The 144,179-nt window shown below is 37.9% G+C and overlaps 1 protein-coding gene across 8 annotated transcripts; it reads left to right on the top strand.

Moving 5' to 3' along the window:
- Positions 1-56,861: 56,861 nt before the first annotated feature.
- On the top strand, positions 56,862-143,712 carry ATOSA (atos homolog A). Of its 8 annotated transcripts, none has more exons than XM_077881142.1 (13): positions 56,862-56,981; positions 58,360-58,476; positions 118,641-118,825; positions 120,088-120,290; positions 120,558-120,683; positions 121,826-123,656; positions 125,417-125,536; positions 128,000-128,079; positions 128,772-128,880; positions 133,285-133,443; positions 138,417-138,485; positions 140,489-140,688; positions 143,133-143,712. In XM_077881142.1, exons 2-13 carry the CDS (start codon positions 58,461-58,463, stop codon positions 143,284-143,286), a joined length of 3,252 nt encoding a protein of 1,083 aa, XP_077737268.1. In that variant the 5' UTR covers positions 56,862-56,981; positions 58,360-58,460; the 3' UTR covers positions 143,287-143,712. The 8 variants fall into 8 exon arrangements, 7 of the variants coding, with proteins under 7 accessions (XP_077737268.1, XP_077737269.1, XP_077737266.1 ...); XM_077881143.1 differs by lacking the exon at positions 56,862-56,981 and adding an exon at positions 57,016-57,129; XM_077881140.1 differs by lacking the exon at positions 56,862-56,981 and adding an exon at positions 57,033-57,185.
- The last annotated feature ends 467 nt before the right edge of the window (positions 143,713-144,179 follow it).

The raw sequence follows: 144,179 nt of genomic DNA, 5'->3' as shown, positions 1-144,179 counted from the left end.
TCCAATTTAAAAATGTAGGAAAGATGCACTAGGCAAATATCACAGTAATAGTTGCTGCAAGTGACAACCATTGGTGAAGGCTAATAGTGAGTAAAAGTATGATAAACAGGACATGTGCAAAATCTCAAAGTATATTGCACAAGATACCTATTAATTTTTTTAAGATACCTATTAATTTTAAAAAGGAAAATAATACCTCTACATCAGGGAAACCTGACAGACACTTCCTTAAGTAAGAAGTCAAAGTTAGTATCATGACAGATTGCTGGGCTGACTCAATCTGTGGAACATATGACTCTAGATCTTGGGGTTGAGAGTTTGAGCTCCAAGCCGGTTGTAGAGATTACTTGAAGAAAAAAAAAAAAGTTTGTGCTTCTTTAAAAAGAAGAAGAAGAAGGAGGAGAAGAAGAAGAAGAAGAAGAAGAAGAAGAAGAAGAAGAAGAAGAAGAAGAAGAAGAAAGTTAGCATCACTGTTCCTAAGTCATATTAACATCATGTATGCCTTTATATGATGATGAACTGACAAAAATAGATTTCTTCGATCTAATCATTAGAAAGTGTCAGAGAAACTAAGGGACATTATACAACATAACTGACCAGTACTCTTCAAAAGTGTGGAGGTCAAGAAAGACTGAGGACCTATCACTGTTTGAGAAAACTAAGGAAACATGACAATGTGAGCTCCTGAATCAGATCCCAGAACAACAACAAAAAAAGAATATTTGAGCGAAAACATTCAAAAAGCAAATTAGGTCCATAATAGGGCTAAAAGTATCGCGTCAATGTTAATTCTCTAGTTTCAATAATGGCACTATGGTTATGTAGGCTGTTAAAATTAAGGGAAGCTGGGTAAAAGGTAAATGGAACTTTGTACTATTTTACAACTTTTCTGTGAATCTCAAGTTATTTCAACTAAAAAGTGTAAACACTGATTTAAACAACTATTTCTAGAATTCTTTTTATCTGCAAGTCAGTTATGAATGACTTCTTTGCTTTACAGGTTGGTAACAGAATAACGTGAAAAGCAGCAACCCAGTGACATCGCCGCGCAAGGTCTTGGAAACCTCAGGTTTTGACATTTTCCTGGTCACAGTTCCTTAGTTATCCACACTTTGGCCAGGAGGTGGCAGCACGCAACCAGGTTCTCTTCAGCAAAACTCCAGAAGAAGCCTGAGGTGGCAAGGAGGGAGGTGGAACAATGAGACATCCCCAACCCGGGAGCCGAAAGTAACACTGTCATTATTTAGATGTACAGTCACTATAGGGAGATGCCATTTTTATGGGCATTTAAGTGATGAGGCGGGGAGGAAAGAATTGGTAAACAGTGAGGTAAGGCTTGGAGCCAAATTATCCACCCCGCCCTACCCCCCCCTGCCCCGCCCCAGCCTGGGGCACTGCTGCCACTGGGCGCTAATGCCGGCCACACTGTCAAAGAGCAACAAAGGATGGCTTGCAAATTTTTTTAAACTTTCAAAGAATGAATTACAAGGAAACGATAAATTATTAATATTATAAGAGGTTTAATAATTTTCAAATATGGGACACCTGGGTGGCTCAGCGGTTGGGCGTCTGCCTTCCGTCCAGGGCATGATCCTGGGGTCCCCGCATGGAGCCTGCTTCTCCCACTGCCTGTGTCTCTGCCTCTGTGTCTCTCTGTGTGTCTCATGAATAAATAAATTAAATCCTTAAAAAAAATAATACTAATGTTTAAATACAATTATCAGCAATTGGGGGGAGGGCTGTGGACCTGGAAGAAACTCCACATGGTTCTCTCTCCCCTCTGTCTTCTCTCCCAAACCCCACAACTGCTCCCCATCAAAGCCTGGTTGCTACCCAGCCTTTGATGCCAACCATCTTTGCTAAATTGCTAAGCCCCAGGTAGAATTGTTTAAAACACCACAGCCAGCAAGTGCCAGAGCGAGGACTTGAAGCCCAGACTCTGGAGAAGTCCAGTCCTTCCACGGAGCAGACACCGGGTCCAAGCTCCGGCCTTTTACCTACGTGTAAGTGGGATGGAAGGTAGCAGGGATCCGGGAGGTCGGGCATGGTAGGCACCAAGGATTCCCTGTCTACGGGGAGTTGTGCGTCCGCGAACCCTCCCCCAGTGGTTCAGACGCATGAAATATGCACTGCAGTGTTTTATCCTGAGTTTCCTAGACTGAGGACTTTGGTTCCTCATTCCACTCCTCCACCCACCTCACTTTTCTTCCCTCCATTGAAGTGGGAGGAACAATCATGGTTATGAAATGTAAAACCCAAAGCTTCTGACCAGAGCTTCCTGCTGCTTCTGAAGCTTCTCCCAGAGTGACCTCAATCACTAGGCCTGAAACCAAACAAACAAAAAAAGAAATCTATTTAAAGATCTCCTTGCTACCACTTCTGATCCATAGCCTACTGCTAATGGACAGATGGGCATTGTGGTGTCTGCTCAGAGAGCCCTCCCACAGCATTAAAAGACCAGGTGCACACTCCTGGCCTGGCATCCTCAGACATCCCTCCCCCCTTTCCACCCTCCTGGCCCCTTCAGCAAAACAGCAGATTGGATGCCCAGAAGGACGTGGCCTTCAGAATCAGCCAGACCCAGCAGGCCTCCGTGGTGCCAGGCCTGAGATCCTAGGACTGACAGGGATGAGCTTAAAGCATCCCAAAAGGAGCTGTTCCTGAGGGTCTGGTTCAGGCCCAGGTCAGGGCCACGGCTGGCAGCTGTGACTGTGGGAGGCACAAGGTCTAGTCCAAACCAGCCAGCCCAGGGGCCCCCTTGATTTACATCTGTCTTCCTTCCGAACCCAGGGTCCTTGTAGTTGGTCTGGACCCACTACAAGGGTAGACCTTACATGCTGCTTTGGAGATGCTTCCCACATCTGCAGCTGAATGCGACAGGATGTGGGTAAGAGGGCTGAAATACTGTGATGCAAGAATCCGTGGCTTTACATAACATAGGCACCGCTCTGCTGATGATGCAAAACTTAATACAAGAACCCAATGCCCACAAAGAAGCAACTCAAGATAGACGTGCATGGGTGTAAACATTTTGATTTGCTGTAATTTCCTCTCTACACACTTCACCGCCATCCCCCCTCCAGTTGTCAATGAGGACGCTTGGTTTTAACCAGAAGGAAAATAAAAATGTAGCCTAGCCCTGTACCCTCCCCTAATCTGGTAACCTTCATTTTAAGAACTGAGTTTGGTAGAGTTGGGTGACGACACAGTTTGTTTTTTACCTTCAGTATACATGTTTTTACAATAAGAATATTTTTTATAGTGAAAATAACCTTTCTCATTGGACCAAATTAAATTACATGATTTTATGCCTTACTATACAATTCCCAGCTGGAATTCAGATTTCTCAAATTGTCAAAAATGTTCTTTATAGTTGTTCTTCTAAAGTAGGCCCTAGAGGCAGGGCGCCTGGCTGGCTTAATTGGTAGAGCATGTGATTTCTTGGTCTCAGGGTTTGAGTTTAAGCCCCAGGTTGCGTGTAGAGATTACTTTAAAATCTTTTTGAAAATAAACAAATAAATAAACTAGGCTCCAAGAGCAGGACCACACATCGCACCTGTTTTTCATGTCCCTCTTGTCTCTTAATCTACAACATTTCCTTTTTTCATGCTACTGACCCCTGGGGGACTAGGGATGGGTTGACTTGTAGAACACCTGCCCCCTGGATGTGTCTGATGGCTTCTTCCAGATGTGGTTTAGCTTGTTTCTCTATTCCTTAAATTTCCCATAGCCTGGAAGCTAGATCTAAAACAGAGATTCAGGTTAAACATTTTTAAGGTGCCAGAATTCTCAGTCTGTTTTATAAAATGGGAAAGTGGTTCACAGAAATGCTGAGTGACATAAATGACAATTGTATAAAGTATCACACATATATCATTTGGGACTGTTCAATTAGACCACATTTATCTTAGTCTCACGAAACACAAAACCTACTTATTTATTCATTATATGGACCAAAGTCTTCTTATAATTCTGCCTTTGGAATCCCATAAGTCACAAGTGTGTGCTGTGATATGGCTTGGAAGAAATCCACATAAAAGAAATTAGGATATTTAATTCTTTTATGGGAAACACCTCCGTTTTTTTCTTGGGAGATAGATCTGTTTCCACTTTCTGATTCACAGCCCTGATCCCACTGCTTCTGATCCTAGTCTGTCTACTTGGTACCTGCTGTGCCTGGTACTTCCCTCAGGTCTAACCCCATAAGTGACAAATTGAGAGTAGCTGCAGCAAATCCAAATAGAAGAAGATTGGACTTTTTTTTTTTTTTTAAGATTTTATTTATTTATTCATGAGAATACACAGAGAGGAGAGAGAGAGGCAGAGACACAGGCAGAGAGAGAAGCAGGCTCCATGCAGGGAGCTGGGCTGCCCGAAGATTGGACTTTTAAAGTTTTACCTTATGGTCAAAGTTTACAAGAGCTTCTAATTTCAAAATTTAATTTACCCCAAATTCTAAATATTTTACCACATTTTGTGGAATAAAAAATTTATTCTAGGGACACCTGAGTGGCTTACCAATTGGGCATCTGCCTTCGGCTCAGGCAGTGATCCCAGATCCGGAATGGGGTCCCACATCGGGTTCCTTGTGGGAGACCTGCTTCTCCCTCTGCCTGTGTCTCTGCCTCTATGTGTGTCTCTCATGAATAAATAAAATCTTAAAAAAAAAAGAATTTATTCTACAAACATGTGTCCTACTCCAACAATCCACCTTAAAGTGATCTCAGCTGTTTCTTCTGTTCAAGGAAATGTGGAACCTCTGGATTATCTTTCTTTTCTTTTTATTTTTTAAGTTTTGTTTATTTAAGTACTCTCTATGCTGAATGTGGGGCTTGACCTCACGACCCTGAGATCAAGATTCACATGCTCTTCTAGCTGAGCCAGCCAGGTGCTCCAGCCTCTGGATCATCTTAACACAGGTTAGCTCTGGCCTGTTATTATGATCATGGAACACGGAGCAACAGCTGGAAGGATATGCTCCATCTCCAAGTACTAAGTTACCCTCAGAATAAATCAGTCCATTAAAGAAAGCAAGGAGACCAAAAAAAAAAAAAAAAAGATGGAGGCTGGAAGGACATAACAAGCCACAACTGTAGATAAGAAACAAAGGGAGAGTGGCTGCACCATTTCACATTCCCACCAACAGTGTAAGAGGGTTCCCTTTTCTCCGCATTCTCTCCAACATTTGTGGTTTCCTGCCTTGTTAATTTTCCCCATTCTCACTGGTGTGAGGTGGTATCTCATTGTGGTTTTGATTTGAGGGGGGCACTTGACAGGATGAGCACCGGGTGTTATTCTGTGTGTTGGCAAATCGAACACCAATAAAAAATAAATTTATTATTAAAAAAGAAAAAGAAAGAAACAAAGGGAGAGGATAGGGCAGCCCAGGTGGCTCAGCGGTTTAGTGCCACCTTCAGCCCAGGGCCTGATCCTGGAGACCCAGGATCGAGTCCCACATCGGGCTCCCTGCATGGAGCCTGCTTCTCCCTCTGCCTGTGTCTCTGCTGCGCTTTCTCTCTCTCTGTGTCTCATTAATAAAATTTTAAAAAAATTTTTAAAAGGGAGAGGCTATAGGGGGACACCTGTCTCACATCTGCCTGAGTCCGATGAGCATGACTGCAGAGGGACTGAGGGTCTGGGGTGGGAGGAAGACTAATTTTAACGTATAGACTTTCATACTATCTGAATATTTTTTTTAGCATATATGACTTTTTCATCAACTACAGGTGTTTTTCTTTGTTGTTGTTTGTTTGCTTCATGCATTGATATATGTTACCATTCTTGGGAGGATTTGCATTTCACATGTCATCAGCTAAAGGCATCCATCAGAGATAGACTTTTAGGTGGCTGGTTATTAGAATAGGGAAGGTATTTTTGCCCAGGAGAAAGCCTCCCTCAATTCTTCTGAAATTTCCGTGACAGCTCAAGACTGTCTCCACTACACTTCTAGGCAAAGTATGTGGTGAGCTACCCTTGTATTTGGGCAGCTCTCCAGAAACAGGATGCCCTGGTCAGGCAGGGGTGGCTGTGACCCCAACCGCTCCTCTCCAAGGTGAAGCCCCGCTCTCCCCCAGCCAGAGCAGAGAGAGGTATTTTTAACCTTGGTGTTGGCTTACACAGAGATTCAGGTATTCTCTGGGGTGTACTATGAGACAAGAAAGCTGAGATCCAACACTTAGACTCATTTGCCCTACCTCAATGTGCTGGTTTTATGCACCTTGGAGAATTGGACTATAAAAGCTGTAATAAGTGAAAACTATTTGTTACAGTTCCCCAGAAACCCTTTGGATATCATATTTCTTTGGTTTCTGACACAGAATGCAGTGCAGGGAGGGGCAGCTCACCCCACCCCCACCCCGGAGTGGGGGTTGGGGGTAGGGAAGGGGATAGAAAAATTACCTCCACATCACCTGCCTTAACTAGACTAGACCAGGAAGAGAAACCAGATGTGGGTCTATTGTAAAAGAACTAGAATTACAGGTAAGCTATTTAGGTCCTCTTCAGAAGGTGGCGTGCATTAGTCATCAGATGTAATAGCACGTGCATGAGACACATCAAGTCAACAGGAAATTGATCATGTTTTTGTGAGACGGAGACAGATGTTGAAAGGTGTGTGCTACACAAAAAGATTTGTAGGAAATTCAGGGATTGTGTGGCCTTTTTTTCCATGAAATGAGGATGAAGGGGTATTGATTTATCGATTTATTAACAAAAGAGGGATACAAACATTATCACTTAAGTAAATATACACCCCTCCAAGCCACCAGCTATGCAAGTACTGGGCTAGAAAGCAACTAGTCTGGGCCCATATGTGGGTAATTGTTCCTTCCCTTAAGATTAAGAAAGATACATTTAAGCAGGCTGTGAGTTTGTTTCAAACACACACACAATAGGAAAATAAATCTATAGAAACCATCAAAACTCGGATTATAAGGTTAGGTGATCTTTTAATTTCATGGCCTTTCAGAAAATGGAGCCCATTGAAATATCTAAACCAAATTTAGTCCGGGTCTTTTTGGGTTCCCACTGATGCGAGAATAAGCTTGCGCCTAGCATTCTCTCAGATCACAGCTAAGAAGTGGACGCTCCCGTACCCCTGACCCAGAATGCCCCAGGTACCAGGCAGGATGAGTAGTGCAGTAGAGCTGACTGTCTCGTTCCAGATTCTAAATGCCTGCTTGGAACCTCTCCAGAAGCCCCTCGGGGCTGTAAGGGAGGAGAGTCACTTCCAGATTCCTGAGTCACCCCCAAAGTGGCCTCGATTCCTTACTCCTCTCAGGAGTGGGTGGCAACATCCCTGCATTTGACACCCCATTCTCCTTCCCAGCTCCTCCTCCTTCCTAGCTTTCATCTTTCTTAGCTTTTAGGGTTTAAAAAAAAAGATTTTATTTATTTATTTGAAAGAGAGAGAGAGCATGGAAGAGGGGCACAAAGAGAGAATCAGACTCCCTGCTGAGCAGGGAGCCCCATGTGTGACTTAATTCCAGGACTTCGGGATCATGACCTGAGCTGAAGGCAGATGCTGAACTGACTGAGCCACCCAGGCACCACTTTCTTAGCTTTTTAAAAATCAAGACTTAGGGGGGATCCCTGGGTGGCTCAGCAGTTTAGCGCCTGCCTTTGGCATGGGGTGATCCTGGAGTCCCAGAATGGAGTCCTACATGGGGCTCCTGGCATGGAGCCTGCTTCTCCCTCTGCCTCTCTCTCTGTCTTCAATCTATCATCTATCTATCTATCTATCTATCTATCTATCTATCTATCATCTATCTATCATCTATCTATCTTAAAAAAAAATCAAGACTTAGGGGCATCTGGCTGGCTCAGTTGGTAGAGTGTGTGACTCTTGATCTCCAGGTTGTGAGTTTGAGCCCCATGTAAGCTGTAGAGATTATTTTAAAACAAATAAAAAACAGAGGCACTTGGATGGCTCGGTTGGTTGGGTATCTGCCTTCCGCTGGGGTCATGATCCCGGGGTCTGGGGATCGAGCCCCGCATCAGCCTTTCCCCATAGTGGAGAGGCTGCTTCTCCCTCTTCTCCCCGCTCATGCTCTCTCCCATATCTCTGTCTCTGTCTAATTTCTCGAATAAATAAACAAAATCTTTAAATAAATAAATAACAAACAAAAATCAAGCTTTAAAATAAAAAATATTCCTTTTCTTTTTTTTTTAATTTTTATTTATTTATGATAGTCACAGAGAGAGAGAGAGAGGCAGAGACACAGGCAGAGGGAGAAGCAGGCTCCATGCACTGGGAGCCCGACGTGGGATTCGATCCCGGGTCTCCAGGATCGCGCCCTGGGCCAAAGGCAGGCGCCAAACCGCTGCGCCACCCAGGGATCCCTTCTTTTCTTTTTTTTTTAAGATTTTATTTATTTATTCATGAGGGAGAGAGGCAGAGACAGGCAGAGGAGAAGCAGGCTCAATGCCAGGAACCCGATGCAGGACTCGATTCCAGGACTGCAGGGTCACACCCTGAGCCAAAGACAGACACTCAAATGCTGAGCCACCCAGGCATCCAGTAACAAAGTATTTCTGACCATATGGTTATATAGCTATTAAATCTTTATTTTCCACTTAATTCCTTTTTATTCCTTCAACAATATGACATGGCACAATTTTTAAAAATTTGTTTTTGTAGTAATCTCTGCACCCAATATGGGGCTTGATCTCATGTTTCCAAGATCAGGAGTCATATGCTCTTCTGACTGAGCCAGCCAGGCACCCCAATATGGCACAGCTGACAGAAGATTTTTAGGTAAACTTAAAAATCAGAATTCATTTACAGACTAAATCTTTATATTGTACGTACCTCCATGTGGTTATGGTCTAATATCTATAGCCACATAGACTTAACTAAACAATCTTACTTCTGCCTTGCTTCTTAACTGGAAGAGGAATCTAGAAATCATTGCCAAACAGACTTCATGAGTCACAACAGGTGACTGTATTTTCCTTTCTGGTGTGAGGCAGTGCAAGATAAATTTAGTTTCTATTACTTTTGTTGTTTCTCAGGAAGAGCAGGACTTGCAAAGTAAATTAGGATTGCTGATCTGATTCACTTCAGTTTTCATTTCCCTTGGGGATGTTTCTGACCAATAATGGAAGGTCTTTTTGCTAACTCCTCAAGGGCTCTCTGTGAATCTGGCCTCAGATGTGATGTTTTTGTAGTTAAAACATGTTGGGATCATTAATAGCCACGCTGAACTCTAGGGTTCATGCAGTCTCTTCCGTGTAGTACTAACAGACAAGAGTTTTCGGTCCTTTGTTTTTTGTTTATATTCACTCATTTCATAAACCTGAAATACATGCCTATGGTGCTTTGGATTGCCTGTGAGCTGTGTGAGAAGTATAAGATTTGGCCTCTGTTTTCAAGGAAAGTCAGTGACTAATTCTAGGGTAGACTGAATGGCAGTAAATGATATATGTATAATAGTAAGATTTTGAGGAGGGAAAGGAATATCATAGGAGAAGGTCACTCAGGACAATATCACGAAGAAAGAAGAGTTAAACTGGTACTTAAGAAAGCAATAGAATTTGAAGCATGTCTGGCAGCATGGCAGACTAGATACTCTGAATAGATACCCCAGCAAAACAGCTAGATCTGCAATGAAACATATTTTCTTTGCATCAGTGAGCTTGTAGGAAGTAAGGGAAATTTCCCAGGGGCAGAGATTAAAATGTGAGCTATTCAGGATGGTGAATAATAAGCACACTGGAGGAAAGTTGCACTTACCCTGAGGCCAAATCCTAATGAACTGCACTAGGGAGCCTGTATTAGTTGGCTAGGCTGCCATCACAAAATATCACACACTGGCTGGCTGAAATGACAGAAATTCATTTTCTCACAACTCTGAAGGCTAGAAGTCCAAGATCAAGATGCCAACAGGGTTGGATTCCCCTGGGGCCTCTGTCCTTGGCTTAAAGATTGTCACAATCTCACTGCCTTTTCACATGTTCCCCTCTGTGCTCTTGCCTCTTGAGAAGGAAACCACTCCTATTGCATGAGGGACTGACCCTAATTGGATTAGGGACCCACCTCATTTTCACTCTATCACTTCTATCACCTCTGTAATGAGCTTATCTCTGAATACATTCTGAGGTACTAGGGATTTGGATTTCAACACATGAATTTGGAGGAAACAATTTTAGCTTATAAAAGAGACTATGCCTTGGATCACAAAGATGAACCTCACACTCTAGATTAAGCTAAGGACTCTGGAAAGGGCCCAACAGTCCCTGAAGGTAGTGGCCCCTGCATGCAGCTATAAATGAAAGTTTCTCCTGAAAAAACAGCAACTTCGGTTTGGATTCTGAGGGTTCCTATAGATTAAGATCAAACACTTATTACCAAAGATCAATAAGGAAAAAAAGCACCATGAGTGAGAACATCAGCAAAAACATTCATCATAAGTCATGCCTTAAAGAGAGTTAAGGACTTTCCAAACTTTAAACCCTAGAATTACCAAATAAAAACTATAAAATAATAATAATAATAAAATGTCTAAGTGTTTCAGGATTTCTTTTTCCTTCTTGACCCCACTGCTTCAAAGAATGAAGCAGTAGGCCAGACGAAGGAAGAGTGGTGGGCAGCAAAGCAAAGTTTATTGAGTGATAGCACAAAGCTTATTGAGTGATAGATACGAAGGTCCTGAAGAGGGAGGGAACCCAAGAGGGCTGCCACTGGAGTTTCTACGTCTAGGGATTTTTATGGGCCTGTTGGAGGCCCATATTTATCTAATTAACCCCTCTGTGCCTGTCATCCAATCAGGTTTTTGTCATCTATCCATCATGTGGGAAAGAGTGGAGGGCTCCTTCCAGGGTGGTGTAAAGTCCTCTTACGGGTGGTTTCCCTTGTCCCTGCCTGCCTTTCTTTCAACTGTCTTTCATCATAAATAAATAAAAGTTGGGGGACGCCTTCAGCTCGGGTCATGATCTCAGGGTCCAGGATTCAGTACTGAAGCAGGCTCCTCACAGGCCCCCTCCCTCTCTGCCTCTCTCTGTATCTCTCATGAATAAAGAAATAAAATCAGAGACATAGGCGGAGGGAAAAGCAGGCTCCCATTCAACCACTGAGCCACCCAGGCAGGTGTTCCAGCCCCAGCATTTTTCAACTTTTTTTTTTTCATTTTTGTGATTTCAACTTTTATTTTTATTTTTTTAAAGATTTTATTTATTGGGATGCCTTTAAAAATCTTTTTTTAAAAAAAGAGAGATATTAGGGGTGCCTGGGTGGCTTAGTGCTTGAGTGTCTGCCTTTGGCTCAGGACATGATCCTGGAGTCCTGGGATCAAGTCCTACGGCAGGCTTCCTGCATGGAGCTTGTTCCCCTCCCTGTGCCTCTCTACCTCTCTCTGTGTCTCTCATGAATAAATAAATAAATAAATCTTTTAAAAATGATGGGGCTAACTGGAAAAAAAAAAGATACATGTAGAATTTTTAAAACAAAACATATAAATACAGAAAAAATTAAAACTCAGTAAAGATTAAATAGCAGATTAGAAACAATTGAAGCAAAAATTGGCTAACTGAAAAAGAGAGCTTCAGAAATTAACCAGAATGTAGCACAAAGAAGGTAAGATAGAAAAAAAGGAAAATGTTTAACGTAAGTCTAATTACAGTCTCAGAAGGAGAGATTAGAGAGAATGCAAGAGAGGCAATATTCAAAGAGATCGTTGCTGAGGATTTTCCCCAAGGGTGAAAGACAAAAATTTAAAGATATAGCAAAAAACGACCTATGCCGAGGAAGATAATTTCTTAAATATCTAAACCTAGTTACATTGTAGTGAAACCCGCAGAACACCAGAGACAAAGAAAACATCTTTTCTCAGGCAGAAAAAGGCAGATCATATACAAAGGAAGAGTAATCAGAATGGCAGTAGACGGTGGATTAACATTCAAAGCTTGGAGACAAAACAGCGAACAGCCTAGAACTGTGTATGCATCAAAACCATTTTGCAGGGACGCTTGGATGGCTCAGCGGTTGAGCATCTGCCTTTGGCTCAGGGCGTGATCCTGGAGTTCCAGGATGGAGTCCCACATTGGGCTCTCTGCATGGAGCCTGCTTTTCCCTCTGCCTGTGTGTCTCCGCCTCTCTCTCTTTCTAAAAAGAAAAAAAAAAAAAACATTTTGCAAGTATAAGAATGAAATGAAGATGTTTTCAGATAAATGAAAACTGAATTTGCCACCAGTAAGCCTGCAATAAGGGAATTTCAAAATGATCTTATCTTCTCTGGGGTTCCCCCCAAAGTAAATTGACTAAATGAAAGTTTATTTGAGAAGTGACCCCAGGAAACACTTGCAGGCAAGTAAGTAGGGACGTGAGACAGAAAAGTAAAGGAAGCCAGAAGAGATGCATTGTCAAGCAAGTTACTACCAGGAGCAACTGAAGTTTCATCCAACTGAGGAACTCTGGAGCCTGGGGCTGGTGTAGGGTGGAGTCAGAGTTCTCTTACCCAAAGGGCAGGAGCTCTGGGATATACACCACCCCCTTCAGAACTCAGATGTGTGCTGCTCCCAGGAGGTCTTACTCCTTCACAGTCCTACCTACACCTGGTAGGAGCAAAGGGGATGCTTGCAGAGAGGCAGATGCTAAGAGTTGGAAGCAGAACTGGCTGAGCTTGGAGATGGTTAAGTGCTGAGGTGATGTGGAAGGGCCACTGGCAAAGCCTACTACCCACAGACTGCAGAAAAACTGCGAAACAATTGTGCAAAGGAAGGTATAAAGAATAATTAGTGACTACAACCATGTAGATACATCTAAACAAACTGTCGGTATAGAATGAGAATGTTAGCATCTACTTTATAGTCCAACACAAAACAGAACTAAAATATGGGCAACCAGTATATTTTAGGGTCTACAACACTATTATGGGCGAGAAATTAAAAGTTAGGAACTGGGGTGCCTGGGTGGCTCAGTTGGTTAATCATCTGCCTTTGGCTCATGACCCTGGGATCCTTGGCTCAGCAGGGAGCCTGCTTTTCCCTCTCCCTCTGTCCCTTCCCTCACTCATGTGTGCTCCCTGTCAAATAAATAAATAAAATATTTTAAAAATGTCTTTTGTAAGTCAAGATTTCCAAAATAATGAATCATAGCCAACCTTATTGCTCATATATAAATTATTGTTTTTTTTAATTATTGCTTTTAAGAACAGATATTAAGAACTATTTTTATTTTTTAAAGATTTTTTTTTTATTTATTCATGAGAGACACAGAGAGAGGTGCAGAGACACAGACAGAGGGAGATGCAGGCTCCTCTCAGGGAGCCCGATATGGGACTCGATCCCCAAACTGGGATCACACCCTGAGCTGAAGGCATATGCTCACCGCTGAGCTACTCAGGTATCCCAAGAACTATTTTTAAAGCTTATTTAACTTATCTAACTGGTAGATCCCAGGACCCTGAGATCATGACCCGAGCCAAAGTCAAATGCTCAACCCACTGAAGCACCCAGGTGCTCCAGGACGGGTATATTTTGACTTTGGGTTTTAGTGGCTATCATGGCTGATAAAGGATACTTTACAGAAGTAAAGCAGACCCAGAGGAAGAAGTATGCTTATAAATTGTGATAAGCATTATTTCTTCAATCCCACATACTCATTATGCAAGGATTTTTATTGAAATTCACCTAGGAAAGTTCCATGTTCTCTGATTTCAATCAGTGGTGATAGCATACTAATCAGAAGGGGCTGATTTACAGGGCTTTTTTTTTTTTTTTTTTTTTTTTAACAAATGAGTGCAAACCCCACTGAAATTGTTCATCAGAATAATATTTAAACAAATTAGAAAATTATGTTTCTGAAGTTTTAAGCAGGCTATGTCAGGAGCCATATGGGTAGGAGGGTTAAGGTCCTCCAGTCAAGAGGTAGGTATAGAAAGAGGGATCTGAGAACAAATTTGACAGGATTTGGTGATAGCATATGGAAGAAAAGGGATTATAAATCCTTGAATTAGTGAGATTCTTTCAGGTTGCAAAATGCAAGAAATTAATCCAAATATCTCCATGAACGGGATTAGATTATAAGGATACATGGAAACCTAAAGGGGACTGGGAACCAGCTCTGAACTGCATTGCAGGCCTCATGAAAATGTCACTCAACATTTCAAACGTGGCTCTGGTCATCCAGTATCCTCTCAGGGTTTGGCCGCAGTTCTCCTCAGGGGCCAGGTTTGTGATTAATTTCCTCAGAGCCTGCTGTCTCTTGGTTTTTCCCTCCCACCCTCCGTGGACTGACTTCACTCCTTTCCCTCCTGTCCACCTCACGAATCCTGCTTCTTCATGGTTTCTATTGCCTCATGACTCTTCTTCGCTACTTTCTCCATTTCTCTCTCTAATTCAACACCAATCCACTCATTCAGCATCCCCTCTCTGTCTCACAGTTAAAGTCTCAAGGGGAGATAATCTGACTGGCCCAATCACCACAGCGTTGGCCAAAGGTCTCAGCCAGCCTTTAGACGGCTGCCTCCCAGCAGGTGTTCGCCTGGGTTGGTGGGTCATGTCTCCCTGGCACAAATTAAAGCCACCTATGCAACCTAGGTTTCTTTTATTTTTTAAAGATTTTATTTATTTATTCATGAAAGAGAGAGAGGCAGAGACACAGGCAGAGGGAGAAGCAGGCTCCATGCAGGGAGCCCGACGTGGGACTCGATCCAGGGTCTCCAGGATTACGCCCTGGGCCGAAGGTGGCGCTAAACCGCTGCACCACCCAGGGCCACCTGCAACCTACATTTCTGATGAAGCAGCAGAGGACCTACAAATAGGCTGTGGACCTACAAAGAAGCTGAGGTTTGGCATATACATGAGATGGGTACTGAGTCGGGTGCTGATATAGTCAGTCCGTTATAGCCTGGGAGACAGGAAGATGGGATATTCTGGATGTGGCTTATTATGAAACTAAAACCAGTGACATGCATGTGTATATTTCACTTAACACTTGAAGCTCTACTTTAAGTATAACATAGGAAATAAGAATTTAAAAGTTACTATTATTACTACTAGGAGCAGAAGTATGAGTTATCATGAGGTTAAGACCTTAGACCTTAGAACTAGACTGCCTGAGGTCATATCCTCAGCACTGTTACTTATTGTCTGTGTGACCTTGCTCAAATTACCTAACTGATCTGTGTGACACTTTTGTCATCTGTAAAATGTGTATAATGAAGCCTTATTGGCAGATTATAAGAATCAAATCAATTAATATATTTAAATCACTTAAGCAGTGCCTGGCATGTAATTATCACTATATGAATATTTGCTATTTTATTTTCAATTATGAATTAGATTGCAACTACATTACCCCCATCTTGGGATCCCTGGGTGGCGCAGCGGTTTGGCGCCTGCCTTTGGCCCAGGGCGCGATCCTGGAGACCCGGGATCGAATCCCACATCGGGCTCCCGGTGCATGGAGGAGCCTGCTTCTCCCTCTGCCTGTGTCTCTGCCTCTCTCTCTCTCTCTCTCTCTCTCTCTCTGTGACTATTATAAATAAATAAAAAATAAAAATAAAAATAAATTTAAAAAAATACATTACCCCCATCCATGCATTATATCTGCCACTTTAGTCTCTTGATTTTTGAGTTTGGCCTCTGATTAAATATTATCTTGCACTGTTTTCTAATTATTTTCTGTTGCTAGTCTTGGCTCTCTAATAAGATTTTATATTTTATTTTATTATTTTTTTATTTTTTTATTTTTTTAATTTTTATTTATTTATGATAGTCACACAGAGAGAGAGAGAGGCAGAGACACAGGCAGAGGGAGAAGCAGGCTCCATGCACCGGGAGCCTGACGTGGGATTCGATCCCGGGTCTCCAGGATCGCGCCCTGGGCCAAAGCAGGCGCCAAACCGCTGCGCCACCCAGGGATCCCAGATTTTATATTTTAATATGTGTAAAATATATTCCTTGCTCAGAATTTTAAAACTACTCTGTTTTTATTGCACAGCCAATTCTAGGACTTATCTCTCTGATAATGAGAGGGTCAAAATTCTGGGAAAGGAAATAATTCTTTTATAATAAATACTTTGAAATATTTCTCTTCTTATTTTTGTTTCAAGATATTTATTATATTGTCATAGTTTGATTCATTTCCCTCTGGAGAAGGTCAAGTTCCCTGGAACATTTGATGTCATCATTTAGAGATGAAGTAGATATTACATGTTTATTAAAAGTGCTACACAAGATTGATTCAGAAACCAGGAGGCATGCATTGATATTTTTGCATCAGTAATCTTACTGGCATGTCTGTATACTTGAACTTGAATGCTGGCTCAGATGAATCTTTTACACAATGATCAATAGTTGGTAGGATTTGTTTCAAGTTTTGAAACTGCAATGTTCCACTCTATTTACAGATGTACATTTAAGCAAATTTTCATGATGTCATTGTATTTTGAGACTGTACACCCTAATTGTGAGACATAATCTACATGGCAACAACCCAGTGGATACATTAACCAATGGATCCGTCACTCTTGGGACATGGGATCAGCCTATCCTTGAATTGAACCCCAAATTTTCCTGATCCTATCAATGCAATGATCTTCCATAGCTTCACCTTCAAGGAATCTGGTTTGGAGCTTGTGCGGCCCTCTTCTCTTTCCTCTCTCTCCAGGGTCAGTCACTGAGCCAGAACAATAACCCATAGACCATCCTTCTCTGCAAAGCCCCAGGAGAAAGAGACAGCATTCGTGCCTTCCCCGATTTCCTTCTCAGATGGCCAAAGTCACCAGCACAATTGCTCACCCTCTTCACCAGCATTATCGCTGTGTCAGTCAGCAGGTCAAGTGCTTTCCATCTTCCCTACTGAAGCTGGCACAGGTCAGAGGTCACTATTGATGGGAGAAAGGGAAGCAAGGAATTTCAAAGCAGATAGAGGCAGGGCACATATTTCCCAATTAATAATATAGGGAAGTGACACATTAAACACAGATACTTCATTCCTTCCCATCTTGATACCAACACTGAAATCTTTTAGGTCAGTAATGGTAGCTACCAGTACTAATAGTAGTAGAGTGTTCTCCTCAGTGTGTGTGTGTGTGTGTGTGTGTGTGTGTGTGTGTGCCCCAGGATCTCCAATACCTGAAATCAGGTCCAGTGGAATCACAGAGCCATGATACCTTCCAGCAAACTCAAATGTCCACACTCACAATGTGCAGAAATACAAATATGTAACCCTCCACATCATCAATACATCATTTTTTAAGCCAAAATTGTGTACTTCATATAATTCTGGGTGCTGAAGATTTCAAAATGCACAAGATATTTTTCCTGCCTTGAAGAAAGTGTAATCTCATTACAGAGCTAAGACTAGCAACAGGAAACATTTTGAAAACGGTGCAAGATAGCATTTAATCAGAAATTGTAACTTAAATGAGAGAGACCAAAATGGCAGATACAATGCACCCTGGGGTATGTGGCCTTAAAAGATGCAGTTACTCTCTCTGGACCTCGATTTCCTTATTGATTTTTTTTTTAAGATTTTATTTCTTTATTTGAGAGAGAGAGCTCACATAGCAAAGGGGAGGGGCAGAGGGAGAAGGAGAAGCAGACTCCATGCCAAGCAGGGAGCCCCAACACTTGATCCCAGGATCCTGAGATCATGACCTGAGCTGAAGGCAGATGCTTAACTGACTAAGCCACCTGGGCTCCCCTGATTTTTGTTTTATTTTTGTTTTTAGGTAGGAATAATATTAATCCCTTACTATCTGTTGAATGATTCTGTGATGCACACATGTAACAAAAAGAATGTGGCAGCACTTTAAAAAATTCTTAAACGTAGGACATCATTATTATTACTGTAATTATTGCCATTATGATTATTAATATACTACTTGAAGCTCAGAAAGGGGAAGGGATACTGATACTCAGGAAAACCTGCCCAGAGAAGAAAGTCTGGAAACCTGAGCCAGCTCTGAAGGATGAGCAGGATTTGGAAGGGGCACAAACAGGCTTGAAGGGGTGGTGGGAAGGACAGTGTGTCCAGAGGCAAGGAAGGAAGTGTCAAGGATAGGAGGCATCAGTCAGGTGCCTGTTAGGCTGAGCATAAGGACTGCTTAGGGTATAAATAGAACACATATTTGGGTGAATGAGGAGGCTGACCCAGGGCAGATCTCACCATCAAGGTAGAGCATGGGTCCCGCAGCTAGAAAGGGATACATTGGCATTTCCTTTGTTCAAGACTAGTGGTTTGGGAAAAAAAAAAAAAAAAAAAAAAAAAAGACTAGTGATTTGCTTAGAAAAGGCAAAGTATACTTACCAGAGCAGATGTCCAGAGAATTAAAACATTTCATTCTGGACATTACTGGCTGAACTGAATCCATACTACCTGATCATTGTCTGTCATCACTGCTACCACTGTTCCCCAAATCCTTTCTGCTCCCAATGACCTCATTCTATGCCAACCAATGGTCATTTGTCTTCATCCTTCTTGACTTCTGCTGAGTCTGTGCCTGGTCCTTACTCATGCCACGTTTTCACAGAAGGCTGTATTGTCCACTCAGTGCTGGGAACAATTCCACCCCTGATTCCCAAGGAAATAGCTTCATAATTCTGCCTGAAATTTAAACCACTGAGATATTGATACCTGTACACCAGTCTTTTCTTTCAAAATACAAATACATCCAAGGTGGCTAAGGAAGGCCAAGACTCACACTTCACTGCTCATGATTTTAATTCATTTTTCTCCTACCATCTACCCTCGAGCTGCCCTGGAAGGGATGAAGAAATGCTTGCTTGACAAGTTTAAGTGGAAGTTAAAGTTAAGTGGTCATTGGGAAGATGAGCGACTCATGCAGGAGGGCTTTGGTCAAACGAAAAGCAGAATGAGGATACCAGAGACGAACCTAATTTTCAGACTTTGGCCAGAACTCAACCTTACCCATGTCGTACACATATCGAGGTTTCCCCCTCCTACCCCTACATCCACCCCAGGCTGTTCTTCCCCTGACTGACAGCACCAGAAGGGAGATACCTTTCATTCCTCAGAGCAGCTTCAAATAAGAATAAATACACATTCTTTTTTTCCCTCCAAACAAGTCCGCAGGGCTCTCAGAAGGCAATCCTTGGCTCCTTTTCAGGACTGATCTCAGAGTTTCAGTTGCAAATGCTTAACTGCAAATTACATCTGCCTCCCCCGACTCACCCACCCGTGAGCCACAGGGAGTGAGTGTTACCTAGCTCTGGCCTGATTAAAACTTGGGTTTATGTAAAAATATAACTTCCAGGACCCACCTGTTCTAGAATGTTCTTCTGCTAGGATAAGACTGAATCACATGGCAGCTGAGGAAACCCTTCTCTCCTTCTTCTCATGTTCCATCATTGACCTCTAAAATAGTGACTTCTGCCTACACTTTGTCCTCTCCAGGAAAGTGAGAAAGTAGCTTCTAGCTCTGCCTTTTGGGGAGGAGTGACTGAAATGGCCAGGGAGAAGGGTAAAGGTCACACTGCTTGCTCATTCTCTCCAGCTGAGACCTGCCTGCACCTCCTCTCTGATTTTGTTCCTGTGAAGCAAGTGGACCTGGGATGGGGGTGCAGGCCTACCTTCCGGAGGCTGTCTCTCTGGGCCTCTCTCTGAGTCTGATAGGGAGTGAGGGTAGAAATCCTTTCCTGCAGAGGCAGGTCAAGTATGCTCTACAGAACAGCTTTCCCTACCTACAGGTAGAACTGAAGGCCTACCTGGTCCCAGGTACAAGCAGGGTTCTCTAGTCCAGCTTTATCATTAATGAAAAAAATGTAATTTTATTCCTACCAGTTTTGCATGCCTATTTCTCAACTGATTCAGAACAAGAGTGGGGGAAGCACATGACGGACTGGGTCCCTAAGATTTCAGTGGTGTTTTAGGGAGAATTGCTTAGCCTTCTACCCCCTTGCTTCTCAGTGCCCTTTGAAGAGCAAGAACCTATTCAGATATATGTTCTTAGAGATTAAGCCACCATTTTTACCTCTACCCTAGTCTTCACCACCCCCCATCCCCATTTGAGATCTGGGGTTTGTCAAAAGTGTTCTGTGGCCTAGAGAACACCTAAAGTTGGTGATGAGGACCCAATCACCCTCAAATTACAGCCTGTTCTGCTCCCTGTTCCTCAGGCTCTGATTTGGGGCACACTGTGGATTACCAGGGTATTTGCAATGCTCTAAGGGCCCTCATCCCAAGATACACTTAAAACCACTTAAGTGGTTTCCTTTCATAGTTATCAATATTAAGAAAGACTGGACCATTTATTTATTTATTTATTTATTTTTAAGATTTTATTTATTTATGAGCAACACAGCAGAGAGGAGAGAGAGAAAGAGGCAGAGACACAGGCAGAGGGAGAAGCAGGCTCCATGCAGGGAGCCTGATGTGGGACTCGATCCCAGGACCCCAGGATCAGGCCCTGGGCTGAACGCGGCATCAAACCCCTGAGCCACCCGGGCTGCCCAAGACTGGACCATTTAAAAAATATACCATTTGTTATTCCCTCTTCTTTAGGAAAAAAACCAATGTGACTTCTGTAACTTATTATTTATCAATAGGATGTTTCATAAGAGTAAATACTTTTATCTTTCAAGCAAATGTTTGATGGAATCCCTTTAAAGAAAGACATTCTTACATTACAGGTGTTTCTTATATTACAAGTTTAGAACAGTAACTCTAGAATTCTATTACATTGTCAGAGTCATTTGGCACAAACTATTATTGCAATGTCTCATAAAAAGCAATGAGACAAAAAAATAACCATTGTTTTTATGATCAGAATATTGGCTAGCTGGTATCATGGCCATATTCCAATTAGAATAATTATATTCCATCTATATATTTCTACCTATGATTCAGCTGGACTGATCTGTAATAGGAAAGGTCATATCTCAAAGTTTTGAGGTCTCAGACTTAGTAAAATCTCACTCCATTCCACTATAGAAGTGTATTCTAAAAATTGATGATAAAACAATTTTAATAGCCCCATTTTGCAGCTGACCAAATTCTTCACCATAAAGGCATTTATGCCAACATTTATTTGCATGACTTGAGGTAACATAATATTTAAATAGAAATTACATATTTTTCTGAGCTATGTTGCTCTAAGATATTACTATTAAAATTTCTGAAAAAGAAAAAAAATTTCTGAGCAAACATGTTCTTATATCTGGTGCTTAGAGCAAATACTTAAGTACCTGCACTATTCTGAACACATATGAATGGGTGACAATTCTGTCTGAAAATATTTGAGAAAGAATTTTGCTCAGTCATGAAAAATGTACATGCTAACAGAAATCTGAGATTAACTGTGTCAGAAGGTTCTTCCTGGCCCCACCGATAACCCAGGACTGAAACATTTGGCATCTTCTGTTGCCTCCTTTCTTTTTGTTCTCCCATATATTGGTAGTTTCTAAGTATCACAAAATCTTTTTTATGTGACCTTCCCCATTGCTGTCTCCTTTTCATTCCTTTGGTCACAGCTTTGTCATCCTTCATTGGCATTTTTGTAAGAGACTTCTAATCATAGTACTGTCAGGTCAGACCCAGGCAAGACGGTCCCTGCCTTGGCCCTCTTCTTGCTGTACCCTTCCCCACGAAGCAAGAATACTGTAGAATTCAGGGACATACGGTATATGGGCCTCTGTTTTTACTCTTGCCTGAGCCCTATTAGCATTAGCAAAAGGCCTGTCTTACTGGCCTCCCTATGCCCCAAATTTTTCAAGATGAGCCTTAGAGTCTCCTGCTCCTAAAGCACAGTGGGGAGACATCAGTGGTATCTTGGGTTTCATCTCTAATAATCTTTGGAAATGTGCTTCTGTGCTCTGCCCTCAATTATTTATTTTGTGTCATTCACAAAGAGCTAAAAAAGAGAGCAGTGAATTTAAATGACTAACTGCATTGGGGAGTCTATCAACATCTCAAACCAATCAAATTACTGAGGAGTCCAGAGTCACATTTCTAGGAACACAGAGAACTACATATGAGCAGAGACCAAGCAAACCAATCTGCCACCGATATTTGCATAAGCCTCACGCAGTACATTACCTCACTTGACCCTTACAACTACGCTGGTAAGGCAACTAGGTGCAATATCGTTCACAGTTATAGATGAGATAACATGCTTGGAGCAGGGGAGTTAGTTGCGTAAAATTAGCTCATAAATGACGGAGAATCCTAAGCTCTGACTCCAAATTTTTGCTTCTAGGAGGTACATGATCCAGGCTTACTCTAAGACTCATACATGTGCTTTTTTATACTTGCAAAACCTACTCTAGGAAACTACATTTGGCTTCCAGCTCCGGTTTGGCACTGACGAATGTTGCTTGGGGAAGTCGTCCAATAAAGGTAAGCCTCAGTTTTCATCTTTAAGATAAAGGAGTTAAAGTAGATGATCTCTAGGGCTTCTTCCAGCCCTTTGGTTCTTTTACAGTCTATACCCCAGATTGCATTCCACACTTGTGAAAGTGGCTCTCAAACCTGGGCAGTACCACTGTGTTATATTAATGAGTCTTTATCAAATGGCCCTGGGTGTCCTCCATCCTCGTAGGTTAATCAGATCAAGTGGCACCGGTTTAATCAGAAGTTAAATGTGAATGCTGGGGAGAAAATGGCAAATCAACAGTACTTTTTTTTTGCTATTTCCAAACATTTTTAGGGGCAAGGCCACAGGCAGTATTTTCCATAGTATTCCTGTTCCAAGGGATATTAATAGGATCTTCTTGAAAAGGGAAGGGGTTTTTTTGTTTGTTTTTGTCACTTGGCTAAACAATATCAAATTAGTTTCCTTTGTAGAGAACCCTTTAATACTTATAGAGATTATTAATTATTAATCTCCAGAAGAATATTTCTCACCTCTTAAGAATTAATGCTTGCAACATAGCTTTGGAAGACATTTGGGGAAACATTTGGGATGCACTGATTGTTGCTAGCACCTCAGAATTTATACCCAAATCAAAATGTAGCTTTTGGTGATGGCTAAATGAGATATAAGATGATGAGGTTATTTGTTTGTTCCCTCATAAACCCAAGTGCAAGAATTTACCTGCCTGCATGTCAGGTCTTCAAATACTCCCCCTAGGAGATAATATACTTAATGCAATGCCTAATCAGATCTGTCATGGTAATTGGGGAGAATGATACTGGTTGTTTTAAAAGTTCCCCAAGGGCAGCCCCAGGTGGCTTGGCAGTTTAGTGCCTGCCTTCGGCCCAGGGTGTGATCCTGGATACCTGGGATTGAGTCCCACGTCAGGCTCCCTGCATGGAGCCTACTTCTCCCTCTGCCTGTGTCTCTGCCTGTCTCTCTCTGTGTCTCTCATGAATAGATAAATAAAATCTTTAAAAAATAAATTAATTAAAATAAAAAATAAAGGTTCCCCAAGAGGTCTGTTGAAATAAAATTCTGGACTGGATGTAATCCACAGAAGGAAGTCTTTTTATTATTTAATGTTCTAATTATTTACTCCTCATTTTTAAAATCTAACCCAGCATGGGGCTTGACCTCACAACCCTGAGATCAAGAGTCACATGTTCTATTGATCTAGGCAGCCAGGCACCTCTCATTAACATTTTTCATCAAACTTAACTCCAATGACTTTTAGCTATTTTTGAAAGTCAAATCTATCCCTGTGGCAGACTGTATTTTGTGAAGATGCCTGCAATAATTCCATCCCACAAACTCTTCCTACAATGAAATCTTGAGCCAGATTATAAAGATGTCAGGCACTCTTTTTTTTTTTAAGATTTTTTTTTTTTAAATTTGCTTCAGACAGAGATAGAGAGAGCATGAGCAGGGGAGAAAGGCAGAAGGAGAGGGAGAAGCTGACTCCTTGCTGAGCCGGGAGCCCGACGTGGGGCTTGATACCAGGATCCTGAGATCCTGACCTGAGCTGAAGGCAGACACTCAACCATCTGAGCCACCCAGGCACCCTATGTTGTGTACCCTTACTCTATTGTTGTGTCTTACTCTCTTGTGACCCTCATTCTTGGAATCCAGCTACCATGCTATGAGGAGGTCCAAAGAGCATGTGCAGAGAGACCACATCGAGAGACCATGTGTAGGTGCCTAGTCAATCACCCACATCAATTGCCAGACATATGAGTAAAGATGTCTCTTGGGACACCAGGGTGGCTCAGCAGTTGAGTGCTGCCTTTGCCCCAGGGTGTAAACCTGGAGTCCTGGGATCGAGTCCCACATTGGGCTCCCTGCATGGAGCCTGCTTCTCCCTCTGCCTGTGTCTCTGCCTCTTTCTCTGTGTCTCTCATAAACAAATAAATAAAATCTTAAAAAAAAAAAAATGAGTAAAGATGTCTCCATCATATTCCAAACTTCAACCATTGAATCACTCCACCCTTCTTCCCAGCTGCAAACCTAGAATCACAGAGCAGAGGCAACCTGTCCCCTCTCTGCTGGGTCAAAATTCCTAGTGCACAGAATCCGTGATCATAATACAATGATTATTTTATGACCTTAAGTTCAGGGTGGGGGCAGCCCCAGTGGCGCAGCGGTTTAGCGCCGCCTGCAGCCCCGGGTGTGATCCTGGAGACCCTGGATCGAGTCCCACCTCAGGCTCTCTGCATGGAGCCTGCTTCTCCCTCTGTCTGTGTCTCTGCCTCTCTCTCTCTGTGTGTCTCAATAAATAAATAGAATCTTTAAAAAAAAAACTCTTAAAAAAAAAGTTCAGGGTGGTTTATTAGGCAGTCATAGTAACTAAACAATCAGCAATGGATAAAATGTGTTCCTGCTGAGGAAATTCAAAAGAATGTGCTAAAAGTTTTATTTCGTGAATGTTTAGAATTTGAGATTTATCATCCTTGCATCTTGGACCTCTTTGTATTAGAGATGTTTAGATTTGGTACCCAAATCACCAGCATTTAGCATTTGAATTTCTCCAAATCATAAGTTATTGTTAAACAGAAAATGTCCAGGGATTTTAGAATCCTAAAACGATCAGCATGTGCAACTCAACGTTTAGAAGCAGAGCTCATGAAAACAAATGCTTTGAGGAGCCTAAGAGATAAAATGAGTGAAGAAGAGACGTGGCCTAGGGAAAACAGGAGCTTTTCAACCAAATTACTAGTGTGTGACTTCCATGGGAAAGTCACATGGTCCCAACTTCCCTTCTGAAACTTTTGAGGAAGCCCTATTGGCCCATTGCAATCCCTGCCTTGCACCAGATCTCTTTTACAAGCTCCAAAGGACACTTAGAGCCCTGGGACATCCCCAGAATCTGAATTCTTTTGATGTTGAAACATAGATTCAAAGGTCATTCTCAAATTAAACTCACTGAGCCTGACAAATATGCTGGTGCCACAGGGTAGTCTTGATTAGACTCCTCAGCAAAAAATTAGTCTGAGAACTAGAAATAGGTCATTTGCTCTATGGGATCCCATGAAGTTTCCAGGGATAAATCCTTTTATCAATTTCATAAATTTGGTTTGGATTCCTGAGAATTCTGGGTTCTGTGAGCAACAGTTTGTCTCCCCCACCAACACTTCAGAAATGTACATTCATAGTAACCTGTGAAAAAACAAGCAATTCCTTGTTTATTGTTTTTTAAGATATATTTTCAATCAATAGATTATTATTTTAATGATTGTCTTCCCTTTTAGATGGGAAGCTTCCTTGGGGGAGGCTTTGCCTGTCTTGTTTGTTCTTGTATCCTCTGCATTCAGCGCAGTGCCTGGCACACATTAAGTATACTTACAATAATACTTAGTCAATGAATGAACTGTATCCCACTCATTTAGTCCATGCACATACAGTAAACACCTACTGTGTGTCAGGTATTGATCTTGGAGGTGGAGGGGGGATGCCAGGTTGGCTCAGCAGTTTAGTACCTGCCTTCAGCCCAGGGCATGATCCTGGGGCCTCAGGATCGAGTCCCACATTGGGCTCCCTGCATGAAACCTGCTTCTCCCTCTGCCTGTGTCTCTGCCTCTCTCTGTGTCTCTCATGAATAAATAAATAAATAAAATCTCAAAAAAAAAAATCTTGGAGGTAGGATAACGTTATGAGCAATACGTTAGGCCAACTCTGGGCCAATACATAGAGGCCCAACTCTGCCTTGGGGCACTTAAAATTTAGTGAGGGGAGCGGCCTGGAGAGAAAGACCCAAGTAAACAAATACACTTAATAATTTCAGGTAGTGCTAATAGTTCTGAAGAAAACAAAGCAGTGGGGGATCCCTGGATGGCGCAGCGGTTTAGCGCCTGCCTTTGGCCCAGGGCGCGATCCTGGAGACCCGGGATCGAATCCCACATCGGGCTCCTGGTGCATGGAGCCTGCTTCTCCCTCTGCCTGTGTCTCTGCCTCTCTCTCTCTGTGACTATCATAAATAAATAAAAATTAAAAAACAAAACAAAAAAAAAAAACAAAGCAGTGTCTGGTGATTGAGGGGAAAGTCTTGGCTATTCCTTAGAAAGACTCTTATCACTAAGCTAATGAATGATGAGGAGCCAGATATCTATAAAAGGGAAGAGCAGTTAACAGTGGGATGAGTGTTCCAGCAGCAGGTATAACCAGTGCAAAAGTCCCAGGGCAGGATTTGGCTTATTTAGAGGATATGATATGTTGAGAACACAGAGTAGCTGGACCACAGTGGAAGAGGTCATGTGACTGGGGATAAAGTTGAGATGCTGGCAGGGACAGAACAGGAAAGGCCTTGGAAGCCACAACACAGTGGGATTCCAGGGCTGCAGAGCAGCAAGCTGTAACAGGAGTCAAAGGAGCCTGTCCATCGTCGTGGACCTAAAATAACGTACAAATGCGCATATATGAGGAACAGAAACCTCACTAGTTACAGCTGCAGTCTTTCAGGTGCTATTCTCAGACCAGGATTCTGAACTTAAGGACACCTGCTGCCTTTCTTTGGGATCAGCTGCCAGCAATATAGCACCCTGGGGGCTGGTCGGCCACTCACTAGCTCTAGAAACTTGGAGTTCTGAGTTCTTGTGCGGCAGATATCAACCTGATTCAACATCATGATCATTATCATTATCTCATTAAAAAACAGCCTCAACTCCTTTACTGTAGGTTGAAGGAATCAGACTGCAATATCATCAGGAACCAGGCCTTAACAACAAAACTATTTGGGGTGGGCCAGGCTGTCACAGTCCAAGGGCCCCCTCTTCCAGTAAGCCAGGGCCCCAGGCCTCCCCCTTTAGGGACTTCCTTCTGGCTGCTCCTACCACAGACCCCGCCCTCTGCCTATTTACACCAGAAGCAGCAATCTAGATGGGCCTAGCTGTTGTCTCCAGACCCCGGTTTTGTCTTCTGTGGCAGAGAATGCTTCTGGCCTTGGTAGAAGGGATAGGAGGTATGTGTCCAGAGAAGCGGAGGAGTGAAAGGGAGATGAGGGTGTATGGGGGTATGTGGTGGGGTGAAGAGGTTGAAGAGATTAAGCTGGATGGAGGGCTCAGCTTTGTAATGGGATGAGGTAAGAGAGATCTGGAATATTCCAGGGAGATAAAGCAGAGATTTGGTGCAACCTTGGGAGAGGTGAACCAGGCCTGTATACATTGTTATGTTAAAAGGTCACTGTGAAAAAATAATCTATAACTTGACATTTTGTAACCAGTAGCTTGGTCCTTTAAGAGAGACAGCAGAATTCAAGCTTTGGGGCAAAGTTCTGCAAAAACATGAAAGATGTTATGTGAACTTTTCAATTCAGTAGTAACCACTTTACTACGTAAAGTCCAATGATTTTGCAATGATAGATGATCAGCAAGAGCCGTGCAGGTTAATAAATACTGACAAAGGAGCTCCAAGCTAGCTACCATGCCAAATATAAAATTTCAAAATAATCGATCACAGGGTTTGGGAACTAAAAGGGAATTTAGACATCCTCTAATCTGGAGGAGGCAAGACTGACCCACTTGCCTAGACATGTTTTGTATCATGAAGGCCAACTGGCAGAGCATGCTACCTCCACTGACTCAGTTGTCACCAGTCCCTAATGCTCACCTCCTGTCAGCCAACGCCACGGAATTGTGTTACATGGCTGGGCCCCATAGAATTTGACATTGTGACCACTAGTCAACCAAGAAACCCCATTTTGCTAGGTAGAAAGGGAGAAGACTTGTATGATGTGTTAATAAAAACATTACCTATCTGCAAACAATTGGATAATACTGGGGTGAGTGACACAAGGTTTAAAGTGAAATGCTAAAGCCGAATTTGCTCAGGGCCCTGGAATAGAAAAAATATATCATTTTGAATTGGTGCTATATTATTTCTTTCCTTAAAGAGTTTAACAGAAACTGTCTTCAATCCCAACAATTTTGTGGGGTAGATTTTACAAAATAAAATTATTTCCTCTTCAAAGACTGAGAAACGGAGGCAACTTCAACACCCATACTTTGATTCAGAAAAATCCTCCAAATCCTGACCTCTGTTATGAAATTAGTAGGATAAGCAAACGTCACAAATCTTTTTTTTTTTTTTTTTTTGTGGACAGCAAAGCAAGGTTTTTTGAGCAATAGCAAAATGCTAGTCAAAGCTCCTGAGGAGGGAGGGAACCCGAGAGGGTTGCCCACAGACATCACAAATCATGCACTGCAAGCAGGTGTGCCCTGCTGGTTAACAACAACTATCCTCTCAAGTGCTGTGGTTCGCCAGGAATCTGAGGATAAACTTTCTAGCAAATGATAATGGTTGTGGGGATTACTCCTTTCCTCTTTCTTCCCAGTCTTTACATCTCAGGAATGTCTCCCTTTCTTTTTCTCAATTCCTCTTTTTTCCAAAACAAGAAAACCCAATTCCTTTCTGTTTTGGTTTTGGTTTTGTTTGTCCTTTACAATTATGGGTTATACTGATTAGTTAACTGATCACACTTTAGCATAAATACATTTGCATGTTTGTGTTACCCTGGCCAATTATTCACATTTGAAGATTTTGTCACAAATGAAAAGCTTTGCTGTCCAAAGGATTAAGATTCAGGTGAGAAGTTTATTTTGGGTAGGGGGTAGGAATCTGATAGCCTTGACTCTTGAGGCTGGATAGAAAATATACTTGATTTACCGTTTGGAACCTGAAAGAAAGTCTTTCTCCTTTTCCCCACCCCCTTTTCTGTTGAGGAAGCAGGAATTTGAATTCCCTCACCTGTCAGTGAAAGGAGAAGGTTCCAGAAGGAGTAGGATGTTATGGTTGTAGAATCACAGTCCCCAAGCTTCTGAAAGTGGGACTGACCCCAGCTTCGCTCAGAGGGATTAGCCTACCCTTCATTTGTTCATTTTTCTTTGTCCTATTTACTACTGTTCTAATTTGATAGTCACTGCGATTTTCCCAGGGTAACTCCACTCCTTTCTTGAAGTCCCAGAAAACATCTGTAAACCTCCTGGTGTTTCCACTGTCTGCTGATAAGGTTTCTGTGGCACAGAGATAGTGTGAGTTGCAACTAAGATTTTCCTGGCAAAGTTTATCCTAAACAAAACTGCTCTGGGACTCACATGTGAAAGGCAAATGAATTTAACAATGCGATTTTGTGTCTTTAATGAGCACTTCTTACAAACATTCTGTTATTAAACTTTTATTTACTGAAACATTGTAAGAATAGTACAGAGAACTTCTGTATATCTGGTACCCAGATACACCAGTTTTTCAACATTTGCCACATTTGCATTATCATTCTCTCTGCCTCACACCCCTCCGTGCTATTTCATTTTTTTCTGGATCATTTGAGAGTACGTAGCAAGTATCATGCACTTTCAGTGTATATTTCCTAAGAACAAAGATATTCTTTTAAATAACCACAATAAAATTAACAAATTCCAGAAATTTAATCTTGTTAAAATAATCAACAATCTGATTCCAATTTTGTCAGTTGTCCAAATAATATTCTACTCTCCCCGTAAAATTATATCCTGTCTCTTTAGTCTTCTTTAATCTTGAATAATTCCTTAGTCTTTCACGACTTTGACATTTTTTAAGAATGTAGATTATTTATTTTATACGTTCTTTAATTGGTTCATCTGGTATTTCCTCATGATTAAATTCAAATTATACATCTCTGGCTGGATTATTAGATTGATGATTTTGTGTTCTCTCCAGATTCACATCTGGAGTCATATGGTATTTGTCTGCATCTACTAGGTGATAATGATTTTAACCACCCAGTCATTGTTTATTTCTTCTCTGTATATTTATTACTTGTACACTTGGAATCAATAAACAGTCTTTGAAAAGACAGTTAATTCATCCAAATACCCTGCTCCTCATCAAGCTTTCTCTCCTACATTTAGCATCCATTCTCATTAATCTAAGATTGTTCAAACTGATCTTTTCCACGATGGTTGCAAAATGGTCATTTTCCAATTTTACACCACTGCCTCCACATTTAATTAAGCAAGATCAGCTGTGAGGAAGAGTCTTCCCTTCTGGGCCATTTTAAGTGTATTTACAGCTGTCTTGATAAAAGTCACCTATCATATAATCCACCCTTTAAAATCTACAATTCAAAAAAAAATCTACAATTCAGTGGGTTTTTTTTATTATGGTAAAATATATATAGTATGAAATTTACCATCTTAACCATTTTTCAGTATACAGTTCAGTGGGATTAAATATATTTGAACTGTGCAACCATCACAACCATCACTATCATCCATTTTAATAACTCTTTCATCTTATAAAACTGAGATTCTGTACTCATTAAACAGTAGCACGTTGTCCCCCAGGTCCCCAGCAACCAGCCCCTGGCATCTACCACTATACTGTCTGTGTCTATGGTGTTGACAACTCCAAGTACCTCAGTGGAATCATACAGTATTTGTCTTTTTATTACTGCCTTCCTTCATTCAGCATGATGTCCTCAAAGTTCATCCCTGTTGTAGTATGTTGCAGAATTTCCTTCCTTTTAAGGTGGAATAATATTCCATTGTATGGATATGCCACATTTTGTTTATTCATCTATTAATGGGCACGTGGTTTGCTTGCACATTAGCTATTGTGAATACTGCTAAGGACATAGGTGTACAAAGATCTCTCCAAGACCCTGCTTTCAATTCCTCTGACTATATACCCTGAAGTGGAATTGCTAGATCATAAGGTAATTCTATTTTTAATGTTTTCAGGAATTGCTATACTGTTTTCCATAACAGCTATGCTATTTTACTTTCTCACCAACAGTACACAAGGGTTCCTGTTTCTCCACATCCTAACCAGCACTTCACGAAGTATCTTTTTTTGATAGTAGCCAGTCTAATGGCTGTGAGGCGATATCTTATTATGGTTTTGATTTGCCTTTCCCTAATGATTAGTGATGCTGAGCGTCTTTTCACGTGCTTATTGGCCATTTGTACATCTTTGGAGAAATGTCTATTCAGGTATTTTGCCCAGTCTTTGAATTGGGTTTTTTGTTTTTTTCTTGTTGAATTTTGTTGAACTCCTAAAATTCTATATATATGTTTATGAAAGATATGTTTATATCTATATCTATATAGATAGATATAGATAGATAGCCTTCCTGAGGCTTCAGGAAGATGTGGGCCCACATCCACCCTGACTTTTTTTTTTTTTTAATAAATAAGCATCAATTTTATTGAATCATGAATAATTTAAGACTGGTACAATCATCAGCTTTATTCTCTATGACGTGGGGCATGATCTCCAGTAGATCGATGGCAGATCCAAAAACCTCATGACAAATGAAAATTAAATAGGGAGGACGTGAGGGAAGGAGGAAGGAAACATACCGTACACAAAATACTCAATTCCTAGTTTTCTCTTTAAAAATGGCTGGAAAAAATTCATCAAAATGCAGCACTTTAATCGATTATTTACAATTTCTATGTTACAGTGAAAAAATGTACATCTTATAGGACATATTTCATAAACTATATATTTATATGTATATATATCTATAAAAATCTCTATATATTTTGGATATTAATCTCTTATTAGATATATGATTTGCAAATATTTTCTTCCATTCTCTGGGTTATCTTTTCACTGTGTGAATAGTATCTTTTAATGCACACAGTGTCTTAATTTTCATGAAACCCAGTTTTTCTATTTTTTCTTTATTTCCCTATGCCTTAATGTCATATCTGAGAAATCACTGTCAAATCTAGTTTCGTGAAGTTTTGTCTATCTTTTTCCTAGGAGTTTTTTTACATGGTGTCTTACATTTAGGTCCCTGGTCCATTTTGTGTTGATTTTTGTGTGTGATGTTAAAGATGATAAGTACTGCTCCATTGGATGAAGCAAGGGTAGCAAAATCTTGCAAGTCCTGAATCTAGGGCTGATGGGTAAATGAGTATCCATTGTGCTATTCTCTCTATCTTCATGTATGTTTTTTTGTTTTTATTTTTTCTGTCCCATCCTACTATGCTCCCCCATCCCAGCCCTGCCAACTCTGGGTTGTTACTGTCTGGGGATAGGTCTGTCAGGGAGGTTCCATTGACTAAATGGTGAACCCCATGAGGGACGTGGGCTGTCACGGTCACTACCGTGTCCTCAGCATCACCCAGCACAGTGTGACAAATGGTTAAACCAGTGAATGAGCACATTCTCTGTGTAAAGAAATCATCACATCAATTTAAAAGAAAATACTAAATATTGTATACCAAGTTTCTTCTTTGGACCAAGCTTGTGCTAACTGCATTATTATTATTAATAGTGGTGATTAGTAGTAGTAGTAACAACATCAAATAAAAAATGAATCCTGACAAGCCATGAGGTTGCTTGCTTTTCTTTAAATCCTCCTCCCCAATCATGCTCCCTCCATCCATCCTCCCCCTAGTCCTATTGCTTCCATCTCTCCTCCATCTCCAACTCTTCATCCATTACAACCCCCTTCTCCTCTTCAAGTAAATAAAGGACTCAACACAATGAACCAACTAGCCCTAACAGACACATACAAAACACTCTACCCAAAAACAATGGAAGACACATTCTTCTCAAGTGCACACAGGACACTTTCCAGGACGACTATATAGACCACAATGTAAGTCTCAATAGATTGAAAAATTTAGATATCTGGGGCACCTGGGTGGCTCAGTGGTTAAGCATCTGCCTTTGGCTTAGGTTGTGATCCTGGGGCCCTGAGAGTGAGTCCCACAGCAGGCTTCCGGGAGGAGAGATTTAAAAATCTTAAAAAAAAAAAAAAAAAAAAGACCACAACAGGACACTACTATTCTCATCCCAGAAAGACTAAAATTTAGAAGACTGAAAATATTGAGTCTTTTTAAGGATGTAGATCTCCATATTGCTAATGGAGGGTGCAAAATGACATAAACTCTTTGGAAGATCATTTGTTCGTTTCTACTAGGGTTAAATGTGCATTTGCTTATGAAACAGCAATTCTATTGTTATTTCTAACAAAAATGAATGCAAATGTTCTATCATTTGTACATTATATTCAAAGCAGCTTTATTCATAATATCCAAATGATGGAACAACCCAAATGTTTATCAACAAATAAATTGTGACACATTTATATCATGGAATACTACCCATCAATTAAAAAAAGAAATAATTGGCTCTAGCAACAAGATGGAGAAATGTCAGATACTGTGTTTATGAAAGCCTGACACAAAACAGTTGTAGTATATAATTCTGTTTATATAAAGTTTAAGAACAAGCAAAAGTAAAAGGTGTTTATGAAAATCAAAATAGTGATTAATGCTTCAGGAAATAGAATGAGAAGCACATAAGAGAATCTCATGGGATACAGGAAATATTCTATAGTTTTATCTCAATGGTGGTTATCTATACATATGTAAAAATTCAAACTATATGCTTAAGATTAGGGACTTTATGCACTTTACTATATGTATTATTACTAAGTATAATAAACTTGGTCAGATCCTCAGAAGCCGTAGTACTTTGGGAAACTCAAACTATGGCATAACCATTTGGCAAATGGTTTTAATATGGTCCCAAACAGTGGACCCAGTGGGAAGAATAAAGTTATTTTGGGGGAGTAAAAGAATGAAAATTGAAGTATTTTGAAAGTAAAAACACACTGCACAAATGCACAGTGTTAGCACAAGCATGTCCAGCCTTGGACCAATGAAAACCTGAGTTAAGCCTGTGTCTCAAGAATCACTGAACACAGTTATAACATTGGCCTCAGTACATTTTTTAAAGTTTATTTTTATTCAAATATAGTTGTTATATAACATTGTATAAGGTGTACAACATGTTGATTTATTTTTTTAAAGATTTTATTTATGTATTCATGAGACATACAGACACATACACACACACACACACACATAGGCAGAGACACAGGCAGAGGGAGAAGCAGGGCTCCATGCAGACAGCCTGATGTGGGACCCGATCCCAGGACTCTAGGATCATGCCCTGAGCTGAAGGCAGATGCTTAACTGCTGAGCCACCAAGGCGTCCCCAACATGTTGATTTTAATATATTTATATATTCCAATATGATTACCACCTGAGCACTAGCAAACACCTCTGTCATGTCTATTTCCTATGTTCTCTCTTCTTTATCATGTGTGTCTTCACACCCTTAGCACTTGGGACTGAAGAACATCTTGTTCCTTTCTGCAGGGGATGGAAAAATATCTTTGGAAGAGATCATTTGGCAAGAGAGAGAGGGATTCACAGGGTGCCATCTCTAAGGCCTGACACTCCCACATTCTTGTCATCCCAGATAGGTTCCCCCAATGCAACCTTACCCTACCCTACCCTACCTCCACCTACCTCCACTGGCTTGTAAGGCCCTCAATGTTGCTCTGATACAGTCTCCTGTCTCCTAATTCGTCTTCTTGCTTTAGATCTCTCCACCCTGATTCCACTGTCCAGCAGCCAGAATGACTTACCCAAAAAGCAGCTCCACTGAAGTGCTTCCCTTTGTCTCAGAATAAAATTCCAAACTGGTGGTAAACAGCCTTATCTCCCCCACAGGCACACTACACAAGTTCTCAGAATGTGATATCAAGTGGAAATGTCCCCAGGTTATGATCACCTGGCTGAGAATTCTAAGGGTGTCTTTTTTTTTTTTTTTTTTATGGTTGATCATTTGTACATTTTTAAAATTTAAATTCAATTTGCCAACATATACTATAACACCCAGTGCTCATCCCATCAAGTGCCTTCCTTAGGACCTGTCTGTCACTCAGTCACCCCATGTCCCCACTCCAAGGGTGTCTTATTCTTGCCCCCTACTGTTGCATCTGAATTTTGGGTTCGAGATTCTGAAGGATACTAGTGATGTCAGCAGCAATTCTGTCATTTTCCTTCCTGCCTTTGTCTCCCCGAATTGTCAGCTCTACAGTTTCTAGATTTCCACACCTCAAGGACATTAAACACTAGACATCGGCCTTCCCCAAACACAGCTTCCTCTTCTGTAGTGTTCAGAATATGTATGGGTGTAGCATCAAGTACTTTATTCTCAACATAGAAATCCTTCAGAATTTAAAGTTTAGATCTTTGGTATGAAATCAGATTAACTACCAGGGGAGGAAGGTAGATACCTATTCTTTTTCCTCCTACTTTTATAGGTATAACACTACAATCTTCTTGGAAGGGCTATATATACGTGCCAAATTAAAACTTGCTCAGAACCAGATTATGTTAAACTAAAAATCTCTCAGAAGAAATAGGGAAGAATGAGAACATGTATTAAAGTCATTGTGTAGGGGCGCCTGGGTGGTTCGGTCAGTTAGGCGTCTGCCATTGGCTCAGGTCATTATCTCAGGGTCCTAGGATCGAGCCCCGCATCAGGCTCCCTGCTCATCGGAGAGCCTGCTTCTCTTTCTTCCTCTGCCATTCCCTCTGCTTGTGCTCTCTAACTTTATCTCTCTGTCAAATAAATAAATATAATTTTTAAAAAAGTAAATAAAGTCAGTGTGTAAAATGCCCAAACTTGGATATTTCCTATGCAGCACTAGGTTTGTAAGCCTGTAATACATAATTCACAGTGCAAAGGTTCAAAACGATCATTCAAGACAGCTTCAGGGAGTCTCTCACCACTCCTTTACATGAAAAATGTTGTGAGTTTATGTATTTGGGGAGAAAGGGAGTCTAGCTTTTAGATTCTCAAGGGGATCCAGGACCTCTTTAAAAACCAACAAAAATAAGTCTTACAGTGATTAGGCTTATTATTTATACCTAGAAGCAACTACTCTTCATATTTACCCAGAGCACATGCAAAGAAGTGATATCTAGCTGATTGAATGCTATAGACCAAGATGCTTACAATTCCTGAGCACAAAGATAATTGATAATATTGTTGTTTTAGAATTGCTTCTCTCCTTTATTGGGAAGAAAGCAAGACAGACTTTGTGCTTGTTTTACCTGTCCCATGGAAATTATCTCTGGTTCAGTTATTTATTTCTTTTTTATTATTTAATTTTTATTTTTTATTATTTTTAAAGATTTTATATATTTGTTCATGAGAGACACACAGAGAAAGAAGTGGGCTCCATGCAGGGAGCCCGATGTGGGACTCATTCCTCGGATTCCAGAATCACTCCCTAGGCCAAAGTGAGATGCTCAACCACTGAGCCACCCAGGCATTCCTGGTTCAGTTTTTTAATATACTTACCTCAAATAATTATTTCTTTAACAAAAGAAAACTCTAATAAAAGGAAAGATTATCCTTGCTTGTGGTTAGAACATTTAATTGTCATCAAAATATCAGTTCTTTCTATAAATTTAATGTGATCCCAGTAAAATTACTAACAAGGTTTGGGTTTTTTTCTTTTCCCTGGAGCTAAATAAGTTACTACCAGAATTCATGTAGGAAAATAAGTACACAACAAGAGCTAGAAGGCTTGAAGAGGAAGACCTGTGATGGGATAAGGGGAAGGGACTAGTCCTATTAGATAAGTAAAACATACAAAAAGCTTTTATTCTTAAAACCATGTGCCACTGGAACAGGAATTAAAGTGATCAATGGAATGGGAAATCCAGAATAGTCCTAAGTATGTAAGGAAGTCAAGTATATGATAAAGATGATTTTTCAAATCATGAGGTAAAAAAAAATTTTTTTTTAATGAGGGTGGGTTGATACCACAATACTACTGGATAGCCCTTTAGAAAAAGATAAATTAGATCCTTTCTTCGCAGAACACACAAGAATAAAGTTTAAATGCACCAGGAATCTAAATGTAAAATGGTCAAACCACAGTAATACTAAAGAAAACATGGGTAAATTTCTCTATATTGTGGGTATAGAAAAAATATTTTTTTTTCAATTTTATTTATTCATGAGAGACACAGAGAGAGGCAGAGGGAAAAGCAGGTTCCCTGCAGGAAGCTCAATGAGGGACTCCATCCCAGGACCCTGGGATGGTGACCTGAGCCAAAGGCAGATGCTCAACCACTGAGCCACCCAGGCACCCCTCCTGTTGTGGTCTTAATTTGCATTTCCCTGATGAGTCCTATAAGGTCCGGTTGGAGTTTGCCTCCTGTTTATTCCCCATGTGTTTATCCTCCTTTTCAAGTTTCTGTTCAAGCTTTTTGCCCAAAAACTTGGTTGGCTTTTTCTTATTGATTTGTAGGAGTCTTTTTTTGGTGGTTCGGAATCCTTTGTCAGATATATATATTACAAATATCTTCTAGTGGGGGACTTGCAAGCAGATTTATCTATAAGTAAATGGAATTTCATGATCTTAAGCTGAGGACTATCAGAAGACTGAGGGGAAAATCTTGGCCTATTTCATCATGTTCTCATAAATTAAAGAAGTAAGTCCTGATCTCAGATCAATTTTCTTAAAAGGTATTTTGTTCAATTCAACTAGCCATTTTTATGAAGTATCTGTTAAAGGCTTCTAGAGATTCCAGAGTAATTAAGATGGTCTCTTCCCATGAGGTATTACTGTTGAGCAAGAGAGGCAAGCAAGTCAACCAAGACTGCCATAGAATGTGAAAAGACATGTATAATGTGCATTGGAAATGTGAATGAAGGGAAAACTAATTTGGCCTTGAGAGGAGGCAATACTGGAAAAGGATGAGTTTTGAAGATGTGGCAGGAATTTTCCATGGGTGGGTAGGCCTTGCAGGAAACAGAAACAAGAGCCCCTGGCTGGCTCAGTCAGTAGAATATGTGACTCTTGATGTCAGGGTCCTGAGTTCAAGCCCCATGTTGGGTGTGGAGACTACTTAAAAAAAAAAAAAAAAAAGGAAAAGGAAAAGGGACTGTAAGGAGCAAAATGCCCAGAGGAATGAAAAGGCCAAGTGCCAGGAGCAGTGGCGGTTGGGAATACATAGGAATTAAAAGGAATCCAGTCAGGTTGAATTACAAATATTTCTTAATTATGATATTCTATTAGTACATTTTTAAAAGATCTAGCGGAAGACCTAGTAATTATCATAATTTCAAAGTAATGATTATAGATGATGAGGTACATGTTTCAACTGTAATGTGATATGAAAATATCTGTAATTTCTATTAATGACTATCATGAGTTCCTCTAATACTATTGTTTGTTTCTTACATTCATAATCAAAGGAAATGCTCAATTTCAGTCAGATGTTTTAGTGCAAATAGAAATGTACTTTTCTCAATGTCACAGATCTAGTGAAGTCTGGGTATGCATCTCAGACTAAGATCCCTGTGATTAGAAGGACACCCTGAGGATAAGCCAGAGGTAGGACAGTTAGGCCATTTCAGTGGTCCAGATGGGCCTGAATGGAGGCTGAGGTAACAGGCGGAGGGCAGTGGCTCATATTTGGAATCAAATCCAGGTGTGTGTGTTGGAAGCAGGTGGGGAGATGGTTTGGAAAGTGGGAGAAGGGAATGCCTAAGAGGAAACTCCCTCAGGTTCCCAGCTTGGCTAAGAGAGATGATGGCATCCCAAACTACACTAGCTTTTAGCTGGATTGTAGTAATTGTGTACTAACTAGCTAGTGAGGTCTGTTCTTGCCTCACTAAGGTCTAATTTCAACAGAGCAGTCAGTGAACTTTTCAAAGATAAGTAAGATTACATAATGTCTCTGTTCAAAGCCATGCAATGGTCAAAGTCTTCCCAATAGCCCTTAGGGCCCCATGTGACCTGGACCTCCATCTTCTCTCTCATCTCTTACTACTCTCACCCCCATGAACTCCCTGGCCTCCCCCATTTACTATGATGCAGCCAGTTGCTCTTCTCAAGTGTGCAAAAGAATGTTCTTGCCTTGGGCATCTGCACTTACTCTTCCTTCATCTGAGACAGTCTTTCTTTAGACAGCCACACACTAACTTCCTTAACCTTCTTCAAATTACACCAATGAGATGTATCTGACAACCCTCTTTAAAATAGCCTCTCCTTAGGCACCTGGGTGGCTCAGTTGGTTAAGCATCTGCCTTTGGCTCTGGTCATGATTGGGGGGTCCTGGGATCAAGACACACATTGGGCTCCCTGCTCAGCCAGGAGCCTGCTTCTCCTTCTCCCTCTGCCCCCTACTTGTGCTAGCTCTATAAATGAATGAATAAGCAAGCAAGCACACAAGCAAGCAAGGCTTCCTCAAGTCTCACTTATTCTGTTCTATTTGTTCCTGCCTTCTGACATACCAGATCACTTACTCTGTTTGTTACCTACCTGTTCTCAGTAGAATAGAAGCCTGTTGCAGACAGGGACCTTTGTTTTGGTTCCTGTTGTGCCAAACCTCAGGAACTGTGATTGGGGCTCAGCAGGTGCTCAGCAAATATTGTTTGAATGAATAGGGGATTATGGTGCATCTCCAGGAAAGGAAGGGCAGGAGAGGAGCAGAAGATTTTAGGGAATGAAGCAGAATGTTATTGATTTAATCAACCTGTGGGTTGTGCTGGTGGATGCAGATAGCTAGGTGGTCTGGAATTCAGGAGAAAGGGTGATTTGTACAGAATTGTAGATTTGAAAGCTGTTTGTGAGAAATACTTGAAGCTGGAGCCCACCCAGAGAGTACCTGTAGACTGATGAAAGAAGAAACTGACATATTTAGGAGGAAAACTAATGTTTAAAAAGTAGTTAAAAAAGAAGTGATTAGTTTTTTTCTTCTTTTTGTTTTTTTGAACTTAAGGGTTTTTTTGTTTTGTTTTGTTTTTAACTATTGTTAGAAGCTTTTTTAAACTTTATTTAAATTCAATTAACATATAGTGTATTCTTAGGTTTAGAGGTAGAAGTGATTCATCAGTCTTATATAACACTCAGTACTCATTATATCACATGCCCTCCTTAATGCCCATCACTCAGTTAGCCCATTCCCCACCCATTTCCCTCCAGCACCCCTCACTTTGTTTCCTATGATTAAGAGCCTCTTAAGGTTTGTCTCCCTCTCTGATTCCATCTTATTTTTTCCTCTCCTCCCCCATGAGCCTCTGTTTTTTTCTTAAATTCCACATATGAGTGAGATGATAATTTTCTCTGATTGACTTATTTTTCTTAGCATAATACCCTCTAGTTCCATCCACGTCATTGCAAATGTCAAGATTTCATTTTCTTTGATGACTGAGTAGTATTCCATTGTACATATATACCACATCTTTATCCATTCATCTGTTGATGGACATCTGAGCTGTTTCCATAGTTTTGTTATTGTGGACATTGCTGCTATAAACATTGGGGTGCAGGTGTCCCAGCATTTCATTACATCTGTATCTTTGGGGTAAACACCCAGTAGTGCAATTGCTGGGTCATAGGGCAGCTCTATTTTCAACTTTTTGAGGAACCTCCATACGGTTTTCCAGAGTGGGTGTAACAGCTTGTATTCCCAGCAACAGTGCAAGAGGGTTCCCCTTTCTCTGCATCCTTGCCAACATCTGTTGTTTCCTGACTTGTTAATTTTAGCCATTCTGACTGGTGTGAGGTGATACCTATTGTGGTTTTGAATTGTATTTCTCTGATGACAAGTGATGTGAGCATTTTTTCATGTCTGTTGGCCATTTGTATGTCTTTGGAGAAATGTCTGTTCATGTCTTCTGCCTGTTTTTTGATTGAATTATTTGTTATTTGGGGTGATGGCTTTTTCTACTCTCCTTTATTTCTTTTGTACACACAGAAATTATTAAATTTAAAAGTGGAAAAATATATGTGTTCAGGGAAACTGGTAAGACAATGGATTTTTCTAATTTTGGCAACCATGCTCCTGTAAAACAGTGGAGTTTTGTGAGTGTTATAAATGCTTTGTTTCAGCATTATTCGTGTTTTTGTATTTTCTAGCTGACACAAAGGCACCAGGTCAAATTCTATGAATTCTTGAGTGTCAAAGGAGACAGGGTAATTATCTGCTTTAATTCTAAGCAATCATATATTAAAATGTACTCGGAAGACTAAGTGTGAAGTGCAGGGACTGATGGGAAAAGCTGCAAAATTTAGGATCTACGTTTGAAGGAAATGTATCAAAATACAAAGTAGTCACATCATATAGTGAGTGCACTTCATTGAGAGAACTCATTTATAGTTGCTGAACAAAAGAAAGGAGTGTTAGGTGTCAGAGAGAAGGAATTAAAGTGTGTTGGCACTGATCTCTGCATTTATCTCAATTACTATCATTTTTCTTTCTTTTTCAGAAAACCTTTACTATTCACAGATTTTTGCCATAGATGAAATCTAGATTTTTTTTTCTTTTGGTAAATTGCATTAATTGTTTCTATTGCATTATATTTGTGGATTAGGTTTTGGGTGCTTTTATTTTTCAATTTTTTTTAAAGATTTTATTTATTCATGAGAGACTCAGAGAGAGAGACAGAGGCAGAGACAGGCTCCTCATAGGGAGCCCAATATGGGACTCAATACCTGGACTCCAGGATCACGCCCTGAGCCAAAGGCAGACATTCAACTGCTGAGCCACCCAGGTGTCCTTCTAAGGCATTTTAATAGGAATGGAATTAAATTTTGTTAAGTGTACTTTTCAACCTCACATAATCATTTGGTTTATGTTTCCTATAAATGGATAGGATGGTGATTTGTATTCATAGACATCATAATGTTGAAGCTGTTCTGTATTCCCACAATAAACTCTTAGTCATGATGTAATAATCCTTTACTATACCACCATGTTCTGTGCTAATACTGTATGTATTTGAGGTTTTTTACTTCCTATGTTCATAAATATGATTTGTTTCTTGTGGGTTTTTGTTTTGTTTTTGATGGAGGGGGAATGCTTTCCATTTGGTTTGTTATCAGGATTATTGTTGGTCTCAGAATGAAATGGGAAGCTTCTTATCTTTATCTTTTTGTTTCCTTTTGTTTTTGCTGTGGGCAGTATGTATAACAAAGAAATCCTCTGTTCTTTGATGGTTTGGTGGAATTCTCATGTCAACTCCTGAAGTCTTCCGGGCCTGATATCTCTCTCTAGGACAGATCTTTGGCTCTTCTATTTCTTAGATGATGATTAAGTCTAGTCTGGTTCTCTACCTACCTGTTCTTGACTCCACTTTATGGTTTGTATTTTCCATAAGACAATCCATTTCAGAGTAATTTTCAAATTTGCAAAAAATCATGTGAATAAAATTTTGTCGTAATTTTTTTTAATTTTTTATTTATTTATGATAGTCACACAGAGAGAGAGAGAGGCAGAGAGACATAGGCAGAGGGAGAAGCAGGCTCCATGCACCGGGAGCCCGACGTGGGATTCGATCCCGGGTCTCCAGGATTGCATCCTGGGCCAAAGGCAGGCGCTAAACCGCTGCGCCACCCAGGGATCCCAATTTTGTCATAATTAAAACTATCTTCTGTAGCTATAGTTATGTCCTCTTTCTAATTTCTACTTGTTGCTTAAAGAGCTGCAGATATTTAAACTGCAACATACTGAACTGAAGACAAGAAATAATTTCTATAGTGGTCCTCTAGAAATCAGACTTTCTCATACTGCAATTAGAAGTTCAGGTGCTTAGAGCTTTGGGAATCTTGGAAAGAAAAGCCCGATAAAAAATTTGAATGGTAGAATATAAATAAGAGTATCAATCCCTTGATGCTCTGACTAAAACAATAGCTTAGAGAGTCTGAGCAACTTTGAAAAGTTTAACAGTGTTCCTGAAACTCTCTACTCTCACTGGACCATCTTATTTTCACGGGAAACACATTCACTCTTAATTTTAGTTGATCTAAGAATTATAGCATTAAAATTTTTTGTTTGACTATTGAGTTACCAGCAGGATACATCAATGTCAATTCCTTGACATTTCAATTTCACCAAGCACCAGATTCCATCTTCTCCATTTTTCTTCAATCTGGCTTAATGAATCACCTATATCTTTATTTTCAGCCTTGTTATCTTGGGCAATCCATGCCATTAATTTTCAGTTTATCTTTTCCTGAGGATGAAGAAAAATGGCCTTTTTACATCAGAACTCCCTTTCATTTGTAGGTGGCACTATTGTAAAATGCTGGCATATAGATGTCATCACTTTATTCTTTTCTGTTGACTTCTGCAAGCCTCATCTTGTTACTATGCTTCTGGCTCTACTCAGTGGCCATGTCCTACTTAATAATTTATAGTTCTGTTAATCCTGTTTTCTATCCTTTGCTTTGTTTCCAGATACAGTAAATCTTAGAAAACTCTGAACTAAACTTTGTTCTAAATGTAGGTATTTCTAGATTAATGTGTGAACACATGCCATACCCTTATCAATGTAATATATTTGGAAAACCATGAATATTTAAAGCAAACTATAGATCACAAGTTTCTGAGACATACTAAGTTTAGGTTCATCCCTATAATACATATTAAGACCTGAATGGTCTAAGTATTTCAGACTAGACCATAGCACCATACAGGCAGGAGTCATGTCACTCTTATTCACTACTAATTTCCTAATGCTAGTACATGTCTAGCACATATCAGGTAATCAGTACATATTATTAGTTGAATAATGAATTAACATCTGTAGGGAATTGAATTCATTGATGTATCTTGACATTTTCACTCATGATTTGAAAGTAATATAAAATTGCATTAGATGCTTTCAAGTTGTAACTATCAAAGATGTTTGAGTTGTCTTTGTTATAGGGGTTTATTGGAAGGATTCATGGAACCATGAAAATAACAGTAACAAAAAATCTCAGAAAAGCCTCAAAAAAGGGTTCACAGAAAAATGGACCATCATTCCCATTATTTAAGACTGGCAACACCTCCAGCAGCCTACTTGCAGTTCTTGGTTTAAGAGCACTTAATGCTCTTTCAGAACCGGAAGTCTGTTATTCATTTTTCCATTGCTCACCATTAGGGAGGCCTCTGTGTCTGTTCCAGCTGTAAATCTCTATGTCTGAAGCACATCACTACCCTTCTACCACCACCATCATAAAGAGTATGATTAGCTAGTCACTAGCCAATATAATGTATTACTTCTGGGCTGAGTTCTCTAGTGATAAACAACTTCACAGGCCACTTGCCAGCCTAGAGATAGTTGCCTTCAGGTCATGTATTGATCCTTAATTCAATCACTTGTGGCCAGGGGAGTAGGGTTACATGGCAAAAAAAAAAAAAAAAAAAAGACTACAGAAGAGACAGGTACCCTAAGTCATCTTGTATGGCCTAGTCTTACAGTACTATTAAAAGCAATAACCAGGGATCCCTGGGTGGCGCAGCGGTTTGGCGCCTGCCTTTGGCCCAGGGCGCGATCCTGGAGATCCGGGATCGAATCCCACGTCGGGCTCCCGGTGCGTGGAGCCTGCTTCTCCCTCTGCCTGTGTCTCTGCCTCTCTCTCTCTCTCTCTCTCTCTCTGTGACTATCATAAATAAATAAAGAAAAAAATATTTAAAAAAAATAAATAAATAAAAGCAATAACCAAGGTCTGTCTTGTATCAATATCTAACCATCCAAATGGCCATACTGGTTTTATTTTATTTTAATGCTGCCACATCTTTGCTGTGTGGATTTCATTTGCTAGACAAGCCATCAATTCCTGTCATATTTCCTAGAATCATCACAGTGTATCCTGATGAAGAGACAGAAATAAGCCATAATTTACTGAGAGGAAAAATGTCATGTAGAGCACATTGAAGAGAAATTCAATACACAGGCACTTATGAATAAGAGCTGGAGAGGATTTTGTTTTGTTGGGTTTTTTGTTTTGTTTTTCATATGTGACATTCCTATAAATCATAAAACATTTCTGAAGTACATTACTCTCAGAAAAACAATTTTGGTGCGATCTCTGCATGTTGGATTTTGCTGGTACACTTCATGAAGTCATGGGTAATGGCCTTTCTGGGATATAGTACAAATGGTGTTGAATTCCCAAAATAGGTGTTCAGGGTAAATCTATCGACTATTCTCAGAATTATGCTACACTGACCTGGTGCAAAGTAGTGATCTGATTCAACGCAACCACACCGTGAAATTCCCAATTGTGAGGTACTTTCTGAATACACAGTGAGTTCAATTGGGCCCAGGCTACCTCTGTCCATTTATAAAGAGTTTTGAAGTTGTTTCCTCTCTTATGGATGACACGATTGCCAAATCAAAAGAGTATTTCTCGGTCCTTACTTTATTTATTTATTTTTTTACTTCTCTGCAACAGCCAACATTGCTGAGTACCTTTCCTTCTTATATGCCATGGTATCTTCATCTACTCCCATGGAGTGGCCACCATTTGTATGCTAATGGTTTCAGAGTAATATGTATCTAGATTAGACCTCATCCCCCAAGCTCCAGAGCAGAATCTTTCTTTAACTTCAGAATGTTTGTCTAGATACAGGTTTTTCAAACTTAGTATGTCTAAAACTCAATACTCTATTCCCTACCCTTATCCCAGCCTTCAGTAGCCAATCTGATGTTTCTTTTGTATTTCCTACTAGTACATGGTGATCTACCAACTATTCCAAGCCAGGTTGGGGTGGAATGGTGGAGGCAAGAATGTTGTCTTCTTTTTTTGCCTATAGACAATTACCCAATTTCTATCCTTTCTGCCTCCTAAATCTCTCTCCAGTGTATCTTCATTACTCCATTCCCACTGTTATTGCCTTGGTTGAGGTCTGCATATTCTTGGGGTTGGCCCATTGAGATAGCTTTCTTGCTACCACCTCTCCCACCATCCTTTTTCCATCACCATCTTCCACTTTGTTGCAGAAGCCAATTGTTTCTGAAATAATGTAATTATTTATTAAAATTTTTTAGAGTTTTCCACATGATAAAATCCAAATTCACTGCTAGGACTGTATTGGTTTGCTATTGCTGCAATAATGTGGTATAACAAACATCTCCAAAACATGCTGACATAAAATAAAATTTACAGTAATGGACATATGAGTTGGCTGTGGTGGTTCTACTAATCAAAGCTGAATTGATCTGTGGGTCAGGAAAGGTGGTTAGTTCTTTCCACTTGTCTCTCGTCCTCCGGGGATCACCATGTTAGCCCTAGCAAGTGTTTTTTATGTTAATGGCAGAGGTACAGGAGAGCAAACAGCCAAGTTCTCTTAAGGTCTAGCTCAAAACTATCACTTTAGTCTCATTCACTTCTTCACAGCAAGTCGTGTGACTGAGCCAGGAGCTGAGAAATTTATTCTGACTTATTATTGAGAGAGACTGCCCTTTTTTTGAGAGAGAGACTGCACTTTTATGGGAAAAGCAGGGAGATTGGGGTTGTGGTGGAGGATGAAGAATTGGGGCCGATGGCAAAAGACAAACAAACAAAGGCCTTTGTCTAATGCTGTACCTATCATTTACATTTAACTTCCTTAAATCTGACTTTCTCTATATTTTTAAGAGATTTTATTTATTTATTTGATGGAGAGATAGAGCCAGAGAGCACAAGCAAGGGGAAAGGGAGAGGGAGAAGCAGATTCCCCACTGAGCTGGGAGCCTGAGGCAGGGCTCAATCCCAGGCCCCTGAAATCATGGCCCAAAGATAGATGCTTAACCAATTGAGCCACCAGGAGCCCCTAAATCTGACTTTCTAATATGGCATCTTGAACAAAGTATGTTCTATCATGCTTCAGCAACAAGCTGTTTCATCTGTTAGGAACAACTTCCCCATCGCCATCCCACCCAATTTCGCCTGTCCAGTGAGCTCCTCTTCATCCTCCAAAACATAGCTAATATGTTCGCCTTTCCTTCTTTAGTAACTCCTTGTCCTAGAGAGAAGAGACTTTTCCTTTTTGGGCTATTTCCCTTCTGCATGAAATTTTTTTTTCTTGTAATAAAACTAAGTTGTAGTTATTTATTTACATGTGTAACTCCTTTTTAGATTAATAAAATTATTTGATGGTAAGTACTAGCTTTTCTGGCCTTTGTCTCTCTTGGGCTCAGCAATGTATTTGGCATACAAAGCTCAATGAGCGCTGAATTGAATTAGACTTATGTTAGACAGAAATGACATTTTGGAAATAAAGACCAATTACACTGAGTTGCAAGTACAGAATTTTGCCTGTGCAATTTAGAATAAAGAGGCAGCTAATGTTCCCTTCTCTCTGAAGCATGGCAGTATGAAATTATTGAGATATACATAACAGTCAAATAAAGGAATCACTTCTGGAACTCTCTTTATGCTTGTAAAAGAAAAAGAAAACTAGTAGAATTCTCTTAGTGCTGAACTGAGCTTTTGGGTTCCAACAGAAGCAATGGAAGTTTGATTTATTAAAAATACATAACAGATTACTCTATCATGCTCTATCCAGTATCTGTGAAGACTTTAGTTTCAGTTATGTGTTTTACCATTTGTAAAAAGGAGTTGGGATTTTCTGCATTATTTTTGTGCAGTCTTACAACCTTTTGTTTCTGAAAAACCTAAGATGATAATACAACCTAAGAAAAGATTTTTTCTTACAAACTTTTTTGAAGGATAACACTCTGCTTCCAAATTTTATTTCTTGAAATACCTGATCATTTAGTTTACCAGGCACATTTTGAAATGGAGATTATTGCTATTCTTTACATCTACTTTTCAAGTCAAATAGTATGGATCCTTTTTTTTTTTTAACCATGAAAATGAATATAGTAGAATTCTCCTTAGAATGCAATAAACCGGGTGGTGGTGGGGCAGCTGGGTGGCTTAGTCGGTTGGGCGGCTGCCTCTTGGTTTCGGCTGGGGGCATGACCCTAGGGTGGGTGGGACGGAGCCCCATGTCAGGCTCTGCATTCAGGTCTGCTTGAGGATTCTCTCCCTCTGTTTCTCCTCCCACTCTCTCTTTCTCTCTAATAAATCTAAAAAAAAAAAAAAATGCAATGAACTAATATATTCTGATGAATAGATGTAAAGAATCTGTAATTTGCTTTATAGTAGACTTAATGGCTCGACCAGCTCATGGAGAGTTTAACTGTTTAGTCAAGTTCACCCATTACTACTTCTCAAAATAGCTTACACTGTTTGGGATAAGGTAGGTAGCTCTGAGCGTGATCCTTTAACAGGCTTGATGAAAATTACTAAATCAAATGTGTGCACTCTCATTAGGATGTGTGGAACTTTTGATGGGACCAGAGCAAGCGGCAAGTTCCCTTATCTGAAAATTCGCTGCTCAAAGGCCCCACTTGGTTGAGAATAGAGGATTTTCAAATGTCTTTTGTGTTGTTGTTATTGCTAAGCCCCCAAATTCTATTTTTTTAAAAGATTTTATTTATTCATGAGAGACACACAGAGAGAGAAGAGGCGGAGACACAAGCAGAGGGAGAAGCAGACTTCTCACAGGAAGCCCAATGTGGGACTCGATCCCCAGACCCCAGGATCGTGCCCTGAGCTGCTAAAGGCAGACGCTCAACCGCTGAGCCACCCAGTAGTCCCTAAGCCACCAAATTCTAAAGCAGTCCTAATAGAAATATTATGTGAGCTATATATGTAACTTCACATTGTTAAAATATCTAAATATGATCGTATTTAAAACATGATCATTTCAATATGTAATCAGTCTTTCCTTCTTTCTTTTTTTCTTTCTGGTTAAGATTTTTATTTATTCGGAGAGAAAGCGGCAGGGGTGGGGGAAAGGCAGAAACAGAGGGAGAAGCAGGTTCCCCTGGGAGCTTGGAGCCCAATGCAGGACTTGATCCCAGGAGCTGAAGGTAGATGCTTAACCAATTGAGCCACCCAGGAGCCCCTGTAATCAGTACTTTTAAAAGTATTAATAGAGATGTGTGGGTTTTTTTTAAAAAAATATTTATTTATTCATGAGAGAGAGGCAGAGACATAGGCACAGGGAGAAGCAGGCTCTTGGAAGGGAGTCCATCCTAGGACTCTGGGATCACACTCTGAGCCAAAGGCAGATGCTCAACCACTGAGCCATGCAGGCGACCTGGTTTATATTTTTTACTACTAAGTCTTTGATATCTGGTGTTATACTTACAGCACATTTCTATTTGTGTGCTACATTTTCATTAGAAATAGTTGATCTATAAATTTCCTTAAATTTGCAGTTGGAAAAAGTAGATTCACATACTCAAGTTGTTCCAACCATGCTTCATTTTCTAATAATGAAACCAAGAACCTATCATTAAATTAATTAATTAAAATTAAAAATTCAGTTTCTCAGTTTCACCAGCCACACTTCATTTGCTCAGTAGACACATGGGACTAGTGGCTACTGACTGGCTGGAGCAGTTCTGGAGAACAGTGATGGCTTCAGGTATTCTTCAGTAATTACTTGAATCTTTGTGCTGAGTCTGGTACGGCTCAACATAAGAACTACAAAGGAACTTGAGTTCATAGTTCATCTTTGCCCTTTAAAAAGATAAAGTGAATATGTGGTTTTAAGATCATAAATATGGGGGCAGCCCCAGTGGCTCAGCGGTTTAAGCGCCGCCTTCAGTCCACAGCGTGATCCTGCAGACCCGGGATCGAGTCCCACGTCGGGCTCCCTACATGGAGCCTGCTTCTCCCTCTGCCTGTGTCTCTGCCTCTCTCTCTGTGTCTCTCATGAATAAATAAATAAAATCTTTAAAAAAAAATATCATAAATATGTATTCAGACAAAAGACCAAGTGTGGCTCTAGAACACATGGTAAGGTAAGACTTTGGGCTCTAAAAGTCCAGAAAGGTTTAGGTTTCGGGAGGGAATCAATGCTGGGGGACATGGAAAAAGCCCAGAGGCAGGAAAGTACAGGGTCTGAGTGGAAAACCAAACTAAATGGGACCAATATGAGGTAGTGATTAAGAACTTATGCACCTAGACCACTCTCTTTCACCATACACAAAGATAAACTCAAAATGGATGAAAGATCTAAATGTGAGACAAGATTCCATCAAAGTCCTAGAGCAGAACACAGGCAACACCCTTTTTGAACTCGGCCACAGTAACTTCTTGCAAGATACATCCACGAAGGCAAAAGAAACAAAAGCAAAAATGAACTATTGGGACTTCATCAAGATAAGAAGCTTTTGCACAGCAAAGGATACAGTCAACAAAACTCAAAGACAACCTACAGAATGGGAGAAGATATTTGCAAATGACATATCAGATAAAGGGCTAGTTTCCAAGATCTATAAAGAACTTATTAAACTCAACAGCAAAGAAACAAACAATCCAATCATGAAATGGGCAAAAGACATGAAGAGAAATCTCACAGAGGAAGACATAGACATGGCCAACATGCACATGAGAAAATGCTCTGCATCACTTGCCATCAGGGAAATACAAATCAAAACCTCAATGAGATACCACCTCACACCAGTGAGAATGGGGAAAATTTACAAGGCAGGAAACCACAAATGTTGGAGAGGATGCGGAGAAAGGGGAACCCTCTTACACTGTTGGTGGGAATGTGAACTGGTGCAGCCACTCTGGAAAACTGTGTGGAGGTTCCTCGAAGAGTTAAAAATAGATCTGCCCTACGACCCAGCAATTGCACTGCTGGGGATTTACCCCAAAGATACAAATGCAATGAAACGCCAGGACACCTGCACCCCGATGTTTATAGCAGCAATGTCCACAATAGCCAAACTGTGGAAGGAGCCTCGGTGTCCATCGAAAGATGAATGGATAAAGAAGCTGTGGTCTATGTATACAATGGAATATTACTCAGCCATTAGAAACGACAAATACCCACCATTTGCTTTGACGTGTATGGAACTGGAGGGTATTATGCTGAGTGAAGTAAGTCAATCAGAGAAGGACAAACATTGTATGTTCTCATTCATTTGGGGAATATAAAAAATAGTGAAAGGGAATAAAGGGGAAAGGAGAAAAAATGAGTGGGAAATATCAGAAAGGGAGACAGAACATAAAGACTGCTAACTCTGGGAAACGAACTAGGGGTGGTGGAAGGGGAGGAGGGGAGGGGTGAATGGATGACGGGCACTGAGGGGGGGACTTGACGGGATGAGCACTGGGTGTTATTCTGTATGTTGGTAAATTGAACACCAATAAAAAATAAATTTATAAAACAAAACAAAACAAAAAAAAAAAACTTATGCACCAAAGTCATGCTTTTTTTTTTTTTTTTAAGATTCTATTTATTTATTAATGAGAGACAGAGAGAGAGAGAGAGAGAGAGGCAGAGGCATAGGCAGAGGGAGAAGCAGGCTCCATGCAGGGAACCCGATGTGGGACTCGATCCTGGCATTTTGGGATCACTCTCTGAGCCAAAGGCTCAATTGCTGAGCCACCCAGGTATCCCCAAAGTCATGCTTCTTGAGTGTGAATCCTGGTCTGACACTTCCTAATTGCTTGACCTTGGGCGGGTCATTTAACTTCTTTTTTTTTATTTATTTTTTAATTATTTTACTTATTTATTTTTGAGAGAGACCATGAGCAGGGGGAGGGGCAGAAGGAGAAGCGACTTCCCGCTGAGCCAGGAGCCAAAGGTGGTACTAGATCCCAGGACCCTGGGATCATGACCACACCCGAAGGCAGACGCTTAACCGAATTGAGCCACCCAGATGCCTCCTTTCTGTTCATTTAATTATAAAATAGGGATAATAATACTTCACAGGGATGTTGTGAGGATTAAACAAATTAATCTCAATACAGTTATTCAGAATAATACTTACCACTTAAGTATTCAAGAAATATTAGCTACTGTTATTAACTGTGTGGCTATTTGCTTGCTTTTGGAGTTTATATATAATAAAACAACCAGAACCATTCTATTTGGAACTTGTATCTCAAAGCAGTGAGCCCAAGTTTATATAAACTAATTTACAATCTAAATGTACAACCATTTTCAATGTTTCTGAGCCCTCGTTTTCCCCATTTGAAAAATTTGGAATAATTTAATCTATTTCATAATGTTATAGACATTAAGTGAGCCCATCAAGGAAGCAGACTTCTTCTACTTACTAACAGTAGCCTTAGGAAAGTTACCCCTCTAAGCCTCAATTTCCTAATCCACAAGATAAGAAGGTGGTATCAGGATCAAATGTATAATATGTGTGAAGTGCTGAGCACAGTTACTGCTACAGAAATGAACAATTATTAACTTTTGTGAAGGTTTAAATCTTGATGACTCAGAGACCTCTAGCAACTCAGCATATCTGATTAAGGGTTTCCATGGCTGGAAGTTTAGAGGCTTTTGTATTTCTAAGTACTATAGTCACTTCGCAGACAGGAACCAGAAAGAATCACTTTTCATTTCCTTATACCTGTGGTTATAGAAGGTAGACAAACAGGAGCCTAAAAAAAAAAAAAAAAGACCAGCCAATCAATTTAAGGGAAGGTGGAAGATTGTTTCTAGTAAACAGTATCTACCTTAGCAACAGCTCCAATCTTTCTCCCTTAGAAACAAATGAACTGTAATGAATTTAATGAACCATTGGAAACAAGTTAGCTTTGGAAAAGATAGCTTGCCTTTCCTCTTGTTGCTTCAAGAACTAAAAGTACACAAATTCTTCATTTTTTTTTTACTCACTATGCAAGACTAGCTTTATCGCCACATTTTAATTAATTCTACCGTTCTTTATTTTCACAAAACTTGATGATGAAATAGATTTACCAATCATCATATTTAAAATAGTGTATTTTCATTTGATGATTCTCAATTACTTATTCATGATCATCCTTTAGCTGAAAGAACACAAAGTTGTTCTTTTGTGGTACTTGAGCAATTTCTTTCACATTTGCAACTGATTTACTGTGGTTTTTACGGAATTAAAGATTCCCATGGGGAAAAAAAAAAAAAAAGATTCCCATGTTGGGGCACCTGGGTGGCTCAGTGATTGTTTGCCTTTGGTTCAGGTCACTATCCCAGAGCCCTTGGATTGAGTCCCTCATCAGGCTCCCTGTGAGGTGCCTGCTTCTCCCTCTGCCTATGTCTCTGCCTCTGTATGTCTCTCATGAATAAAATAAAATAAAATAAAATAAAATAAAATAAAATAAAATAAAATAAAAAAAGATTTCCATGTTTAGGTGACCATTCAGAACCTGGAACTTTAGAAAACTTGCAATATCAGCAATACAATTTACAGGCCAAGAAAAAAGTATGGCAATAGTCTTTGCTAGAGTTCTGTATTAGTTTCCTAAGGCTCAAGTAACAAAAATACAGTAAACTTGAGGGGCTTAAGACAACTGAAATTTATTCCCTTATAGTTCTGAAAGTGAAAAGGGTGAAATCAAGGCATTGGCAGAGCCACGCTCTCCATGAAGTCTCTGGGGGAGGGAGGGCAGATCCTTACTTGCCTCTAACTAGATTCTGGTAGCTCCTGGCAATCTTTTGTATTCTTTTGGCTTGCAGCTGCATCATTCCAGTCTCTGTCACACGGCCCTCTTCCCTGTGTCTCCTCTGTCTTCAAATTGCTCTCACTTTATAAAGAAACTAGAAGTTGGATTTAGGGGCCCACTTCAATACAGCATGACTTTATGTTAACTATATCTCCAAAGACCCCATTTCCAAATAAGGTCATATTCACAAGTACAGGAATTAGGAATTCAACATAATATTCTGGGGGGCACAGTTAACCCACAACACGTTCCTACTATTATGAGACTTCAGCCCAAGGACAGTGAAAACGTATCCTTCACATACAAAGTCAGTGCTACTCACTGATTTCCCAACTCTCTAGCTTTGACCCAGTAAGGAGAAAATGCCAATTAGTATTAGGGGTATAGTTTACAGACAGGTACAAGAAAACTTTATTGGTCAATATAAAGTTTGACATGTATTGAACTCCTACTCTGTGCCAGGTCCTTTGCTTGGTGCTAGACATAACAGAAGAAAAAGGTACCCATCTCTGCTTGGTGGACCTCACTTTGGTAGCTGGACTTGTTCCATGACCTTGGTAATAGTAACAGCCTTGTATTAATAAAGTGAGCAAACCAGTTATCGTCAACACCTCAGCCAGTAAAAGAACTTAGAAAGACCTCCATTAAATACACAGTTTTGTTATATGCTGCCTATTTCATTTTTTTAAAGGTTTTATTTATTTATTTATGAGACAGAGAGAGAGAGAGAGAGAGAGAGAAGCAAGCTTCATGCAGGGAGCCTGACATGAGACTCGATCCAATCCGGGGTCTCCAGGATCACACCCTGGGCCTCCAGGATCACACCCTGGGCTGAAGGCGGCGCTAAACCGCTGAGCCACCTGGGCTGCCCCCTATGCTGCCTATTTCAACAGAACCTGTAAAAGTTGAGGAGATTATGTCCTTGCTGAAGATGAATTAACTTTTTTGAAGTTAATTATAAGTCTTCTAACGCTAGGGGAAAGCAAAATGGAGAGCAAATCAGACGGAAAGAGGGTAAGGTTCCTGTCAACTGTTTTGACTTCCTTGCTTCACCGACCCTTAACCTCTCACCAAGTAGGAACCATTGATGTTTGCTTTGCTTGGGTGCCCCCAAAGTGCAAACACATTTATCACTAACACTTAAAGAGTTGCCATTGTGGAAAGGTCCTTATTTCCAACCCACTCTGGATATGTTTTATACAATTATAGAATTGCTTTAGAATTAGAAAGAAATTACCTTTTGTTAGAGTCAAAACACTTCTTTTTCATAGGCGAAAAATGTGACTTGACCCAAGCTGTGCAAACATAGTAGTCAGTACTTCAAGCTCCATAAGAGAAGTGACCTTGTTTTTCATCACCTTATATTGAAACTAGCATGTAGAGATGCTTGGGTGGCTCAGTGGTTGAGTGTCTGCCTTTGGCTCAGGGCATGGGGGTCTGGGGATGGAGTCCTGCATCGGGATCCCCACAGGTAGCCTGCTTCTCCCTCTGCCTATGTCTCTGCCTGTCTCTCTGTGTCTCTCCTGAATAAATAAAATCTTTGAAAAAAGAAAAAGGAGAGACTAGCATGTGCCTAGCAAATAGTGAGTGCTCAGTAAGTGTGTTCTAAGTGAATGAAACAATTGGAATAATGATTTGCCCTAATGATCTCCAATTTTTAAACAGATTCAAGATTCCTAATAAAAAGCTTCAAGTTAGTCTAACAAATGTTCAGACATCATCATTTATCCATGTGCTATAGAAACTTAATTATTTAAAATGATTATTCTTTGTGCTCCATATTATCCAATATTCTCAGCTTCTACTCTCAACATTTTTCTGGTCTTTATACTTTTTGCAAATTAGGCAGAGGAAGAGGAGCTAAATCACAGATCTAGCTCCCAGATCTGTTCACCCACTAAGCCTTTTACAATAGCTGTTATCTGGTCTCAGCTGTTGTGCTAAATTTAGGATTTTGGATTATCTGGAAGTGTTCTTTCTGTCTCCCATTACCAAGGTTAATTGAGAAGTGACTGTAGAACAAGTAAAATTTCATAAAGGAAACTACATAATCCAGTATTCAATAATATCTAAGTCAGATCCACTGGGAGTTAATATTTGTGGCCATTACATAGATTATGGAACTGTTGCCATTTGACAGAAGTTTTATCTTCATGATACCAGAACATTTCCCTGAAAATGAAATGTTACCCTCCTGAATGGTCTGCCCTGTTTGGATTAGATACAATCTTAAAATTAATCACTGCAGTTGTCCATGTAATTTTACCATACATATCAAAACATTTAGAAAACTAGTATTTTTCATCATTGAAATTTCATGTTTTTGATAGGAGGCAAAAAAATTTTGCAATTTCCAATCCTTTACTTACAAAAAAACTTCTCTGATGTAAAAGTAATACTGTAAGATTTTGGGAACTATGGAATAGTACAAAGACTTAAGTAAATCATCTTTAAACCTATGCTAATACTTTCCTGTTTTGATTCTTGCATGCAAAATCATTTCTAAAAAAAAAAACAACCCCACTTTTTCAGATGAAACCAAAGAGCCTTGCAAATTTTGTACTTCTCTGTCTCTGTTTTAAGCTCACAACCCCCCTCTGTACTGTCTCTAAACTGGGTAGCTAATAGCTTCAGCCCTCGTTAAGACTGCCTTTTTTTTTTTTTTTAATTACAGCAGATCCTTGTCATCTGTTTAAGTGATGACACGAATCACAACACGAGATGTCATCATGTCACATTGTTATAGGACAACAAAATTACAGCTCCTCAACAATAACACGGTGTCAAAAGTGTCCTCCTGCCATGAGTCAGTGTTTCAGACGTTATAAAAGTTATTTTTAGCCCAGCGAGTACCTCGGGAGCTTGGGTTCCGAATCCTACTAAAATCTCTAGTGATTTTGGGGGAAATGTAGGGTGACAGGGGCTTCTTGTTCTTTGCCTCGTCACTCGCTGACGCATGGCTGCCCACTCCCCTGTCTCGGCCACCTCAGACCCGGGTTCCACCATGTGCTGCAATCCACTTGGGCTCGGCCGCAGCCGGGAGCCAACGTCCCGTGGAGGAGGAGGGAGGAGGGAGGAGGGAGGAGGGGGAGGAGGGAGGAGGAGGAGGAGGGAGGAGGGGGGAGGAGGAGGAGGAGGAGGGAGGAGAGAGGAGGAGGGGGGAGGAGGAGGAGGAGGAGGAGGGAGGAGGGAGGAGGAGGGAGGAGGGAGGAGGAGGAGGAAGAGGAGGAGGAGGAGACTATAATTATCCTCCCCGGCTGGGGCAGGCCCTGGATGACATCTCCCCAGTTACCCGGTGCTCTAATAGCGCAGCGCCGATTCCCGGTTCCAGTCGCGCCGCAGCGGGCTCCCAGGGCGGGCAGGGCCCGGAGCACGGTCGCCGCGCCCGCAGCGTCCCGGGCCTCCCGAGCCTCCGGGGCTCCGCGGGCCCCCCCGCCGCGCCCCCGCCGCGCCCCCGCCGCCGCCCGCACCTGCACCGAGAGCCCGGCCCGGGGCTAGGGCCCTGCGGCGCGCGGGCTGTTACCATAACAACCGGGCGCCCGCCGCGGAGGCCGCCGGGGAGGAAGTGACGCGCGGTGGGTCGGCTGTTGTTGGGACACGTGACCCGGGCAGTGTTTTGACAGGGCAAACAGCGGAGAAAGAGCTGGGCGAGCGAGGGGGACCGGGAGCTGGGGCGCCAGAGCTAGAGACAGCGGGCGGGCGAGGAGCTGGCCGAGGCGCGGGGCAAGCGGGCCGGCCGGGGCGACGGGCGGGCGAAGCCCGGGGGCCGCGGGGCTCGGGTGCGAGTCGGGCAGGGGGGCGGGCTGGGCGCTGGGAGCGGAGCGGAGCGAGGCGGCGGCCGAGGCGGGGGTGGATGGCCGCGGGGGCTGGTGCCCTCGGGCCCCCGTGGTCCTCTGAGGCAGCCCGGGGGGCCGCTGCGCGCCACGCTCCGCTCTCGCCGGCCCTGCGCCTCTCGGAGCCTCGGGTCTGCGGCGGGGGTGTGATGTGAGCCGCCGGGCGAGCGGCGGAGGGAAGTGCCAAGAGGAGGAGGCTTGGGGACGGGAGACGGGAGCGAGTTAGTCAGCAGAGGTCGGCGGAGGGAGCCATGAAAACAACTCTCCGGCGGGGAGCGGGGCCGGCGCTGAGCTCGGGGCGGCGGAGCTGAAGGAAATCCGGGGCCCCGGGGGGACGGCGGGGGCCGCGGGGGGCGGGCTGCGCGGGGCAGGGGCGAGCGCCCGGCGGTAAACCCGCTCCCGGGGCTGAGCTCCGGCCTGGCCGCGCGGGGCTGGGCGCTTGGCGGGGGGCCCCCGGGACAGCCCGGTAGAGTTCGTTTGGGGCTGGGGGCTGGGCGCGAGGAGATGACTCGCGTTTCCTTCTGACCCTTTTATTGTGTAAACTCGGCCGCGGCGGCCGCAGGAAGGCTAGCCCGAGGGTGATCGCGCAGGTGAGGCCCCCGGGGCGGGCGGAGCTCCCGGCGCGGCGCCGGGGTCCTGAAGAGCTTCGTGCGCCCGCGCACCCGGACCGAGGATCTCCGTACCGGCCACTGCGGAGGGGCCACTGTTCCCAGCGGTGGTTTTTTTTTTTTACAAAGGGGTTAGTTAGCTTGTGTTGTTTGAACCTTCCCCCCCCCCCCCTCCTCCTCCCCTCCGCTTGCCTGTACCTCCAGGTTATAAATAGACCTTTCTTTGGTTCGGAGACTCTGTGTCAAGGAAGGACACTTTGGCCTGGAGAGCGCTCGGGCGGGGAAGAGGGTTGCTCGGTCCCGGGGAGATGGGGGAGGCGGTGCACAGAGTTTTGCCTTTTTTTTTTTTTCCTCTCTCTCTCTCTCTCTCTCTCTTTTTTTTTTTTTTTTAGAGCTGCCGATGGTGCTGTCACCGCAGTTAGTGCCAGGAAGAGGCCTGTTAACAGGAGGTTTACTTGCAAGGTCCGGGTGTCAGAGCGGGACTCGATTAATTTTATTTTGGTCTCTTTTAGCGTTTTGAAAACGGAGCAGTAGCCGCAGCATCAGCGGCAAGCCTGTTGAAAGAACCCACAAGTGTATTTCACAGCACCCTGGGTGGAAATTGAATGTGAAAATGAAGCCAGACCGAGGTAAATGACTTCCTTAAGCAGGATTTTTTTTTTTTTTTTTTTTTCCCTGTGCCCCATTTTAGAAGTGTTAACCTAATTCTGGGGCAGGATCAATTCTTTGCCTATTACATATGACTGCTTGTTTCTGTTACAGGTTCCAGCTGGTGAGATAGACAAGGGCGCACCGAAGGAGAGTTAGGGTCTAGATGGGAGGATTTATTCTTCAAAAATGTTTGTAAACTAGTAGTTTCAAGGGATACTCTAGTGTAACTCAAAATGATGATCAGGAACAGCATTTGTATCTTTTGCCACAGTAGTTGACATCATTTGAGATTTACCTTACTTATTTTTAGGTAAAGTCAATCTAACCGCAGCTAGAGTTTACAGACTTTTTCAACTTGAGATTTCGAACTTGATAAATCTAGAAAATTGAAGACAGAGTTGACATATGTTATTATGATTATTGCCTTTTTTTTTTAAGCTGCTTTAGGCAGACCAAAAGTTTGCAAAGTACTTCAGGGCCTTATGTAAATATCAGTATAAGTAAGTGTGCCATTTCCTTTCCAAACTTGTATTTTCAGGATTTATGGGAATAATGTGTACTCTGTGTTTTGCAAGGACTTCAAAGGAATAAAGACTAATTTATCAACCTTCCTTTGATTAGTGGCAAGGACCAAGTTTAGGAGATTATTAAGATAGAAGTAGTTAGGCGTGAAGGCTTTTCAGTCAGATGGAGGTTTGATTCCAAGGAACATTATTAGAAGAGGATTATTGTATTTGGTAGAGAGCTCGACTAAATGACAGAGTTGAGGCTTTAGGATTGGAAATGTTAATTTATCCTCCTATGAATTAAATGCTCTTTTTAAAAAAGATGTAATAAACTGGTTAATATTTCCATACTTTTTAAAAAGTGTATTAAAAGACAAATTTTCTTCTCTAGTTAAAATACGTCTTTGGTAATACATTTAAATGGCACTAGAAAGAAGTGGAGAAAGCCATACTTCCTTCTTAAGTTAATGGTTTAAATTAGTTTTAAGTGTTTGGCTGTTTCTTAAAATCGGCTACATATGCATGAAATACTATCAAGTGTAATGTTACTAAGGAGGTTGCTTGTGTAAAATGCCAAGTTGAGACTTTGAGATTACATCAGTGACTTTGGAAAAATGGCCCCAAGATCAGTAAATTGCATGTCAGAATAAACAAGCAAATAAATCAAAGTTGCTATTTGTTTTGGGTTTTTTGTTGTTAAAATTTGCTTTAAGGTTGTAAGCAGCTTAAAAAATAATATTTGTACACGTCTCTATTTTAGCCAAAACTAGTACCAAACACAATAAAACATATATATGTTATATTTACACATACATAAATAGTGATTACTAAGGAAAATAAATACATTTATTCATGAAGACTCATAAGGAAGTGACTTTTTTCTCCTTAAAATTATAGCTTTCTTTAGCATTATGATGTAAAAATGATGGAATTGCAAGTTTGGTATTAAGACGATATTTCATAATAATAATATGGGTTTTTAGGCCCGTAGCCTTTAAGTAATATTTTTTACTTTGCAAAATAGCATAGGTAAACAGAAATGAACTTTTCACAAAACATATTTAACTCTTATTATGTGAGTGTGGTCTTGTTCTGTTTTCTGTTTTAAAATTTGCTATCACAACCCACTGAATTGATTTCTTGACTGAAGTTGGAAAGGCACAGTGACGGGCAATACTTAGCTAGATGACAGTAATATCTCATTTTTTTCTACATTGGTGATTAAGAAACAATGAATTTTCTGTATAATTAAAACTTTACTTTTTAAGTGCCAAAAATATATTTTTCAATTTTATGATGTTATGTGGATAGACCTCTAAAATCTAGAAATGCCCTGCAGAGGTATTTAAATTTATGAACTTTTTTTTTTTTTTTTTGGGTAAGATCTGATTATAAATTCTCATGCTGTCAACAGTCTTTGTTGTTAAAATGTTTATTCTTCCATCCTTTTAATTTAAATGCTTTTAGTCTCTGGGCTAGAGAACTTACTCAGTAACCACACTTAACACTGAGTTCTCTATAAAATAAGAGTAAATAGGAGGAGAACCCTTTAGATTTCTTTCAGAACTCTGAGTAAAGTATGTGAATTCCACTGTAGAGAGAAACTCTGAGATATTTGCTTAACGGGGTACAGCTATGTTTCCAGAGTTTATTCTAAATAAGCAGCTGGTTGGCTAGTTTAAAAAGTCTGGTTTAAGTGAGGAACCATAAAAATAACGGGTTTAATTATTTGCCCTGTCCTTTTATCCATGCTCCACATTCTTCTTGGAGGTGGAGTTTGTTTTTCAGTTACCTATGATCTTTCTTGTATAAATCACACCAGTAATATATACCTAAGATTTCTAGTTTTAACTTCTTAAAAGTGGAATAAGACTTTGCAGAGCAATCTGAGGATGGTATCTTTTACATTTTAAAAACATTTTACAATTATTTGTTAAATTTCACACAATTTTATGTGTCTTATGTACACAGAAGCCAACAGTGAATTTGTTTTGGAAGGAGAGGTAAATATATGTGCTCATCAACTGTGTTCTTTCCAAGGCATTTAGCAGTTTTCACAGAAATAATTTTTTTGTACTCATTTCATTGGTTTATATGATATTTATTTATTTATTTATTTATTTAGGTTTATATGATATTTAAATGAATTAATTATAAATAGGGTGGCATAAACAACTTTTGAGAACAAACATCTGAGTCTAAACATGCAACTCCTAGTAGAAATAGAAATGTGCAGACAACTAGAAAGTACCTTATTCGCTGCTGTTGTCTTCTAGTTTGCTTTGTTGGAGGCTGTGGAAAGCACTCGAGGATCTTGCTGACTGATGAGGGGGAAGTCAGGAGAGCTCCTACTGTACTTTCAGATAATTAAGATGTTATTAGGTAGGACAATGGCTACATTTCACAGTAGTTAATAGTATTTTACCATAGTCTGAGGTTAAAAAAAAAATAGTGGGGGAGGGGCAGGCAGTGAGAATCTTAAATAGGCCCCAGGCCAAGCAGCCCAGCACCAAGCCCCACCGGGGGCTGAATCTCACAACCCTGAGCTGAAATCAAGAGTCAGATGTTTAACAGACTGAGCCACCCGGGTCTGTTAAAATTAAAAAAAAAAATTTATTTTCACATAGTTACATAACATTACTTGGGCAATGCAGCCAAAGATGAGTCTTTGATGTTATCATGAGCACAGGCTTTGGGATCAGACCTATGTTTGTATCCTTGTTCCATTACTTGCTAGCTAGGTAATCTTCATCAAATTACTTAATCCCGGAGAGTCCCAGGTTCTGTGTACAATGGGAATAATTCTAATTTCTCATAGTTGTTAGAATGAAATATGACAGCGGTTAGCACATAGTAGGTTTTAAATCAATGGTACCTTTTATCCTGTTAAGACATTTTAGATGCCTGATGGTTGGCCAGTTAGAAAGTAATGTTCAACAGAGGAAAGGAAATTATCATGTACAATAACCTCATACTCTTTTGTTTGGCATTCATAGTTCAGTCTGTTAAGGCTCAAGCACGTTTCATTGGCTCTTAATGTATAGTCATCTGATAAAATATAAAAGCTATGAAAGGATGCTTTACATATATGTATAATTTCTTTATACTATCATTTATTAGCTTAAAATGTAAGTGGTGGAATGAGTGGACTAATCTTTCTGGGAATAGATTTTTAAAAATCTATTAAATGCATTAACTGTTGACCAGAGCTGGGCAGCTGGGAGGTTCAACAATGTTAGTCTATCTTATACCTAAGGATGCAAAGTTTGGACCTGGTCCCAGATAGATATTGAATGCCCGGTATAAGAAGTCTGAAGTGTGGCTTTTGCATGGAAACAATGGCAATGTTTTATGTTTTTAACATTTAATAATTATTTGTGTTATAAATGTGTGGTATTTCTGAAGTATTTCTAAATTTATGGTATTGTATGAAAACCTAAGTAGAATAAAAATCTCTTTAATTTAAAAGATAAATGTCAGCTTGCAATGCTTTATGCTTTGGTTAGAAACAACTTTTTCATCAGACATTTCTAAGAATGTTATCTGAGCTTATCCAACAGTTACAAAAGACTAAGGTTTATAAAATCTAGTAAATCATCAATAAATTAATAAGTATGTGTTTCAATTTATATTTGAATGCATAGTATAGCATTTATGATTCTTAAATAAACACTAGTGTAAAACCTGTTCCACAAAATACCAATTAAATATTTTTTATTTTATTTTATTTTTTTTTGATTAAATGTTTTTTAAAGTTAAAACTGAGAGGAGTACTGTCTTAGTTTTTTCCTATTATAATAGATTGAATATTTGTGTCTCCTCCCCCCACCAAATTCATGTGTTGAAATCCTAACCCCATGAAGTGATGATGGTTGGAGGTGGAGCCTTTGAAAGGTGATTAGGTCATGAGGGTGGGGACCTAATGAATAGCATTAGTGCCTTTATAAAAGTGGCCCAAGAAAGCTCTTCCACCATCTGAAGTTACAGTGAAAAGAGAGGCATCAATGAGGATGCCAGCTCTCACCAGACTCTGAATCTGCTGGTGCCTTGTGGTTCTCCCAGGCTCCAGAACTGTGAGAAATAAGTTTCTGTTGTTTATAAGCCACTTACTTTATGGTATTTTGTTACAGCCTAATGAACTAAGAGACTCCCCTCTTCTCCTTTTTATTGTATTATAAATTGCACTTTAGAGTTAGTATTACAGCAGTTTATGAATTTACCTAGGGTTTAAGGCAACCCTGTTAACCTCAGGCAATTGCTTCCTAGGCAACTGAAATAGGAGGAAAGACGTGGTAAGACCTAGAAAAAAAGTAGCAAGGGAATTAGTTGCCTTGTTTATTTGATTAAAATAATTCATTGTTAGCCAGAAATGACATGTCTGAGGAAAAGAAATGTTGACTAGGGGATCCCTGGGTGGCTCAGCGGTTTGGCGCCTGCCTTTGGCCCAGAGCGCGATCCTGGAGTCCCGGGATCGAGTCCCACGTCAGGCTCCTGCTTCTCCCTCCTCCTGTGTCTCTGCCTCTCTCTCTCTCTCTATGATAAATAAATAAATAAATCTTTAAAAAAAAAATGTTGACTAGATTAAGTAGAGCAGCCTTTTAGCAGCCTTTTATTAAATTCCCAAGTGGAGGTGGTGGTGGTAATATTAGTAATAACCGCTAACTGTTGTGTATACTATGTGCCAGGCACTGTTTCAAGTAGTTTACATGTATAATTCATTTAATCTTCACAGTTGCTCAGGGAAGTAGATGCTTTTGTCACCACCATTTTATAAATCAATGAAACTGAGTCAGAGAGAGATTTGGTAAGTTACCCAAGGTTACACAGCTAACAAGAGGGCTTGCCAGCTTTGAAGCAGGCTCAAGTATATACTCTTAATCCTCTGACTGGTAGCAGTGAGTAATGTTAAATTATTATAAGATACTGGGACCAAACTGGCCTCCAGAAAACACTAAATCTGGTTAAGCATTGTGATCTCGGAAAACTTACCTTCTTTGCCTCACTCTCTTCATCTTTACAATGGGGAAGTAGTAGTACCTTGCTTAGGGTTATTTTTAGTATTAAATAACTGTATTTAAGGTGCTTAGAACTGTGGCTGGTACATAGTAAACATTCAAACCTGAACTGCTTTTGTTATTATGAGACATACTTTAAAAAGTCAGTTATTTAGAGAAAGATGGGGAGGACAAAAGAAAGGAGTTAATTCAACTGCACATATACTTACTGTGATTTCAAGTCAAAAGTTATGGTTGGTCTATCATCCATTTACACTTTTGGGTCTTGATACGTCAGTAGCTATTAAATAATTGCTGGCTTGATAGAACTTCTGAAATTAGATACTACCAGGATTGATATAGCCATTCCCTGTCTGTTTTTGCTAGTCATCTAATAAAAAGGAAATGATTCAGTGGATGGAACACTGTCATTTCTTTGAAGCATGAGAAAAAAAAAAGAAGGTAGACTTGAGAGGCTAAGGTGTGTATAGGGAGCATGACTTAAAAGGTGATTTCCTTTTGAAAAAGTGAAGAAACCCATGCAAACTGAGCATGCTACATTGTAAGTAAGTATAGAAAAAAAGGATTAAATGAAGAAAATTTTACATATTTACTTTTTTTTCTCTTTTCAGTCTAGTATCTAGTTATGGGAATGTTTTTTTCCCATTTGAGGCTGAGGATATTAAAAACACTGAGGTAATATTAAAAAACCGCGGTAATATCAAACTTAGAATTCTAACTTAATATTGATCTTTTTTTTGTAGTGTAAAAGCAGAATTGTTGTACCTGGAAACAGTACTTCTTTTTCAGTATGTAAACCAAAGTCAGTTTGTCAATAGTTAATTCTGTCTTTGCTCAAATGGATGAAAAATCAGAATAGTTCATTCATCTTATCAGATTTTTCATAATAAACTGAAACAGTATAGACTGGGTCACAATGCCAGTATTAAGTCAAAATATTAGACAACAATTGATGTGTAATACTAATGATACTTTGCTAATATAAGTTGAGGGTTTTTTTTTTCATATTTTCCTTTTCATATAAAAGATACTCCTCCCATAAAATTGTAATAAGGCCTTTTGCATTTTTTTCTCCTTGTTCACCGTGCCCAGCCCTACAGGTTACCTTGTAGGTTTTTGACTACCTTTCAGGGCCTTATATGGACTATTCCTTCTGCCTAAAAAGCTTTTTGCTACATGCATCAAATTGATGGCTCCTTGTCATCCTTCTGATCTTGGCTTAAATGTCACTTTTCACAGAGGCTTTCTCTGACTACTCTATCTAAAGTGTTCAATTAATGTTAGCTGCTATTATATTTATTGAATTAGATGTCCTTTGTTGTCCTTTTTTTCCCCCTCAAGTTTTTATTTAAATTCTAGTTAACATATAGTGTAATGTTGGTTTCAGGAATAGAATTTAGCGATCCATTACTTATAGTGTAACATCCAGTGCTCATCATAACAAGTACCCTCCTTAAGAGATGTTATTTTTTTTTTTTTAAGATTTTATTTATTCATGAGAAAGAGAAAGGGGTAGAGACTTAGGCAGAGGGAGAAGCAGGCCCCATGCAGGGAGCCCAATGCCGGATTCAATCCCAGAACTGCAGGATCACGCCCTGAGCCAAAGGCAGGCACTCAACTGCTGAGCCACCCCGGCGTCCCAAGAGGTGTTATACTTAAAAACAACTTCAGGTTAAAGTTCTATATCATATTTGGTGTACTTGATGAAAGGATACTGATGCATAAAACTCTTAATCATTTCATGAGAGAATTGGCTGTAGGATTTCTTTAAACTTCCTACATAGCTTGCTCTATAATTTATACCTATTTTATTTATTTTATTTTTTAATTTAATTTAATTTAATTTTTTATTTTATTTATTTATTTATTTTATTTTATTTTATTTTTTTATTTTATTTTATTTTATTTTTTTAATTCATGAGAGAGGCAGATACACAGGCAGAGGGAGAAGCAGGCTCCATGCAGGGAACCTGACATGGGACTCGATCCCAGGTCTCCAGGATCACGCCCTGGGCTGAAGGCGGCGCCAAACCGTTGAGCCACCTGGGCTGCCACTATACCTAATTTTTAAAAAATTTAAACCCACAGAAAGGTTGAATCATACAGTTAATCAAATACCTTCTCATAGGTTAATTATCAACACTTTACCACCTTCGTTTTATCTTTCAATAGGTAAGTGGGTGGATTAGATAGGTAGACACGGGGGGTTTTCATTTTTATTTTTTGTTTTTATAATTTGAGAGTGAGTTGCAGACATGACACTTCAACCCTGAGTACTTCAACATAGAACTGACTAGTATCAGTATGTGAAAGCTGACTATGTACATTTCTTCCCATTTCTGTATCAATTTAGTTGCTTGTAATCCTCATTAGTGGCCATTTACAACATGGAAATTGGCAATACTACAAACCAGGTTTTTTTTCCCTCTCCAGAGCCAGTTGTTAGACATTTGCCATCACACCACTGCATGTACCTCCTAAAAGTAAGAACATTCTTCCACATACCTGCTGTACATTTATCATACTCAAGAAATCAAACACTGGCATAATGCTAATATCTAATATACAGTTTAGATTCACATTTCCCAAGTTGTCCCAATATAGTCTTCAGTCAAATTGCTTTCTATTACAGAAAAGAAGTTAAACCCTGATGTTGAACAACATTTAGAAAGGTTTTAGAGCATATCATGAGAATATGTAAAGGTAGAAGTGCACAGAAGTACTGCTGTTTGGGGAAAAAAAATCAGGTCATGTATATAGGACAATTAAGATATTAGCAGATTTTTTTTTCCTTATTTAGCTTTAAACAAAAAGTTACTTGGACAAAATAGATTTAAGAGAATAATGAGTATTGATGAAATTCCAAGATTTTTTCTGATTGAAAATAATTATTTGAATTGAGAGGAATTATGTTTTTACTCTAAAGCCTCAGGCTACCTCTCTGATCTCATTTTTTTTTTTTTTAGTATTCTAATATCCCTGTAGTCTTGGCACATTGGTCTTTTTCTTCAGTCACCACAAGCATATTGACATTGTGGGGCCTTTACATTTGCTGTCCCCTTATGAAATACAAGTCTCATGACCCTGTCCTTTAATCCATTTGACTTTGTGCTCAGTGTCATCTCCTCAAAGAAGCCTTCCCAACCATCCTATGAAAAGCACAGCTCTTTTATTTTTTCTGTACACTGCATTACTCTTCTTCATATCGCTGCTTGACTGGATGTTCTGTATTTATTTATTTATTTACTTTTTTGTTTTTCTCCCTAGTAGGAATATAAGCTTCATGAAGGTAGGGACTTAATGATGTTTATTCACTGCTGTGTTTCCCCATATGTGGACTGATGCTTGACATTTAGTAGCTGCTCAATAAATACTTATTATTAAGTGAATGTTGCATGAATTTTAGTATCTTTGTGATATACCATAAAAGTCTTTTTTTTTTTTTTTTTAAGATTTTTATTTATTTACTCATGAGAGACACACAGAGAGAGAGAGAGAGAGAGAGGCAGAGACACAGGCAGAGGGAGAAGCAGGCTTCTTGCAAGGAACCTGATGCGGAACTCCATCCCGGCTCCCAGGATTATGCCCTGAGCTGAAGGCAGACACTCAACTGCTGAGCCACCCAGGCGTCCCCATAAAAGTGTTTATCACTGGAAAATTTTATTCATTTTTCCCCCTGGAACTTGTTAGTTTTGTAACTCTACGGATTAATTTTCCAGTATCAGCTTTTGTTTCTAATTGGGAATATTTATATCCACTTCTCAAAGTTACTAGAGAATCAAATGAAATAACTATATAAACATAAGACACTTGATAATTGACTGGTAAAAATGCATACCATCAGACTTTGTAGGAAATAATGAATTTCAGCTGGAGTGATTAATTTCATGGCACAGATCCATCAGAGGCAACAGCTGTGTTGAGCCTTAAAAGACATAAGACAGGGATCCCTGGGTGGCGCAGCGGTTTAGCGCCTGCCTTTGGCCCAGGGCGTGATCCTGGAGACCCGGGATCGAATCCCACGTCGGGCTCCCAGTGCATGGAGCCTGCTTCTCCCTCTGCCTATGTCTCTGCCTCTCTCTCTCACTGTGTGCCTATCATAAATAAATAAAATAAAATAATTAAAAAAAAAAGACATAAGACAGTTATGTTTGGGATAAATAGGTGGGAGTTTGAGATAGGTGGAAGAGATTTAGGCAGGGAGGACTGGAAGAGGACAATCTGAGCAATTAAGATGTTTAAGGGATAGCAGGTAGACTAACATGAATTGTAGGGCTTACTTATAAATGAGGAAAATTAGGGTTTTGAATGTCACACTAAGGGGTTCGAGCTTCATTCGCTTGATAGAGGGGCACCATTAAGTAGTTTGGTCTGATTGAAGAGAACTTTTTGGAAGAATAATTTGGCAGTATATTTCTTTTTTTTTAAGTCTTATTTATTTAACCTCTATATACCCCATATGGGGCTCAAACTCACAACCCTGAGGTTAAGAGTCCTCTGACTGAGCCAGCCAGGTGCCCTTGAGAGTATATTTGTATTATTTAATTTCATTGTAAGCAAGCAAAGAATTACTATTGAGTATCTGGCAGTCTTAAATCAGTTTTTAGCTCTCAAAGTTATATTATGACCTGGTATTCTAAAAATTACCTGACACTCATCTCTACTGTTGGCTAATTTTTTCTTTTTCCTTTGCCACCATTCTTTGTAATATATGAGGGATTAGTTTTCCCTTATATGAAAATTCTTGGGAGTATTAACATGTACATAATATTACAATGTCATAGCTATTGTTTTATGATCCTCTTTTGTCAGAATAGTTAAACTACATTATTTTAAAGCAGCTCTGTGTTATAACAAATAGGAGAAAAACAGGATAAATTTGGAAATTTTTCTCTCATTTCAGACATTTGCTGGCAGAAACGTCATAAACTCTGGGATTAGAGGCCTTTGTACCTTCCAACCACATGTGAACTATGGGAGTAAGGAGATCCCCCTCCCCCCCCAATACTGAATAAGCTTTCCTACCTGTGTTAAGGAGGGAATGGATATGTCTCCTCCCCGCTACCCAACAAAATAAACATTTTTACACCAAAGCTTCAAGGAAAAAAATTTTTTTTGGCCATAGGAGGGATTTGTTCAATGTATTACTAGTAGAAAGCACAAAGCAGGAAATCTTAGATCCCGTCATTCATAACTCCTTCAAAATTGTCTGAAATGTGTGTTCTTAAGTTAGAAAACTCATTTAGAAGTTGGGATAAGGAATATACCTATGCCTTTGAGGAAGTGTATTCAAATCTGAGTAATTATTTTGTCCATTAAATGCTGGTCCTGGAGGCATAGTTCTACAGTCCAGTATATAACAACTGTGACCTGTGCTTTTTCTTTCAGCTTCTGTTACAGAGTTCAGGTATCTGCCAGGGAACTCTGAATAGCGAACAGTGAAAAAAAATCCTCAGGTTACACAGTGGTACAGATTAAATTCCATTACCAAGAGCTCAGGACACTAAAATCCTTTTGTTATTCTGAAATTACTTTGAAAATCATGCTGTTGCTAGAAATCAGAGTTGGAAAGGTCATTACAAAGTGTGAGTCTCTTTCATTTTTACAGTAGGAAAACAAGACCCAGAGAAAAAGAAGTAACCTATCCAACTATGAAAGTAAAACTCAGATTTCCTGCTAGTCAGTCTAGTGTGTCTGTACTTCTACCTTTAGCAAGAGCACAACTGCCTCTAGGTTCTGCACCAGAAATGACATAATGATCAATCAGCCTTCCTCAAGGAACTTGGAAGAAACAAAGACTAGGTGATTATATATTAACATTATTCTCCAAATAGAATAGAAGAAAGTCAACGGTAATAGACTCAAAGTGAAAGACCTTTCATCCTTGAAATGGGATGGTAAAAAGAATATAATGAAATTAGAAATTAGAGATAATGTCAAATTTAAACATGAAGAATTAGCAGTATAAGCTTATTATTTAGAAATACAGAGAAAAATCTGTCTTTAATTTTATCATATGAAAAACAGGGCTAGCTATAGTACTTAAAGGGCTATCATAGTGATTAAATGAAGTAATCCATGTAAAGTGCTTAGAATAGTATTTGATTATGAAGAAATGGTAAAATGTTACTTATTAATGTATTAACATTTCTTCAAAAATAAGTACGGTTTTTAGAAAGATGTATTTACTTATTTGAGAGAGAGGATAGTGGGAGGTAGGTAGGGGCTCAGGGTGGTTAGAATCATCAAACAGACTCTGCACCGAGTGCAGAGCTCAACTCAGCGCTCGATTTCAACCACCCTGAGATCAGGACCTGAGCCGAAACCAAGAGTCAGATGCTTAACTCACTGAGCCACCCAAGCACCCTAATAGGTATATATTGTAAATGTTCTACAAAGGAACCTACAAGGGCTAAGAGGGTGACTAACCAAGGGCCGGGAAAAGTATCTTTGGTTAGGATGATTAAATAAATAAGGCCTCTTGGAAAGTAAGGCAAGGATGTGAAAGAGGCAATTATGTAAGGATTGAGGGAAAGAACATTCTAGGCCAGAGGAGTAGTATGTGCAACGATCTTGAATTTAGAAAGAACCTGGCATGCTTTAGGAGCTGAAAGAACATACACCTTAATTTTTTTAAAAAGATTTTATTCATTTATTCATGAAAGACACAGAGAGAGAGAGAGAGAGAGAGAGAGAGGCAGGGACACAGGCAGAGGGAGAAGCAGGCTTCATGCAAGGAACCCAATGTGGGACTCGATCCCGGGACTCCAGGATCACGCCCTGGGCTGAAGGCAGGCACCAAACCACTGAGCCACCCAGGGATCCCCCATATACCATAATTTGTATTTCCTTCATTTGCTTATTTTAGATAGTCTCCTTTACTAGAATATTTGTTCTCCAAGGGTTGGGACATATCTGACTTCTTCCCTCACACCTGTGACAGTAGTTGGTAGGGAGTTGACATTTATCAGACACTTGAAAAAACATTTAAGTGCCTATTGTATGCTTAATCACCATCAGTGCCTTGTGATGAGGACTGGATTTTCCTTTCTCCTTTCAGACAGAAGTGTGGTAGGATGCAGTGAATTGTACATAGCTGACTTTTTTTTTAAAGAGCATTTGAATAACTGAAGTATAAATTATTTCAAATATAAAATATAAATTTTATATTTTGAAATAGTTTCAGGGAATAAAAACATTTTTATTTAAAGTAATTTGAAAAATCAAGTAATTTGAGTTAACCATTTTACCACGAAATTCATATTTTCCTGGTGGATCAGATGAAAATGCTCTCTGGGATGGTCCTGGTTTATACCTGTTACCTCTGTCTAATCCTATTTCACAATTGTCTTCTTTCACTCTAAATGTGTCATTGTTTATACAAAGAATTTTATGGTCACCCTAATTACTAGCCATTTTGGTGTTCTACTAGCACACTCTGTAACTCCTATTTCTTTCTGTATTAAAATAGCTTAAGTATAGCTTGAGGTAGATCATTTGCCCCAGCTGTGTTCTGTAGAATATTACATATAATATTTTATAATATGTGTGGACTCTTGTTTAAATCAAGGAATTAACAACATGGAATGCTCACTTGGATTTAGTACAAAACACTTGAACTTTGTTTCAGAAATGCTTGATTTCTGAGATGTTTTTATCAAAATCACATATTTTGACAAAATGTTTTTATTCAAAGTCATCTGAATTCTTAAGAAAAATGCCTTCTGTGATAAATTAACGATTATATAACATTGGTAAAATAACATCATTTTTAGAATTTATTGTTAAATATAGTAAAACTTTATAGACATTTGGATCCTTTTCCTTCTCTGAAAGAAATATGCATTGAATGCTGTGCTGGAAATGCAATGATGAGTAAGAACTAACTTGGCCTCTGGAAAGGCCTCTGGTTGTGGTCTTTTCTGACTTTTTTCCTGAGTCAACAAACAGATCAAGACTGGAGGGTTAGTTACCCAGTGCTGTGTTGAAAGAAGCTTAGGTGGGGGAGTAGGGGACGTGGCCCAGAGGATACCTGCACAGATCTGTAGAACCCCTACATCCCACTACCCTCTCTTATTTGTAGTGATCTCAAATTTGGTTTGAATATAGAGTGTGTGCTTGTGTGTGTGTGTGTGTGTGTGTGTGTGTGTTAGATATTTGTTTTAGAGAATGTGGAATGGAAATTTATTTCTCAGTAACTGCAAGTTTTAGTTGAAGTGCTCAGTTTTTGAGGCCTTCTTGATTTTGCCCCCTAGTCAGTGTAATAACTAAAACCTTCCTTGTCCAAAAGGTTAGAAACTATTGAGGCAGTCAATGATAAGTACTTTTCACCAGCTTTCTGGGTGACATCATTGTATTAACTAAAATAATGTTGAAAATTAACAGCTTTGAAAGATTGATTGTGGGCAGCCTCGGTGGCCCACCGGTTTAGCACCGCCTTCAGCCCAGCACCTGTTCCTGGGGTCCTGGGATCCAGTCCCACGTCAGGCTCCCTGCATGGAGCCTGCTTCTCCCTCTGCCTGTGTCTCTGCCTCTCTCTCTCTCTCTCTCTCTGTGTCTGTCATGAATAAATAAATAAAATCTTAAAAAAAAAAAAAGATTGTAGCATTTAAATGAGGGAAAAAAACAACTGTCTACCTCTCCACAAAAAGCTATACGCAATAAATTACAGAATTTGTACATTCTGAATCTTTAAATATCTCTAAGCTTTTGTGTCTCTGGTAGTGTAGTGTCATTTCCTAGTAAAGAAGGATTTATAGAACTGGCAGCACGTGAGGTGTATGAGTTTTGATTGTAAATCTCCAGCAACTACTTCTTTTTAAAACTCTATTTAGTAAAATGAAAATATCAGCCTTTATTTTATTTTATTTTATTTTATTTTATTTATTTTATTTTATTTATTTTATTTTATTTTATTTATTTTATTTTATTTTTGAAGGATTTTATTATTCATTCATGAGAGACACAGAGAGGCAGAGACATAGGCAGAGGGAAAGGCAGGCTTCCCGTGAGGAACCTGGTGTGGGACTCGATCCCAGGACCCCAGGATCACGACCTGAGCCAAAGACAAATGCTCAACTCCTGAGCCACCTAGGTGCCCCTCAAACTTAATATCAGCCTTTAATGTGTACTTCCAAAGTCCATGTTGGTTGAATGTGATAAGGTTGAACCAAATACCTTTTGGGACATGGCAGGGGATTGTGGTAATTGAGAGAGAGTATCACATGGAGAAGTGGCTTTAACATTTTTTTATCAACCCACTGTTACAGACCGAGTGTTGGGATGGCTGCTCCAACCTAACACTCTGTCCACCTAAACAGAAGTCATTATTTAGTCTTGTTCTGTGGTAGTAGCTGATATTTTGTTTTTCCCATTTTATTTAAAAAGAAAATGATAGTTCCAATCCTTTAAGTTAATTTGACAGCACTTTTAATCCTATGGATTGTTTTCACATTTAGAAGAACTAGAAAGACTTGGATTCAGGTTCTGATTTTGTCACCTGCTCTGTATAACCTTGATCAAATTACCTACCTTCTCTGAGCTTCAGTTTCCTCATTGATGGAAATTGAGGTAATTTCATTTCATAGGTTTCTCATAATGACATAACCTGATTTTGTTAGAATGACACAACCTGAATAAAGTGGTTGTGCCAGGCATTTAATAAGCACATAATTAATGGCTATTTTCAATTGTTTCCAAAGTTTGTAAGCTTAGGGAGTTGGGAATGATAATAATGGTGAATCCTGTTCAGAGGAAAATTAACTCAGTTTTAGATGTGTTAGCATTCGAGGTGTTAAAGGTAGCCAGAGAGTTTAGTCATATTATTTGGAAATAAGACTATATGAAATAGTCTGAAATTAGCAAATTTTTAAAAATGCAAGCAAATTTTGCAGACTTAACAATTGTCTTTCTTAAAGCTACATGAGGTTTATTTAATTCTATATAACTGTTTCACTTTACCAGCTTTCTGCTGACATTGTCCAAAATTTATAATATAGAATCTGTCATTTGTATGACTTGGCATAAGTAGTAGAGGTAAAGTACCAGTGATAGGTAGTTGTGGAAAAAGAAAAACATAGGACTAGGAATGAAACCTGGCTTAGGTGATTGAACTAGGTAATCCATCAGCTGCCTTAATCTTTAAGGTTCACTTTCTTTATCTATAAAGCATTCTTATTTCACAAAGTTCGATTGTCAAAGGGACAAATGAGTGTAAGATAACATTAATTTCCATTGAGATACTTTTAGTAAAACATGGTTTTTAGCAGAATAAAAAATTCATGATTGCTCTAGATTTTAAGACTGAATTAAACATACCATTCCTTATAATATAACAGCAGGAGATTAACAGCATTTTAGAACTTGTATTTAAAGAAATAATGGGTATAGGTAAAGAGGAACCCACATGCATCTGGGCACATGTTTTATGTAATGATGATAATCACTTATAAAGAGAATTATAGGATATTAAAGTGAATTGTTATATCTGATATTCATACTTATTAAGTCAGACTAGTATGTGTACAAGATATTATTAGACAAAGTGTTTGTCCAATAGCTTAGATTATAAATAACCCCTGTTCTAGCTCATTTTAAACAATGTAGTAGGAATGATGCCAAAAAACAGGCTAGAACATTTTCTTCTCTCCAAGATTTGAGATTTTGTAAACAAGGCTCTGCTCCTGGAGCTAATCTAGGTCATCATAACCCAAAATCTTTTTAAGGATGAGAAACTCAATTAAGTCTCTTAGGTACTTTTTAATATTTTAATTTTAAGAAATGTTTTAGTTCTTAAAAACAGTATTTTTGGATTGCTGTTTGGCCACTTAGCTATTTTGTACCATTTCATAATGAATAGAAATCACTGGGTAATTATTTCGGCTATAATGGTGGCTAGAAATCTTTGTGTGAGTGGAAATTAATTAACTTATTATGGCTTAATTTATCCCAGTACTGACCTAACAGTATAACATTTTGTTTTTGAATAAAAAGTGATTTAATGAGAAAAACCATAAGTTTCCTAATTTCTAAAACTATTAACAATGTTAAATTTTAGTTATTTAGTCTTTACTGGAAATTATTGAACTGTGAAATGTGGTGTTAAATGTGGCATTACTTAAGAAGCTTTAAAAATAGCAGTGTTGGGATCCCTGGGTGGCGCAGCGGTTTGGCGCCTGCCTTTGGCCCAGGGCGCGATCCTGGAGACCCGGGATTGAATCCCACGTCGGGCTCCTGGTGCATGGAGCCTGCTTCTCCCTCTGCCTGTGTCTCTGCCTCTCTCTCTCTCACTGTGTTCCTATCATAAATTAAAAAAAAAAAAGCAGTGTTGGGCAGCCCACGTGGCTCAACGGTTTAGCGCCACCTTCAGCCCAGGGCGTAATCCTGGAGACCTGGGATCAAGTCCTGTGTCGGGCACCCTGCATGGAGCCTGCTTCTGCCTGTGTCTGTGCCTCTCTCTCTGTGTGTCTCTCATGAATAAATAAAATATTAAAAAAAAATAGTGTCATGGGGATCCCTGGGTGGCGCAGCGGTTTGGCGCCTGTCTTTGGCGCAGGGCACGATCCTGGACACCCGGGATCGAATCCCACATCAGGCTCCTGGTGCATGGAGCCTGCTTCTCCCTCTGCTTGTGTCTCTGCCTCTCTTTCTCTCTCTGTGTGACTATCATAAATAAAAAAAAAAAAAAATAGTGTCATAAATCTTTAGTAGTCAAGATTTAAATTTTATCATTTTGTTATTAATATAGTATACTATTCATTAATAGTAATTGCCCTTTATCTGTGTGTGTATGTGTGTATATATGTGCATTCTGTAGGCCTAATGTTTGTATAGGGAAAGAGGAGACTTGAATTGCTTGAGAACCAAGTCCTGGGCTAGGTGATTTATAACTCTTAGAGAAATTATTATTCCCACTTTTACAGAGAAAGAAATAGACTCAGGTTACATAATTCAATTTGCACAGCTTATTAAGTGGAAAGATCTTGAACTCCTAGACTCTCTGGCTTTCCCTCATTTTGTTTTGCTGTTTTAAAGAGTCATTCCAGTAATGAGGTTGATTTTTGTGCAAGCGTGTTTACACTGCTATGCCCTAGAAGACCACCAGGGAAGGTGATATTCTATGTGTGTAGAACATTGCTGTTTTCAAAGCCATTTTATCCTATGCTATTTGATCCTAACAACAAACCAACATTGCAGGCAAAAAGGAAAAGAAAAAAGGATTCCTAATTTAGAAATGAGCAATTTCAGAGAAGTACGTAAGATTATAAAATTGATTAGAAGTGGAGTTTAAATTAGAACCCAGATCTGTGGTTCCTGGTCAGTGTTCTTTCTCCTTTTATTTTCTCTGGATGATGTATGTGATCTATGATCATGAAGTAGTGAAGTTTCACAGATTGAATCTTTTATTGCGTCTTCATGTAGTAGTGATCACACCATACCTATGGCCTAGCTTCCTGTTTAGCAGTCAAATCCTGTTTTCCTGTACTATGGGTAATGTATCAGTGACAGATCTGAGGTATAATGGGGCTGTAAGAGTACTTACTGAGTAATAAATGGAAAATGTTGAGATTTCTATAATTAAATTTTATTCTTGTATGATGCCATATTTGCCTTATGGAAATGTATATTAGAAAGGAAATGGGGCAGCCCGGTTAGCTCAGCGGTTTAGCACTGCCTTCAGCCCAGGGCATGATCTTGGAGACCCGGGATCGAGTCCCATGTCGGGCTCCCAGCATAGAGCCTGCTTCTCCCCCTGCCTGTGTCTCTGCCTCTTTCTCTGTCTCTGTGTCTCTCATGAATAAATAAATAAAATCTTAAAAAAAAAAGAAAGAAAGAAAGGAAAGAAAGAAAGAGAAAGGAGATGTTAAGGGAAGGATTGGTTAAGAGCATGCATGTTAGATTCAGGAAGACCTAAACTTGAATGCTGGCTTTGCCCACTTCTAGTTACTTGGGCAAGTAACAAGCCAGTTTCCTCCTCTTTGGGGATAGTAACTGCTGCTGGGTCACAGAAGATAGGTAGGTAAAGAGACTAACACCATGCCTGAGCCATGGGCCTACCTATATAAAAACTGTTGAATCATTACCTTCTTTTATCTTTTCTAATAGTTACATATTGTTTTGTTTAGAATATATCCAAGCTAGCATGATTATCTCTGAAGTATCTTTTTTTTTTTTTTTTAAAGATTTTACTTATTTATTCATAGAGACACAGAGAGAGAGAGAGGCAGAGAGAGAAGCAGGCTCCATGCAGAGAGCCCGACATGGGACTCGATCCAGGGTCTCCAGGATCATGCCCTGGGCTGCAGGCGGTGCTAAACCGCTGTGCCACCGGGGCTGCCCATCTCTGAAGTATCTTAAAAGCAAATTGTTCCCAATTATTTCTGCTAACGTAGGGCACAGATGATCTGAAGCATTTAATGTTTGAGATTTTTCATTTTATATTTATTTTATTTTAATTTTTTAAAAAAAGATTTATTTATTTATTTATTTATTTATTTATTTATTTATTTATTTATTTATTCATGAGAGACAGAGAGAGAGAGAGGCAGAGACACAGGCAGGCAGAGAAGCAGGGTCCATGCAGGGAACCTGACAGGGGACTGGATCCTGGGTCTCCAGGATCACGCCCTGGGCTGAAGGCGGTGCTAAACCTCTGTGCCACCAGGGCTGCCCGAAAGGTCTCCTTTTTAATTTATTTCCTTATATTAGGATATTATAAGTAACTTCTATTTCCTGAGCTATCTATTTGGAGAGCACAGTTATGACCATGCTATATGTGTTGCAGGGGAAAAACAGGGCTTTTCATGATTGGGGGTTTGAGAATTGAGAACCTTGGATTAACACTGAGTATGGAATTTCATATTATTCAGATTCTTAACATGTAGACTTTTGAGACCTACAAAGTAGATAACATACCATTCTTTTACAGCATACCCATTTATAGCTTTGTGTACTAAGATAAACAAAAGCAGGGAAAAGCAGGCATTCTTCAGAATTAAGTAAAGTGCCGTTTTGAAATTTATTGGAAAACTGGCAGCACAGAAGAAACACTTAACTAATTCTCTTTGTTGGATTTTAGTTTTTAAGGTGGCATGTCTTATGTTTTATTTTATTTATTTATTTATTTATTTATTTATTTATTTATTTATTTATTTATGTTTTATTCATTTATAATGACATGTTTTCAACTAAATTTAATTTTTTTAAGGAGGGAGGACAGGGGGAGAGGGTAAGAATCTTAAGCAAGTTCCATACTTAAAACCGAGCCTGATGGAGGGCTCGATCTATGACCCTGAGATCATGACCTGAGCTGAAATCAATAGTCACCTACCAACTGAGCCACCCAGGTGCCCCTGACTAAATTTAATTTTTATAAGTTCTTTTTGTATGTTAATCAGTAGTTTTAGATTATAGATAGAGGCTATCATTAGCCTTTAATTAGAAAGTTTGAAGGTTATAACTGAAAGGAAATATTCCAAAATAATTTAGGTATTAAATATATCTATATTTATAAAAATTATATAATTTATAATATTCATATAATTATGTAATTTAATATATAAATTAATATTTAACTTAGGTATTAAATATATTTATATTATATATTCATTTTATGTTTTTGAGAGTGGAAGAGATTAGTTTTGAATTACAAACTTATTCATCAAAAAATTAAAAAAAATTTTCAGGGTCCCTGGGTGGCTCCGTTAAGCGTCTGCCTTTGGCTCAGGTCATGATCTCTCATGGTTCCTGGGATCCAGTGCCACATCAGGCTTCCTGCTCCACATGGAGTCTGCTTCTCTCTCTCCCTCTCCCTCTCCCCATCACTCATTCTCTCTCTCTCTCTAATAAATGAATAAAATCTTTAATAAAAAATTTTTATTTCCTTTGACTTCTAGATGTATGACTTGAGTAAATAAACTCAGTGCTGATTCTCTTATTTGAACAATGCAGATAATAATACTTGTTCTGGGGGATCCCTGGGTGGCTCAGCGGTTTAGCATCTGCCTTTGGCCCAGGGCGCGATCTTGGAGTCCCAGGATCGAGTCCCACATCAGGCTTTCGGCATGGGCCTGCTTCTCCCTCCTCCTGTGTCTCTGTCTCTATGTCTATCATAAATAAATAAATCTTAAAAAAAAAAAATACTTGTTCTGTTTACCTCCCATGATTTTGAAATCAAATCAACTATTATTTGGGATATAAATCAGATATGGTGCTAGGTAAGCAATAATGTAGACAAACTAGTACTTCTCTTTAAAGCACAGGTATTGGAGGAGAATGTCATTAAACCAGTCATTTCGCAAATAATTATTTAACTTCTATGAATTAAGTACTAAGGAGGTACAGGGAGTCTAAGACTAGTCTTAGATCAAGGAAAGCTGCCCTGGGAAAGAGAAATTTAAGCTGGCACTTATCAATTGAAGGGATTGTGGGAGACTACTCCTAGTAGAAGAGGAATAGTATTTGCAAAAACTCTCAAGTTTTGAAGAAGCTTAGGATCTTTAGTAACCAAAAGTCCAGTCTGGCAGACAGCACCTTTCAGCCTTCACAATAGACCTGTGAGTTGACTATTTTACAGATAAGAAAACAGAAGCTCAAAGTAGTTTAGTAAATCATATTGTGTATTATTGTTTATAAATGGCAGTTTCAGGTTTTTTTAATTAAATATTTTATTTATTCATGAGAAACCGAGAGAGAGAGAGAGAGAGAGAGAGGCGCAGAGACACAGGCAGAGGGAGAAGCAGAGAGAGAGAGAGAGAGAGGCTGAGACACAGGCAGAGGGAGAAGCAGGCTCCATGCAGGGAGCCCGATGTGGGACTCGATCCTGGGTCTCCAGGATCACACTCTGAGCTGAAGGCGGCGCTAAACCAATGAGCCACCCAGGCGGCCCTCAGTTTCAGGTTTTGAACCCAGGTTGGTTGGCCTGACTCCAAACTAATGTTCTCTCCACTGTGCCATTCTTCTCTGTGTCACTTACCTCACAGGCTTCTTGTGCTCCCAAACACATCTTCCCTCCTGTTATTTCTCAGAGGGCTTAGCAGCTCTCCGTCTGGCTAATTGTGGAGCCAATGATCCGATTCTTTCTTTACGGTAATAATGATGTTTAACTCTTACAGGTTCTGTACTTTGTACTCTTACTTGTATACTGTAAAACCGCAGGGATCCTAGAAGCTTTTTCAGGGGTAGGAATCTTGTGGACTGGGGCTGATTTGAAACTGCAGTGTTTGTGGCCTCTCATTTAAAAATAGCCTCATGTTGCTCATGGGGTGCCTTAATAGAGCCAAAATTTCCATCAGCCTCTGCTCCCTACCCCCAAGACACTCCAGATAAACAAAGATCCGAGTAATAAACAGTAGTGCTGCTCCTGTAGCCTCTGCCTATGCCTGCAAACCTCTGTCATACTGAAATCCTAAAGCCACTGCGAATAATGCATTTTATTGGAAAAATGTCAATAAAAAGAGTTTAATTGCCTTAAAAGCTTAAGAAACACTATCCTAGTTTATGTGATGTTCAGAGGAAATATTCCCTAAAAGGGAATTTTTCTGATCCTTTGTATCTGTTTTTCTCTTAACACTGACACTATCTCCCCCAAAACATCTTTGTAGGTTGTTGTTCTTAAAGCTTAGGAGTTAGTATAGACTGGTACATTGAAGCCTGGGATTGGAAACCTGAAGAAAATCTCCTGTGCCTTCAATATCTCCAGATAATTTTATGATAAAATAGATTAATTCAGGCTAAATGTCATTTTATGTAAAAAGATGTTTTTTTTTTAATTTTTTTTTTTAATTTTTATTTATTTATGATAGTCACAGAGAGAGAGAGAGAGAGGCAGAGACACAGGCAGAGGGAGAAGCAGGCTCCATGCACCGGGAGCCTGATGTGGGATTCGATCCTGGGTCTCCAGGATCGCACCCTAGGCCAAAGGCAGGCGCCAAACCGCTGCGCCACCCAGGGATCCCTGTAAAAAGATGTTTTGATGCAAATACCTAGTTAAATTTTCATTGTTCTGAGAGTTTGTTACGAAACTATTTTCCCTTTTTAGGTCTTTTTCTAATCTGTTAACCTCAATTTTCCTTACCCCTTAAAAGGCACTGTGTAAATCTGAGAGGGGCTATTTGATGCCCGATTCCATTTTAACTATCTAACAGGTTGTCCTTTTCTAGGAATTTGTGAAGTCTGTTGTAAAGTAATTCTTTGTTATAGGTAGATGGAGGTTGATGTTTTATTCTAATTGTACATTTTTAGATTTCTGTGGTTTCAGAGGGTTTCTCTTGGTAGAACCTTACTTGAAAGGTGAAATAATAAGTTGATTTCCTCTACCACCCCTTTGTCCTGTTTTCTGTGAAACACTGCCTGAAGTAAATGTTTGCCTTTTGAATTTCTCTCTTCTGAAAACATCCAGAGACACGCTTTTTAGGGGCTTCTGCTAGAATACTCCTGTCATTCTCGTTCTACTGTTCTTTCAAGTTGCCTAAACACAGCTGAGTTGGTAAGAAGAGCGAAGACAACATGATAGTGCTGCCAAGTAGACAGGAAGCTGTAGCGGACCCGGCAGGCAGGGGCGGCCGAGCACGCGCTCCGTCCAATCAGCTGTGAGGGCTGTTGCTATGTGCGCTCTTACTCTGCTGCCTTTGTGGAAAACCTTACACAGAGGGAAGCGGAATCAGCACCCACCGCTGAACATTTGTTTTAACCACTGCAGACATCTGGATCCCTCAGTTAGTGACTGTGTAGCTATTGACAGCCAGAAGGCAACTTCTTTTATACAAGGATTCCAGTATGGTTTTCAGTGGAAACAAAGGGCTTCACAGAGAAGGTGTGTAATGAAGTGTTTTTAACGGCTTTATTTTTAAACTTCCAATTTTCTGTAGCTGTTTACCAGTGGTGGGGTTTGCTTTGCATAGATTTTTTAATAAATAGGTCTAGAAAAATGATCTCACTGAAAAACCTTGAACTTAGGGAATTTTCTTTAGCTTCATATTTTCTTTGAACAGCCTTGCTTTAAAAGATTATTAAAATGCTGCTCTGAACAATGAGTAGGAAGAAAAGAAGCCAAAATACAATGATAGAGGGAAAATGTGGTAAAAATGAGAATACAGGGAAGAGAATGGGGGTTAGCCAGAAGCATTAATCGTTATTTGGGAGCAGGGGGTATTTTTTTTTTTTAATGAAAGCTGTTAAAGAGAATGTATTTATAAAATAAGTTACATATTTTTAATTGATTTCATGGTTTCTGAATTTGACATTGTCAGAATTTAGCTTAGAATTTTGGCATAGTTTAAGACATTTATGTGCTATCTTTTTTATAAAGGATTTCTAAAGATGCTACTTCAGATTGTACAGTCTGTAATTATTTGATCTGTAGACTAGTTCTGTGCAGTTCAGATAAAGGATGATAGTTTAATCTAACCGCAAAGTCAGTGTCATGTTCTATTAAATGTGCAAATGGAAAGTGGAAAAATAAAGGATATTTAAGACAGCATTACCACAAATAGTTAAGATAGTATTATAAAATTAGAGTAAGCCTCTTAAATGTAAGAATTCTATACTTGTCTGAAAACTGCAAATATAGTAAAATCTTACTAAATTGAACCTCAGTAATTAAATATTTTTTTATAATTGAACAGAATATGGGTTACAATTTGGTTTTATGGGACCTGGAAAAACCAGTTTATCCAACTGATACGGAAGTTTTAAAATATCTTTAAAGTTTTTTACATAGTCTCACGTAGAGTTTACATAATTGATTTAGCTAATAATTCTTTTAAATTAATTAAAGCAGGACAGAAGGCTAATAGCATATTGCCATTGATGAATAATTTTCTTTTGCTTATTCATTTTCACCTGGTTGTAAATGGCTTTTTAATTCACTCAGTGATTTATGTCTGATGAATAATATACATTTAAAATTAAAATTAGAGCTTTATTTCTCATTTCTATAGGGATTTGTTTTGTTCTTTTCAAGAAGTACCTGTCATTAAGTAGGCTTAGCAGGCAATGTTAGCATGATTTGAGGAGGGATATTTCTTTTCTTTGGAGAGAACTCAAAAGATATCTCATGCTTTGGTGCCCATCACTAATCATTTTTATTGATACATATATTTGTGTTAAGTTAAAGACTTCAGATAATAGATGCAAATTTATAAAATAAATTGTCCATAAACATTAATAGTATTTCACATGAACATGCTTGTTACTAAACTTTAAAATAAGACTCTGGCATTTCTTAGTTTTTTCATGTTAGGTTTAGCCAAAAAACATGAACTTGATAGGAGTTATCATAAAAAAATGTAGCATAATAGGGACACTTGGCTGGCTCAGTTAGAAGAACATGTGACTCTTGATCTCAGAGTCATGAGTTTGAGCCCCACGTTAGGTGTAGAGATTACTTAAATAAAACCTTAAGAAAAATTATATAGCAAAATAAAGGGAGCTATTCTTTGACCTTGATGGCCTCCCCAGTATAAAGAACTCATGTGCAAAAGAAGATCTGTGAGAGGACAGGGGTTGAGAGGCAGAGGATGATAGGACTCAAGTTCATTAAATATAACTCTAACCACATGGGAACCATTGTAGGTGTTTCTGTTTTCTTGAGCTATCTTTCTCATCAATCTTTAATTTTATTTTGAAATATGGAACCACAAAAACTGAAATTTTGCTTTAATTAATTTGCTATTTTTTCCTCTTGATTCTTTCTTGAGAATTAATAGACTTCCCAAGAGCAGGCTAGTTTTATTCATATGCTGCAAAAGATGAAGGAACATGATATTGGCAAGAAAGTTTAGCCTACTGGTGTGTCACATAAAAGCTTTGCCATTGTGTTGCAGGAGGAATAGTCTTGGCAGAATTTCAGGTTTTGTTCTTGGGCTGAGTACCTAAAGATGTTTTTTATACTGGAACATCTGAAAGTTCCTGTCTAGTATCAAAACCTCAGGGTAATAGTTGATGTTTATTGTCTGGTCAAATACAGTAACATTCAACTTTTTGAATTTATTATTTGACAATATAATTTTTATTGTCTTACTCTATTTCAGATCTTTATTTTTTTATTTTTATTTTTAAAATTTTTTTTTTATTTATTTATGATAGTCACAGAGAGAGAGAGAGAGAGGCAGAGACATAGGCAGAGGGAGAAGCAGGCTCCATGCACCGGGAGCCCGACGTGGGATTCGATCCCGGGTCTCCAGGATCGCGCCCTGGGCCAAAGGCAGGCGCCAAACCGCTGCGCCACCCAGGGATCCCTATTTCAGATCTTTAAATTGGTTATACTTTTATGTACTTGTAAGGTAGAAAAATAGTTCAGTTCCTGAAAATAGTGATTTCTTTTTTCTCTTGTCCACTTACTAATATTTATCAGGTGCAATAACTGATATAACTGATTTTATTTTATTTTATTTTATTTTATTTTAAGATTTTATTTATTTATTAATGAGAGAGAGACAGACAGACAGACACACAGGCAGAGGGAGAAGCAGGTTCCGTGCAGGGAGCCCAATGTGGGACTCGATCCCAGGACTCCAGGATCACACCCCAGGCCAAAGGCAGGCGCCAAACCGCTGAGCCACCCAGGGATCCCTTGATTTTATTTTAAATAAAGTTATTTTTGTTTATTTTGGAATCACCAAGCAATAATATGTAAATAGTGTTTCATGTGCAGTTCAAAAAAATTCTGTAACTTAAAACCTCAGGAAGGGGTGAAAATCTGAGTTTTTCTTTTTTCTCCAAATCTTCTGTGAAATCTTTTTTTTTTTTTTTTTTTAATTTTTATTTATGATAGTCACAAAGAGAGAGAGGCAGAGACACAGGCAGAGGGAGAAGCAGGCTCCACGCACCGGGAGCCTGACGTGGGATTCGATCCCGGGTCTCCAGGATCATGCCCTGGGCCAAAGGCAGGCGCCAAACCGCTGCGCCACCCAGGGATCCCATCTTTTTTTTTTTAAATCATTCTTACTTTAAGTAATATTCCAAATGTTTGATTCCAATATGTGTGCTTGAATGCTATATGATACAGTTTTGTTTATTGTCCCCCCCCTTTTTTGCCTCCTTCTTGCAGATTTCATTATTTTTTCATATTCTGAATCCCAAAAAGGTTTGATGTCATATCTGAGTAGGAAGTTTAGTCATGACAACGTTTTTGTCAGGCATTTTCATTTAGCAACATGCTGTTGCATATACTCTGTTACTTTTGCAAGAATATAGTAAATCTTATTAATATTTTTGATCTTTAGATGTTGCTATATCTAAAATCAAAGATCTAGGTTTTAAAAATTTAGTCATTTGCAATATTGCTTGAGTCTGATTATATAATCCTTTGTGATGAGGCTAAGTTAAAAGTGGTAGCATGATGACCATTAATTGAGAAACTAGAGATAGCTTCTTGTTCCTTCTTTGCTAGTCTTCTCAATTTTATTCAAAGACTTCTGAACATCAAAGGATTTGAATTATAAGCTTTATGATAAACTTGTCGAAATGGCTTCGAAAAAATAAGGTTTATACGTAGTTGGGCCTGAGATTTTGCTTGAAGCTTCTTGTCATCCTGAGTATGAAAGGGAACTCCCAATCAGTTATATATGTCTCTGTTATTTAACATTTTATTGCTAAATATTGATTTCTAATTTCTTAATATTTTGAGATTTTTTGCGGAGAGGTTCAAATTTGGGGTGGCTTATCCTGTGTGATTTATTTTTTAAAAGCTTTATTTATTTGTTTGCTTGTTTGTTTACTTAAAGGGGAGAGAGAGAGCAGGGGAAGGATTAGAGGGAGAAAGATAAGCAGACTCGACAGTGATCGTAGAGCCTGTCAAGGGACTACATCCCACAACCCTGAGATCATGACCTGAGCCAAAATAGTCAGACACTTAACCTACTGAACCACCCAGGCACCCCTGATTTATTATTAGTTAGCAATATAGGGCATGATTTCATCTCTTTGAGCAGTAGTTTCAATTAACATAAAGAGATCTAATTGTGGAATTTAAATGAAACAATGTAAGGAAACTACTTAGGTTAGTGGCACTGAGTTAACATTCAAAAACGTGAGATTTTATAATAAAGTCTTTTAAATTATTGTACATATTTGAGTTCTGAGAATTTTAAGTGTAGTTTTTCAGACTTCCCCCTGAATTTCACATATGTTGATAGAATTCTAGGTTTCTCAGTTTTCTAATACTTCATGATCTAGGGAGTCATAGAAATAAATGGAATTTGGGCAGAAGAAAGGGCATTGGGTTCATAGAGAAATACATGACTACATTTTTGGAGAAAGATAATAGAAGGAAATAATGGGTAAAATAGAAAGGTAAGTAAAGAAGGAAAGACCAAAAAAGTATTCTGTTTGATGTAGTGTTAACTTGTGTGTGTGTGTGTGTGTGTGTGTGTACATGTGCATGCATGTGCACATAAGTATCCACAAATGCTGAGCTGACTGACTAGAGTTGCTAAATGCATTAGGGATTTGTTTCCTGGGAAGTAACTTGTTTCTGATTTTTCTTTTGAATCCCTCAGCTAGAATTAGGCTAAGGGTGACCTTGTAAACTCAAATTTCCAAGACAGTATGTTCAGAAAATGGTCTTTAGTCAATTTAATAAGTACACACAATTTCAACTGACTACAGATTTTTCATTGCTTTGAATGGTCATAATTTAACATTCTTTTAGGAGAGAGAGATAATCTGAATTCCCATCCTGGTTTTCATATTTTCATCAAGTGCTAAGATTTTGTGATTCTTATATAAACGTGTGTTTTTGTTTTTAAGATTTTATTTGTTTACTCATGAGAGACACAGAGAGAGAGAGGCAGAGATATAGGCAGAGGAGAAGCGGGCTCCATGCAAGGAGCCCAATGTAGGACTCGATCCCGGGACCCTGGGGTCACCCCCTGAAACAAAGGCAGACGCTCAACTGCTGAGCCACCCAGGCATCCCTATATAAACTTCTCTTGATTAGCTCTCCAACTTGCTGAAGATACTGTTTAGCTTATGGAGAATTAGAGAATAAACAAGTGTAAAGAAAAGACCATATTTTCCAAATGTATTGCATTTTATCACTGTTAATATGTTCAGTAGTACTACCCAACTAGCTAGCTTCTGCTTTGGGTCCAGAGATTATTTTGCAACTGACAAAAAGGATAGGAGAACCATTTTAGAAATAAGTATCCTGGTTTTACCTAATTCCATTGCATTGGTGTATTTGGCTGTGTGTGGGAGGAGTGTAAAACATACTTACTTTAATCGCTTTTCTCAAAAAAAACCCACACAGAAATCAGAAAAAAGAACAAAAGAGAGATTGCTCTATGTCAGTGTTTCTCAGTTTGGGGTACTGACTTTTGCGAATCTGCTGAAAACTGTGAATCCCCTTACTGGGAAAAAACTCCACATCTATGCATATTCACATTTGATTTTGAGGAAAATATTTAAAGTTCATAAATTCTCTTAGATTAATAAAGCTGTTGAACATACCTTGGTTTTAGAGAATAAAGGTGTTAATTTAAAATTTTTTTTTGCCTTTTTAGCACAGGGTCATCTGAGTGTACAGGGAAATCTGGAATTTGTGGTTCTGAGAGATGGTACTTTGTTTCCTTCTCTGACACCGTTTTCTCAGCTTTTTTCCCATGATTCTTTTCTGAGGTATGGAGTGATAATACCATATAATTAGAAATATTCCCACAAAGGACAAGGAAGAGGACAATATTTGCCAGTTGAGGATTTTTTGGACTCTGGAACAGTGATGAAGAATTAGGTCTAACAGTTTATGCAGAACACAGAGAAATTAAATAGGGTTAGTGCAGTTAAAGGAAATGAATAAAATTTGTATAACTCTAAGTTTGTGCCTGTGCATCCATGATGGCATGGCTTAAAGCACAATTCTGGCAACCTGGACTTAAAAGAAGCAAGACAAATGGAAATTTCCTCAATAACACCAACTAGTTTTAATTCTTACACTTTAAATATCAAGTCTTCTGGGAGCTTTCTTTGATTTCCAAGATTGAGTTTCTTCCTAAGTATTCTCATGGTACCCTACTCTACTCCTGTTATTATTTATCACATCACCATGAATTAGACATACCTAGCATCTCTATCAGACTATCCTCTTCTTGAGGGTAGCACAACAACTTGAGCTCCCCATTGCCTTTGAGAGAAGAACTAGATTTCACTGATGTTTTTGAGAGGTAGATACTTCTTTTTCAATTCTTATCTTGTAGCCAGTCTTCAAGATTTCTTAAAATTTAACTTTCTTTTCTGGAGCTTAAGCTGCCCCCAGTTTATCATATAAACAGCCAGTAGATTATTATGATGAATTCTATTAATTCCTGGAAAAGGGACAAAATTCCAATAATCAGTAAGGGAATTAGAACTCAGAAAGTGCTCTCTCTCTCTCTTTCCTTATTTTTGACAGTTTAAATGTTTTTTGCCCTAGACTAGAGATTTAGTGATTACCTAATCTAACTTCATTGTTTTGAAAGCAAATGTTTCCTTGTTCAGTTAAGAGAATTAAATTGGGGTGCCTGGCCAACTCAGTAGGTAGAGCAACTCTTGATCTTGGGGGTCATGATTTTGAGTCCCATGTTGGGAATAGAGTTTACCTAAAAATTTTTACTTTAAAAAATTTAAAAAGAATTATACCCATAAAAGGCATGAAAACCAACAAAACATTTTCAGTACAAAACTTTTTCAGTACAAAATTTAGTCCCTCTTGACTAAATTAAGACCTGCTTTAGGAAGCAAAGTTAAGGAGATTCTAACTAGGTTTAGCACAATGTTTCAGGTGATATATTTGTAGAATTTTATTTCCAACTTTGAATTTTCAAATTTGAAAAAAATAGAAAACCAGTTGGCAATTAAAATATTAAACCCAAGAGAATAAAATAATTATCTGAAAGGTAATAGCAAGCTTTTATCACTTTAATCAGAAATAAGCTGAAATAAGAAGAAAACAAGATATAATGGAACATTGACCATATAATAGAACAAATGTTCTAGTGCTTGTTCATGCCAAACAGCTAGGCTGGGCAACAGGACTAACTTGTTCTTGTGGAGTTTAATGGGTTAGAGGAGAGACACAAATTCTGATTTAATTTTATTTGTGTTAAGTTTTAGGAAGGGAAAAGCGTAAGGTGCAATGAACTCTTACAAAAGAATAAAAAGCCCTGGAAAAGTATAATGGAATCAAATGAGATGGGTAAGACCCAATGATGAATTATGTATTTAAACTTAAATAGAGATCATCTCATTATTTTTTACCATATTTATTTATTTTTAAAGATTATTTATATGAAAGAGAGGGAGTATGAGCAGGGGGAGGATCAGAGGGAAAAGGAGAGAATCTTTTTTTTTTTTTTGAAGATTTTATTTGTTCATGAGAGACACACAGAGAGAGAGGCAGAGACGTAGACAGAGGGAGAACCAGGCTCCATGCAGGAAGCCCCATGTGGGACTTGATCCCAGGACTCCAGGATCAGGCCCTGAGCTGAAGGCAGGCCCGCAACTTGAGCCACCCAAGTATCCCAGGAAACAATCTTCAGATTCTCCACTGAGCCCTGAGCCTGACCTGGGGCTTGATTCCAGGACCTGAGTTGAAATCAAGAGTCAGATGCTTAACCTATTAAAGTCACCCAGGTGCCCCTCATTCTTTCTTTCATTATTATTCCCATATAATTAACATACAGTGTTATATTAGTTTCAAGTATATAATATGTGATTCAACAATTCTGGACATTACCATAAGCTCTTCACCTATTTAACTCCTCTCTCCACCTTTTGTCCTAAATTTTTACCTGTGGAACTTTTTCTGTGAATGGGGCTTGAATTTACTACCTTGAGATTAAGAGTCACATGCTCTGCCAGCTGAGCCAGCCAGGCACCCTAATCTGTAGAATTTTGATTAAGTGGTAAAGTTAAATTTTTTACCCCATATGAGTAGAAATTATGTTAGAAAATATAATCAGTGGGAAAAAATGTAATGAGAAAAATCCCATGCATAAGAACTACAAACAAATCTAATCTTGGATGAACTCAATAGAGAAATTTAAGACTTTTATGAAGAAAATTTTAAGTCTGCCAAAGAGTGTTTTAAAAGGCTTACATAAATGGTGAGATTTTAATCTTTAATATGCAGTTTTCAAAAAAATTGTGATTTTTGAGGCACTAGTTATAATTTGGGAGAATTATTGATAATTAGGTGTCTGAAGATCAGGAAACAGTAGGAATGTTAAGAGAGTTGGAGTGCTCTCCTGATGCACAGACGGATGCATCACCTCTTTACCACAAGGTTTTTCTATGATGTGGCTTTAAGAATATAGATGCACTGCTGGAGGGAAGGATTAAAATAACTGAGGTAGGGCTGTGAGGCCTGCATGAGGGGGCAGTGCTGGAAACAGGAGGAATTCTAAGTGATCCATTGAAATGCAGAGGGTGGGATATCTTGTGGTGACTCTAAGAGAGAATGAGTAGATCAGTTTGGCCAGGGCGTTGGATGCATAAAGGTAGTAATGAGAGATGAAAAAAGGTAGATAGGGTTCTTTTTCACCTCATCTCTCATTATTCTCCTTTATGCATCCGATGCACCAACCAAACTGGGAATGGTGAGGTATCAGTTATGGGAGATTGTTAATAGAAGAAGTGATGCCTTATCACTGACTGTTTATTGTGAACAAGACAAAGGTGTAGGTGATTCTAAGATTTCAAGTCACAAAAGGCAAAAATAGCTGGCCTTGGGACAAGATTTGTGATCTCACTAGCTAGCAACCCCATGACTGTTTTTAGTTTGTGGTTGAATATATGTACCAGGATCAGTTTGTGCTTGTGGCCAAAGTGGTACTAACAATAAATGAGATAGTGTTTTATAATTTGAAAAATGGACACAAGTAGGGTCAGATATTGTTTAAGTTGGAAGGAGACACCTAGTTTCACACACCTTGATTTTATAGTTTGCTGAGGGTCACAGAGTTTAATTGACCTTTTCCAGGGTCTTGGAGCTAGTTTATTACAAAGCTGAAATTAGAATCCAGGTCTTCTGGCTTCTAGTACATGGATTTTTTTCATGCTTTCTGCAAGTTGCTGTAATATTTTTTTTTTATTAGGTTTTTGTTTTACTGAGAGATCTGTGAATTTCAAGATCCTTTACAAGTATAAATGTTATTAAGCTCTGTTATTTAGATGCCAAAATTTAGGGGAAAGATATAAGTTAAATGTGGAGTGCAAGGAGATTAGTAAGTCTATTTTCAAAACAGATGATTTTGGAAAAATACAACAACAAATAATTGCTTGATCATAATAGCTATGTTCAATTGATTATAGTTCTAATTGCATGTGAATTGGCGGAACTAAAACCAGTTTAATCTGATTCTAGGAAATATTCTATACTTGCCTGACTGAAGTTGATGATAATGACCACAGAGTCATCCAATAAAACATTAATTAAAAGCATTACATTAGCATTAAATCCTACTGCTTGATCATTATCTTTATCAAAGAATAGTGCCTTTGGCAGAGTTAACCATTTTAAAGAGGAAATAGAATAATATGAAACTGCCTTTGAGGAAAAAAATTAGAAGAGAGTATTGTTTCTCACAAACCTTATACTGAGGTGATATCCTTACAAAAGACATTTACAATTAAACTGTAAATATCCATTCTAAATAACTGATCTCCCCACATTTGCGCAGAGGTTAATGAATGAATCCATTTGAACAAATAAATGGTTACAAGGGTGGCATTGTCTGCCTGCTTCAACTGGTTGAATCACTAGAAGAGCTGGTGGGTATTCTTTCTTGGTGCTATTACATCACCTCATTTTTTTTTTTTTTCTGGCAAACTATCCTTCTCATAGACTTCTGGTCTCTTGCTCCCTTTTTAAGAATTGGCCATTTTCCACTTTTGTGAAACCTGGTCTCTACCCTTTCCATCATTGTTCCCTCAAATAATAGATAAGCTTCTGGGACTGATTGAGGTAGAAGCAGTGGAGAGGGAGGGGAAGGACCTCGTTAGCTGGGCTCTTGGTTACTATTCACACAGGCACTGAAGTCAGATAGCTTTCAGCTTAGTACCTTATGATGGGGGTTCCCAAAGACTGTCCTTAGACCCATACTGGTCTAGCATTAGCTTTTCCTTTGTTTGTGGCAAGATGACAGCCTTTCTCAAGGGGACTGTCCTTTTCTGTGATTATGCTTTCCAATTTGTTTTTAAAAATTTTATTTATTCATGAGAGACATAGAAGAGAGGCAGAGACATAGGCAGGGGGAGAAGCAGGCTCCCTCTGGGGAGCCCAGTGCAGGACTTGATCCCAGGACCCCAGGATCATGACCTGACCCAAATGCAGATGCTCAACCACTGAGCCACACAGGTGCCCCTATGCTTTCCAACTTTTATTATTAAATGCCTTTTCTTTTCCAAAATGATAGTGAAAGTAAAAGATAGGTGATACTCTTTTTCTAAATTGCTCTTATTTAAGAAGTAAAATATTAAAAATTTTTAGTTTTTAAAATTGTTTATATTGTCATCGATACGGATCATCTTTGTATAAGTTTATAAATTATTAAAAATTATAAATATAAAATTTTATATGTTGCTATTAAACTTAATGGACTTTATACATTTTCCTATATCATACAATTATTTTATTTTATTTATTTTTTTCATACAATTATTTTAATAGCATAGGATATTTTATCATGTTGACATCACTCACTATTTTCTATAGGAAAATTAAAAAAATTTTTTTAACTTTCATTTATTTATTTATTTATTTATTTATTTATATATTTATTTTTTTCTTAAAGATTTTATTTGTTTATTCATGAGAGACACACACAAAGAGAGGTAGAAACACAGAGGGAGAAACAGGCTCCATGCAGGGAGCCTGATGTGGGACTTGATCCCAGAACTCCAGGATCACGCCCCGGGCCAAAGGCAGGCGCTAAACCACTGAGCCACCCAGGCATCCCTAACTTTCCTATTTTTAAAAAAAATATTTTATTTACCTGGGAGGGTGAGCCACAAGTAGGGGGAGGGGCAGAGGGACAAGCAGACTCCCTGCTGAGCAAGGAGCCCCATACCAGGCTCTGTCCCATGACCCTGAGATCACAACCTGAGTCAAAGTCAGATGCTCAACTGACTGAGCCACCCAGGTGCCTCTAAAGTTTCCTATTATCGCAACTATAACATGGATTTTCAGTATGATTTTAATTTTTATTTTTTTTAATTAAACTTCCTTTCTGGAGAGATTAAACATTCTTTGTGTTTATTCTTTTTATTTCACATGTGAATTCTTTTTCTCTTTTCATTTTTTTTTTTTTGTTTGTTTTTTTTTTTGTTTTTTTTTCTTTTTTTTTTTTCTCTCTTTTCATTTAATTTTTGAAATAACAATAGCTTAATTAAAATAGCATATAGAATAATGCAACAGAAATAAGAACACTTTGTAAACATACTAGAGAAACATTTCCACTTGTATTTTTTTTTCAAGATTATTTGGGTTTTGTACAGTTTAATATGACATTGCTTTCATTTGTGTATATTTTTCTATTTCCAAGCTGAGAAAGTTCTCATTCCACAGGTCAAATAAGTACATGTTGAATATTCTACTAGTTTCCATATTAAAATTATAGGCATACCTCATTGTGCTTCACTTTAATGAGCTTTGCAGATAATTGTGTTTTTTTACAAACTGAAGGTTTGTGGCAATCTTGCATTGAGCAAGTCTCTTGATGCCATCTTTCCAATAGTATTTATTCACTTCATTTCTATGGCATATTTTGGTAATTTTCCCGCAATATATCAAACTTTTTCATTATTATCATATTTAAATTGCTATAATCTCATGATAAAACTTCCATGAAGAGTTGCTTCCTATGGATGAGCAAAGTAGTTTCTTGAGATGGAATCTATTTTTGTGGAAGATTATTGAAATGACAACAGAAGATTTAGAATACAGCATGAGCTTAGTAAAAGATTGACTCTCATTTAAAAAGAAGTACTATGGGTAAAATGTTATCGAACAGAATCATGTGCTATAGAGAAATTGCTCATAAAGGAAAGAGTCTATTGATGTGGCAAAGTTCATTGTCTTATTTTTAAGAAATTGCCAGAGCCCTCCAACATCAGTTACACCCCAGTCAACAGTCACTAACATTGAGGCAAGACCCTCCAGTATCAAAAAGATGAACTCCCTAAAAACTCAGGTGATGGTTAGCACTTTTTACCAATAAAGTATTTTTTATTTTATTCATTTATTCATTCATTTATGTATTTTTAAAGATTGTATTTATTTATTTGACAGGTAGAGAAAGCACAAGTGGGGGAACAGCAGGCAGAGGGAGAGGGAGAAGCAGGCTCCCTGTGGAGCAGAGAGCCCAATGCAGGGGTGGATCACAAGGCCCTGGGATCGGACATGAGCTGAAGGCAGAAGCTTAACTGACTGAGTGCCCCAGGCACCCTTATTTATTCATTTTAAAAGATTTTATGTATTTATTTGAGAGAAAGTGAGAAACAGAGCATGAGTGGAGAGGGAGGGGCAAAGGGAGAAGGAGAATCAGATTCCTTGCTGAGCAGGGAGCCCAATGGAGGGGCTCCATTCCAGTACCCTGGGATCATGACCTGAGCCAAAGGCAAATGCTTAACCAACTGAGCCACCCCGACATCTTAATGAAGTTTCCTTTTTTTTTTTTTTTTAATTTTTATTTATTTATGATAGTCACACATAGAGAGAGAGAGAGAGAGAGAGACATAGGCAGAGGGAGAAGCAGGCTCCATGCACCGGGAGCCCGACGTGGGATTCAATCCCGGGTCTCCAGGATCGCGCCCTGGGCCAAAGGCAGGCACCAAACCGCTGCGCCACACAGGGATCCCTTAATAAAGTTTTCTTAAATTAAGGTGTATACACTGCTTTTTTAGATGTAAACCTGTTACACACTTAACAGACTACAGTATGGTATAAACATAACTTCTGAGAAGCCCAAAAGTTTAGTTGACTTACTTTATTGGGATATTTGCCTTATTGTGATGGTCTGGAACTAAACCTGCACTATCTCTGAAGTGTGCCTTCATACTTTACATGTGCCTCTTTTTTGCAAGGTATTTATTTTGATATATGATCTGATGTGCTGTTTTTCAAGGTGTGTTTCAGAGATCACCTGCATCAGAGGCATATAGAGCTTTCTTGTTAAATATGCAAGCTACCTGAGCCAGAATCTGGGAATAAGACCTTGAAATATACATATGAGATGATACTTGTATTAGAATCATATTGCTGCTGTAATTTACACCTTTATGTCTTAACACAAATTTCTAGTCTTGCAAGTCTGTAGTTCAGAAGTTGAAAATGAGTCCAAAGGACTGTGTTCCTTTCGGAGGCCCTAGCAGAAAATCTGTCTCCTTAACTCTTGGAACTTCTCAGGGCCTCCCATGTTCCTTGGCTCATGGTCTCTTCTTCCATCTCCAGAGCTAGTAATGTGGATATTCTTTCCTTTCTGACTTCCTGCAACATTATAAGCATATAAATTCAGACAGTACCCATCTATAACAGACTTATTCAGTCACATTTCTAACAAAATATGGGATGCCCAGTTAAATTTGATTTTCAGATAAATGGATATTTTTTTTGTAAATATGTTCTATATTGAAATTCAATTTTAACCAGCATCCTGTATTTTTATTTGCTAAATTGGGCAACCATAATCATAGAAAGTAAATGACTTTCCATAATTCTGTCTCACACCCCCAGAATTAACTATAAAAAGTAGTTTGGTATGTTTTGGGGTTTTCTGTAAATAATTAAGATCAGCTGTATATCAGTGTTATGCATTTTTATATGCAGTGTTCTGCAACAACCTTTTTTTTACTTGCTACATCGTAACAGCTTTCTGTGTTCATATCAGCAATGTTTAAAAGTTTAACTATCACATTTAGTAGTATAATCACTTAAAATTTTCTTATTAAAAGTAGTAAAATTGTGAAAAAGTAGACTTTTTTGTTTTTTAAGTACTACACTATTTTTAATGGTTTCAAATTATAATCAAATATAATAATGACATTTAGGATTAGCCCATTTCTAGATCTTAAAGACATTACAGAGACTTTACCTGGGAGAACTTTGTGGGGTTTTTTTGTTTTTAAGATTTTATTCATTTATTCATGAGGGACAGAGAGAGAGGCAGAGACATAGGCAGAGAGAGAGGGTGGCCCCTTGAGGGGAGCCTGTTGTGGGACTCCATCCAAGGACTCCAGGATCATGCCCTGAGATGAAGCAGACACTCAACCACTGAGTCACCCCAGTGTCGTGAGAACTTTGTTTCTATTGTTAACCAAAAAGAGTTGAAAAAAAATTGGTGGTTAGATCTACATTTGACCCAGTACCGGCAATGAGCGAAGACTAGGGAAGTAAGTACTAAGATATGTTATTTCTAGAGATTTTTTGTATATTTTGTGATGGTCACATAATCTGTCTAGACTTTTTCTGATCATTCTTTAATGTTTCATCAGAGAATTTGTGAAAATAATTGAGATGAGCTACATGAAAGTATTAATGACTCAGAAAAATTACAATGTAAACAATGTGCTGCATTGACTTCAATTAAAGTGATTCTAAAACTCTTAGGCCTACAATATTAAAAAATCTATGTAAACTTGACTTTGAGATGGACTTTAAGATGCAGGTTAAGAAAAATCACTTTAGTGATGGAACTTTTCTCAGTTTTAGGATCTCTTTCATGTGTTTAAGAAAGGATATTTGTGATTTTTTGCTAACTTCAAGATAATAGAGAGAGATCTTAAAGATTTGTTATATATAAAAAAAAGGATTTGTTATAAAAAGTTTAAAGGCTCCCCATTACAAAATGGAATTGAGATTTGAATACATTTAGTTTCTCTCCCAAGACTCCCCACAAATGTTTGAGTAAAAAAAATTTTTTTTGAGTCAGCTGACATGTTATTTTTTACTACAATGTAAAAAAATGAACTTGGTACAATTTCCTTATTCTTATAGCTCTCATACAACTATAAAACAAAAACAGTTTATTTACTTTTATTAATTTTTTTAAAGATTCTATTTATTTATTCATGAGAGACACAGAGAGAGAGGTAGAGACACAGTCAGAGGGAGAAGCAGGCTTCCTGCAAGGAGCCTGATGTGGGCATGATCCCGGAGTCCTGGGATTGAGTCCCACATCGGGCTCCCCATGGAGGAGCTCCCCATGGGTAGCCTGCTTCTCCGTCTGCCTGTGTGTGTCTCTCTCTCTACTGTGTGTCTCTCATGAATAAATAAATAAAATCTTAAAAGCAGGGGGATCCCTGGGTGGCTCATTCAGTTTAGTGTCTGCCTTCTGCTAGGGTCATTATCCCGGGATGCTGGGATGCAGCCCCACATCGGGCTCCTTGCTCAGTATGGAGCTGGCTACTACCTCTCTCTCTGTCTGCCACTACCCCTACTTGTGCTCTTTCTCTCTCTGTCAAATAAATAAAATCCTACAAAGAAAAACAAACAACTAAACTAAAAGCAAACCTGTAGAACCAATACACTTTAAATGATTATGATATATTACAAACTTAAGTCAAAATGTGGATATAGTACTTGGTATTATAGGCCAAATCTTTTGAGTTGAGTATGTACCTTGCTATCTGCTTGTTGTATAACCCTCTGTCAATTTTTGTTGTTACCATAGGCCACAGAGACATTGTGCTCACAATATAAAAGCATCATCTGTTTTTATTATTATTAATGAGCCCAGAGCTATTAAAGTCATGATATTTAAAGACTAGCAAAACTGTAAATGTAAGTTATAGTTGTAAATATGAATGTGAAACTGAAATTGGGACACCTGGGTGGCTCAAAGGTTGAGCATCTTGCCTTTGGCCCATACCATGATCCTCTGGTCCTGGAATCGAGTCCTACATCAGTTCCCTGCAGGGAGCCTGCTTCTCCCTCTGCCTATATCTCTGCCTTTCTCTCTGTGTCTCTCATGAATAAACAAATAAAATCTTTAAAAATAAAAAAAAATTAAAAACTGAAATTATAAGGCAATCTTTAATTATCATTAGCCACTCAGATGATTCAGAATAAGTTTGTGCTTATTTTTGGAGGTTTTCACTGAAACTAAATCACATGTTAAACTTGGAGAGAGATGTCAGGCCCCCAGAATGTCCACAGAATCCCATATGAGAACCACCTCTACCTCAGTTATTACAGACGGATATATGCAAATTCATGGTTATAACTGAAAACACAACTCCAGTGTTCATAAATTAAAGTGTGTCTCTGCTTTGCTAGTACCACCCCGACTTTCTCTATTTGGGCCCCCTTGACTAATATCTTCATTTCCTTCCTTTGTGTGATATTAAGCTTCCAACTAGAGTAGTAGTTTTCAGTCCTCATTGCACATTAGAATTGCCTAGGGAGCTTTTAAAATAATATAACACCTAGTATTGAATGGATACATGAGTTTTGTTTCTGTTTTATTATTGTTACTGTTGTTTGGTTTTAAAACTCTCCAGTTTGTTCAATGTGCTGCTAGGATTCAAAACCACAAGATTCTAGACTGTTGAAAATTTCTCAGGCACTTTGGCTTATTAAGGATCAGTAGAACTATGTATTACATAATGGTGTTTATTCTGTGCTAGATACTGTATTCTAAAGAACATACTGTTACCTCAGGAAATTGGTGATACTGTAAGATAGATATTACCTCCATTTTTTCAGGAAAGTGAAGTTTAGAAAGACTAAATAGGTTTCCTTGACTACATAGTTATTAACAGCAGAACCAGGACTCAAATTGTCTGTTAACCATAAAACTAGAACTATCCAGTCTTTTTACCCCATTATTACACTAAAGATTTACTTTAACCAATCATTATTATTATTATCTTTTTTATGATAGTCACACACAGAGAGAGGCAGAGACACAGGCAGAGGGAGAAGCAGGCTCCATGCACCAGGAGCCCGACGTGGGACTCGATCCCGGGTCTCCAGGATCACGCCCTAAGCCAAAGGCAGGCGCCAAACCGCTGCGCCACCCAGGGATCCCTAACCAATCATTATTAAACACATATTTTGATGGAAGTATTTTTATTTTGATTAGAAATATATAAGCCAAAAAAAAAAAACCACAAAGAAATATATAAACATTGGGGTGCCTGAGTGGCTCAGTTAGTTAAGCATCTGACACTGCATTTTGGCATAGGTCATGATCTCAGGGTCGTAGGATCAAGGCCCCTGTTGAGTTCTTCACTAAGCTTGGAGTCTGCCTGAGATTCTCTCTCCCTCTGCCTCTTGTGTGTGCACACACTCTCTCTAAAATAATTTAAAAAAAAATTTTAAGTAAGCATAAAGTATGAATGCAGTTTGTATGAACACCTGCACAATAGCTGTGTCTTTTTTCCCCCTTCTGAATTGAGGGGGAAAAAACTGAAATTGAACAAATTGAAGTTTGTTGGATAAATTATTTCTGTCTTAAAAGACTGGATTTCTTTTCGAAAGAGGCTGAGAAAGCATTCAATTAGTTATTTGTTTTCAGGGTTATTAAAATATATTGCATTTAGGGCAGCCCGGTTGGCTCAGCAGTTTAGTGCTACCTTCAGCCCAGGGCCTGGTCCTGGGGTCCTGGGATCAAGTCCCACATCGGGCTCCCTGCATGGAGCCTGCTTCTCCCTCTGCCTGTGTCTCTGCCTCTCTCTCTCTCTCTCTCTCTCTCTGTGTCTTTCATGAATAAATAAATATAATCTTAAAAAGTATATATATTGCATTTAAATCAATCTGATAAAACTGGTAATTTTAGTTATTTGGTTGATTTTAAGTGTGCACACTTTCTACATTCAAAATCTTTGAAATCAGTTTGTTTCTTGTACCTGATGGTGCATTGTAGTTTAATTAGCAAATTTTTTTCTTTTTTAGTGAAAGATAAAATAGTTCTGTCTTAAAATTGATATCTTAAAAAATTGATATTTTAGTTTTGATAAATTGACAATAGTGATTGTTACCCAAGATGACCAATATATTATCAGCCTATTTTTGGAGGTAAAACAATGTATTATTAGTATTGTTGTAAAAATAAAGTAAGGTAAAACTTCATAAGTATATAGGCACTATGGTAAGAGCTTAAGAACTATCAGGTGTAATTATAACTATTGGTGTTAAAACTGCGTGGTAGATCCCCAACCACAGACCAGAGAGCAGTGTACAGCAATCTTTCCTTCAGTATAAATGGAATAAACTGTTTTCCAGCTATTTTCTATAGACAAGTGCTTTTATAAACAGAAATCCAGCTGGCATTAAATTCGTATTTTCCAGACTCCTGTATTTACAGAATGTTGAAAGCGATAGTTGTACAACATATTGTACTCCTTGGGGACTCTTATTCTGGCATATTCTCAAAATATAGAATTTAATATAGATACTAAATAGCCTAATCCAGGGCAATTTTGTCCAAGAAACTCAGCACTAGAGATTATATGAGTAACAAGGTTATTGTCAGTAGACTTCAGAATGTCAGTTATTATAAGAACTATGCTTCCTTCAGTCACATAACAACTTTTTACTTGTGATGCAAATCCAATAACAATGTTACAGAGGCAACATTTCTCCCTTCCTCCAGTAACCTCTTTTATCCAGGCCCTGAAGACTTCTTAAGTATGTGCATACCTACCAGGCATTAAAATGTTTAATGTAAATATAAACTATGTTAATATAAGTTTGTGTAGAGGCTATTTTGTTGTTGTTGTTCTAGGACAGTAAAGACTCATCTGAACTTTGATACTTATCATTTCTGCTTGTGAAGTTGCCCTCTATAATTTTTGTTTTTATTCTTTGTAATTCATGCTTCCAGAGGGAAACATCTTAAGTACAATTTTGGGATAAGTGAATGTATTATTTTCATTTCTCATTTTTATTTTCTTAATGAAAAAGTAAAAAATAATATTTTTCTAGCATTTTATAATGGGTAATTTTTTTAATTAATAAACTTTATTTGATTAGAATAGTTTTAGTTTTACAATAAACCAGCACAAAATACAAAGTTCCCATATATGCCTTGTCCCCACAGATATACAAGCTCTCCCACTATCCACATTTCATGCCACATGCCACAGTGGTATATTTATTATAATAGATGAACCTATATTGACATATTATCATCACCCAAAGTCCATAGTTTACATTAGAGTTCACTCTTGGTGAATAAGAATATTTTTTTTTCTGGCATTTTATAGGAGGTAAATATTTTTTAACATGGTTATTTTTTTTTAACTAAAAGTAAGTAATATACATTGAAAAATGATATTTTTTGGCAGTTCTTGTCCAAACAGTTGTTTGCTTCATAAAAAATTTCTTTTGCATTCATGGAGCATTCTAAATTAAGTAAAAGATGGCATTTCTTTGAGGGATTTATTTTACATGCTTATTTATAAAATCAAAATGACTTTATTATAAGCCTTTTCAACCTGATAAAGGACATCTATGAAAAATCTATACCTAATATCACATTTAGTGGTGAAATATTGAATACTTTTTTGCTAACATCAGAAAGAAGATATGCACTCTAGCCACTTCTTTTATTATTTTTTTTAAAAAGATTTACTTATTTTAGGGAGAGAGAGCGCGCACCCATGGGATGGGGGTGAGGATGGGCAGAGGGAGAAGGGGAGAGAGAGAGAGAGAGAGAGAGAGAAAATCCTCAAGCAGATTCCCCACTGAGCACAGAGCCCAATTCAGGGCTCAGTCTCACAACCCTGCGATCATGACCTGAGCCAAAAATCAAGAGTCAGATGCTCAACTGACTGAGCCACCTAGTTCCCCTCACTTCTATACCATATTGTTTACCTAGCCTTTGCCATAATGAAAGAAAAAGAAATTGGCATAAAGCCTGGAAAGAAAGAAGCAAAATTCTATTTGTAGTGACATAATTGTTTATATAGAAAATCCTGATATAAAAGGTACAGAAATGAATGAGCTATTCAAGAGTATCACTGCTTAGTAGTTTTAATACCAATACATATCATAAGAAATATCTGCCTGAGGAAGTTAGGATGTTTCACCTGTGCCTCTATTATGTAGTTTTTAAACTGGTTCTTACTTAATATAGTTTGGGCTTTAAATTGTAAATAACAGAACCATTACAGAGATTTAGGCCAACATAATCACATTTATATTTCAGATAGAATTCTAAGAAGGGAGATGGGGCTGGATGGGAAAGGTAAGAGACTAGATGCAGGGAGATCAGTCACAGAGGCGTTGTAATATCCATATAAGAGATCATGCATGGCCTTAATAATTTTGACAGAGGTCATAGACGGAGGAAGAAAGTGGCTAGAGCTACTTTAGGAAGTATAATTTATAGGACTCAATTACCAAGTTTTTTGCTTGGCCAATTAAATATGGGAAATGTTAGACTATATGGAGAACTCAAGAAGGAGGAGCAAATTTGGCATTGGAGGAGCATGAGTGGTAGGGAGGAGTAGGATATAATATTGGACTTAGTGAATTCTAAATGTTTTTATCATCTTTATTTTTGTTTTCCCTTTATTTCTCACTCTTCTCTCAATTTTCTCCATTTGCCTTTCCCTTGACTTTATTAAGTAGTTATACCATAGAACAGAAGTTTTCTGTTTTTTCATTCTGAGTGAGAGTAATTTAACGATTCAGTGTTTGACATACCTCACTTCAGATCATCACAATTGTATAAAGTGGTAGGATAGTTACTGTAATTGCTAAGGGGACTTCCCTTACCCCTAATTTTTTTGTCCTCTCTTCAGGGAGACTCTTAGGCTCTGTCTGGCTTCCCTTCTTCTACACTTCAGCTTGAAACCTTACTTGAGACAGTAAGGATGGGCAGTTGTAGGGCTCACCTGTTTATTTCTCTCTCAGAGAACACGGTCCTATACTGTCTTTTGTGTAGGGTCTGAAAACAATTGTTTTGTGTATTTTGTGTGATTCGGGGTGTATGGGTAAATCAGGTCCCTATTACTCCATTGTGATTGGAAATAGCCCAATGACTACCAAAATCAAACCAGTCAGCCTAGCCACCTCATCTGCCTGGTGAAAGAATTTGTAAAATGGGTGAATAGACATTAGCTGTTTCCCTTTCAGTATATCCACTGGTGGGAAGATCAGATTTGTACTAAAGTCCTGCTTTCCTTGTGTACAGAGGCCCAACCTAGTAAAAAGTTCTTTTTCCCCTAACACTTAGGCTTACCATTTTATAAATGAAGAAATTAAGTAACATGCCTGAATTTGCCCAGGATTGGACTCACTGGATCTTGCTATCTTTGTGAAAATGGTAAAATTTTGAATTTCAAATTCTACAGTGAATGTTTTACCTACTACGGTTATGAAATAGTTATTTTATTAAAGATCAATTTGGGGGGCACCTGGGTGGCTCAGTTGGGTAAGCATCTGTCTTCGGCTCAGGTCATGATCCCAGGGTCCTGGGATTAAGTCCCACAGCAGGGTCCCTGCTCAGTGAAGAGCCTGCTTCTCACCCTCCTCCTCTGCCCCTCCCTCCTGCTTCTGTGCTCTCTCTCTCTCTGTCTCCAATAAATAAACTCTTAAAAAAAAAAAAAAAGTCAATTTTGTTTTTAAACCTTTACATGAATTTTAATTTTTACTTTGACCATCAGTTGTGTTGTATATAATTTCATTTCATTTCTGAAGTTAGGAGGAGTTTATGTTTCATTGAATCAAATATGTTATAAAGGAAATACCCCATGAAACCAATAATTTTTCTTTCTTTCTTTTAAATGATTTCTTGATTTATATTCTGATCCTTTATATGAAAACTTCACCAGATATGTCTTCTGACTTTAAGGAGGAATGCATTCATTTGTAGTGGGGTTTTATTTTATTTTATTAATTTTTTTAAAAAGATTTTGTTTATTTATTTGACATGGAGATAGGCCAGAGAGCATCAGCAGGGGAAATGGCAGAGGAAGAGGCAGAAGCAGGCTTCCTGTGGAGCAGGAAGCGCAATGTGGGGCTCAATCCCAGGATCCTGGGATCATGACCCGAGCTGAAAGGCAGATGCCTAACTGAGCTACCCAGGTGCCCCTATAGTGGGTTTTTAAATATTTGTCAACTAACACTGAGTTTGCTGTTTAATGTTAAATAATAATTGAAATGTAATCTCAGTTCCTGCCATAGCAAAGTATGCCAAATCAAGGGCAGTCTCTTTTTTTTTTCCTAGAAATTAGAATTATTAGTTCAGCTTGCCTACAGTCACTCAGTATTTGAACTTGCATCTACTTGAACATAAAGCTTATTTTTTTCTTCCAGTTAGGCCACAGTTACAGGACCATCACAGTGCTATTGAAAGAATATCAAATTTTAATATTTCAGGTTGAAAATGAGTTATATGGGCACCTGGGTAGCTCAGTCCGTTGAGTGTCCAACTCTTGATTTCAGCTCAGGTCGTGATCTCAGGGTTGTGGGATCAAGTTCTGCATCAGGCTACATGCTCAGTGTGGAGGTGGGATTTTCCTCCTCTCCCTCTGCTCCTCCCCTCACATGCTTGCGCGTTCTCTCTTTCTCTCTCTCTCAACAATCATTAAAAATAAAATGAGTTATAATTTTGGCATCTTATTTAACCCTTAGCAGAATTAATCTTTAAGATCATTTATGTAAAACTAACAGAAGAAGTGATATGAGCAATATAGTTACCAAACAATAAATCCTCTCTTAGATACTAGAGAAATAATTATGAGGGATGCCTGGGTGGCTCAGTGGTTGAGCGTCTGCCTTCAGCTCAGGGCATGATCCTGGAGTCCCGGGATCGAGTCCCACATTGGGCTCCTTGCATGGAGCCTGCTTCTCCCTCTGCCTGTGTGTCTGCCTCTCTCTCTCTCTGTCTCTCATGAATAAATAAAATCTTAAAAAAAAATTATGAAAACTACTTGCTTAAGTTACAGTCAGTATTTTATGCTTACTAAATTGAAGCACTGTACCTTTTGAGCACTTTGTGAACTAAAATTCAGATCGAGTTGGTCTTTTTGCTTTAAAGATTTTTAACCAATGGATATACAGCTAACTTCTTTTTTTTTTTTTTTAAGATTTTATTTATTTATTCATAGAGATGCAGAGAGAGAGAGGCAGAGACACAGGCAGAAGGAGAAGCAGGCTCCATGCAGAGAGCCTGACGTGGGACTCGATCCAGAGTCTCCAGATCACACCCTGGGCTGCAGGCGGCACTAAACCACTGCGCCACCGGGGCTGCCCATACAGCTAACTTCTTATAATTAAGGGAATGTTATTTAAGAAATACTAACATGGTCCTTGGCTGGGTATGGTATTGATTTTTATAATTAGCTTCTTCAAAGTGAGAATTAAATAATATATTTACAAATTTTTTTTAGTGCCTTTTATGTGCTAGTCATAGTCCTTGGGTATTGAGTCTATTATCAGTCAACAGAACTGATCAAAATCCCTGCCATTGTGGAGTTTTCAGGAGGTAGACAGATGGTAACAATATAAAACACTAAATGATATAATTTGTAAGGAGAATCAGTTTGGCTAATAGAAGTGATTTAAGTTCTGTCACAAACATGAAGGCCCGTGACTTCTAGAAGACTACCTCACAAGATGCAAACAACACCCTAAGGAAGTGAGTGGTAGTTGTACAACTTTGTTGTAGCATAGACTAGCTCTATTGTATAGTTAGTGATGTTTACTTACCCCAAAAGTAAATATTGTGCTAATTTGAAAGCAAAGGGCTGCCTCTTCAGTTTCATAAGAAAATGTGAGCCATGCAATTACTTGGGATGGCATTATATTTTAGAACATTTTAGTTACTTGTCCAAATGACAAGGAAATCTTTGAACTTTTCATTAGTTATAGCTTTCAGTTTTGGTGTTCAATGCAAAATAAGTCTTGCTTGAAAGCATGGTTGTTACATGAAAGAGGTAAAATTTATTCTAGAAATAATATATATCAAAATTTAGGTTTAAATATTTGTCCTATCATTTGCATTTATCAGCTTTTTATAGTATAGAAAGTTAAACAGTACTAGAAATTGAGTATTTTTCCCCTTTCTTTTATACTGTGATTCTTCACCTTAATATTTTCATCAAGAATCCTGAAGCTGGCAGAGTTTTTTAGAAGTAGTGTAGTCTGACAAAAGTCAAAGAAACTTAGAACAAAAGAAGTTAATAATGGGAGAATGTAGATAATATGAATCCCAGTTTTTGTTTTTTCTTTAAAGTAGGTTCCACACCCATCATGGAGGCCAATGTGGGGCTTGAACTCACGACCCTAAGATGAAGACCTGAGCTGATATTATAAGAGTCAGATGCTTAACTGACTGAGCCACCCAGGCACCCCAATCCCAGCTTAGTTTTCACTACATAGTGCTGTTTCACAATAGTGCGGAATTCCCACATGTCAGTTTTCCATATAAAATTAGAAATTTTTTGGGATACCTGGGTGGCTCAGTGGTTGGGCATCTGCCTTTGGCTCAGGGCATGATCCCGGGATCCGGGATTGAGTTCTACATCGGGCTCCCTGCGAGGAGCCTGCTTCTAAGTACAAAGAGTACATAAAGAGTATGTATGTTACAATTTCTCACATAGTGACTATACAAGCTCATCAGTCTCTTATGTGATGATAACTGTGTGCCTTGTTCATCTATAGCTCCACCATTCATACTTGAAATATCCACTGTTTTGAATTTTGTGTTAATTATTCCCTTGTACTTCTTTATACTTTTATCACATTTGTATGTAATCGCCAGGTATCTTGTTTAATTTTACTTGTATTTTAAACTTTTATGTAAATAGACTCATCCTAGTTATAGTCTTCTATAACTTGGTAGCTATCACTCGTTCTTGACTTTATGTCCACTGTTATATTGTGTCCTGTTATGCATATACCACAATTTATCCACTTTGGAGTATTTGAAAGATGGGAGTTTGGGAAAAGAGTCTGAGGAACAATTAGGAAACAGAGTATTGGCTTTCCTTAGAAGTTTTCTCCCCCTTTATTTGTTCAATTTCCTCTAGCTCTACTCTTACTGTTTTCCTTATTCTTCTTTTAGATTTTCTCCCTTCTTATTTTTCTTGTTATTTCCACTTCATATATTTTGTTTCCTTTTATTCCTTTCCTCTTATTTTTTCCTCTGTATTTTGATTCCAAATCTTAATTATCTTATTCTGTTTGTTTCTTAAAAATACCCTTATCTCCTCACAAATGACTACAGTGAAGTTAGTAAGGAGCCAGGAGGGGAATATAGATGGCACTTATAAGCTAGAGGCTTTGTGTAATTGGAAATTGCAATTGAAGAAGGAAAGGAAATATCTGTTATGACTGCCCATTATAGTCCTCAGGGAAGAGAATTGCCTTTCAGAGTTGTATGGTATAAAAGTTTTACCTTCCTTAGCCTCTGATGAACTCTACTCTTTTGTGGCCTAGAAAATATCTTTATTAACAATTGGAGGGGAAAAGCCAACACAAAGTTGCACAAATTAGATTGAGCTTTTTATGAATTTGCTAATTGTTTTATTACTATAAAAAGTTGTTTATTTTATTTTATGCCTTTGTAGCATTTTTAGTTAAAATTATTTTAATGGAGGGCAGCCCGGGTGGCTCAGCAGTTTAGCGCCGCCTTCAGCCCAGGGTGTGATCCTGGAGTCCTGAGATCGAGTCCCACGTCGGGCTCCCTGCATGGAGCCTGCTTCTCCTGCCTGTGTCTCTGCCTCTCTCTCTCTCTCTCTCTCATGAATAAATAAATAAAATCTTTTTTTTTATAGATAAAATCTTTAAAAAATTTTATTTTAATGGAAGATATGTAAATGCTAATAAAGGCCATTTTTTTGGTCATATAGGCTTTTAATCTATTTAATATAATCTGAGCAGTTTAAATGATATAAAATGTATGCCTTTTTAAGGTTTTGCTATAATGTATCATAGTGTTTTTAAAAACTATAAAACATTTTATTACTAATTGCTATAGTAAATGACTATGGTAAATTCAATTTGGTAAGTTATTGCTGTTTTATATTATGCAATATTTGCAAAGATGGAAAAACGGTTACTACTTATTTTATTACTTGGCTGTAATTAACTTAGAGAACATTGAAACTAAGTGTGAAAAAAAAAAAAAAGAAACTAAGTGTGGCCTGAGTTCTGGGTACACAAGGCCTGTCATACCTCACATTTCAGAATTTTTAAAGGTAATTTTTAGTCTAGAAACTAGAAATATTCAGCTTTTAACATTATTTAGATCCTGGGGTGCCTGAGTAGCTTAGTCGGTTAAGCATAGGCTCAGGTCATGATCAAGCCAGCCTCCTGGGATCAAGTCCCTCAGCAGGCAACCTGCTTCTTCCTCTACCTCTGTCCCCAATTGTGCTCTCTTTATCTCTGTATCAAATAAATAAATACTTTTTAAAAAAACACTATTTAGATTCTGTTCCAAAAAGTTCAAAGTGCTTTATAAAATACTATTAAACTTGGGGTACCTGGCTGGCTCAGCCGGTTAAGTGTCTACCTTCAGTTCAGATCATGATCCCCAAAGGCCTAGGATCGAGCCCTACATTGGGCTCCCTGCTGAGCTAGGAGTCTGCTTCTCCCTCTCCCTCTAGTGCTCACTCTGCTGCTGCCCCTGCTTGTGCTCTCCCTCTCTCTCTTAAATAAATAAATTAAAATCTTAAAAAAAAATACTATTAAACTTAAAATACCTAAGAATGATTAAGTGAATATCTTATGTTGGATTTGTTCACAATTAAGTTTTTGTATGTATATAAAATTTTCAAAATACTAGTTCCTGTAAGTCAAATGTCTACAGACATGAGCAGTAGCATTAGAAAAAATTGAAAAACATTTTAAAGCATTGAAAATAATTGAAATACCCTAATTTTCACATGTCAAATCCCTAAGCCTGCCTTTTGTTCATTTCCATTGGTTATACTGGTTGTGCTAATTATTAAGTGTAGAGGATTTATGATTAGAGAACCACGGCCTTTCCTTTGGTTTCTGTGAGATTTAGTGTGAAGTCTGTGAGACCTGCCCCTCAAAGTTACCTGCTCTCAGTATTTTAGAGAGGACACTATCAGATGGTAGAAGTGGGTATCAAGTTGTAATTAATTAAGTAAATTATCTTGAAAAGTGACTACTAAGGTCCAGGAACATATATAAGTATAATAATTTTAGTGGTGGGAGAGGCAATTAACAACTCTTTATTATAATTCTAGTGTGAATAAGTTAGATTTTCAAAAAACGTAAATTGAAGTTAAAATAGAACTGAAAGAACTTCTCATACGTTGCTTGATATTCCTAACCACCTTCAACCTGCCATTTGTTGTAGGGCTTATCATTTGAGTTTACCTTTCCTATAATATCTGAATTCTTCAGAGCTTGTCATACTTCAACATAGATCTTGTTGATCTACAAATGCTAATAGCTACACTTAAACACTTTTTTATTTTGCTTATAGATTTATTGAGCATCTCCTATATGTCAGGCACTGTCCTAGGCACTGGTAATAGAATGATGACTATATTATATTTGGCTCCTACAGATGTAGAGCTTATGGTCTAGAGATATACAGCCATCGTAGTAGTGTGAGAATTGCAGTGGGAATGCATGAAGCTTATAAGGGGATTTTTTTCTGCATTTGCTTCCCACCTAAGTTGAAATTGAACTGAAATCAGGAACTAGAAAGAAGTTGGTAGATTTTCAACTTCTCCATTAGAGAATATGCTGCTTGTAACAGTGTATTTTTTTGTTAAGCCTTTTAATTCCTGCTTCTCTTCCCTCTTTGGTGCTTTCTAACTCATTCAGAGTTTTTCTTTTGCAACTGTGAAAGTGTCAGGTTTAGTTTGGGTGACCATCGCATGTAGCAATTCGTATCATATAATAAATATAGAGGAAATACACTTGGGTGGAAGCCCCTTATGTATCAGTGGCAAAAAATAGGATTCAGAGTGTTTTCATGGGAAGAGATACATACCAGAGAGACAGACACAGAGAGAGAGGCAGAGACACAGGCAGAGGGAGAAGCAGGCTCCTCGAGGGGAGGATTCTGGGATCATGCCCTGAGCCAAAGGCAGACGCTCAACCACTGAGCCACCTAGGCGTCCCATTGCCTTCCTGTGAATTCTAACTGGACTTAACCATTTTACATGGCTACTACTCTGCATTCTTCCCAGAATGGTCGTTTCAGGATGCCTTTGTCTGTTTTTAAATGCAGACAGTAGTACATTGAGACACTTTATTTATAAGCAGATGTAATTGTACAGTTTTGCTAAACAGTATAAGAATAATGTTTCTAGGTGGGATATCTTCTTGCTCTTTCTAGAAGTGCATAATCTAGACCTTTCCATAATATCTAAATTGAAAGAACTTTAAACAGGGAAGACACAAGTCAGGAAAGGAGTAGTCCAAATTCATTTAGTACCAGGAATCGTTCAAGATATGTCTGTCTGAAAAAAAAAAAAAAACAACAACAACAAAAAAAAGGTATGTCTGTCTGAGTTGGTAGGTTAGACTCTTCAGTCATTTTTGTGTGAAATGAAAAATAAATATGAACTTCTGTAACTGAGAATTAAGAACTATTGGTAGCAGTAAGCAGATTTTTAGAGATAATTCTCTACTTTGTGATAATATATATGTGACTTTAGGCAAATGATTTTACAAAATTAGTTTTCACATCTTTAAAATGAAAGGAAGACCTGTGTCATTGTATTTGTATTTATCTTAAATTTAGCAAACACTTCCATAGTGATCACTATGTGTTATGTAATATTCTAAAAATTATAACAAATTACTTATTTCTTGTAAGTACTTTCTGAAGGTTGATACTATCATCATCCCCATTTAATAGAAAAACTGAGGCAAAGAGGGGCTATATAACTTGTAGAAAGCCAAACAACTAGCAAGTAGTAGAACTGGTTGCTTGACCTCAGAGTTCATGCTCTTAACTATTAGTCTATGCTTCATCATAAGAATTAAAAGGAAGAAGCACTTGATAAAATACTTCACAACTCAAGATGTTGGTAATCATCTTTGTTTAATTTGATGCTTGGATTATGTGACAAAACATATGGCCAACTTTTGAAAAGATAGATTATTATAAAAACATATATATGACTTAGTTTTCCAGATGACACTTCAGAATATTGCAATGCTTTAATTATAATTTTGCACTATGGTGATTATTGTATTATGTAGATGTATAGCAAAAATATTTGGTTGAAATCAAGCCACACACACGTCCAGAAAGTTGCTTTTAAAAGTAAGTCCATTATAAGTTTCTTTATAGATCACTTGCCTTTTTATTAATAGAGTACTGAGGACTTTTAAAAATTCATTTTATGTTTTATTGTTGCTTAATAACAATATTTTTGTATGTGAAGAAATTATTCTGTAAGTGAAAATATTTATGTGTAAATAATATTAATAAAATAATAGTGCACATGGGAAATTGCTTGTTTATCGTGATAGCCGCTATTCTTTGCTCTAGTCACTAAAGTCAGCTTTGCTTTTTATTCTCTGCTTAAAGACTTCTTATGGTTTGTAAATCAAGTTGCACTTGAAATGAAGAAAACTGGATTCTAATTTCCAATAGTATACAGCTCTGAACAAGAAAGATGGCATCTTTGTGTCTTATTTTCTTCATCTGGAAGTAAGGTAGATTAGGCTACATGATTTCTAAGAACCTTTACAATTCTCACTCAAAACAGAGCCATACAACACATACCTTTGAGATTGGAACATATAGATGAGATACCAAAACCCTTTTGGTGTATATAGATTTTAATCCATTAGGAGATATTCATCCATGAAATATTAAAAATATTATTATAAAGAAATGGCTGGGCTAATATAATGCTGAGTTATTCCTGAAAGTTGATTTGCACTAAACTATCCTTTCCTTTTTCATGACCACATTTGTGATAAGTGCCCCATGTCTGGGCAAAGGTTGGCTGAAGTTAGCAGTACAGTCTGTTCATAGAACACAGTGAAACTTAGCCATGTGGAGGTAAAATTCATGAGCTTGGGACTGTGCTCTAGGACTCTGAAGTAACCATTCATAGCCTAGATGTAAATTCTGGGGAAGAGTATAAAATCTGTGAAAGATCAGTGTGAAAGTGAGTTAGGAAGGACTCTTTTGTGGACAAAAATTGGGAATCGGGAAACTCTTCAGAAATCTCAGACTTGTTGGAAATGAGAAAAAGAAGCCATGTTTTATAGGTTAAAAAAAAGCAACAGTGGCACAAGGAGGGAAATGAGTAGAATATGGTATAGGGAGCAATTTGGCTGGAACAGAGACTATGTGAGGAGCAGTAAAAGAGATGAACAAGCAAAAGTGGAGACAATGAAGACTCCATAGGTGGAGTCTGAAGTAGGGTCACCTCACTGTATATCTCCAAGGGGCAGCATTCACTTCAGAATCTGGCGGGGCACAGCCAGGTATGGTGGTTCTGGCCCTAATGTCAAACTTAAAGAATTCACTTTGGGATCAACAGGCAGTTGGGTAGCCAGTAAAATAAACACAGAAAGCTTTGAGCTGAGAAGCATGTAATAGAATGGCTTTTCAGGAAGATTAATTGGACTAGGGTACAAAGTGAGTAAAAAGGGACTTAGAGTCCTAAACCATAGCTAGGATACTATTGTAGTAATTCAGGTATAAAATAAACAAATAAAATATTTTAAAAAATATAGGAGCCTAACTTGAGGTTAAAAAGGAAGTTTAAATCCAATAAAATTTTATGTTTTATTATTTATTTTATTTATTTATTTGAGAAAGAGAGAGTGAGGACAAGCGGGATGAGGGGCAGAGGGAGAAGCAGGCTCCCCGCTGAGCAAGGAGCTCCATGCTGAGCTCAGTCCCAGGACTCTGAGATCACGACCTGAGCCAAAGGCAGACACTTAACCGACTGAGCCACCCAGGCGCCCCAGGGACATTATTTTACAGCACCTCCCAGGTTGTTCTACTTCTCTTGTTATTGTATTCCATGCCATGAAAAACATGGAATCTTTCTACTACCTTGTCAGGCTTTCAAAGTAAACTGAACAGCATATACAACAGCCCAGTGATGTGTAAGACATTCTTCTTCCATTACATCTAGACAGAGTCTTGAAGTAGCTTTGAGCCATACTGGGTTTTTGTTCTAAATGACTATGTGATGAGTACTGGTTCAGATGGGCTCCTAGTTAGGGTCTCTTGAAAAGGAGATAGTGGTTTTGGCCTCTCTCCTGGGTTTTTTTGTTTGTTTGTTTGTTTTGTTTTGTTTTGTTTTTGAGCAACTTCTGAATAACAGAGATTCATAGACTCTCTGAATGGAAAGAACTCTTGCAAATCTAACTGAGCTACCACTTGATAATCTAAATCCCTCCAACCCCCACCCCCCACCCCTGGCATGTGTCTATGAATCTGTCCTTGAATACCACTGGTGATGATAAAGAATTTACTTCTCATGTGAGTTAGTCCATTTTATCTATGGATCACTCTGATCAGAGTTTTCCCAGTGGCCAAATTGTTTATCTCTTTTGTTGAACAGATGGGGAACTTTAAAAAACATGGTTAAACTCTAGAGCCAGAAGTGCAGGCCACTACAAGAGCAGCATAGCTCCCAGACAGACTGGGATGTAGTCATAATCCTTATTGAAGTCTTAGAGGTAGGACTCTACAACTATGTTTTGAGTCATTAATCACCAGTCTTCAAAGATACATCCTTTATAACCTTGAAAATTTATAAATGCTTTGTTTTCTTCAATGTTATGCTTTACATCAAATAAATTATTTCTTCTAAAATTGTTTCTTCTAAAACTATTAGTAAGCCCCAACAGTCCATATTTGTCTAGATATGAAATACTTTTTGTAAAAGCAAATTGTTTTCAGAAGCCCTAAGATAATAATTTATATCTGGAATAATCTGTGTCCTCAAAATATTAGGTTATATCTATAGAATTTTCATTAGCATAACAAATTTCTCATTTACTATTCATATTCCTTATGGTAAACTCTGCTGTCTGGTGTTTTAGAGATTGACATTATAGAAATTTTAACTATACAACTTTTCTAATGGCTACCATGATTTAGTATTCTCATTTCTTAAAATTCAGACACCCATACATTTTTCCTGAGAAATTCCTAAAGACTGTCATCACATAGTCCACATGCATTTAGGTAGTATTTTAGTTTTTATAATACCACTGTATAATCCCTGCTATTCCTTGTAATTTTTTTTTAAGATTTGTTTACTTATTTATTCATGAGAGACACACGCAGAGAGAGAGAGAGAGAGAGGCAGATACACAGGCAGAGGGAGAAGCAGGCTCCATGCAGGGAGCCTGACATGAGACTCCATCTCAGGTCTCCAGGATCACGCCCTGGGCTGAAGGCAGCCCTAAACCGCTGAGCCACTGGGGCTGCCCCCTTGTAATTCTTATGTAATATTTGTATAGATAACTAATAGGTAACTACTGTCATCTCTAATCTTTGTTTCAAATTTTTCTTTTTTTTTTTTTTAATTTTTATTTATGATAGAGAGAGAGAGAGAGGCAGAGACACAGGCAGAGGGAGAAGCAGGCTCCATGCACCGGGAGCCCGACGTGGGATTCGATCCTGGGTCTCCAGGATCACGCCCCGGGCCAAAGGCAGGCGCCAAACCGCTGCGCCACCCAGGGATCCCTCAAATTTTTCATTTAAATATTTAATACTCTGGCTAGCTCAGTTAGTTATCCAAAGGATTATAGACTCCAGTCATGATTTTGGAGAGCTTTTTTTTTTTGCTTTTTATGGTTTTTTTAAAGTAAGCTCTACCCCCAATGTGGGGCTTGAACTCATGCCCCCAAGATCAAGAGTTATATGCTCTACCAATTGTACCAGCCAGGCACCCCTGGAATTTTTTTACCTTACCATCTGAGGAGATGATGACTTAACCAAGTTTCAGCAAATGCTGTGTTATTCAAAAGTACTTTTCACAATAGTTTAGTTTTTATCAACTTGATGATTCCTACTGTGTAAGCCATTCTCTGCTGGGACTGTAGTGATAAATATAGTTTGGCAGGCATAAGGATAACACTCTTATACTCCCTACTCTTGTGCCCTTTCCCTTTTCTTTCTTTTCTTTTTTTTTTTTTAAGATTTTATTTACTTATTCATGAGACACACACAGAGAGAGAGAGAGAGAGAGAGAGAAAGAGAGAGAGCGGGGCAGAGACACAGGCAGAGGGAGAAGCAGGCTCCATGCAGGGAGCCTGATATGGGACTCAATCCTGGGACTCCAGGATCATGCCCTGGGCCAAAGGCAGGCGCTAAACCACTGAGCCACCCAGGGATCCACACCCTTTCCCCTTTCTTAAGAAAAAACTTAGCAGGTCAGATGAACTACAGATCTTTTTTTTAAGTAGTAGCACATAAAGATGAGACTTACTACTTAGGTTGTCCACCATCCTTGTTATTCACATGGAGTAGCTGTCATCTTGGCGTCGTCACTCAGCATTCCATAGATTAGGAGCCACTGCTCTACCACAATTCTTAGCTTTTCAGGATTACCTGACAAGTTTAGGGGAAGAAACAGGATGAGCCCAGAGAAATCTCCCAGGAGCCAAAATCATGCCATGTAGCCCATGACAAGTCTTAAATAGCCTCGAAAATCCACAGAACCAACAGAGAAGGGGATTGAGTAGAATCTTTTACATCTTTTGCTTCCATCTGAAGGACACCACAGGAGACCCTTGATTTTTAATCTTAATTGGTTTCTTTTTTTTTTTATTTAAAGATTTTTACTTATTTATTCATGAAAGACAGAGAGGGAGAGAGGGAGAGAGAGAGAGAGAGAGGCAGAGACACAGGCAGAGGGAGAAGCAGGCTCCATGCAGGGAGCCTGACGTGGGTCTCAATCCTGAGACTCCAGGATCACGCCCTGGGCCAAAGGCAGGTGCCAAACCTCTGAGCCACCCAGGGATCCCCCATCTAATTGATTTCTTGAGGAAAGTTGAAAGCTAAGACTACTCTCTTGTTTGCACATTATTGTAAATTAGAGTCCTATTCCTGAAAACTACAGATCTTCCTTGACTTCCAGTGGTTATGTCCTGATAAACCTACTGTAAATTGAAAATATCTTAAGTGAAAAAAGCACTTATTACTCCTTAGCTAGCAAACAAAATAGCTTAGCCTAGCCTGCTTTGAATGTGCTTAGGACATTAGCCTGCATCTGGGGAAAGTCATCTAACACGAAGCCTATTTTATAATAAAGTGTTGAATATGTTGTAAAATTTATTGAATACTGTACTAAAAGTGAGAAATAGGATGGTTGTACGGGTACAGAATGGTTGTAAGTGTATTGGTTGTTTACCCCCTCCATCATATGGCTGACTGGGAGCTGGAGCTCACTGCAGCTGCCCAGCATCACAAAAGAATATCCTACCACATTGCTAGCCTGGGAAAAGTTCAAAATTCAGAGTAAGGTTTCTACTGAATATATATCACTTTCACACCATTGTCAAGTCAAAAAATCATAAGTTGATCAAGGATTGTAATTCTATACAATAAATGTTCTAAAATGTGTTACTAAAATATAGCATATATATTATTTTACAAACATATGTTAAGATATATCATAGCAATATTTATAGTTGCAATGAAAGAAAGCAAGTATGGGGTGGTTAAGGACCTAGATTCTGGAGCTAGACTCTGTAGATTCAAATTCCGACTTTGCTACTTACTAGCTGGATGATCTTGAGAAAGTTACTTTTCTATGCTTCAGTTAGTTATCTGCAAAATGGTGCTAACACTTCTCACCTTTGGAGCTGTTCTGTGGATTAAATTAGTTAATGTATAGAAAGTACTTAGAACTAGCAATGCCTGACAATATTACTAAGTGTTGGCTGTTGTTTTATGTGTTGCACATGGACATTTTAGGGACATTTTTCTGAATGGTTTTTAAATACCAGCTCAATAAAGTTAGCTTTTAAGGCTGCTTCTTTTTCTTAAAGCCTTCCTAAAGCTAGAAATAAGCATTCTTCATCATACCCTTCAAGGCTATTCACATCTGACTCCAGTTTCTTTTCCTTGCTTTCTCTATACAAATTTTCTACTCAAGCTCCATTTTCTAACTCCTGCTTCTGCTCAGTGCCTACCTCTTTTTTTTTTTTCAGTATAGTTGACATACAATGTTATATTAGTTTCATATGTACAACATAGCAATTCAGTTTATGCTATGCTCACCACAAGTATAGCTACCATCTGTCACCATACAACACTATTACAGTATTATTGACTATATTCCCTGTGTTGAGACTTTTATTCCTGTGACTTATTCCATAACTGGAAGCCTGTATCCCCACTCCCCTTCACCCATTTTGCCAATCCCCCAACCCCTTCTGAGAACAGTCAATTTGTTCTCTGTATTTATAGGTCTGATTCTGCTTTTTGTTTATTTCAATGCCAACCTCTTTTGCAAAATTTTACCACTGTTATCCAAACAACATTGGAATTTATCACATGCTGTAGTATCCTATTTGCTTTTATTTTTTGTTTTTGTTGTTTTTTGTTTTTTTTAGATTTTATTTATTTATTCATGAGAGACAGAGAGAGAGAGAGAGAGAGAGAAAGGCAGAGACACAGGCAGAGGGAGAAGCAGGCTCCATGCAGGAAGCCCGATGTGGGACTCCATCCCCAGTCTCCAGGCTCACGCCCTGGGGTGAAGGCCGCACTACACTGTTGAGCCACCTGGGCTGCCCTCCTATTGGGTTTTAACTCATTTGTGAATCAAAAACCTTTTGCAACCAGGAGCTATATGCAGTACAACTCTGTATCCCCGTCACCGAATAAGTGTAGTAAGTACTTAAGTTATATGTTGTTTACTTGGATTGCACAACAAATTGAATTTTGTGTTTGTGCATTTGCACACATGTTCAACCTGTGTAGCAGGTTAACACTTTTGAAATTTAACTGTGTTTTGTTTGCAAACTTGGAGCATTTATGAGAAATTTAAAAGTTACTGCAAGTAAGTAAAAACAGCTACAGATTAAATTGTTCTCAACTGTACAGTAACCAAAAAAACACACTTTATATGTTGTAATTTGTGTCTGCATCGCCTGGTGGATAATTACAGCATTACTCTTTTTGAAATTAATACTGTGGTATAGCATAGGCAGAGAAGGACTCCATAACTCTGAATGTCCACAGCACAGAACTGGGGTTGTGAGAACAAGGAACTAGATAGATAAGAAAGGAGCAAGGGAGAGGGGAGAAACATGCATTTGAATTTACATCTTCAATATTTGACAATAATAATAAAGCATCTTAGCTAAAAATGTGACACAAGACTTTTTAATCTTTTGGTTATTGGTGGGATTTTACATATGAAAACTGTTGCACTTGACATCCAAAAATCTAAATATCTATAGGATTATAAGTGTATTCCTGAATTCTTACACATTTGAATTGAAGTTCACATAGAAACAATTTTGTGCTGTAATTTTAACCATCTTTGTCTTAACTGAAATTTGGAATAATCCATCCTCTCCTTACCCTGTATAACTTGTGAATCAAGAGTTTACTGTATTTTAATTGCCTCATTTTTATTTCCCTTTCCCTCTTTGTTAGTAAATATACTTGAATATGGATTGTGATATTAGATATTTTTGACGTAAAAGGTGAGCTCTTATCAAGAATACATTACATTGGAGACTCTTTTTCTTTTTTTACGTACCAGATACTTTAGATGAATATTTTGAATATGATGCAGAGGAGTTCTTGGTCTCTTTGGCCTTGTTAATAACAGAAGGACGAACACCAGAATGTTCTGTAAAAGGTCGCACAGAAAGTTTCCATTGCCCTCCAGCACAGTCCTGTTACCCAGCAACTACCAAACATGAATGCAGTGACAAGCTGGCTCAGGTAAGAATTATGTATTGAGTATTTTTTATTTATCTTTTATGTCAACTGGTTTAAATTCGGTCATCATCTTTGGTACGTGGTAATTATAATGTTGACATTTAAATATAAAATCGGTTAAAACTATAATGAAAAAAATCCTAATTCTGGACCATGGCTAATAATCTTGATCTTAATGCTCTTGAAAGCACAGCAGGTGCCTTTGTAGATCAGCTTGCAGGTTGACGACCAATTTCATACCTGCCTTCTCCCGTGCCAGATTTAAAATTATTGTTACTATTGACTTTGTGTTTATTTAGTAGAATTATCTTCATGATTATTTTCCTCACATTAGCCAATTTCTCTCTGATAGTCCTTTCTTTTTTCCTATGTCAAGATATTTTTTACTATCATATAATGTTTAAAAATATTTATTTTGGTAGGTAGTAAAATTTGTTATAAGGATTTTTCTCAATAGTTTGTTTCTTAAATATAGTCTTAAATTTTATACTTTTTTTTTTTTTTTGCGATTTTATTTATTCATGAGAGACACAGAGAGAGCAGGGAGCCTGATATGGATTTGATCCTGGGACTCCAGGATCACGCCCTGGGCCAAAGGTAGATGGCTCAACTGCTGAGCCACCCAGACATCCCTTTACACTTCTTTTTTTTTTTTTTTTTTTTAGATTTTCTTTATTTATTTGAGAGAGAGTGAGCATGAGAGAAGGGGAGGAGCAGAGGGAGACAAAGAAGCAGACTCCCTGCTGAGCAGGGAGCCCAATGCAGGCTTGGTCCCAGAACCCCAGGATCATGACTTAAGTCAAAGGCAGATGCTCAGTCACTGAGCCACCCAGGTGCCTCAAATTTTACACTTTTTAAATCTTATCTATTTTGATCATTTAATGAAAATTAATTTTTAATATTTTGCTTTCCACTTAGAATGAATCTTTCTTCTGTAATGATGATATAATTTACATATTAGGCTGGGCCATCTCAAGGCCTGTCAGATTTGTGTTGTGGCAGTTATTTTTCTGCAAAATAGAGCAAAAATATCCCTCCAAGAAAATTTGCATCACAAATGTTTAGTGCTACATCTCACACTCTAGAACTCACTAGTGTTAACCCATTATTTAATGATGAAATCTAAATAGACAAGCCTAAGCAAAGCTCTGCAATTGATAACTCATTTGTCATAGAGTTGTCTGTTTTACAATTATAATTTTAAAATTTAAACATGAAATTTTTGGCCCATCAAGACATTTTGCTTATATTCATTTTCTCTCAAGTGTCGCCAAGCCAGAAGAACTAGGTCTGAGGTCTCATTGTTGTGGAAGAACAACCTTCCAATCATGGTGGAAGTGATGCTACTACCAGACTGCTGCTACAGTGATGATGGACCCACCACAGAAGGGATTGATCTTAATGATCCTGCAATTAAGCAAGATGCATTATTATTAGAAAGATGGATATTGGAGCCAGTTCCTCGACAGTAAGTTGCACAGAGTTATAAGTTGTTGGTAGATCAGGTTTTCCATTGCTTTCTATAAATTATTTTAATAATATATCATGTCATTGAATTCTTCCATTTATGTAGTAAAATTTAAACATTTCATACTTGTGTGACTTGAAGTAACACTAGTAAGTGCACTTCTATACTCTTGAAAGCACACATCCTAAATGTTTTAGCTTCAATCTTTCTACAATTCAGTCATTTTGTACTTGCTGACATTTAAATGATACTTTTTACTTCCCTTAGGAGTGGTGATCGATTTATTGAAGAAAAGACTCTTCTATTGGCTGTCCGCTCATTTGTGTTTTTTTCTCAATTAAGTGCTTGGCTGAGTGTTTCTCATGGTGCTATTCCACGAAATATTCTTTACAGGTATGTCTAGGGCAAAATAAGAACAGTGCATATTCAATTATGTTGGTTAGATACTGAATATTTTACCTTTTAAGTAGTTTATTTCCTTCATTCCTAAATGTAAGTAGATAAAATTTACTGAAGTTTTTCTCAAAAGTTAGAGAAATTTAAATGGGAATCAGTATGAGTTTTGCTTTTGGGTTAAATTTGGCATAGAATAGTTTTCAGAACATTTTTTAGCTTTCAAAACCAATAGTGGATATAATGCTGCCAGTGTATACACAGTAGAAAACTTTCTGGGCTGCTGAGTTTCCATAATGGTATACTTACTTAATTTTTGTATCTTGAAAACTATAAATTTACAGGCTGCTGAACAGCTATCTAATTGTCTCTGTAGGCAGGTGGCCATGAGATGAAGAGCATTTCTTAATCACCTTGTATAAAAGAATTAGCTGACTCTATTTATTTAGTAGTAAATACAAAGTCCATTTTTTCTCTTTTGACAAGTAACTCATAATATTCTTAAGCTTTAGGGACACCTGGGTGGCTCAGCGTTGAGCATCTGCCTTTGGCCCAGGGCATGATCCTGGAGTCCTGGGATTGAGTCCCACATCGGGCTCCCTGCATGGACCCTGCTTCTCTCTCTGCATAAGTCTCTACCTCTCTCTCTCTCTCTGTGTGTCTCATGAATAAATAAATAAAATCTTAAATAATAATAAAAACATTCTTAAGCTTTAATGCTTATGTGGGCTAATATTCTTAAAAAAATACATCTCTCAAAATGTATTGCATCTGGGTGGCTCAGTGGTCAAGCATCTGTCTTCAGCTCAGATCACGATCCAGGGGTCCCAGGATCAAGTGCTGCATCAGGCTTCCCATGGGGAGCCTGCTTCTCCCTCGACCTATATCTCTGCCTCTCTCTCTCTGTGTCTCTCATGAATAAATAAATAAAATCTTAAAAAGAGATACTCTCTGTTCTAAACTATTGTACTTTATTTGGTTTTATCAGAATGACATGCATGGTAAAGTAGCTGAAAGTAAAGCCTTGATAGTAATTAATGCAAACAAAGATCAGTCTATGACTGCCTAAAATTTTTTATAATATACTATAATGTTATGAATTGTATAATCCATTGATTCTCTATTTTTCTGTATGATTCTAGAATCAGTGCTGCTGATGTAGACCTGCAGTGGAATTTTTCACAGACTCCAATTGAACATGTGTTTCCTGTTCCTAATGTTTCTCACAATGTGGCCTTGAAAGTCAGCGTGCAGTCCTTGCCCAGACAATCTAATTACCCAGTGTTGACCTGTAGTATTCACACTAATATTGGCCTTTATGAGAAAAGAATTCAAGAACATGAACTTAAAGCCCATCAGCACCGCAATTCTAATGAAGCTGAACAATGTAGTACAAATAGTTCACAGCGTCTGTGTAGCAAACAATCTTGGGCCCTGGCACCTGAAAACGCAAAAAATGGCACAACTTCAGAGTATACTGCAGCTGTCAAAAATGTCAAACTGTATCCAGGCACTGGCAATAAATCTGACTATGGAACATGTCAAGCTAATATTCTGGGCTTCAGTGGTAGAGGAGATAGAAAGTCACACGAAACACCAGTGAGAACATTAAAATCATTTTCAATGATTGATTCCAGTGTATCTAGCCACCAGAGTTCCTGGCCATCAGTTGGTGAGACTAATCCTTTAATAGGTTCTTTAATTCAGGATCGACAAGAAGTTATTGCAAGAATTGCTCAGCATTTGATTCATTGTGATCCAAGCACTTCACATGTTCCTGGACATCCATTTAATATGCAAGAGTCTAGTTCACTTAATTCAAAACTTTTCCGGGTTGCACAAGAAAATGAAAACGTGAGAAAATGTAAAGAACCTTTCTCCATTTCTTTTGGTAGTCCGGAGCTTTCCTCCTCAGAAGATACCAGTGAGGGAAAAATTCAAGTAAAAACAGAAACTCTTCGAAGTGCAACTGGCATTTCTGATGGTCTTTATTCTCGTCAGTCTGTTGGTGAGACTAATCCTTTGATAGGCTCCTTACTCCAAGAGCGGCAAGATGTTATCGCAAGGATTGCTCAACACTTGGAGCATATTGATCCAACAGCATCACATTTATCCCGGCAGTCATTCAACATGCATGACTCCAGTTCGGTTCCTTCTAAGGTGTTTAGGAGTTTGTATGAAGATAAAAATTTGTTGAAGAAAAACAAGGATGACACTTCCATTTCCATTTCTAATACAAAATTTTCCTTTTTGGAAGATAGCAGTGAAGGGACAAACTTAATACCCAAAAAATCATTGAGTTCTTTTAAATGCGATAGTAAAGTCAAGTCCTCTTTGAAACCTCAAATAAGAAATCTGTATCAGGACAATCCTAGTGAAATCATCCAAAATACATTTCAAGAGAGACAGAACAAAACCGCTGGTATATTGACTCCCTCAAATATGCCTCACTGCAAAAAAAATAACTTAGATTTGACAGTCAGATTGGAAAATACACTTTCTGAGTGTCAGTTTAAGGAGCAAGAAATTAGCAATGAAACTGATAAACAGTATTCAAATTGCAACAATATTGAAAAACAAATTTGTACAAATAAATATAAAGAAAAAATAAAAAATGAAAATTGTAATCCAGAGTCTTTTAACAATGATCAATTTGAGGATTCTAAGAAAAATGACTCAAAAATAAAAACTGCTATGTTGGAAATGTCTGGATATTTGAACAAACATGAAAACAAGTGCTCAAATAAAGACTTTAAAAGGCCCAAAACATGTGAGCAAAATAATCAACTTAATAGTATAGAAAATTATCTCAGTAATAATGAAGTTTTCAAATGCAAAAAGCCAGACCAATTAAAAAATGAACAGGATAAGAAAGAAGAGACAATTGATGAAAAATTTCAAAACTGTTCTCAGAGAAAGAATATAAAAAACTGTTTGTCTACATGTGAACGATTAAAAAGTACAGAGGCACTGGTAGGTAACATCTAATATTTCAAATATAATTCTCATTTATTATAGTTTGAATTTTGTTTTACAGGAAATTTAGTTATGAAGGCCCAAGGTGCCCACTAATTATAATACACACAGTCTATTAAAATGAACCTGCAATAAAAGTAGTATTAACATCCTTTGAAAATAACCATCTTAATAGCAAATGTTAGGTAAATTCTTCCTGTTGCCATTTTTGGTTGTTTCAATATTCTGAACAATTGCTGGAGAGTAAATAGGCGTCAGAAATGAAATTCATATTAACTTAATGTATTGTTTGTTAGCAGCTCTGGCCTAAAACAGTGTCCCCATTGTGCTATGCCACTGCTCAGCTAAGGATTTTAGGAATGTCTATGGTGAAATCACTAGGCTGTTGGTCAGAATAGTTGGGTTCCAGTCCTGACTTCACAATTTGGTCCCTAAGTCACACTGACTAAGTCATGTAACTTTTAAAAACTTCAGTTTCCTCAGCTTTAAAATAAGAATGATAAATCTCTTGTGCCTATCTCAGTTGTGACAGTCAAATAACAAATTTTAAATATTTTGTAGGGACCCCTGGGTGGCTCAGCAGTTGAGTGTCTGCCTTTGGCTCAGGGCGTGATCCCAGGAGTTCCGGGATTGGGTCCCGCATCGGGCTCCCTGCATGGAGCCTGCTTCTCCCTCTGCCTGTGTCTCTGTTTCTCTCTCTGTGTTTCTCATGAATAAAGAAATAAAATCTTTAAAAATAAATAAAAAATAAATAAGTTTTGTAAACCTTCGATGCACTATGTAAATAAGATACTTCAGTCATTTCCATTTGATTTACCTTTCTACCAAACTATTTTTAACTTTAGAAAATTATTGTTATGCTTAAATTTACTAAGTACCCAAGCCCTTTTCTGAATATTTTACACATGTTGGCATACTTAATCCTTCCACTAAACTATGAGGTTAGGTGTTATTACTAACTCCAATTTAAAAAAGAGGACCCTTAGCTTGGAGAAGTTAAGTATCTTGCCCAAGGTCACAAAGCTAGTAAATGGTAGATAAGTCTTTCTGGATTTTTATGAATTTCTTTATTTTTTTTTTTTAAGATTTTATTTATTTATTCATGAGAAACACAGAGAGAGGCAGAGATATAGGGAGAGGGAGAAGCAGGCTCCATGCAGGGAGTCTGATGTGGGACTTGATCCCGGGACTCTGGAATCATGCTCTAAGCTGAAGGTAGACACTCAACCACTGAGCCACCCAGGCGTCCCAGGATTTTCATGAATTTCTGTTTTTTGCGCTTAAACTTGCCTAATTGTTAAGGACTAGCTTGTTTCCAGTATCACTTCAAAAACATGGTACTGCAGCTGCGTTAGATATATTTTTAAGTTTGCATTTACTATATTTCTCTGTTATGCTCCACCAAATTATATGCTCTGAGAATGGCTCTTAATATCAACATAGTTTTATATTTTAGAATATTCTATTTTTTCTACCTGTGAGTAGTTGTTTAGTTAACAAATTAAAAATATCAAATGTTAGCTTACCAGATATTAGATTCAGTATTTATAAATATGACCATATATTGATAAGGCAATTATATTTGGACATACTTTCTTTAGAATATTTGAATTTATTCAGTATCCTAGAAAAAATTTAGAAATTGTTTTCTGATTAAATCTTCACCACCAAGGATGTAATACCTCACTACGTATTAGAATAAGACTAAAACCAAAAATTACTTAAATATTAACATTAAAATCTAATTATTTTCCTAGCAGAAGACTATACCACTGAAACATTCAAGTGTCTGGCAGAAACATAATTTTCATTCCTTAGATGGAATCTCAACGAGAGCCTTTCATCCTCGAACTGGATTGCCTCTTCTTTCAAGTCCTGTAAGGTTTTTTTCCTCTTATTCCATATTGGAAACATCTAAATGTTTACAGATCATTTTATCCAAATTGTGTTTGAAAAAATTTAAATACCTTTAACAGAAATTTCCAGTTAGAAAACATTTTATTTTTTGATGTATTTAATAACTATGTGTTAACATGGGCAAAGGCTAAAATTATGAATAAAAATATTAGGATTATAAAATTTCTCTGAAAGTCTTTTGTCTAATATTTTAATTATTATTACATATAAAGGAAATATTTAGTGTCAAACGAGTTTGTAAGTAGATTTTTATCTTTACACTGAAGCTAGTTGACATCAACAGCTGGATCATTTGACAATCAAATTTGTGGTTGTCTTTGATGTGGAACTCATGCAACATCTTATTTTAAGACATATAAATTTCCCCACTCTACATTTACAAATAGATTTGTGGGTCAGAGTGTGAAGGTTAAGAGTGTTGCTTTGGAAAAAAAAAAAAAAGAGTGTTGCTTTCGAGTCATAAAGACTTCACTCTACCTGTGTGACATTTGTGACCTTATTTGAGTAATATAATCTGAGCCTCAGTCTCTTCATCATTAAAAAAGGGGTGAAAATGTCTCCTTTAGTGTTGTGAGGATGAGTAGTATCATTTCTAACACATAGTAAGCCGTCAGTAGTTGTTCTACCTGCCGTTTCAGTTAAACCTGAGGCAAGTGATCAGTATCAAAGCAGAAGTAAAAACACGTATATTTTGCTACAAACATAAGATAATTTTTGCTGTTTTATCTGTATTTTTTAAGTAAACTCAAAGCATACAATATCTGGCCTATATTAAAAAATAATTATTGAATAAGAAATCTAGAATTTAAATTTATAACTTTAATTTATAATTTATTTTAGAGAAGCTAAATTCTAAACAATTTAAAATAATGCCAAACATTTGACCTACCTAAAACAACTAAATCAAAATTCTAAATATGAAAAAACATTTTAATTGCTGTATATACACACGTGTGCATACAAATACAGATGGATTAACAGTGGCCTAGAATCAGCTGAAGAGCAATTGAGTGAATGGGAGACATATTAAGAAAGCACTTAGAATGGAAGTACAGAAGGGAAAAGAGATGGTAAAAGGTAAAAGAGCCACGGAAGATAAAATGAGATGTTTAGTGTAAGTCTAGTACAAATTCCAAAAAAGTAGATGGAAGAAGGAAAATGCAGTGTCAGAAGAAATTAAGGTAAAGAACTTTTCAGAACTGAAGACATGAGAGTTTTTTTCCCTAAGATTTTATTTATTTATTCATGAGAGACACAGAAAGAGAGGCAGAGACATAGACAGAAGGAGAGGTAGGCTTCTGGCAGAGAGCCCGATGTGGCACTTGATCCCGGGACCGGGATCACACCCTGAGCCAAGGCAGACATTCAACCGCTGAGCCACCCAGGCGAAGACATGAGAGTTTAGATAGAAAACTTCACATTGAGCTCTGACTACAAAAAATAGCATGGATACATATATGATATTCTAGAAAACAAGTCTTTCTAATTTGCATGTTGCATGTGTTTTTACCTTTGATATCTGGATCTTTCATTTTTTAGGATATTTTTAGCTAGACGGTGGTGTGATTGGTGTCTTAAATGTAATATGGTATACAATGGTGGTTGAACATCCAGGGTAGTATTTTTCAGACCTATTCTCTGTGAAACTCCAGGGTTCTTGGAAATGTACAGTGGGGTAGTGGTAGAGCTGGGCAGGACTCCAGGCTCCCGTCACTATTTAATTATTCTTTCTTTTTATTTTAAAGCTATCAATCTTTTATTCCCCCCAACAAAATACAGAAGTGTAGTAGACCCTTGAACAACACAGATTTGAACTGGACGGGTCCACTTATATATGTGGGTTTTGTTTTGTTTCTGTAAACGTATTTTCTCTTCTAATTTTCTTAATAACATGTTCTTTAGCTTTAAGAATATAATACAGTATATAACAATATACAAAATGTGTGTTAATCAGCTATTTATGTTACTGGTAAGGCTTCCAGTCAACCGTAGGCTATTAGTAAAGTTTTTGGGGAGCCAAAACTTATATGTTAATTTTCAACTGCCCTGGGCAGAGGGTCAGTGTCTCATAATCCTTGTGTTGTTCAAGGGTCAACTGTATATAATAAAGTAAAAAATAAAAGTCTTTTTTTATATATTAGGATCCCATGTAAGATTTGGTTTTAGAAAAAAACAAATTCTGCTTCTTAAAAAGTCAAAACCTGGTAAAAGTGCTTTTATTAATTATCTGTTTTCTCCTACCAGTTAATAAAATGAGAACATAAGAACAATTTGTAATACAGAGCATGATTGTAAGTAAGGTGTTTTGGGAGAAGTTTTATTATTTGTCAGATATGCTTAGCTTTCTTTTGAAAAGTGTTCTATCAATTCAAGAAAAAAATTACAGTGTTTTTAAATATCACAAATGAATATTTTGATCTTAGGTTCCTCAAAGAAAGACACAATCAGGTTGCTTTGATTTGGATTCTTCATTACTGCATCTGAAAAGCTTATCGTCTAGAAGGTATTTATTCTAAAACTCGTTTGTGTATGTGAAATAATACTACACTAATTTCTAGTCTTGGGGAATAAATATTTTCTACAAAAATCACAATTTTAACAGGAATATTATTTTCTAGTTGTCATTTGCAATATTATTTCACACACAGTTATTAAGGGTGAAGAAGGGAGAAAGTAAGACAATGAGTAGCTATATTGGTCATCATAATAAACACTTTGGTTTTAACACTTAGTGGGCTTGAGTATTTCTGGTCAGTCACCTTCTCCTTTGCCTTATGCTTCTTTGCAAAAAAGCCTTAGAAATGTGTTCCATGTTGACAAGTAAATACCTTCATTATTTTCTTTAGTGACATAATTTTGCCTTTGTATTCTCATTTTTCACTGAAAATGAAGACTGAAAGAAGGCTGCATTATATTTCTAGTAAATGCCACTATATGATAAATTATACATTCAATCCTGGAACCTTCCAGAGTTTTACTTATATTTTTTGTCAAATATTATAACACAGACTACAAAATCAAATCAGGATTTTAAACTAGATATTTCCTATCTTAAAATTTGGTAGGATTAATTTTTTATCATGTAGTTTAAGTAAATTTGAAATTGATCAAATTCTCCTAATTTAATTTTGTACAAAAGGTAAATTAGAAAATGTTGTGTTTAATATGTTCGTTTGTTAATTTTCTTTTTAATAGTCCTCGACCATGTTTAAACATTGAAGATGATCCAGATATTCATGAAAAACCATTTCTGAGTTCTAGTGCTCCACCTATTACAAGTCTTAGTCTCTTAGGAAATTTTGAGGTAATGTTTTTAAGAATTATTTAAAGAGTTGACATTTCTTATCCTAGATCCAGGGTGTTATTTATGTCATTTGTTTGTGAAAAGGAAGTAAATAAATGGATTGTATTTTTCAAAGCTTTGAAATCACCTTCTTTCCTTTTCATTTCCTTTTGCCTTTACTTTTTGTAAGAAGTAAAGTTAGAATTGTTGGCAGTGACATCCTCAAATTGGGTACCTTGTGAGGAAGATAGAGGACTTACGTAAAGTGGAGTCAGGTGTCCATTACTCTGGCTAAAGGAGGGAGTTAACCACACCTTACATGGTAGTACTGACTCTGATACCCAGGAATGAGAATAGTGGGCTGATAACACCCCCTTCATGATCAAGAAGGTTGATATTCAAAATCAAATAGTTCTTTAAACTATATTTGTAACTTTGTTTCAAATCTAAATCTATTCTAAAATAAGACTATTTTTAAAAAATTGAATGGGTAAAGGTCTCCAGTAATGTGCCATTTTATTTAATAAGAATAGTCCTACTTGGGATCAAGATATCACTTCAGAGATGTTGAACTCTCTCTATTCTCTGACAGTATTTTAAAATTGCATAAGGCCACTGAGTGTCAGATGTTCTGCAACCTTTGTATTATAAGAAAATTTGTGAAGGGAAAAAAGAACATCTGACATGTAAAAACCTTAGGAAAGGGAAGATGGTTACAAGATTAGTACACTGGAATGTATTTGTACATTTGTACAGTTATACATACATTTTCATTCGACTTCAGTGGAAAAAGGTACAGAGAAGTTCTGAGACTGTCCAACTTATAGGTCCTTTTTAATTTATAGCTGTCCTGTGTATCAAGAGTTTATTTCTTTTTATTGTCGCCATATGGATATGCCACAATTTGTTTATTCATTCACCTGATTTTGGACCTTTGGGTTGTTTCCAGTTTTGGTCTATTACAAATGAAGCTGTTGTAAGGGGTGCCTGGGTAGTTCAGTTGGTTAAGCATTTGATTCTTGATTTCAGCTCAGATCATGATCTCAGGGTCATGAGATTGAGCCTCGTGGAACCCGCTTAAGATTCTTTTCTATTCCCTCTCCCCTCCGTCATTTGTGTACTCTCTAAAAAAAATAAAACAAACAAAAACACCTGCTGTGAATATTCATATATGCATTTTTGTGTGGACATAAGTTTTCATTTTGCTTGGGTAACTACCCAGAATGGAATGTCTGGGTAATATGATAGGTATATGTTTAACTTTTTTTTTTTTTTAAGATTTTATTTATTCATTCATGAGAGACACAGAGAGAGAGAGAGAGAGAGAGAGAGAGAGAGAGAGGCAGAGACATAGGCAGAGGGAGAAGCAGGCTCCATGCAGGGAGCCCGATGCGGGACTCCATCCCGGGTCTCCAAGATCACACCCCAGGACAAAGGTGGTTCCAAACTGCTGAGCCACCAGGGCTGCCCTATGTTTAACTTTTTAAGAAACTGCCAAACTGTTTTACAAAGTGGTAATACAATTTTTAATGGGAGCAAAGAGCCCCACTCAGGGCTCAATCCCAGGACCCCCTGATCATGACCTGAGCCAAAGGCAGGCACTTAACCAGGCTGAGCCACCCAGCATTCCTCACACCCAACATCTTTATCCATTGATCTATTGATGGACACTTGGGCTCTTTCCATAATTTGGCTATTGTAAATAATGCTGTTATAAGTGCTGCATGTATTCCTTTGAATTAATGTTTTTGTATTTTTTGTGTAAATACCCAGTAGTTTGATTACTGGATCATAGGGTAATTCTATTTTTAACTTTGTAAAGAACGTCCATACTGTTTTCTCTAGTGGCTTCACCAGTTTGTGTTCTCACCAACAGTGCACAAGGGTTCCTTTTTCTCCACGTTTTTGTCAACACTTGTTGTTTCTTATGTTTTTGATTTTAGCTCTTACGACAGGTCTGAGGTGATCTCTCATTGTAATTTGAATTTGCATTTCCCTGATGATGTATGATGTTGAGCATTTTTTCATTTGTCTGTTGGCCATCTATATGTTTTCTTTGAAGAAATGTCTGTTCATGTCTTCTGCCCATTTTTAAATTGGATTATTCAGTTTTTGGGTGTTGGATTGTGTAAGTTCTTTACATTTTTTTGGATACTAACCCTTTATCACATATGTCATTTGCGTATATCTTCTCATTCAGTAGGTTGCCTTTTAGTTTTGTTGATTGTTTTCTTTGCTGTGCAGAGGCTTTTTATTTTGATGTAGTCCCAATAGTTCATTTTTGCTTTTATTTCCCGTGCCTCAGGCAACATATGTAGAAAAATGTTATTATGGCTGATGTCAGAGACATTACTGCCTGTGCTCTCTTCTAGAATTTTTATGGCTTCAGACCTCACATTTAGGTCTTTAATCTACTTTTTAAATCTATTTTCTCTAATAAAGATTTTATTTATTTATTCATGAGAGATACAGAAAGAAAGGCAGAGACATAGGCAGAGGGAAAGAAGCAGGCTCACTGTGGGGTGCCTGATGTGGGACTCAATCCGAGGACCTGGGGATCACAACCTGAGCCAAAGGTAGATGCTCAACCATTGAGCCACCTAGGTGCCCCTGAATTTATTTTTGTTTATGGTGTAAGAAAGTGATCCAGTTTCATTCTTTTGCATGTGGCTGTCTAGTTTTCCCAGCACCATTTGTTGAAGAAACTTTTCCCCATTGGATATTCTTTCCTACTTTGTTGAAGATTAATTGACCATATAGTTGTGGATTTCTGGTTTTTCTATTCTGTTCTGTTGATGTATTATATCTGTTTTTTGCCAGTACCATATTGTTTTGATTACTACAGCATTGTAATATAACTTGAAATCTAGAATTGTGATGTCTCCAGCTTTGCTTTCCTGTTTCAATATTGCTTTGGTTATTTGGTGTCTTTTTGGGTTCCATATAAATTTTAGGTGGTTTTTTGTTTTTGTTTTTGTTTTTGTTTTTTTGTTTTTCTAGTTCTGGTGAAAAATGCTGTTAGTGTTTTGATTTGCATTAAATATGTAGATTGCTTTGGCTAGTACAGACTTTTTTTTTTAAGATTTTATTTATTCATGAGAGACAGAGAGAGAGAGAGAGAGAGAGAGAGAGGCAGAAACACAGGCAGAGGGAGAAGCAGGCTTCATGCAGGGAGCCCGATGTGGGACTCCATCCCTAGACTCTAGGATCACGCTCTGGGCCGAAGGCAGGCGCTAAACCGCTGAGCCACCAAGGGATCCCCTAGTACAGACATTTTAACAATATTTGTTCTTCTATTCCATGAGCGTGGAAGTCTTTCCGTTTATTTCTTTGTGTCCTCCTCAATTTCATCAGTATTTTATAGTTTTTAGGGTATGGTCTTTTTTACCTCTTTGGTTAGGCTTATTCCTAGGTATCTTACTATTTTTGGTGCAGTTGTAGATGGGATTGTTTTCTTAATTTCTCTTTCTCCTGCTTCATTATTAGTGTATAGAAATGCAACGGATTTCTGCACACTGATTTTGTGTGCTGAGACTTCACTGAATTCATTTATCAGTTCTAGTAGTTTTTTTAATGCAGTCTTTAGGGTTTTCTATATATAGTATCATGTCATCTGCAAATAGGGTTTTACTTCTTTCTTACTAGTTTGGATGCTTTTGGTTGTCTAATTGCTGTGGCTAGGACTTCCAGTACTATGTTGAACAAAAGAGGTGAGAGTGGATATCCTTGTCTTGCTCCTGACCTTGGGGAGAAAAGTTCTCAGTTTTTCCCCATTAAGCATGGTGTTCACTGTGGGGTTTTCATAGATAACCTTTATTATGTTGAGGTGTGTTCCCTCTAAGCCTACTTTGTCGAGGGCTTTTATCATGAATGGGTGTTATACTTTATCAAATGGTTTTTCTGTATCTATTGAAATGATCATATGGTTTTTATCCTTTCTCTTATTGAAGTTATATATCACATTAATTGATTTGCAAACATTGAACCCCACTCTTGCATCCCTGAAATAAATCCCACTTGATTGTGGTGAATGATTTATTTATTTTTATTTTTTTATTTTATTTTTTATTTTTAAAATTTTTTTTTTTTTTTTTTAAATTTTTTAAAGATTTTATTTATCTACTCATAGAGACACAGAGAGAGAATGAGAGGCCGAGACACAGGCAGAGGGAGAAGCAGGCTCCACCCAGAGAGCCCGACGTGGAACTCATCCAGGGTCCCCAGGATCACGCCTCAGGCTGCAGGCTGCTGCGCCACCGCCACCGGGGCTGCCCCTGATTTTTTTTTAATGTATTGTTGGATTGTTTGAGTAGCTACCATTTTCTAGTGCCAGAAAAGATAATAATGTATTTCTTTAAATGAAAAAAAAAATGAATATGTGTCAACTTCTAAAATTTATTTCTTAAAAATTATTTTGTCTTCCAGGAATCTGTCTTAAACTATCGGTTAGATCCTCTTGGCATTGTTGATGGTTTTACTGCTGAGGTAGGGGCAAGTGGTGTTTTCTGCCCCACACATTTGACTCTTCCAGTCGAAGTGTCATTCTACAGTGTTTCAGATGATAATGCTCCCTCTCCTTATATGGCAAGTATTTTAAAAATCTTTGTTGGCTAAAATCAACCAATTTAATGACAGATGTCTTTAAATTCAAAGAGATTTAAGACTGCTTTCTGGCAATGCTTGAAAACATTAAGCATTTCCTAACAAAACTGAAGGCTGAGTAGAGGCTAAAATATCAATATGTTGCCTCATAACTTCTTTTCCAGGTAGCTCTAACAACAAATTTCCTCTTTGGCATTTGAGGATCTGCTGAAAACTTACTTGTTTCTATGTGATTTGAAAACATGATAAAACTTTGATTAGTGACACTATAATTTCATATCTCTGAGAGTTAACACAAATTCTCAAGTGCTTACTGTGCTCACTGGTCCCCAAGTGTCATCTTCACACGTGATCCTCATCTCAGGAAGATCTAGGTAAAGATTTGGTGAATTAAATCTTCAGTCAGATCCTTTCACCGCCTTTTTCCTATTTGTTTTGAGACGATTTTTTTCTAATCTTAGCTATTTCTGTTTCCATACTAATGTTCTAATGGAGAGAGTAAGAGCAGTTCTGAACTTTATGATCTTATGATTTCATCTTTCCCATTTTTAAATTCTGATCGCTTGAAGATAAAATAAGCCTTCAACTGCAAAAATGATACTGCATCCTAGTGTGTGTTTAGTATCAGCCCTTTGCAAAGGACAGAGAGGAAAAAGAGCCTAATGATACAAGTCTATAAGAAGTTTACAGTGATGATATCAAATACAGAGTCAGATCTGTGTTTTCATGTTAGATCTTACTTTGAGAAGCACAAATTGCTATAGTCTCAGAACTATACTGTTCTGGCCTTGCTACTTGAATTTCCTAGCTTACCACATGGTCCTATTGATTCGTCTCCTAAGATCCTTCTCTTCAACCTTCTTGATTTTCAAGGACTAAAAGTTGTGAAAAGGGATTCTATGCAATTGAGAAACAACAAAGGAAAGGAAATTATACATTTTGGGGGACTAAATATAGCCTATTCATTATTGGCCCAGTGTGCTCAAAAAAGTAATTTTAGCCTTACTCCATTTTAAGGGTGAAAAAAATTTTTTTTAGATTTTATTTATTTATTTGAGAGAGAGAGACAGAGAGAGAGGGAGAATGAGTACAAGCAGGGGGAGGTAGAAAGGGAGAGGGAAGGAGATTCCCCGCTGATCAAGGAGCCCCATAATCCTGGGCTCCATCCCAGGACCCCAGGACCATGAGCTGATCCGAAGGCAGACACTCAACTGACTGAGCTACCCAGGTGCCCCTGAAAATTTTACTTAAGAGCCTGATTCGTGTTTCACACTTTGGTTTAAAAAAAAAAGAAAAACAGTTTTGTCTGCTCATTTACTCAAGTTTTCTTTCCCCAGTAATATTTACACTTATGGATCATAGATCATAGTCCTAAAGATGTACAGCATTATCAAAAACAGATCCACCCCTTCACAAACCTGTCCAATTGTGATAATTGAGCCACCTGTTAATTCATTTTCCATGGAAAGCTATATTCACTTTTCCAGTATGATTTTGAAAAAATAACAGCTAATATCGGATAACTAGTAACATGGAATGTACAATTGACTTAAGTTCAGTATCAGAATAAATGTATTATGCTAAAATGCTTATCATATTAGAATAGAGCTATAAAGGTATCCATTTTGCTTTACCAGGACATAAATAAGTCTCATCAGTTTCGCATATTCTATTGGCACTTAATAATTACAGAATGGAGATATAAGGTCTACAATATTGTAATCTGTCATAACGTATAAAGTCTCCATTGACCAGTAGGGTGGCTTAGAAACAAGATAAAAGTAAATGGCTGGAAATCAGCTCAAATAAATATCTTTAAGTGAAGTTTACAAGTAAGAGAGAATTTGAACTACACTTTTTTTTAAAGATTTTATTTATTCATGAGAAACAGAGAGAGAGAGAGAGAGAGAGAGGGAGAGGCAGAGACACAGGCAGAGGGAGAAGCAAGCTCCATGCAGGGAGCCTGCTGTAGGACTCGATCCCGGGACTTCAGGATCACACCCTGGGCCAAAGGCAGGTGCTAAACCGCTGAGCCACCCAGGGATCCCCTGAACTACACTTTTAAAAAGCAGAACAGCATTAATCTTTGACCTTGATTGACATCTAAAAAACAAGATTGGGATGCCTGGCTCAGCAGTTGAGTGTCTGCCTTTGGCTCCGGACATGATTCCAGAGTTCTAGGATCAAGTCCCACATCAGGCTTCCCACAGGGAGCCTGCTTCTCCCTCTGCCTATGTTTCTACCTATCTCTCTGTGTCTATTATGAATAAATAAATAAAATCTTTTTTAAAAAAATTAAATTAAATTAAAAACATAGGATTAAGAGATAAAAGGTTTTGTCACTTTGTCTCCAGAAAGTACACACAAATGATTACAGCTTTTGATATTGGAAAGGGTATAAATCAGGTTATTGAGTTGACTTAATCTGTCCTTTAAGATTCCCTGACTTGCTTTTCTATAATATTCTTCAATAAACTTTCCATTATGTAATTAAATTTTTCTAGATTAGTTTATTCATTAAGAATGGGTTCCTTTTGTAAATGACCTAATTCAAATCTTAGACCACGAATCTTTCCTACTATAAATTAATAAACTTAATTTTGTTTCTTCAGGGAATCTTATTTATATTTTGGTAGTTTGGTATGTTTTCAAAGGACTGATCACATTTTGATAAGATAGTGTATCATAGACCAGCAGAACTGAAACACCAAATTCCTACTTTTTACCTTGGGACCGCTCTTCACAAATAATACAAATGACTCATAAAAGTAAAATTTTGCACAGAAAATTTTGTCCTTGTGGTGTAGAAGTGGTACAGGACTTTTCATTAAATAATTCCTTAAAAATTAGCTCAGAGTCACATAATCTCTTTGTCCAGCTTGGATATCAGTGGTAAAAAAAGTTCTCCAACTGCTACATTGCAATATTTCACTGTTTAGAAATTACTGAATTGGTGAAAGCAGTAAAATGGTCTAAAGAATATATGCCAGTGGTAACTTCAGTTATCATTATTAACAGGATCACATATTATTTTTTGTATTTGTAATTCACCAAATTAAGATACACTTTGTTCAGTTTTACTTATTTCATATTTTCTATAGCAGAGTAATTTGAGGAATTTTTGTGTGAGATTTTGACCCACCTTAGTTTATATTAACCTTCTATTCCATTCTACAATGCCAGAAGAAAACGTATTTCTCTTCTTTATGTAAAATAAAATAGATAGGTAGATGCATTAATATGCTGCCCAATTAAAATAAATTATTAAAATACAATAAATAATAATTATAATAATAATCTTAATGAAATTCCAAGTAAGTTCTCAATTTCTGTTTAAAATTCCTGATTTGCCAATACCCCTACTGATCTTACATTGCTTAGATGATTGTAAAGTGTTGGCATAAAATATAAGGTTTTAAAATGTGCATACTGTCTGTATAAATTCATTTTAGTTACCATTACCATGTTCTGAAAACTATTAAAATTGTATGTATTAAAGGAAATAAGTAGAGGCTTTATAGAAGTTTTGCCCCACCAGTTTTCTTATATGTATTTACTGGAAGGTAGCAAGGAAGAACAATAATGTATTGCACGTAGCAATGTGATTATAAAGTAGCTTTTATTTGGGTATATTTTACTTACTTTTTCTGGAACTAGGAAGTAGAGGGGCATTATATATCATAGCTGTTTTTCAGATGAAGCAGATTATTAGGGAGAAATTGTTTAAGCTTCATCAGTGACTCTTTTTGTTTAGGAATACAGTTTGTTGAAAGCTTTTTCTCAGGCTTTAAATAACCATGTGGTAAATCAGATTAGACAAGAATGACCTATGTCCTTTCAGTGCCCTTTTCCGTGAACATTTCGTAATATTAATGTGCTAATTTAATAGTCTGAGGATGGCCCTTGATTCACATAGCAGAGTTTGGCCCTCCTTTTTACCCTTGTGCACTTTATTCCCCCCTCAACTTTGATCTGTCTTACAAATCCAACAGAGATGTTTGATGGGACAGTCCTATTTTATATTTACGTTTACTTAAACATGTATTTACGTACATGTTTTGGCATGTACAATATGAAATGATGGGATATGAAATATAGAATATGCAATATTCAACTTAACTACTTAAAACTGTTACCCCAGTTAAAACAAGTGAATCAGCCTTCCTTTCTTAAAGCTATCTAAGAATTAAATATCATAGTTACCACCTGTCATTTGGTCATCATGGTTACCTAGAAACTTTCACATATTAAATCCTAGCTTTCCTTATTTTAATTTATGCTTGTTTCCCGTTGTTTGGGCTTCTGTACTGATGAGAATTTTATTCTCAGAAAACTATATAGTACAGTAGTGCTTCTCAAACTTTATCATATGTACATATATAATATCATCTGGGGGATCTTAAAATACAGCTTTGATTTGATAGGTGTAGGGAGAAGCCATAAATTGTGTTTCTCAGTAGTTTACAGGTGATGCTGATGATGCTGGTATGTCTTTAGTCAAAAATCCATATTTTAATTTAACTTACTGACTGAAGAATTAACTTCATTGTTAGCTGAGACCTAGGCCCTTCTGCATTCCTGACTTTTCGTATGTCCAAAGAACAATACATTGGTTGCTTCTTCATTTCCCTCTTCCCATGTTATATAGAAGGGAATAATCCTATCTTCTCCCTTTATTTCCTTTTTAGTTAAGGAGCTTCTTCTGTATTGTATATCTTAATAGAAACTGCAAGCACTGTGATATGTTATTTATTGCAACATCTCCAGGAAGAACAGTAAATTGTTTTCTTTTGGGTGGGACCCTCACTATTACATACTTTGAATATATCTATTGATGGGAATATTTTTTCATATAAGTAGAATTCTAAAATTTTAGTAATTATGTGATTTATTATTCTTAGTCTTTTATATAAATTTGCTTGAGTTTGTACTCAATTTGTCTTCTTTTTTTTAAGGGTGTGATTACTTTAGAGTCCCTTGGTAAAAGGGGTTATCGAGTACCTCCTTCAGGAACGATACAAGTGGTATGTGTTTTATAGCCTACAATTGCAATAATCATTCTCTCACATACATATAGAACTTAGCCCTTTCTCCTGCTACTGCTGCTGCAACAACTTTGGTAAGTAACAGTGGGGCTGCAGCTTTCTTTGGAGTTTCCCTGCTCTGCCCCAGGAATGGCCATGTTGGGGACCTTCATAAAAGGAAAGCATAAATAATCTAATGAAGGTGAATACTTTAGAAAAATAGTTTATGACAGTTTACATAACTTAAATAGAGCTATTTTCAATGTAATTAGAATTTAACATTACTAGTGTCTTCTATTAATATAATTAGCCAGATTGAGATTGACTTATTTAAAAGGAGACCTCAAATATTAGTATTGTTTTGTCAGGAACAAAATTATATTATCCCTAGTGTAATAATTTCTAAGTTAATTTACTAAGATGGTTACACAAGGTAGAAATGTAGTCTGACAGATGTGTGGGCAGAGAAGGCATCCTTTCCTTTTGGTCTAGGTGTTGATCTAGTTTTGGCTCAGGAGAATTCCTCTAGCCCAGAGCAATCATTCATCATCATTGGTCTTGGATTCTCAGAAGAGTTATTTGATATCAAGGCCAGTTTGCGATTAAGTTCATCTCCAAATCAGATCCAGGATAATCCTGCAGGCCCAGAAGTCTATTAGAAAGCTGGCTCTTGCAGACTGAAAAGAATCTGATATTTCTCAGTTATACCTCAATAAAGCCAAAATTAAAAAATAAAAATAAAATATAAAAAAAATAATAAAAAATAAAGTCTAGCTAAGTTCCTTACACTCGGAATCTGGTCTAATTTAGTAAACCTTTTTATGACTTTTGGCCTCAATGTGATCAATGCTTTACCAGACCACTTTTACTCATCACCTTTGTTTGAATACAGCAAGGAGTCTGTTTGAGGACTGCAACTTTAATGATTAATTTTAAATCTGAAATTTAGGTTTATCTTTCATTCCTTATATGGTTTAATTATGTATAAACATGGTTTGAACTCTTGGCTTACTAGTTGTTGTGGTTGTTGACTGTATTAGCCTTAATCTTAAGACTCACGAGATTTCGAAAGTTGGATCATAATATTGATATATTTCTCATTTTGATTCAGTGAGTGATGTCCAGTGCCACGGATGAGCTTCTGAAAGCATGGGCACCAAGTTACCTATTGATGTGTTGGTAATTTGGTTAAAGTCAGATCAGCAGCTTGGGGACTTGTTTAAAAATTAGTACTTTAAAAAATAGTATTCCTCCAATTATTGATAGCCAAGTATCAATTGAATGTACTTCAGTCTTCACCAAGGATACATATTTTGGTCTATTATGATATTGATGATTTTTTAAAAGTTTAGTAATCACTACAGTTTTTGCAATGAATCCAACTGTGAGAACATTAAGTATTTTTCAGCCTCCTTAGTAACTAAAAATAATGAACTTTATTTTCTAAACCTGGAAAAATTTCCAAATAATAAAGTTTCTCTTTTTTGAGAACATATTTTTTATTTTATATAACTATATATACCTAATATACCAAAAAAGTCTAGTTTTACCTAGCTATTTTATTTTAAATTTTTTCTATTTACTCACTATCAAAATTTGAGGAAAATTAACATTCTGAGCACTTTGCAGTTGATATACTGTAATAAAGCTAATGTTTGAAATAAGTGAACTGGGTGTTCAGTAAGAGTATATTTTGCTTACTTTAATGGAAGCATTTCCTAAAATCTGAATAAAGAGGAAAAGCTATGTGTTGTCTCATATGAAATTTGTGACTAAAATTTTTTATTTGTTACAGGATTTTATAATGGGAAATAAAAATTAAACCATTTTTTAAAAATATTGAATATAACTTCATCAACTTCAAAATGTTAACTTTAGTTCCCAAAATTATATCCACTGGGATTAACTTATTATTTAAAAACCTATTTTTTTATTGGCACAATCATCTTACATCAAATCAACAGGTCACTTTTTAAAGAATGATTTTTATGTTGTTTCTTTAGACCTTATTTAATCCTAATAAGACTGTGGTGAAGATGTTTGTTGTGATATATGACTTACGAGATATGCCAGCCAATCATCAGACATTCCTACGACAAAGAACTTTTTCTGTACCTGTTAAACAAGAGATGAAGAGAAGTGTTAATAAAGAGAACATCCGACATACAGAAGAACGGTTATTACGCTACCTCATACATCTGAGGTAATGTTTCAGATAAATATGAAAATACGTTACTTCAGAAGAACAACTCCAAAATTTTAGTGTAATACCTGTCACTCTAACTAGACCAGTGTCCTTTGGAATTTGCTTTATTTGGAAACTCTTCATATGCCAAGATGCAGAAAACACATGGCATATCTTCCTGCAGTCATTGTTACTTGTTGAATCAGGAGAGTTTTCATTTGTAGCTATGTAATGTAAAATATTTTATATGAAAACAAATGCTGACATATCTAGGGTGGTCGAAACATTTTCAAAACCAATAGAATTTTAATATGAACCACATATGTGGTTCCGTATTTTCTAGTAGGCATATTAAAAAAAAGTAATAAGAAAAAGGAAAGAGTAATATGTTTTATTTAACCCAACATATCCAAATGTTATAATTTGAGTATATAATCAACATAAAAATTATGAATGAGGTATTTTACTTTCTTTTATCAGACTATTTGAAATCAAGTATAGATTTACATGAACAAGCACAACTCAATTTGAACTAGCCACATTTCAAGTGCTCAATAGCTACATGTAGCTAGTGGCTACTGTATTGGGCAAGGAAGTTTTTAACCTTCATTCATTTAACAAATATTTATGTGTCAGATATGCTTCTGGGCATTAAGGAAACAGCAATGTGAAAATCTCAGTTCCCAAAGAGTTTATATTCTAATAATTCCATCAGAAGTACTTTCTCCTCTAACTTTTGCTACCCAAATCACAGCGCTAGGTTGTGGGAAACTGTTTGCCCTTGGGGTCCAAATTGCCAATATTCTAGGGTTAGGTTTTCGGCCCTGAAATCGTAGTAGCTCTCAGGCAATGAGCAAATCTATTGTTTAACAGAGAGCTGAGTATCAGCCTTTTACTTATAACTTTGTTCTTAGTAAGTTCTCAATCACATCAGTGAGAGTAATTCATTTTAGCCTAACTCCTTACTCCGAAAGTCCCTATTCATAAGAAGGAGGCACCTCTCATCAAGGCTGCAGGCAGCAGACCTCTTTAATCTGCTGTGGATGGTGACCACCAGCTATCCTTCAGTAGATCTGCTGTGTGGTGTCTGGAATGAATAAAGAATGAGCTGTCCACTCAAGTCCATGTTTGAAAAAGCCCATAAATGGATTCTCACATAGTGCTTAATTGGTACTCTTACCTTGGGGTCTTCTGCTGGGGTTCTGCATCCTAAGGACATGTTCAACTGGTTCAGTGTTTTTAAACCTAATTCTACCCTACCTATCATGAGCCTAATGGGAAATGTTATACAGATTGTGGGAATGAAAATCTGAAAACAGATTTGGAAGGCTTTTATAAAGAGAAATGATATGAAATAGTAGACTATAAGGATAGCTCCCAGCCCAATCTAGGATGAGATTCAACTCTCTCTAAACGTTCATTTGATACCATTCCTCTTGAAGTTTAACCACTGTAGCCATACATAACCAACATTGTCCAAAGCGAACGTCAACTACCCCAGCCTTTATAATCCCTACATAGTGATTAAATACTTTAAATCCTGGGGAAAAAAACCTCTTTGGGAAATAAACCATATATGTACAAGTATGTTATACTTCCTAAAGGTCTCAGTTTTCTTCAGATTGAGAAGGTGAAAAAATTCAGACAGAATGAGTGAGCTGACATTCAGCTCACATATAACTGACGACCAGATTTTTCAGCTAATTTAGAAGTAAAATTCGCAAACCCAAAGAGTATTTCTGCTTTGCAAAGGGAAAACCGGAGAGATTAGCACTAAAGCGTATATTTTATGTTTGATCGTCTTCCAGATAAGCTTATATGTATTATGTTATAGATATTAGGGGAGGATAGACAGTTCAATACACAGTTTTCATAACCATTTTCATTTCACTACAAACTTTTATCTTTTTAATGATGATTAGGGTTTATTTACCTAGCCATTACCAATGATAGCAGTAATTCTCCTCAGTACTTGATTATTTTCTGTGGTGACTTTTCAAGTATGGAATCCCTTTTAATGTACTCACAATTGGAAGAGGGCACATTATATGAAATGGGATGTGACCAGAGGATACTAGGTCTGCAAAGCCCAAATGTAGTATGATTGACTGATGTGAACTGAAACCTGACACTGTAGATGAGGGAGTGTGCACGGGATATGGTATCAGGGATGAAAAGTAGGATGGTGTGTGAAACAAGCAAGCCTTATAGAAAGAAACATCTCTGATACTATGAAAAGCAAAGGGAGTATGGAATGTTTAGAGAGTAGTAAGGAAGAAGCACTTAAATACCAGCACATACTTTGGCCATAGAAGACTAAATAAATATGTTGTTAGAGAGTTACTCTTAATATTGTAGCAATACTAATTCTTCCTATTTTGAAATTTTAATTACTCAAGTTTGTTTGTTTTAAAGACTCAGTCCCTGAAATGATGCATCTTTCTGTTTGCTTGTTTGTTTAGGTTCCAGAGTTCTAAATCTGGAAAGATCTACCTCCATAGAGATGTACGGCTCCTGTTCTCAAGAAAGTCCATGGAAGTTGATAGCGGTGCTGCATATGAACTCAAATCTTACACTGAATCGCCAACAAACCCTCAGTTTTCACCAAGATGTTGATAAGGAGTGACAATTTAAAGTATTCGCTCAGTACCCAAGTTTGAAAGTAAAAATTAGTGTAGAACGGAGTGTACCAATTAACAACCAGGAGAGTGGATCCTCTCCTGTTATCCTGGACCAGTTTTTATTAAAGGATTCCTGGAATGAGATCCACATATTCCAAGTAGACTGGAAACACTCATGTCCTAATAATCCTTTTTGTACTGTTGAAACCACTTCATTGGACGTGTTGCAATAGCAAAAATCCCCCCAGTTAGATTAGTGTTTACACATTTTATTTCTCAGTTATTTAATATTTAATGTTTTCCTTAATACTCAAGTGATGTTTGTCTCTAGTGTTCTAATGTAGCACAAATCCTATGTAAAATCATACTATGTATTTTTGACATTAATGTTGAAATCCAAAATATATGCACAAGTCTTTAATTTTGTGTGATGTGTTTTAAGTACTATTCATTTAATTTATTGGAAATGAGAATGAAATGTTGAGCTTCTTTAAGATTAACGCACTATGCAAGCATGTGTACCTTTTATATCTCCCAGGTTTAGTTTTTACAACACGCCACCCAGGTTGCTGCCTCACATACTAGTCCTTTAACATGCTGTTTTGGCAGTGCAGTATGGACTAAACTGCTTCACATTCCCTTTGCAAGTTCAAATCATTATGCCCATTCATATTCCTTCTAGAACTTCTTATCCCCCAAACAATTCTATTTTTCCTTAATTACTACTACAGAGGCTTTACATTAAATTGCTGTCCCATGCTAGATAACTTTTGCAAATTGTTAAAAAGAATATGTACTTTGAAAGCAAATTAGTATTTATATTGTAAATATATGCAAAAACCCAAAGAAATGTGTATTTGGCTTTTATTCTTAGATGAGACATTCATG

This window comes from Canis aureus, chromosome 32, assembly GCF_053574225.1.
Source record: "Canis aureus isolate CA01 chromosome 32, VMU_Caureus_v.1.0, whole genome shotgun sequence".
Taxonomy (NCBI): Eukaryota; Metazoa; Chordata; class Mammalia; order Carnivora; family Canidae; genus Canis; species Canis aureus.
This window is presented reverse-complemented; position numbering and strand designations above follow the sequence as displayed.

Bases quoted from the DNA above. Each gene is read 5' to 3' on its own strand.
- ATOSA (XM_077881136.1), top strand. From the start codon at position 81,795: ATGGTTTTCAGTGGAAACAAAGGGCTTCACAGAGAAG. The intron at 81,832-118,640 runs GTGTGTAATGAA...TTTACGTACCAG, and splicing joins CAAAGGGCTTCACAGAGAAG to ATACTTTAGATGAATATTTT. The intron at 140,689-143,132 runs GTAATGTTTCAG...TTGTTTGTTTAG, and splicing joins CGCTACCTCATACATCTGAG to GTTCCAGAGTTCTAAATCTG.